At 43.0% G+C, this 144,179-nt stretch overlaps 4 protein-coding genes and 2 long non-coding RNA genes across 7 annotated transcripts; 2 read left to right on the forward strand and 4 right to left on the reverse strand.

The window, feature by feature from the left end:
• Positions 1-23,443: 23,443 nt before the first annotated feature.
• Positions 23,444-36,452, reverse strand: tada3l (transcriptional adaptor 3 (NGG1 homolog, yeast)-like). The gene is given in 9 exon segments (XM_061728101.1): positions 23,444-24,352; positions 25,291-25,482; positions 28,709-28,815; positions 28,913-29,016; positions 31,673-31,808; positions 33,197-33,302; positions 33,416-33,663; positions 36,242-36,427; positions 36,429-36,452. Coding segments are annotated over 9 exon segments (1,296 nt in total). The 3' UTR covers positions 23,444-24,159.
• Positions 36,453-39,120: 2,668 nt separating this feature from the next.
• On the reverse strand, positions 39,121-39,781 carry LOC133449043 (uncharacterized). The gene is made up of 3 exons (XR_009782997.1): positions 39,439-39,781; positions 39,372-39,398; positions 39,121-39,215 (listed from the first exon to the last, which is right to left on the reverse strand). It is a non-coding gene; the product is annotated as an uncharacterized LOC133449043 (long non-coding RNA).
• Positions 39,782-40,205: 424 nt separating this feature from the next.
• Positions 40,206-46,170, forward strand: LOC133449039 (actin-related protein 2/3 complex subunit 4-like). The gene is made up of 6 exons (XM_061728129.1): positions 40,206-40,344; positions 41,649-41,767; positions 43,105-43,216; positions 43,303-43,398; positions 45,024-45,194; positions 46,031-46,170. Exons 1-6 carry the CDS (start codon positions 40,342-40,344, stop codon positions 46,034-46,036), a joined length of 507 nt encoding a protein of 168 aa, XP_061584113.1. The 5' UTR covers positions 40,206-40,341; the 3' UTR covers positions 46,037-46,170.
• A 5,004-nt stretch (positions 46,171-51,174) lies between these two features.
• LOC133449017 (6-phosphofructo-2-kinase/fructose-2,6-bisphosphatase 4-like) lies at positions 51,175-68,457 on the reverse strand. 2 transcript variants are annotated; one of them, XM_061728097.1, is made up of 14 exons: positions 68,209-68,457; positions 60,165-60,281; positions 59,995-60,091; positions 59,845-59,911; positions 58,901-58,975; positions 58,768-58,824; positions 58,575-58,696; positions 57,775-57,982; positions 57,557-57,703; positions 57,287-57,391; positions 55,766-55,895; positions 54,618-54,680; positions 54,439-54,503; positions 51,175-52,099 (listed from the first exon to the last, which is right to left on the reverse strand). In XM_061728097.1, exons 1-14 carry the CDS (start codon positions 68,267-68,269, stop codon positions 52,040-52,042), a joined length of 1,374 nt encoding a protein of 457 aa, XP_061584081.1. In that variant the 5' UTR covers positions 68,270-68,457; the 3' UTR covers positions 51,175-52,039. The 2 variants fall into 2 exon arrangements, with proteins under 2 accessions (XP_061584081.1, XP_061584080.1); XM_061728096.1 differs by lacking the exon at positions 68,209-68,457 and adding an exon at positions 62,803-62,963.
• Positions 68,458-82,420: 13,963 nt separating this feature from the next.
• mapkapk3 (MAPK activated protein kinase 3) lies at positions 82,421-121,920 on the reverse strand. Its single transcript, XM_061728106.1, has 10 exons — positions 121,237-121,920; positions 103,872-104,011; positions 98,658-98,722; positions 97,109-97,188; positions 96,890-97,016; positions 96,642-96,717; positions 90,534-90,658; positions 88,795-88,880; positions 88,619-88,699; positions 82,421-83,075 (listed from the first exon to the last, which is right to left on the reverse strand). The coding sequence occupies exons 1-10, from the start codon at positions 121,531-121,533 to the stop codon at positions 82,920-82,922; spliced, it is 1,233 nt and encodes a 410-aa protein (XP_061584090.1). The 5' UTR covers positions 121,534-121,920; the 3' UTR covers positions 82,421-82,919.
• Positions 121,588-124,357, forward strand: LOC133449042 (uncharacterized). Its single transcript, XR_009782996.1, has 2 exons — positions 121,588-122,053; positions 122,873-124,357. It is a non-coding gene; the product is annotated as an uncharacterized LOC133449042 (long non-coding RNA).
• Positions 124,358-144,179: the final 19,822 nt, after the last annotated feature.

Here is a 144,179-nt window from a genome sequence, read left to right on the forward strand (position 1 = left end):
TTTCAGCCTATGCCTTTTCAGTCATTGTTAAACACATGATTATTGTTTTTTTTCATTCATTCATTCAATATATTAAACCAATATCTTAACCTTGGGACAGAGAACAAAGCTGTGCAGCAACGTGTCGTCTGCTGAGAGGCGTCTGTCACATGTAGGAGAGATCTCAGGGTATATTCTATGTAACCTCTCGTTAGAATAATGAAGACGGTGTATGATTTAAACTGGATTAGGCAGTGCCTATCCCCCCTCCTCTCTCCAGCTCTGATCCACTGTGGTCCCGCCCCCCCAGTCTGGAACAGAGGTGTTGTAACGCCCAGCTCACTGTGGAGCGACAACCTGCACACCTCGCAGTCACTGACTCCAGCACCAAAAGTATTTCAGAGACAAATGTGAGGCCGTGGATCTGACGGATAAAGCCTGATCAGGTCTGGCTCGTACAAGAGGGTAACCCTTAGCAGAGCAACAAATGTGCATCATAATGGCTAAAAACAGAGAAAAAAAAATACAAAAAGTCCAGATGGAAACCACCTTGAGAGAGCTGAACATGAGCCGACACCAAATGGGCCCAAATTCCTGGTTCAGGTGACGACAACTTACATTTCCTACTGTTAAGGAGACGGGGAATCTGACATTGGTGATGTTACAGAGGAGCTCTGGCAGAGAGTCCTACAGAGAGTCCATACGTCATCTATCTGTGCTAGGCAGGGCTTAACCCTTGTGCTGTCTTCAGGTCAAGGAAGGAGGAAGGGAAGAAGGGAGGAAGGAAGGAAGGAAGGAAGGAAGGAAGGAAGGAAGGAAGGAAGAATGAAAAGAAGGAAAGAAAGAAGGAAGTAAGGGAGAAAAGAAGGATGGACGGAAGGAAGAAAACAAGGAAGAGAGGATGGGAGAAAAGGAAGGAAGGAAGGAAGGAAGGAAGGAAGGAAGGAAGGAAGGAAAGAAGGAAGGAAGGAAGGAAGGAAGGAAGGAAGGAAGGAAGGAAGGAAGGAAGGAAGGAAGGAAGGAAGGAAGGAAGGAAGGAAGGAAGGAAGGAAGGAAGGAAGGAAGGAAGGAAGGAAGGAAGGAAGGAAGGAAAGTGGAAGGGAGAAGGAAGGAGAGAGCAGGAGGAAAGAAGGAACAGGAGAATGAGGTCATTTTGACCCAAAGACAGTACACGGGTTAATCAGTGTAAAATCAGACATCCGACCCATTGGACTATAGACTAAAGATGTCAAAATTCTTTCCAGATGTGAGTTCAACTTGCAACCGCTGCAGGTTAATGCTGCCACTCATGCGCACATGATCTGGTCATGTGTTGAACTTGAAGGATTTTGGTCTCTTATTTCTATAAACATTTCTGATTGCCTTAATAAATTAATTTCTCCATGCCCATCTATAGCCGTCTCCGGCGTTCCCCCATACAATTGTACTGTCAAATGCAGAGGCCGACTGCGTCGCTTTCACCACTCTGCTCGCCAGGCCATTAACTTTATTCAAATGGAAGGAGCCACACCCCCCACCTTTACTCACTGGATAAGAGATTTACTCTATTGTTTGAAACTAGAGACAATAAAGCATTCCATGAGAGGCTCTGTTAAAACCTTTTCTAAATTGTGGAAGCCTTTCCTGAAACACATTAAAGATAATATCAAATTGTCTGCAGTCCCATAATCATTGAATCCTGTCTACCAATTTAAAAAACCACCATGCTTCATTTCTTCTGATCTCCATGCGTCATGTGTGACAGGACAGTGCCTACTGGTTATTAGTATTGTCTTTTCTTTTTTTTCCCCTCCTGTTTGTTTTGTTATCATACTCTCTGCTCTGACTTTACATTTTGCTGAGGGTATCACTTCCTTTATTGTACATAATAATAATAATCATAATAATAATACATTTCATTTGTTAGGCACCTTTCATGGCACTCAAGGTCGCCGTACAACAATCAGAATACAATAACACAATTTAAACAATAGAGAACAGCAAAGTTTGCAGCAGAACACAAACGACCACGGCAGTTGTAGGTGTACTTAGTTGATTAAAATCTCATTTGTGAAACAAACTTCACCAGTAAAGTCAAACATGACATAGGCATGTAATGACAACCAAAAATCTTTGGAAAAAGGAAAAGGAAAAAATTGGAAAAAATCTTCTACCTACCATGTTTTATACTGCAGTTCATGTATGTTCTGCCTCTACCTAGATGATGACCATAATCTTGTTTTTTGTCTTTGTTTTTTGTACCTGTCTTTATGAAAAATTAAAAATCTTAATAAACAAAGTAAAAGAAAAAAAAAAAAGCTGCTACTGTCTAGAGTAAATACTGGAGCTTGGTGTTGGTGGTGTTGGTGGTGTGGATGAACGGGGGTGGGCCTGTTCCTGCATAAAGAAGGTTTAGTTTAGTTTTAGTTTAGTTTAAGTTTATTTCAGTCATATACAGGACTGTCTCAGAAAATTAGAATATTGTGATAAAGTTCTTTATTTTCTGTAATGCAATTAAAAAAACAAAAATGTCATACATTCTGGATTCATTACAAATCAACTGAAATATTGCAAGCCTTTTATTACTTTAATATTGCTGATTATGGCTTACAGCTTAAGAAAACTCAAATATCCTATCTCTTACAATACAATACAATACAAGCTTACAATATTTCAGTTGATGAATCCAGAATGTATGACATTTTTGTTTTTGTAATTGCATTACAGAAAATAAAGAACTTTATCACAATATTCTAATTTTCTGAGACAGTCCTGTATAATAAACCAAGTCTCTAAACTTCAGAATATGAGAATCTAAAAATAATGGATTAGTATGATCATAATATCCCGCTTTATTTATGATGCAATTTGATCAGTTATGGTTTTAAACGTAGATCCCCGTAGTTCCACACAGTAAATGAAGTATAAACTTTTATGATTCAGCATGTCTTTGGTTTTGTACATGATTGCTGCTGACGAAGACAAACAAGGAAACGAGGATTAAAAGCAGTTGAACTCATTGAAAAATTGCCAGATTGTTTGAAGGAATTCAGCAGGTTAAGCCAGTAAGACTGGGCTCACCACAAAACCGAAACCAGTAGCCGTGTGTCCTCAGTGCAAACACGTCCGTGTGTCTGTGGAGGAGGGTTGGGCTGGGGAGGGGAGGGCTGAGGGCTCTGCAGCTCTGCAGCAGACCTGACAGGGACACCGGCCCGGGGACTGTGTGTTCCTCCGGACCCCCCCGGGGTGTTGGAGCGGCGTGTCGCTGGTGTTGGGACGGCACCTGGACAGTGTCAGGTGTGGAGTCCAGCCAGCGCCGCGGAGTCTGGCCGTGATAAAGAGATATTTGTGGATCAGGGTGAGTTTTCAGGGCCTGCAACCTGTCAGCTGCTGCTCAGCAACCCCCCCCCCCCCCAGATCCTGCTGCTATTTCCACCCAGGGGGGTGATAAGGAGACGAGAATGCTTCCTCATTGGGAGATAGGTGGAGGGTGTATTGATGAGACGTTGACTACGTTTACATGCAGTCAAAATTGGGGTTATTGCTAATATTCCGGTTACTGAAACATTCAGAATATTCCGTTTACATGGTAATTAATCATTCAGGATATCTGGATCAAACCAGCGACGCACGGAGAACGTGATGACGCAATTCCCGTCATTTCTGCTGCTTCTTCCTGTATCCAAATTCAAAACAAATGCTGCTTCGCGCAACTTTTCTCTCACCTTCTTGTAAATCTTCTATCCCGGTACTTTCTACCGTCTACAAATGCAGAAATGTTCATATCCTTCATTACATTTATGAAGTGATTAGTCTCCTCCTGGTCTTGTTTCTCCGTGTTTATAAGAACTTCCTGGACTCAAAAGACCAGGATTCCTTGTGAACAGAGCATGTGCAGAAAACAAATTCCTGTTCTGTTTGATGGGGATATTCCGTTTGGTGTTTACATGACCCAATATTCAGGTTTTAAAAGGAGTAACCCAGGGGTCAAATTGGGGTTTTTAAAAACCAGAATATGAGCAAATTCTGGTTATTCAAAGGGGTTATTGGTGTTTACATGGCTGTACAAATTCGGATTATTGCCAATATTCGGGTTTTAAAGGGTTATTGATGCATGGAAACACAGTCAGTAAAGATGGAGAGCATACTGACCAAATGCGTCTCCATCGGCATGAAAGCTGTACGGCAGCCGATGGAAAAGCCCTGCAGAGAGTGGTGGACGCTGCAGCCAGAGTCACCGGCACTTCCCTCACATCCATCCAGGACATCACACACAGTCGTTGTCTATCAAGGGCAAACAAAATCCTGGTGGATCCCACCAATCCTGACCGTTGAAGGTTCCCCCTCCTGCCCTCAGGCAGAAAGTTTCTGAGCGACAGGTGCAGAACAGCCAGGTCCATGACAGTTTCTCCCCCACTCCATAAGACTTTTAAATAAACAGGACCCGTTCCCTGTCTACCCTCGACAATGACTGTGTTTCCATGCATCAATAACCCTTTTAAAACCCGAATATTGGTAATAACCCGAATTTGCACGGCCATGTAAACACCAATAACCCCTTTGAATAACATGAATTTGCTCATATTCTGGTTTTTAAAAACCCCAATATGACCCCTGGGTTACTCTGGGTAACCTGAATATTGGGTCATGTAAACACCAAACGGAATATCCCCATCAAACGGAACAGGAATTTGTTTTCTGCACATGCTCTGTTCACAAGGAATCCTGGTCTTTTGAGTCCAGGAAGTTCTTATAAACACGGAGAAACCAAGACCAGGAGGAGACTAATCACTTCATAAATGTAATGAAGGATATGAACATTTCTGCATTTGTAGACGGTAGAAAGTACGGGGATAGAAGATTTACAAGAAGGTGAGAGAAAAGTTGCACAAAGCAGCATTTGTTTTGAATTTGGATACAGGAAGAAGAAGCAGAAATGACGGGAATTGTGTCATGACGTTCTCCGTGCATCGCTGGTTTGATCCAGATATCCTGAATGATTAATTCCCATGTAAACGGAATATTCCCAATGTTTCAGTAACCGGAATATTAGCAATAACCCAAATATTGACTGCATGTAAACGTAGTCTATGACTGTCTACAGTCCTGCACAAAGCACTTTGAACTCTGTATATCCTTATGCACTTTTGAGTACGCAGAGTTTTAGTTTTTAGCCTAGTTTCCTTATTTTTTAGTGTGTATAGTTTTTAGTGGTTTAATGGTTTTTATTGCTTGCTTTGGGCCAGCGGCAACGACATTTCGTTCCACTTGTGCGTGGACTTTTGGAATGACAATAAAGTGAACCTTGAACCTTGAACCTTGAACCTTGAAGACAGCTGGACAGACAGGTGGAGTGGAGGTGTAGCGGCTGTATGGAGGTGTGTGTGGCCCCCGCCAGCCCAGTGTGGCCCCCACCAGCCCAGTGTGGCCCCCACCAGCCCAGTGTGGCCTCCACCAGCCCAGTCCCACCAGCCCAGTGTGGCCACTACCAGCCCAGTGTGGCCCCCACCAGCCCAGTGTGGCCCCCACCAGCCCACTGTGGCCCCCACCAGCCCACTGTGGCCCCCACCAGCCCAGTGCTTCTCAAAGTGTGGGGCGCGCCCCACTGGTGGGGAAGGAAGACATGACAGGTGGGGCGCGACAAACGGGAGGAAATTTTCAATTTCATGCCTATTTTACTATAAATGCTATTGACCAGAGCCGCCGCAAGGGGTGTGGGAACTCGCGCCCCAAGGGCATCCCGCTATGGTCCGTTTTTTTTTTTTTTGTTTTTTTTCCTTCTTTCCCTTATAAATATCAACAGTCACGTTCCATTACAGACCTAAATGTGTACTAGTATGTGCATATCAATAATATGTGCAATGATGTGCTTGCTGATTGATGTCGCTGCGCAGCTGCGCGTGTCTGTTGTTCAATACAACTGATCAGACCAAGCGCAGACACAAGCTAGTCTGATCCAGACGGTGGAGTTGGAACAAACTGTCACACAATGTTGAGAGAACGAGACAGAATCAGGAAATTTACATCAGGGGATGAAAAAAGAAAAAAAACTAAAGAAAATGGAAGAGTTTAATGCCTCTCTGAAAGGCTCGTTTGATAAATTTGTTACAAAAATCACCGATCCGACCGGGTCTGAAGCAGCCGCGGGGCCCCGCATCGAGGCAGTCCAGGCACATATTTTTCATTTTCATTTATTTAGCCTCTATAATTTGAGAAGATTACGACTTATATGCATAAGCATGTTGTTAATGTGTTAACTTATGGGGCGATTTTGTTTTGTGTAGAACTGGAATGAATCACACACTATATAATGTCAATTGAGTTAGTAATATATAATATATAAGTCTCTCTCAGTAACAGGCTGATTTGATTGATGTAACATTATTGGTGTGTGAAAAATGTTGTAATAAACAGTCATTACTATAAAAAATATCTTGACTTGTCATGTCTTGTCAATGCAATGCTTCATAATGAAACGTGTGTATGTGTTTGTATCAGTATTTTGCTAATTGGAGAGTTAAAATTGCGCATATAGACACCAGATCTGACCCGAAAAACCCAAAACTTTTGCGCGCGCGCGCTACGCTCGTGCACAAGGGGCCTCGCAAATCTCCCAGACGGCTCTGCTATTGATAATAAAGATAATTCACTCTAAACAACACACACACACACACACACACACACACACACACACACACACACATAGTAATAATCAATAGCTAAAATTATTAAAAAGCATTAGGAGACCGGAGAAAAATGTACCCTGAAACTAAAGTGCAAAAACAATGATTGACGTGGGACTGTTAATGCAGCGGGCCGATATTTGCAGCAGTACCGGTATATCCCTTCCTCGGACAGAATCCTTCTTCCCTTTGCCACTTCATATCTCTGCGAGAGGCTTTTCAGCTGTTGCTTCTCTAAAAACCAAGTACAGATCCCAGCTCAACATTGAGCATGATAATCATGATTTGCATGATTTGAGAGTGGCAGTTTCCAGCCTGCAACCCCGTTTTGAGAGGATGTGCAGTGCAAAACAGGCAACACTGCAGCCACTAGTAATGCAGGGAAAGTTCACGTGTTTATGTTTTTGCAAATTAAGTTATGATGACACAACTGCACTTTTATTTTCTCTTACTGAACTTTGTGTTATTTGTTGTTTTTGACTGATATACTTGGTGCTAGTAATTTCAATACATTTAAAATAATTCATCAAGATTTTTGTTGGGGCGACGGGGGCAAGTGGGGCTTGAAAATCCCCACTTGTTCAAAGTGGGGAAAAGTGGGAGAAACACTTAGGGTCGCCACCTTTCAGAAATAGAAATAAGGGACGCCCCGATTTCAGCAGCGCAGGAACAAAAAAAAGCCCCAAAACTTTTAAACTGCATAAAAATGTGTTTTTTATATGAAAAAGCAAAATGCTTTGATTTAAAGTTTATAGTGCTTTAATAGCATTGAACTTGCATGACTGTATAGACAGACAACCTTATAGCAACTGAAATAGCCTCCTATGCTATGTACGACCACATCAGACCAGATGTAGAATATAGGCTACAGGTGAAGAATATGGTGTAAAAGATAATTTATTTCAATAATTCAACTAGAATATGGTGTAAAAGTTCATTTATTTCAATAATTCAACTAGAATATGGTGTAAAAGTTAATTAATTTCAATAATTCAACTAGAATATGGTGTAAAAGTTAATTTATTTCAATAATTCAACTTAAAAGGTGAAACTAATATATTACCTAGTCTTATTACATGCAAAGCAAGATATGTTAAACCTTTATTTGTTATAATTTTGATGATGGAATTGTTTATTTATTTCATAAAATATTCTCAAATTTTTTTTTTTATTTGGGGTTTTCATAAACTGTGAGCCATAATCATCAAAATCATAACAAATAAAGGCTTGAAATATCTCCCTTTGAATGTAGTGGGGATATTTGTTTCACCTTTAGTTAAATTTACTACGAATGACGTTTTGCAATATATTCACATTTTCCGACCTTCACCTGTATATTCGCGTCCCGTATTAGTTCAATACGGGACGAAACATTTTTTTCTCAAATAATGGACAATTCCGTATTTAACTGGACGGGTGGCGACCCTACCGCTGATACTTGTTTGCAGTACTTGTGTGTGTTTCTCCCCAGGGGGGGGGTTATTGGTGTCTGTGCTTCCTTATCTCTGGTCAACACGCATGTTCTCCACCTCGACTTCACACTCAGCTGCTGCTGCTGGGGGGCCGACCAGAGCAGGAGGGGAGGAAGGAAGGAGGAGGGGGTTGAGGTTACGTGAAGCAGGGGTAACGAGTAGTGGGACAGAAAGGCCCGGCGCCTGACAACTACTGACAGCTGAGCTTCCCCTCTCAGGGGGGGGTCGTGACCACAAACTGACAAGCTCTCTTTTATACGCACACAAAACACACGCAGATGGTTCCACTTCACCTTTTCTCAACTGAGCATCCGAGCACAAGTTAGGAACCATTTTCTCTCTGGTGATCAGTCTGACGATCGGCGTGAAGGTCCTCTCATGAGGAGGATAGAGGTCTCATGAGGAGGATAGAGGTCTCATGAGGAGGATAGAGGTCTCATGAGGAGGATAGATGTCTCATGAGGAGGATAGATGTCTCGTGAGGAGGATAGAGGTCTCGTGAGGAGGATAGAGGTCTCATGAGGAGGATAGAGGTCTCGTGAGGAGGATAGAGGTCTCATGAGGAGGATAAAGGTCTCGTGAGGAGGATAGAGGTCTCGTGAGGAGGATAGAGGTCTCGTGAGGAGGATAGAGGTCTCGTGAGGAGGATAGAGGTCTCGTGAGGAGGATAGAGGTCTCGTGAGGAGGATAGAGGTCTCGTGAGGAGGATAGAGGTCTCGTGAGGAGGATAGAGGTCTCGTGAGGAGGATAGAGGTCTCGTGAGGAGGATAGAGGTCTCGTGAGGAGGATAGAGGTCTCACGAGGAGGATAGAGGTCTCATGAAGAGGATAGAGGTCTCATGAGGAGGATAGAGGTCTCATGAGGAGGATAGAGGTCCTCTCATGAGGAGGACAGAGGTCTCATGAGGAGGATAGAGGTCCTCTCATGAGGAACGTGGAGGTCCTCTCACGAGGAGGATAGAGGTCTCATGAGGAGGATAGAGGTCTCATGAGGAGGATAGAGGTCCTCTCATCAGGAGGACAGAGGTCTCATGAGGAGGATAGAGGTCCTCTCATGAGGAACGTGGAGGTCCTCTCACGAGGAGGGTAGAGGTCCTCTCACAAGTTCTGACGGTCAGCCTGCCAGTCTGGAGGAGCACTCCTCAGACGATGAGAACAAGCCTCGGCGTGACCCTGTGTTCATGTGTTCATGTGTTCATGTGTTCATGTGTTCATGTGTTCATGTGTTCATGTGTTCATGTGTCGTGTATCCACCAGCATCCAAGTGTGTGGCCGAGCGGCCGAGGGCAACAGGTGTTTAGAAACAAAGAGAGCGGGCCATAAAGCAAGGGCTGGATGACTCCTGAACCCTTCCTGTCACCAGTGGCATATGAGGACAGCTGAGAAAATGACTTCCCCTCTGCTTCACACAGATGCCGGCAGACATCACGTCAGTGTCAGAAATCCAACAATCAGGGATCTGTGATCTAAGTCTCCTGGGGTCGGCATTGGCAAGCTAGCACCTGACCCGTTTGTACCTGGGTCAACTCAAAGGTGGAGGCGCCCGATGAGCCCCGAAACAGCCAGACGCTTCCAGGACGACACACAAGACGACAAAACTGTTGAATTTGTTGTTTTTACGGGGAGAAAATACTCACTTATGTCCATGTATTGTCACAGGGGTGTGCTGGAGCACTCCTTTTTCATTTTTAACTTTATTCTGTGTAGAGGGACATTGATAAACATTTTAAAGGCTAATTTGCATTGCCAAGACTCCGTAAAAAGATACAATCAACATTACACAACACACAATATCAACAACAATTAAAAATCGCACAACACTGTAATTGTTAATACAATACACAATTAATGATCACAGATTTGTTTTAAGACATTCCTTAAGATTTCCCTTAAAGGAAGAGTATGAGGGACAATCCCTTATTGTAGATGGAAGGTTGTTCCAGATTTTCCCGCCTTCAACAGAAACACATTCATCCCAAAGGAGGTTTGTCTGTGTTGTATCTCACAGTCACCTCTATCACACGCCCCAGTTCATACCACCCACAGATCCTTCTGAAGAACTGTTTCAGCGGCGCTGTTGCAAGACCATGAAGGCTTTTGTACACAGTGCCGGCATATCTGAAGGTTTTAACATTTTGGAGGCTTAAAAATTTACATTTTTTATTGTTTTTACAAGTATGAAATGAATGTGGTTTTTTGTCTAAGATTTTCAGTCCTTTTTTATAAAGGGATTCAATCGTCTTGAATGCTGTGGAGCATGCTAATGACCAGCTAGGTAGGCAATAGTCAATGTGTGATAGGATCATTGAATGGAAAAACATTATTGCTGCACTGTCAGTCCTGATCTCTTCAGGTGAAAGGCACAGGGACAGGTCTCCAGTCCATCACAGGGACCTACGCAGACAAAATTGAGCTCAGACACTTGAGTTAAAGGCATTTGCAGGAGTCCAGTTTTCCAGGACATTTTGGACAGCACATTTTCAACAAAACTACCCCATGTCTCGTTCACCTGTAAGCGAGGCCGGTTTTAGGGGGGGGGCAGGGGGGGGCTGTGCCCACCCAAACGTGCGTCCTGCCCACCCAATCAAAGTTATGGGGATCATTTATATTTTTATAATTTTATTTTTTTATAAATATAAAAAAATATCACAGAATATCTGTACCGTTTCTGATTGGGTGGGCACTGCGCATCATTTTTAGACACAACAATGAACGCATACTGCAAAAGTTGTGTCTCGGCGGAGGGACCCGACGTCCCAACAGTTCAGAACAGCAGACAGAGACACACTGAAGGCTGATTTATGGTTCCGCGTTACACCAACGCAGAATGGTGCGCGTCGGCGCGTACCCCACGCCGTACCCTGCGGTGTAGCCGTGGCTCCAGAGCCTGCACAGCACCGCCTTTTTAGCAGGGCGAGCCGTTAAATTCGATGTGACCGCCCGACCGCGAGCCGGTGGTGAAGCCGGGAGCGGCGGGGGTTCTCCGATGTCAGGCCGCGGTTGGGGCGGGGGGGGGGGTTACACTGGGACACGGGGGCTGGAAGCAGAGAGACGAGACGAGAGCGCGCATGGGACAGAGGGGGCCGTGGGCAGGACTTAAAATGAAGGCATCAGATTGGTTCTTTCCCCCCTGCCAATCCTCTGGTCCTCTGACCAATCCGTGCCACTCGGTGCACAAATAACAGATTGGTCAGAGTTTTTACAGGATTAAAGCTGTCAGAGAGGTCGGATGTTTTTCTTTCCTTTTTCTGAACACATTATTCACTGGCTACTGTCAGGATGGAAGGACCATTTCACCCAGTATAACAATAAATGTTTTTGAATACGATCACAGACTATACCTTTAACCTGAAATGTGTGTGTGTGGACGGAGGGAGGGAGCTGGAGTACACAAGCACGGAAAGAGCATGCACAGAACCAGGAAGCTTCTTGCTGTGAGACAGCAGAGGCCGACCACCACGCTGCCCTGCGGTGGCGGGGCTGGCTTCAAAATACGTCCAAAAAAAGGAACAGACCCAACTTGACTTCCCCAGTGCTCTCTGGCATCAACATTACTGAAGTGAGACCGTCACGGAGCATCAAGACATCAGAGGTGCAGATATACTCAGATACATGTAGATGTAATCAAGAGTTACTCAAAGACAAAGACAGATTGTTGCTATGTTTTGCGGACGGATGGAGCGTTGCTCTCGCTGATAGATGAGCCTGTTACTGGCTTATCAGCGGACAGGTGGGATACTCATCCCGTATCATATCCAAACGATGAGCTGACGCTCCGTCTTGCCAAACCTAAGTCCTCCAGAGGACTCGTGGGCTTCTCTGTGAGTGAGATTCCGAGAGGGACGTCGGCACGTCTCTGCCATCAGCGAGCCGTCGTGAGGATGTGGCTGTCGCCTCAGTGAACGGACCATGAAACAGGAAGCACGCGGTGGAGGGCTTATGGTACACTGAAAACACTGCATTACAACAGAGGAGAGCTTCAGCTCGGTGCCCGGCATCAAGGATTGCCCGTCATTTGCATCATCATTTGTTTAATTCATAAAAAAAAAAGCAGCAAGAAACAACAAGCCGGGCTTCCTGAGGGTGGCCGAGAGCACGGCTCGCACCGGGATTCAGACGTGTGCTCGTCAAACCTGACTCCCCCTGCTTCTCTGGTCTCAAACGTGCACAGAGATGATGTTCAGCAGGCACATTTCCTCCCAACCAAGAACCCAGAGCAACTGTGGAAGCCGTGAGAACCGCGGGTGACAACCAAATAGGGGCATTGTTTGGACAGGGCTGGAGATTGTGTTGATGTGAATTGAATCTAAAATCCATCCTCTGTGATATTTTGGGTCAGAAGTTGGTCTTAGATACATTTTTGAATCTCATGCACAGGAAGGTTCCCCAGTCATTCGTTCTACCGCCCCCTCTTCAAAGCCCTCGGACCTCTCCTATTTTAGTATGTTCCAGCAGACACGACTAGCCCTCTTCTGTCAGGGAAAACACAAGCAAGCCCCCGGCCTTCTCATAAAGGGATGCAGCCCTGTGGATCTGTGTGCACGAGTGTGTATTTCCATGCGGCAACAGTTCCGCTCCCAATTCCTGCAGGGAGCGATCAGCGGCTCAGAGAGGAGGATAGTCCTCCTGGATCCTCCAGCAGCTCTTTATAAGGACAAGAGAAAAAAGGCCTGCTGCCTCTATATTTAGCTGGACTTTATTGGGCCTCTTGTCTTCGCTTGTCTGCTCCCTCCTCCGGTGCACCGCTGCTAGGAATCTTTCAGCAGAGCCTTGTGGGAGGGCGACCCTCCTCTCCATCACACTGAGGGGAGAGTGCGCCTGATAATGATCCCTATGATAATAACAGAGCAGGAGTACCGATAGAGAGGTGGAGGGAGGCTGGGAGAGAAGTGGTGGGTGGTGAGAGAAGGAATCTGCACTGTGTCCCTTTCCCTTCTGCTGCTGCACAGTCTTCCATCTTGGAGTGAGTGCTGGAGGTTTGAGGAGCCGTCCTCGGAGCTCCAGAACCGCCAGCCGGGCCTCCTCCTGGATCCACACCAAATGTGTTTGGAAAAATCCACTAATATATATCCAGATAAGGCTGGTTTTTACGTATTTTCTTCTAGGCCAGGGGTCGGCAACCCGCGGCTCCAGAGCCGCATGTGGCTCTTTAGCGCCGCCCTAGTGGCTCCCTGGAGCTTTTTCAAAAATGTTTGACCTTTTTTTTCCTTTTTTCCTCTTTTTTTCTTTTTTTTTCTTCTTTTTTTTCTACTTTTTTTTCTCTTTTTCTATTTTTTTCCTTTTTTTCTTGTTTTTTCTTCTTTTTTTCTTCCTTTTTCCTTACCTTTTTAATCTCGACATTTCAACTTTTTTCTCAACATTTCTACTTTTTTCTCGAGATTGTACTTCAACATTAATCTCGACTTTATCATAGTGCATAATGAAAAAGAAAAATCTTCCCCCAGTTATAACTAATAGAGAAACATGCAGCATGTGTTGCCTTCATTCTAAAGGCTGATTTATGGTTCTGCGTTAAATCGACGCAGAGCCTACGACGTACGATTTAACGCGGAACCATAATTCAGGCTTAAGGCTTATACAAGACTTTTAATTTTTTGCGGCTCAAGACATATTCGTTTTTTGTGTTTTTGGTCCAATATGGCTCTTTCAACATTTTGGGTTGCCGACCCTTTTTCTAGGCCTTATCACAAATGCGTGGGGGTGTATGTACTTGTGGCGTGGGTGTGTGGCGTGTGTGTGCTGCGTATGATATGCATTTATGTCCATTTTTATGCTCATTTAAGGAAGTCCTCTTGTCAAGCCCTAGAGGGTTTTTTGGACCTCCTTGCATAAATGCTGTCAAAACTTTAACGTCTGCTCCCCAAATGAAAAGCTTGTTTCCAAACGGCCCTTTAACAAGACAAACTTGTATCCGTCTCTGTCCGACGGCTAAATCAGACCGTCACGAGGAGCTCATGCTCACGTCACCGTCGGACCCCAGTGACCTGGCTTGACCTCTTACTTGGAAAAGATTAAACAGAAAAGGTGCAAAAACGTGCCCCTCTGGCCATCAGAACGTGTGTGGCAGGCAGACAGTGACGGAGCACGGATCACGTGATCAGAAACAGGAAATGATCGTCAAGTTATACTGTCACGGATCAGGTTTTATAGTTATAGTTTGATTTGGATCCCCATTAGCTACAGCAAAACTGCAGCTATTCTTCCTGGGGTCCCACACATAATACACAGTACATTACAACAAAACATTAAAAGCAAACCTAAAGAGGTAGCATCTAAAAAAAGAAAGGAAAAAATCAGAAAATGTCAAACAACAACTATGGAGCATCATAACCACGGTTATGAGTGAGTTGTGTGGGTTGCTGTGTGGATTCTGTTCTCACTGCAAACGAACCGCTCCAGGTCTGTGTTACGGGTCCCAAGGGTGAGGACCGTGGTAACAAATATGTTTACCTGTAAAAAGCAGGTGGAGTGCGGAGCAATTAAACACGACCTTCTTCGTTCTCCGTCAAGTCATTTTCTTTTATTTACAACACAATCATATTTACACAATAAACACAATAACTGTCACACTTAATACAATAAACACATGGGTTTCTTACTTTACAATTATACATTCTATTTACTCTCAACTCTTTTTAGCTGGGAGGGAATATGTGAGAAATCATAAAGATTGTGCACTTGATGACAAGTTTTTGATATTTGGCATGGTGTTAGTTATGGACATAAGGTTTTCAAAAACCACCGCAAACAAATTGGGACGGCGCCCCTAGTGGCCGGTTTGCAGGAAATTCAAAATGGCTCCCACCGAAAAGACCAAAGGTCATATCTCAGCTTCTCTTAGTCCTACATTGTTGTATATTGTCACTTTCTCTACTTTTTTGGTGCTAGGAATTCAATTATGAGATAAATTTCCTATTTAAAGGTCATGTTGAAGGTCAAATTTGATTTTCAAGGTCATTTTTTGCACAAAAAACTCAATATCTCTAGAATTAAGTCTCATAGAAAGATGATAGAGGGCTCTAGACCCATATTTTCAACCCCAAGGAATGCAATTTTCTGTTTATTGGACAGGTCACTATCACTGTAGTATCAATAACCTAATTGGGTGAGCATTATGGCCATCGTTCAAGCTTTGGGGAAAAAAAAATATTTTCAGTTACTTCCAACTTAAACTTAGTAAATACATTACTTTTTAATTTTACCTCAGTATTGTACTGGTCAAAATCCACTACACCGTGTTATAACATCTCGAAATACCCCTTCAAGACTCGCTGTGGATCACCCAACATGTTCGTGTTCCATATATAAAACATTATATAATAATATAAATACACAAAATAAAACGAATAACCTTAATTGGCACCCTAACGAGCATACCACTTGAGCGTTTCACGTGCTCATCGTGTAATGGCGGCTGCCCGCATGTAATGGCGGCTGCCCGCATGTAATGGCCGTCAGAAACGTTCCCATTTCACCATTTCCCATAAAACTAACCAAAATTGTCTAAACCTCTTTCCTCCGTTCCCGGAACAGGTAAACTACAACATAAATCCACATTCCCCGGTTTTAACCCATATACTGACCTGTAAAAGCAGGTGGAGTGCAGAGCAATTAAACACGACCTTCTTCGTTCTCCGCCAAGTCATTTGTGAGGTGGCAGGAACAGGTGTACCACTCTTACCGCTCCCCGGAACCCCTGGAGCGGACACAACGTTCCGCCCCCCTGCTTCCCAGTATAGAACATCCTCCCTTACATCGGTTATTGAAATTATAAATAAAATACATGAAAATAAAATACACTTCTTAATGAAGGTGTCCCATTTGTACATATATACAAAAAATCACATTATTGTGACCACTCCCTAACAGGGGTGTCACATCTGGAATGGAAGTGAGCCGAGAACCTAACCCTAACTTCTCCTAGGAGATCTCGGCTCGCTTGTTTTGTCCAGCATCCGAGTGCGATTGCTGTGTTCACATATACCAAACGAACCGATCTTTAGGGGGAAACGCTCCCTGTTTCAGAACAACTGCTCCAAACGGGACAGGTGTGAAAGCACCTAAGAGTTTGGGAGGCCTGCTGACCAGCTGAGGCCGAAACCTTCCCTGATCCAAGCCGCTCCGCCACTCAGAGATACGTCACGTCCTTACATTGAGGCCACGTTTCCACATAGCCGGGTATTTACAAAAACGGATATTTTCCCCTCTACGTTTTCAAAAATATCCTCATTTACACGAGCCCGCATGAAAACGCTGTTAAGGTGCTATGAGCAGCCAAACCTGCAGGGGGCAGTGTAACGAGAAGATAAAGTCATGCTAGCCAATCAGAATCCTGGAAAAAAACATCAACACATCAACACGTGTGGAGCCTGAATAATATGGTTCCGCGTTAAATCGACGGCGTAGCCTACGTATGGTGCGCGTCGCCGCGTACCCTACGCCGTAGCTCTGCGTTGGTGTAACGCGGAACCATAAATCAGCCTTAACTGCCAGTTACTTCCAAGACTGAACGATAGTCTTTCGTTTGGAGTGACAGAGAAGAGTTACTTTTAAGTGTGACTTTAGAATTTAAAACAGGTAAAATAAAAGAAAATATTGACGGTGGCCAAACAAACTGTAAACACAGGTGTCACTCATGATGCTGGTGACGTTTCTGTTGCATAATGTGACGTTCTGAGCCTAAATCTCCGTTTTCCTCCGTTTTCCTCCGTTTTCCTCCGTTTACAAGCAAACATGAAAACTGAGTTTTTGAAAATCTCCACTTTGGCCGGAGTTTTCAGAAATGATCGTTTTTGGGGGCTTTGAGCTCCGTTTTCGTGTAAACGAACGACCAAAACGCATGAAAACGCCTCCGTTTTTGCTCCGTGTAAACGGGGCCTGAGACTGCTGTCTGTGATCCAGTCAGGGACCAGTTTGTTCCTGGTAACACGGCCAGGGGGTCACCAGGAACCTGTGTTCACCAGAGCCCAGACGGGTGGAGCCAAACGACGCGCAGCACCACGCTTTGCATAGGCGCTGTCAGAGTCGGGAGCAGCACGAGAAAAGCATCAACTGCCATGCAAAGCGGAAGCAAATCAGATTCAGCCCTAATTCATGTGTAGGGTGGGTAAGAACGGCTGATCTGAGGAGTGGGAGCACATGTCCACGCCGCTGTCCCCGGGTCTGACGTCTGACTGAGACGTCGGCCCGGGTTCCTGCGCGCCGACGGCCCTCTGGGGGGGGGACGCGTGACATCACAGCGCTGGACGGAGCTCTGGAGACAATAGTTGTCTGTGCAGCGGGAGAGGAGGGCGTGGCCGGGCCGGACAGAGGCTCCTCTCACGGCCCGGAGGGGCCAGCAGCTGTCTCAACCTCTGTCTGGATCTGTGACACACACACACACACACACACACACACACACACACACACACACACACACACACACACACACACACACACACACACACACACACACACACACACACACACACACGCTCACGTCAGCATGAAGGCTGAGCAGCTCATGACAAACCCTGTTGGCCCTGTCTTCCTCTCCTAGTGTGTGTGTGTGTGTGTGTGTGTGTGTGTGTGTGTGTGTGTGTGTGTGTGTGTGTGTGTGTGTGTGTGTGTGTGTGTGTGTGTGTGTGTGTGTGTGTCTGAGAGCCTGTCTTCAGGCCCAGGAACGCGGGTACGGAGGTGGAGTAGGAGAGCCCCAGAAAAAAGGAACATAGTCCATTCACACTGACAAAACAAAGACGCGATGGACAGACCCCCCCCCCCCCCTGATATGGACTGCTGGAAGCAGAGCACACGTAAACACTGACTGCATTTCCATGCATCAATAACCCTTTTAAAACCCCAATATTGGCAATAACCCGAATTTACACGGCCATGTAAACACCAATAACCCCTTTGAATAACCCGAACACTACACTACCTAGAGATTTACCAACACCAGCTAGAGGTTTACTAAACACTAACTATAGGCTTTACTAAACAGAAATGTTTTAAGTTTAGTTTTAAAGGTGGAGGTGGTGTCAGCCTCCTTAACCCAGGTTGGAAGTTGGTTCCATAGTAATGGTGCCTGATAGCAGAACGCCCGCCCTCCAAATCTACATTTAGATACTCTAGGAACTATGAGTAAACCTGCACCCTGAGAACGGAGAGCTCTGACAGGAACATAAGGCACTATCAGGTCTTGCAAATAATGCGGAGCTAAGCCGTTTTGGGCTTTATACGCAAGTAATACAATTTTTAATTGGATTCTGAATTTTACGGGTAACCAATGGAGCGACGCTAACACTGGAGAGACGTGGTCTCTCCTGCTAATTCCTGTCAGTACTCGTGCTGCTGCATTTTGGATCAGCTGGAGCCTATTCAGCAAATTATTTGGACATCCTGCTAATAACACATTACAGTAATCTAGTCTTGAAGATACAAACACATGAACTAGTTTTTCTGCATCACTCTGCGAGAGGATTTTCCTAATCTTTGCAATATTACGGAGATGGAAAAATGCTATTTTACGTAATTGTGTCATCACGTTCTCCGTGCGTCGCTGATTTGATCCAGATATCCTGAATGATTAATTACCATGTAAACGGAATATTCTGAATGTTTCAGTAACTGGGAATATTAGCAATAACCAGAATTTTGACTGCATGTAAACCTAGTCACTGCTCTGCTCTCGCCACAGCGTTGTGTTTATGGCCCCCTGGCGTGGGCCGCGTGGCGCAGCCACTGGGCATCTCGTGCCAGGACACTCACATTATTTACCCTTCAGTGGAGAGCCCTCTTCCTCAAGAGGGCTCTCCACTTCCAGGCACACAGGTGTCCAGCCCGGGAGAGAGGAAGCAGCTCACCGAGGTGGGTGAGCGCTCTAGGAGCGTCAGGGACGCACCACCTGGTCGCCCAACGGGGCTGTGGCCGGCCTCTAGACACTAGGACGGGATGTGCAAACAGTGGCTGAGCGTCATTGAGCGTGTATGAGCAGTGGATCAACACAAAACCCACCTGCCCTTCAGTCCAGGTCTAATGACAACAAATGCAACAAAGGCCCAGAGACACGCCCAGCCTGGAGGGGCCGCCACAGCTGCCTATTCAGCCCCTTCACCTGGGTAAGGCCTCAATAGCTCTGCATGTTATTAAAGGCTTTCATACACAAGCGCCCATGGCATGATGGATTTGCATAGCGACCGCGGCTCAGGCTGAGGGGGTTCACGTGATGGTTGGAGCATTGTTGGAACCTCCGGTCCGGGTGCGAGCTCTGAGCAGAGCTCAAGGACGATGAACACCAGCCGGGGTTTGGGGGATTTCTTTCTTTTTACATTCATTTCTTTAATCTGCGTGCCATCTTTTTCTGAAAAGATAGCTTCTTATCATAATGGATTCAGTCTATTCCCATTAAAGACATTGTTATGACACCATCTACACGCCCACACACACACATACACACACACACACACACACACACACACACACACACACACACACACACACACACACACACACACACACACACACACACACACACACACACACACACACACACACACACACACACACACACACACATACCCACACACACATACCAAGCCTGCAAATAAAGAGACAAGGGATTGTGATTGTAATTGTAATTTATTTATTTCAAAACAGGGACAGTGCACAATAAGACATTGATCTTGTACAAGAAAATATGCATTGTGCCAGGTTGTAGCAGCTTGCTATTTTCCACCTGTAATAGAGGGAATGTGCATGACGTCACAGATGTGACTTCACAGCGGGTTACGCCCACTGAGTGTCAGAAAGACTGAGTGGCAGCGTAAACTTTCAGTTTGAGCAACTGGAAAACATCTAAAATGGGAAAGAGTTGTTGTGCGATCAACTGTACTCGTAGATTTAGCAAGAAATCTGAGTTATAGTTTTACAAACTGCTGAAAAATAAGCTTAAGAGACAAATGGATCGCTGCAATTCACAGGAACAACTGGATTCCAGGCACCGAAACGTGGATTTGTGGTTCCCATTTTGTATCAGGTAATGTTGGATTTTTGGGTAGCTAACGTTAAACGGTCAAATCATAAAGTTCGGTGTCCTCATTACTTTAATTTCTACAACAAATCCTGCCTTGAAGTCGGACCAAGCGTCAAGACTTTTGTAAGCCTTCAAGCTTTGCTTCGTGTATTTCCCCGGCGTAGAAATTAAGTAACATATAAATATCAGGAAACTGGATTCATGGCCAAATATTAATGTCCATGGACCACTGGTTCTTGGTAACTGTACCAAATATTAATGTCCATGGACCACTGGTTCTTGGTAACTGTACCAAATATTAATGTCCATGGACCACTGGTTCTTGGTAACTGTACCAAATATTAATGTCCATGGACCACTGGTTCTTGGGGTAACTGTACCAAATATTAATGTCCATGGACCACTGGTTCTTGGGGTAACTATACGGGTCACTGTCAAGTCCAACTGACACTAATTTAAGCCCATAATCTGCCTAATCTGCATAATTTCTGACACAAACAAAAGAAAAGAAATATCTAGAAGATATTTACAAGGGTTCAAAGGAAAGCCCAGGAAATACATCTGGTAAGGACCAAAGGGTAAAACTTGAGCATGGCTGTGGCCACATCCGCCCACGTCTCCCTGCATGCTGATGGTCTTTGTTCTCCACCGCTGCGTGGAATCAAGTCAAGTTTGGTCCTTTCTGCTGTTGCCGTGTGACCGTTAGGTCAGGCGGCAACAGTTCCAGCGCCGTCGCAAGGGGTGTGCGAACCGTGCGAACACAGGGCCTCGCGCCCCAAGAGCCGTTTTTTGTTGTTGTTTTTTTTCCTTCTTTCCCTTATAAATATCAACAGTCACGTTCCATTACAGACCTAAATGTGTACTAGTCTGTGCATATCAATAAATATATGTGCAATGATGCGCGTGTCTGTTGTTCAATACAACTGATCAGACCAAGCGCAGACACAAGCTGCTCTGATCCAGACGGGTGGAGTTGGAACAAACTGTCACACAATGTCGAGAGAACGAGACAGATTCAGGAAATTTCCATCAGGGGATGAAAAAAGAAAAAAACTAAAGAAAATGGAAGAGTTTAATGTCTCTCTGAAAGGCTCGTTTGATAAATTTGTTACAAAAATCACTGATCCGACCGGGTCTCAAGCAGCCGCGCGGCCCCGCGTGGAGGCAAGCCAAATGATGATGATGATGTTGTTAATGTGTTAACTTATGGGGCGATTTTGTTTTGTGTAGAACTGGAATGAATCACACACTATATAATGTCAGTTGAGTTAGGCCCCTATGTCACTAATATATAAGTGGCTCTCAGTAACAGGCTGATTTGATTCATGTAAGATTATTTGTGTGTGAACAATGTTGTAATAAACAGGCATTACTATAAAAAATATCGTGACTTGTCATGTTTTGTCGATGCAATGCTTCATAATGAAACGTGTGTATCTGTTTTTATCCAGTATTTTGCTAATTGGAGAGTTAAAATTGCGCATATAGACACCCGATCCGACCCGAAAAACCCCAAAATTTTGCGAGGGCCCCCCCCGGCCATTTCACACAGGGCCTCGCAAATCTCCCAGACGGCTCTGCACAGTTCCTATCCCCGTTGAGACACTGGTGGACAACTGTGCTTCCATGTCATGAACTGGGTGACCCCTGGGTCACCCCTGGGTTACCCCTGACACGCAGCTGCTCGCTGGGAGACTCGGACCCCGGCTTTATCCCCGGATCAAGATCAGTGGTCGGATCTTCTCGTGAAGACTTAACACACCACAACGACACACTGTAATGTTCTCCAGGGGTTCCTGCACTGGCTCAGTGGCAGGCGAGCACTGCCCCCTAGCGGCGGCGGGGGGGGGGGGGCTGCAGGTCACAGGGCGGCTTCATCATGCACTTTCTAGTGCCACAATTAAAAGTGGAGCCATCTTATAAAACCCTACAACGGGAATCAGATGGTGATAATATGGGGGTCAAAGAAAAATGAGAATTGGAAGCGAACATTATAATAACCGATGACCAATGGAAGGAAACAAGTTTATTTATATAGCACAATTCAACACAAGGTAATTCAAAGTGCTTTACATCAACATTAAAAGCGGCAAAACACAATTAAACAGTAAATGACAAATAAAATGAAATAAAATGATAAGTAAAGAGGTAAAATAATAAAAAGCACAAGTTGTTAAAAGTAAGGGCAGTAGAGTCCAGCAGGTAAGTATTTAATGAAACAGTAATGTTTTTATCCTGATTTAAAGGATCTACAGTTGGAGCAGACCTCAGGTCTACAGGAAGTTTGTTCCACCGGTGAGGTGCAGAATAACTGAACGCTGCCTCACCTTGCTTGGTTCTGTTTCTGGAACCACAACAAACCAGATCCAGATGAACCTCAGGGGTCTGGGAGCTTCATAGGAACTAACAGATCCAGATGAACCTCAGGGGTCTGGGAGCTTCATAGGAACTAACAGATCCAGCATGGATTCTGGTCCAGGACCATTCAGGTCTTTGTAGACCAGCAGGAAGATTTTAAACTCTATCCTTTGACTCACTGGAAGCCAGTGTAGTGATTTCATGACCGGTGTAATATGGTACAGTTTCCTGGTGTAATATGGTCCAGTTTCCTGGTGTAATATGGTCCAGTTTCCTGGTGTAATATGGTCCAGTTTCCTGGTGTAATATGGTCCAGTTTCCTGGTGTAATGTGGTCCAGTTTCCTGGTGTAATATGGTCCAGTTTCCTGGTGTTTGTAAGGACTCTGGATCAGCGTTCTGGATCAGCTGCAGTTGCCTGATAGATTTCTTGTTCAGGCCTGTAAAGATGTCATTGCAATAATCCAACCTACTGAAAATGAATGCACAAATAAGTTTTTCCATGTCTTGTTTAGACAGAATCCCCTTAATTACAAATACATTCTGGATTCATTACAAATCAACTGAAATATTGCAAGCCTTTTATTATTTTAATATTGCTGATCATGGCTTACAGTTTAAGAAAACTCAAATATCCTATCTAAAAAAATTAGAATATTCTGGGAATCTTAATCTTAAACTGTAAGCCATAATCAGCAAATTAAAATAATAAAAGGCTTGTAATATTTCAGTTGATTTGTAATGAATCCAGAATGTATGACATTTTTTTTTTTTTTTTTTAAATTGCATTACAGAAAATAAAGAACTTTATCATAATATTCTAATTTTCTGAGACAGTCCTGTATCTGCCTTGAAAAGCGGCCAGAAAGCTGCAGTAATCCCACAGAAGGAGCAGGGAATGTCTCATGGTTAGTTCACCAACAGCCCCTCCAAACATCTCAGACACAAAAACACAACAAGGCATGAACAGATTTATACCAACCACTTTGTATTGCCGTCATGACGTTACAACAGTAAATGAACGAGTGAGAGAACAGTGGGAGGAGAAAAGCCGACGAGGCGAGTAGAAAAGAGGAGCCGGTGTGTTTGTTATGGGCTTGCTGTTAAAACTACGACATAAACATCTTCATCTGGACTGCAGGATGGCTGTTGTGAGGAAAAGTATCAGGGCCATGCAGGAGAAAAAATATTTGAGGGGAAGATTTTTTTTTTTTATTGTGCACTTCGAGAAAAAAGTCAAATGTTCAGAAAAAAGTCAAAATTTTGAGAATAATATTGAAATACAATTTCAAGTTGAAATTTCACCTTTTTTCCTCAACATTTTGACTTTTTTCTCAAAAATGTACTAAGATATTTGAGACGGGGAGATTTTTTTTTTTTATTTTGCAATTGTGCAGAAACAAGTCAAACTGTCGAGATTAATGTTGAAATACAATTTCAAGAATAGTGCCGAAATTTCGTGAATAAAGTTCTCGAATTGTACTTCAAAATTAATCTCGGCATTTTGACTTTTTTCTCGAAGTGCATAACGAAAAAAAAAATCTTCCTCTAAAATATTATTTTTATTTTTCTCCTGCCTGGCCCTAATACTCTTCCGTATTGTTGTCATCTGAGCAGGTGTGAGGAAACGATCTGGATTAAAAACATCAACAAGAACAACATCAACAGGTGAGTCCTCCATCTATCCGTCCAACAGCTTGAGGATGCTCTCCCTCTCCTTCAGAGCTTTCCAGGCCTGGTCCTTCTCCTTCTTGGTCGGAGTGCGTTTCTTCTGCCTGGCGGCCATGATGCGGCGGAATCCCTCCATCACCTCGTTGTCTGACACCCTCACCCTCTGCCGCAGCTCCTGCTTGCGCATCTCCTCCTTCGCCAACCTGCCAAACAGCAGCAGACAGCCGGTTTCAGGTCACACGCTTCTGAAAACTATGGTGGCCGACAAGGGCCAAACGCACTGCAACGGCCTAATGCGTCTCAGTTCAGGAAAACGGCTTCAAGTACAGAAACGATTCAAATTCACAAACTCAAAACGAGGTACAAAAAGAGGAACGTGGTGCAAATGAAAAAACTTGCTGCAAAAAACAAAGACAATTGCAGCATCATCAAACGCTGCAAATAGAGAAACGATGCAAAGCACAAAACGATATAAAACAAGAAACCATCTTCAAAAGAAAAACTCTTCATAACCGGTCACTACAACCGGAAGTGCTCCAAACCTGCAGGGGGCGCTCTCAGCGTAACAGCTCAATGGACAGACACACGGGATGTAGAGAGAGACCGAACAGCTGACTGTAACGTTAAAATATAATAAAGAAACGTTGTAATGTACAGCGTTGTACAGTGATATAAACATCGTATATAAATATAGTCAGATAAAAAAAAAAAAGATCACATTACCGTTCCCGCTGTATGTTTAAACCATGGATGTAAACACTGTGGTTCAGTCAGCTGTTCGGTCTCTGTTACGCCGAGAGCGCCCCCTGCAGGTTTGAAGCACTTCCAGTTGTAGTGACCGGTTATGAAGCGTTTTTCTTTTGAAGATAGTTTCTTGTTTTATATCGTTTTGTGCTTTGCATCGTTTCTCTATTTGCAGCGTTTGATGATGCTGCATTTGTCTTTGTTTTTTGCAGCACGTTTTTTCATTTGCACCACGTTCCTCTTTTTTTACCTCGTTTTGAGTTTGTGAATGTGAATTTCTGTACTTGAAGCCGTTTTCCTGAACTGAGACGCATTAGGCCGTTGCAGTGCGTTTGGCCGTTGTGGGCCACCGTAGTAAACCCTTTATTTCCCAGGTGCTTGGGGAGTGGGTCCTCACCGGAGCAGCTCCTGCTTCCTGGCCCGGTTGTGGGCACTCAGGGCCTTGAGCTCGGCCTGTCTCTTCTGCAGCTCTGCCAGGACCTCGTCCTCGGAGTCTCCTCCCTGGCCGGGCCGCTCCTCCGAGTCCAGCAGCCCCTGGGCCATCAGCTCCTCCTTGATCCGGGCCTCCAGCGAGCGCGTGTGAGGAACGCTGGGGACGGGGGGGGGGGGCAGAAGGGTGAACATCCAGCTGCTGCCCTCACCATACCACGTCTAACTTTAAAGGGGACCTATTATGAAAAACAGGTTTTCTCTTGCTTTAACATATTTAAGTCCAGTCCCAATCCCCCCCTACTCCTACTTTTCAGTCCTACCCCTAAATTTTGCGCGTTCCCGTGAGGGTAGTGGTGTCCCAATTCCTCTTTGCATCTAGTGGTAGTGGGGAAAGCGAGTGTAGGGGGCATCAATCTGTCCCTACAGAGCGAGGGTTTTCAGATGCACCATCGCTGACCGAGGGCCAGAAAAATTTTGAATGCTTTTCGTCGTCATTTGCAAATTGAATAAAAAAAAAAACAAAAAAAACATGGCGGACATTACTTATTTTTTAGTAAATAAAAATCAATATTTTGAGTTTGTTTCTGCATAAAAATGCGTTTTGATTACATTTCTAGCGAGAAATATATATTTTACTTTCATAATATTCACTCAGTGAATGTATATAATCACTCGTTTGCCCGTTGTGGCAAAGATCTCGCCAGAATAAAGGCTGATTTATGGTTCCGCGTTACACCAACGCAGAGCCTACGGTGTAGGTTACGTCTTAACGGTTACTTTTACGCCTGAAAAAATATATAACTTAATAAAGTGGAATATTAACAGCGCTACAGCTGAAATTAAAACAGCTTTTGGCTCTCAGCTTCCTGATTTTAGTGGTGGTGCTGAAAAGTAGGGGGAGTGGGAGTATTGGGACAGACCTGGGAAGATTTCAAGTGCCCTAAAATCTGTCCCTTCTTTTTTAGGGTTAGTGGTAGAAAGTAGGGGGTGTATTGGGATTGGGCCTAAATCAATGCATCTCTATTATTGTGCGGCATGAATTGTCAGAGTTTTGCAGATGCGGGCGGGAGTGGAACACACACGTTGCGGGCAGTAATGGTCAGAAATGCAGCGGGAGCAGGATGAAGAAAACAGTCAGAGCTCTACTGGTACCCAGACGAGCTGAGGAGACATGGAGGATGTGGAACAGCAGAAAGACCACAAGGAAAGGTGCTTTAAAACCTTGATGGCGTTCTGCTATTCTTCTTCTTTATTTAGCAGACCCGTCAGTTACTTAGCAACACCCCTCGGGGATGAATGTTTCCCTATTGTTGTTGAATGAATGTTTACCGTATTGGCCCAAATATAAGACGACCCTGAATATAAAACGACCCCCTCTTTTTCAAGACTCAAGTTTGAAAAAAAGCTTTTTGAACACCAAATTCAGTTTGTATACAGAAAATAATTACAGTACATCTGAAACAAATGATTATAACAATATACAGGACTGTCTCAGAAAATTAGAATGTTGTGATAAAGTTCTTTATTTTCTGTAATGCAATAAAAAACAAAAATGTCATACATTCTGGATTCATTACAAATCAACTGAAATATTGCAAGCCTTTTATTATTTTAATATTGCTGATTAGGGTTTACAGTTTAAGATTTCCAGAATATTCAAATTTTTTTAGATAGGATATTTGAGTTTTCTTAAACTGTAAGCCATGATTAGCAATATTAAAATAATAAAAGGCTTGCAATATTTCAGTTAATTTGTAATGAATCCAGAATGTATGACATTTTTACATTACAGAAAATAAAAAGGACTTTATCACAATATTCTAATTTTCTGAGACAGTCCTGTATTTGAGAGAAAAGGCATGTTATTTTGCCTCATTCAAATCATCATCTTGAAGTTTGCATCATAACTTCTCCTCAGCTTGTCTCCGGATCGTCGCTACATTTCTTCATTTTCTGTTATCTCTTCTCTTATTTTCTTCTCACCGTTATTCTTAGTGATAGAGGTTCTCTTTGGCCTGGGGAGTTGAGTTCAGCATTGGCTTTAAAGATATCTGGCAGCATCTAGCGTTGTGAATGGGTGTAATGTCTAGACCCCGAATGGAAGACGACCCCCACTTTTTCAGTCTTATTTCAATGCAAAAGTCACCATCTTATATTCGTGCCAATACGGTAAATAGTGCAGCAGAACCGGATGTTAGGAACAGCAGCGACCTGGGCTGAACCCGAGCTGGCCTCTGTCCTCGCAGAGACACGGCGTCCATTCAGGACGGCTTGTGTGTTGTGTAATGTCTGACAATATTTTCACGGCCCAATCTAAAAGGTGTAGCAGATAAAAACTAAATAAAATGACAAGATCGGCATTAAAAACTGTGGTATTTTCTCTATAGTAGTAATAATAATAATAAAACATCATTTTCGAAAAAATTTAATAAAATAATGGAAATTTTAAAAGGAGCTTGAGGCAGGATTTATGAACAAAATGTGTATACGTTTTAAGTTTTCTAGTAATAATGTCAGATGAAGCGTTCCAAACCCAAAAGAATGAGCCCTCTAGTGTATCTCTCCGTTGCCTTGAACAGGCTGTGTGCTGCAAAATGTGCTGCAATTGTGACCGGAATTTCCCGCGCTGTCCTGCAGATGTGACGTCACATGACGCTGCATGTGCGTTCTCCCCGTTCTCCCGTGCCGGCTTCACTGTTGGCTGCAGTACCCCCAACGGCCGTCGTGGTGAAGGGTGGCGTAGAGAGTCTCATTTCTTAAAAGGAGCCTCATGCTCCTTTAAATGACCTTTGAATGAGTATGAGTATTTCTATCGCGCTTCGGACTTTAACGGTAAAAGTTTAACTGCAATAGAAAGTGTGTCTGAAAGACTAAACTAGTGTCAGGAATGCTAAAGTGGAGCCTAACTGAGACTAAAATCACCTGCTGATAAGTATTTGTTTTTTTTGCAAATCAAATTTTATGTCGTATTTATGAACAGCTTGAGTTTGGTTGCCATGGTTACTCATGTATTGTGTTAACGGTAGCTGTTATTACTGACCGAGCAGGTGTGTCGGTCTGTATTTAAGTTAAATGAAACTTATATGAATGTAGAAAGACTAACTCTATTTTATTTTATTCCTTTATAGCTCTTACGGTGTGTTTGCAGTGTATTTACATTTAAGGAATAAAAACATTGTGAACCATCAGTTTGAGAGTCATCCATCATCAGTTGGGGATTCTACAGAAATTATTTTTTCTCTCTGTGCGGCCCGGTACCAAATGACCCACGGCCCGGTACCGTTGGGGACCACTGTTCTACTTGGCTGACGACACCGTTTGACAGCCTTAACGGAGAACTGATGTTGGACTGTCTGGTCTGAGAGGAAGAGGAAATACCACACCTAAAAGCTTTCCCTTGACTCCGAGGAGACGTCCCAGCGCCGTCGGCCGCGTCCTTCCCTGAAATGTCCGGTATTGGAGAATCCTCCATGGGGGATATAATGTTCTCCTGTTTCAAAATAAAACGACACGTGCGTGAGTACGTCAAAGGCATGGTCTCGGTAAGCCTTTAGAGGAAGCCTGGTGCATGCTGGGAACACACTCGCCTCTACGAGGGCCTGCAGCAGGCGCTGGGTGAGCGGGCCGAAGGGGCAGCAGTCCTCTGGAGACTCGTGCTGGGACTCAGACTTCTTCAGCAGCGAGTCCACGTCTGCAGCAGGTCATACACAACAGCAATAAGAACAAACACAAAGGGCAGACGTTTATCCGTTTTAGGAGTAAAACTGTGGAACTCATTAGATAACGACCTTAAATTAGCAAACTCAATAAAAGCATACAAGATATTATTCAAAGCAAAGGTAATGGACACATATATAGAAACACAATAAGCAAACAAAGAAGAATGCACACATGCATGAGATAAAATGACAACCTAAATTGGTTTTGTCGGTTTCCTTAGCATCTTTTCACTTTCTGTTTTCAGAGCTATCATTATTATTCTTACTATTACTACAGTTATTTAAGCTATTCTTATTATTATTATTACTATTATTATCATCATCATTATTATTATTATTTTGTGTAGCCTCATGATTTGTTCTTTTTGTATATTCTATTCTGTTAAAAGGGCAAGATAAGCTTTATGCTTCAAGCCCAGACCTTTTTGGTCAAAATAATCACAATGTTGACCAGGGAAAAACCTGTGTTATCTTGTTTGTTGATTTTTATGTTTGTGATTGACCGAAATAAATATTAACTATAAAGGTGAGTACAGGGACAGAACCGGGACACGGTCCCCCCTGGCGCATACGCTCATTCATTCTTTATTTCATTCATTCATTAAAAGAAAAACAAAACTGTTCAATATAATTACAACAATTCTCTTAGTGATGCACCGAATGTTTGGTAACCGAAATTGTTTGGCCAAAAATAGCAAAAAAAACAACACTTTCGGTGTTCGGTGGAATAAGTGGGAAAAAAAACGAACAATTAATAACGGCGTGTTTAGATGATGCAATCAAACAGCGTGGAGTGAGAGGCGTGCAGTGTTAAATGCAGCAAACATGTCAGCATGTAGATCATTACTTGGATGTGGGAAAAAGCAGAGGACACGAGAAATGATCCAGGCTGAGTTGGATTTGGGAAACCGCTTGGTGATGGAGACGGTGACGGGACTCACAGCAGAGAAAAGGGCCGTACTACAGATGCGGTGGAGAACCCTCAGTGACTACGTTTACATGCAGTCAAAATTCAGGTTATTGCTAATATTCCGGTTACTGAAACATTGGGAATATTCCGTTTACATGGTAATTAATCATTCAGGATATCTGGATCAAACCAGCGACGCACGGAGAACATCATGACACAATTACCGTCATTTCCACTTCTTCTTCCTGTATCCAAATTCAAAACAAATGCTGCTTCACGCAACTTTTCTCTCACCTTCTTGTAAATCTTCTATCCCGGTACTTTCTACCGTCTACAAATGCAGAAATGTTCATATCCTTCATTACATTTATGAAGTGATTAGTCTCCTCCTGGTCTTGGTTTCTCCGTGTTTATAAGAACTTCCTGGACTCAAAAGACCAGGATTCCTTGTGAACAGAGCATGAGCAGAAAACAGATTCATGCTCCGTTTGATGGGGATATTCTGTTTGGCGTTTACATGACCCAATATTCAGGTTTTAAAAGGAGTAACCCAGGGCTCATATTCAGGTTTTTAAAAACTATAATAAATTGGTGTTTACATGGCCGTGCAAATTCGGGTTATTGCCAATATTCGGGTTTTAAAAGGGTTATTGATGCTGGAAACACAGTCACTGTCTGATTTGACGAGATGCCCGGCAGACGACACGCGCAGCCGCTCAACAGTTAGATGGTTATCTGTCAGAAGTCCCCGTCCCAAGGAGGAGAACCCTCTCACATATTGGAGGATCAATCAAGGCCGCGTTCCTGACTTGGCACAGATGGCACGCAGGTAATAATAATAAAGAAATGGAGATATGATACAATAATATAAATAATTAGGTAGACCACTAGTAAGGGAAAGGGATTGAGATTTTTGATTTATGTAATGGCGAAAAAAATTGGCAAAATAAATGAAAAACTGTGAAGAACCATTGTTCGGTATTATTCGAAACATTAGTACATACTCAATAGTTTGTACTATCCATACTCATTCTGGAGAATTCAATTCAATTTTATTTATATAGCGTCTAATACAACAGAGTTGTCTCTAGACGCTTTCCAGAGACCCATACCCAGAACATAAACCCCTGAGCAATTATTACATAAACAATGGCAGGTAAAAACTCCCCTAGTGGGAGAAAAACCTTAAGCCAAACAGTAGCAAGAAAAACTGAAGAAAAACTGAGAAATGTATTAGTGTGGATTGATGGACACTAGCTGAGCAGAAACTTCCCACAATGCAATGCAGCGGTGTTTGGTTGCTAAGTGATACGTATATGTCATAAGTATAATATTAAGTATAATACTATAGTTATATAATATTAATATTATAATATTATGATATAATGTCATCTTGTTTGGGCCAGAATAAAAGGGAAAGAGCGGAGCGGTGCTGCTACTGCGACAGGAGTTGTTACCATGGTAACAGGAGTTGTTACCATGGTAACAACTCCCCCCTCCCAACGGCAGGAAGTGCCGTGTGACTCTGAGTAGTACGTCCCAATTAATGCATACTACTGATATTTACTCAAAAGTGTGCCAAACTTAAGTATACTTTTTAGTTTATACTGTTTAGTATGGCATTGCGGCCGCAGCGAGAGAGGAAAAAAAAAAAAAAGGAGAGAGAAAGAAAAAAAAAGGTTAATGCAGTGACAGGTTCAGCTCCGGTCCTCCCTCACCTTTTGCATCCAGTTCTGACAGCGGACCTCCCATGAGGCTCTTCTTCTTGTCGTTGGCCCGCGCCCCCTCCCTCTGCTCCTCCAGCAGGTCCTCCTGAGCCCACCGCGCTGAGTAGTGTTTCCCCAGCGCCGGGATCTGCAGGAAACACCATCAGCTCGTCTTACGCTCCCAACACAATAGGCGCTTTTCCACTAGCACCTACTCAGCCCAACTCCACTCGCCTTTGCGCTTTTCCACCAGGGGTCTAACGTGCCGAGTAGATACTTTTCTGTAACTACTCTGCCAAGGTTCTTATGGCGCTTTTCCACTAGCACCTACTCAGCCCGACTCGCCTCGGGACGGCTCGTCCCGGCTCCACCCGCTTTGTCCCCGTTTGTTTTTCCACAGTCAGGGGAGAAGTGGGGGGGGTGGGGTGAAGCGGCTGTGACGTACTCGATTGCGCAACTCCTTTGTTCGTGTCGCGCTGATGAGAAATCAGCTGGGGCCGCGAGCGGCTGAGAGTAAAACAGCCCGTCTACATCCCTTTTTTAATTCTTTCGTCAGCCTCCAGGTTTATGAACATCTGCACCTCAGAGTTGGATCACCAAACAGACGTTTGCGCTTTATAATAAAATCGCCGCGAGTCGCTCTCGCTCTGACTCCCGCTTCCTGATTCAAACGTCTGACGCCCCCCGACCAATCAGTGGCGAGGAGGGTGATGACGTCAGATATAGTGCCGGCTCAGCCCGGTTAGAACCTCGGCAGAATGGTTACAGAAAAAGTATCTGCTTGGCGCGGCTCTACCCGCCTCGGCCCGTAGTGGAAAAGCGCAAGACGGGGGCGTGGCGGGTAGAAGCGAGCTGAGTAGGTACTGGTGGAAAAGCGCCATAAGCGGCTGAGTCGGCTGTATCTGACGTCATCACACTACAGGCCACCGGTCGGGGGTTGGAGTCAGACGTCTGAGTCAGAGAAATCAGAGAAAGAGACTGACGGATTCTGGTTCATTTTATTCAACAGGCAATGGCAGCAAAAGTCTGTTTCATGATCCAACTCTGAGGTGCAGATGTTCATAAACCTGGTGCTGAGGAGAGAATTAAAAAGGGATCTAGATGGAGATAAGGAACGACCAGATCTACCAGGAGCTCTGTCTCTTCATAGCTGCTCACGGCTCCAGATGACTTTTCAGCAGCACCAAGACAAACGAACAAAAAAAAAAGCATTGCCGCTTGAAGCTTCTCTCACTCTCACTCTCACTTCACTCCAACCTCCTACTTCTGCTCCAGGTGCTGATTGTAGTGGAAAAGAAACCGAGTAGAGCCGAGTAGAGCCGAGTAGAGCCGAGTAGAGCCGAGTAGAGCCGAGTAGAGCCGAGTAGAGCCGAGTAGAGCCGAGTAGAGCCGAGTAGAGCCGAGTAGAGCCGAGTAGAGCCGAGTAGAGCCGAGTAGAGCCGAGTAGAGCCGAGTAGAGCCGAGTAGGTGCTAGTGGAAAGCGCCAAATGTGGTGTTGCCGTGGCGACTGAACAAGCACACAGCTCTCAGTCTTACCTTGAAATACTCGGCCTCGTCCTCCGGAGGTTTCAGCAGCTCCTCCAGCAGTCGTATCTCTTCATTTGTAATATCAGCACAATACGGCTCCACTGACGCCCAGAACCTGAAACACAGTGTTGAACACACTGCTTGGTGAGGAGTTGATGTACTTTGTGTTTGTAACAAACCAGTGACCAGTGTCAGCAGAAGTAGGTGATCCTGGAGCGGCGGCCCCACCTGTTGGGAGCATCGTTCTTCGGGGTGCGGGGGATGTCTTGAGGGTCGTCCGTGAACTCGTACTCCTGAACCTTTGGCTGGGGGTTCTTGGACTTGGGTCTGCCGGGCCCCGGGCCGGGCCCGTGTCCTCCCTTGCCGTCCAGCTTCTGCTTCTTTGGCTTGTGGCGGGACGGAGCAGCAGGATCCGGGTCCTTTCCCAGTTTCAGGAAGCGCTTGTCTCCCTTCTTGTCCTGCCAGTCCGTGAGGATCTAGAGGAGCAAGGAAGGTCAGACGTGAAGGTCAAACATGAGCTGGGGCAGCTGTTCCAGCTGGTCCTGGACACCCGTCCTGGACCCCCCACCCTGGACCCTGGACCCCCACCCTGGACCCCCACCCTGGACCCCTGGACCCCCACCCTGGACTAGGGTCGCCACCTTGCAGAAATAGAAATAAGGGACGCCCCGATTTCAGCAGCGCAGGCACCAAAAAAAGGGACGTCCCCAAAACTTCTAAAATGCATAGAAATGTATTTATTTTATATGAAAAAACTAAATGCTCTGATTTAAAGTTTGAAGTGCTTTAATAGCATTGAACTTGCATGACTGTATAGACAGCCAACCATACTAGTAACTGAAATATCCTCCTATTCTATGTATGTCCACATCAGCCCAGATGTAGAATGTAGATACAGGTGAAGAATATGGTGTAAAAGTTAATTTATTTAAATAATTCAACTTAAAAAGGTGACACTAATACATGTATATTACATAGTCTCATTACAGGAAAGCAAGATATGTTAAGCCTTTATTTGTTATAATTTTGATGATTGAATTGTTTATTGATTTCATAATATATTGTAATTTTTTGAGATTTTTTATTTGGGGTTTTCATAAACTGTGAGCCATAATCACCAAAATTATAACAAATAAAGGCTTGAAATATCTCACTTTGCATGTAGTGGGAAATAATATATATTTGTTTCACCTTAAAGCAACACAATGTAACTTTTCCACCTTAATATAGTGTTTCCAGAGTCATTGTGATGCTACATCAACTTACAACAGGTTTAATGAACCTCTGTCATGGTCTGAGGGGTCTGTATCGTCTTCACTGGCACTATGTAACTTTGAGGTGGATGGTAGGAACCCTTCCACACTACTGGTAAAGCACTTCCGCTTTTGTCCAAAGGAGCCGCCAAACTCAACAAAAGCTGAAAGTTACATTGTGCTGCTTTAAAGTTGAATTTACTACGAATGAGGTTTTGCAATATATTCAAATTTTCCAACTTTCACCTGTATATTATGAATAAATAAATAAGAGCATAATATGTCTGTATTGGTTCAATACGGAACGCAACTTTTAATTCCCAATTACGGAACAATTACATATTTCAAGGGACGGGTGGCAACCCCTGGACCCCCATCCTGGACCCCCCACCGCCCCCTGGACCCTCACCCTGGATCCAAGACCTGATCGTTCCTTATGTTCCTGGCAGAGCTGTCCGTTCTCAGAGTGCAGGTTTACTCGTAGTTCCTAGAGTATCCAAATGTAGATTTGGAGGACGGTTCTTCTGCTATCAGGAACCGTTACTATGGAACCAACTTCCAATGTGGGTTAAGGAGGCTGACACCACCTCCACCTTTAAAACTAAACTTAAAACATTTCTGTTTAGTAAAGCCTATAGTTAGTGTTTAGTAAACCTCTAGCTGGTGTTGGTAAATCTCTAGGTAGTGTAAACTCTAGTGTGTTAGAGTCGCTCCTGTAGTTTCTTGTGCTGGCCCCCCTTTTTTCTCTTTTGTACATGTTGCAGCATCCTCTGCCGGTGGCAAAGAGCATCTCTGAATGCACAACACCGGAACCTGCAGTGTGGGAGTGAGGGGGGCAGGGTAACGGCCCCTTTTGGGCGGGGGAGAAGGTTCGTCCCTCAAGACTCCTCTCCCTGGCCCTGCCCCTTCTCAACCTTTCACCGACCCTGCACCTAACCTGGGGCTTGCTGATTGGGCCGGAGCTTCGGGAGCTGCGTACTGGCCTGCGGTCCCCACCCCCGGTCATCCCGCTGCTGCTTCCACCTGCCTGCGGCCCCCACCCCCGGTCATCCCGTTGCTGCTTCCACCTGCCTACTGTGCTGCTGACGTCCCCGACCCCCCAGGCTGGCCTTCGGCAGGAGGGTCCCCCCTTATGAGCCTGGTCCTGCTCAAGGTTTCTTCCCTCCTAAAGGGGAGTTTTTCTTGCCACTGTTTGGCTTAAGGCTTTTCGCCCACTAGGGGAGTTTTTACCTGCCATTGTTTATGTAATAATTGCTCGGGGGTTTATGTTCATGTTCTGGGTCTCTGGAAAGCGTCTAGAGACAACTTTTGTTTTATTAGACGCTATATAAATAAAATTGAATTGAATTATTGGTTTCATAATATATTGTAATTTTTTGAGATTTTTTATTTGGGGTTTTCATAAACTGTGAGCCATAATCACCAAAATTATAAAAAATAAAGGCTTGAAATATCTCAGTTTGCATGTAGTTTGGAAATAATATAATTTGTTTCACCTTAAAGTTGAATTTACTACGAATGAGGTTTTGCAATATATTCAAATTTTCCAAATTTCACCTGTATATTATGACATAAATAAATGTCGTATTGGTTCAATACGGAACGCAACTTTTACGTAAAAAATTACGTAAAATACGTAAAATTCCGTATTTCAAGGGACGGGTGGCGACGCTACCCTGGACCCCCACCCTGGTGGAGCCCCGGCCTCCGCCCACCCTCTACCTGTCTCTGCCCTGGACCCCCACCCTGGACCCCCACCCTGGACCCTGGACCCCCACCCTGGACCCCCCCCGACCCCCACCTGTCTCTGCTCCTCCAGGGCCCTCAGGCGGCGGCTGGCCGAGGACAGCAGCGTCTCCAGCTCCAGCTGCAGCGTGTCCACCTCCTCCATGCCGATGCCATCGTCCTGGGAGCGGCCCAGCACGGCCGTGTAGCGGGGGCACACCTTCCCGTGCTCCACCGGCTTGAAGTCATAGTACTGGAGGGGGGGGGACGTCCTTCAGCTCGCTCATGGTGCCGGGCCGGAGAACCTGGACCTGGAGAACCTGGACCTGGAGAACCTGGACCTGGAGAACCTGGACCTGGACCTGGATGGCAAGGCAAGGCAAATGTATTTATATAGCACAATTCAACACAAGGTCATTCAAAGTGCTTTACATTGACATTAAAAGCAGCAAGACATAATCAGACGGTAAAAATTTAAGAATAAGATGATAAGAAAAGAAGTAAAATAATAAAAAGCACAAGTTGTTAAAAAGTAAGGGCAGTAGAGTACAGCCGGTAAGTATTTAGTTTAGGAGTACGCTTCAGTAAACAGTAATGTTTTTAACCTGATTTAAAGGATCTACAGTTGGAGCAGACCTCAGGTCTACAGGAAGTTTGTTCCACCGGTGAGGAGCAGAATAACTGAACGCTGCCTCACCTTGCTTGGTTCTGGTTCTGGAACCACAACAAACCAGATCCAGATGAAGCTCAGGGGTCTGGGAGCTTCATAGGAACTAACAGATCAACCATGTATTTTGGTCCAAGACCATTCAGGTCTTTGTAGACCAGCAGTAAGATTTTAAACTCTATCCTTTGACCCACTGGAAGCCAGTGTAGTGATTTCATGACCGGTGTAATGTGGTCCAGTTTCCTGGTGTAATGTGGTCCAGTTTCCTGGTGTTTGTAAGGACTCTCCAGCGTTCTGGATCAGCTGCAGCTGCCTGATAGATTTCTTGTTAAGACCTGTAAAGATGCCATTGCAATAATCCAACCTACTGAAAATGAATGCATGAATAAGTTTTTCCATGTCTTGTTTAGACAGAATCCCCTTAATTCTAGCAATGTTTTTTAGGTGGTAATAGGCAGATTTGGTGATAAACTTTAGATCGCTGTTGAAGTTCAGGTCTGAGTCAATAATTACACCCAGATTTCTGGCTTGATTTGTAGCTGTCAATGACATGGAGCCAAGGTGAGCGCTGATCTTTTCTTATTCATTTTTAGGGACAAAAATGATCAGCTCTGTCTTTTCTGCATTTAGCTGGAGAGAATTCTGGCACATCCACTCATTAATTTGGTGAATACAGTTACTCAATGAGATCAGGGGACTGTAGTCATGTGGTGACACTGAAGTATAGAGCTGTGTGTCATCGGCATAAGTATGGTAGGAAATGTTGTGATGTTCCATAATCTGAGCTAGCGGTAGCATATAGATGTTAAATAGAAGCGGTCCGAGAATGGACCCTTGAGGAACCCCACATGTGATCTTGGTTCTCTCAGACTCATGGTTTCCAATTGACACAAAAAAGGCCCTATCTTGTAAGTAAGATTTAAACCATTGAAGCACAGTGCCGGTAAGTCCCACCCACTTTTCCAATCTGCTGAGAAGAATGTTATGATCAACTGTGTCAAATGCAGCACTGAGATCCAGTAATACCAGAACAGAGGATTTGCCTGCATCATTATTCAGATGAATATCATTTAGGACTTTGATGAGTACAGTCTCAGTGCTGTGGTGTGGCCGAAATCCAGTCTGAAATGCGTTAAAAGGTTGTTTTGCATCATAAAAGCATGGATTTGCTGGAAAATGACCTTTTCAATGATTTTCCCCAAAAATGGCAGATTTGATATTGGCCTATAGTTACTAAGTGTTGTAGCATCCAGATTAGATTTTTTTAGAAGAGGTTTTATTACTGCAGTTTTCAAGTCCTGGGGAAACTGGCCTGTTTGAAGAGAAGTATTTATTATCTGCAGTACATCCGGAATTATGCAGTTAAAAACTGTTTAAAAAAAGTTTGAAGGCAGAATATCAAGACAGCATGTTGTGGGCTTTAATTTTGAAACTGTTTCCGTTAGGGTTTTGTAATCTAAAACCCTGAACTGTCCCAGCTTTACTAGAGGATGGGAAGGCCAGAGTGTTATCATTCCTGAGCTGGAGCTGCACATTGCTTGTCTTTAGGGGTGTAACAATATATCTAGCTACAAAATTTCGTGATACAAAAACGTCACAATACGTGTCGTGGAGGTGACAAAGTGTATCGCGATATTGGAATAATAATATTAATCTATTGTATTGACTAGTAACGCGCATCCGAAAAAAGAAAAAGTTAAATCATACATGAGAGAAACTATTCAGTTTGTGGCAAAATATTTGTACTTGTATGAAACTGAAGATCATAATGCAAACCTGACATTTACTTTTAGTTCAGTTTGTGGAAAATGTTTGGCCTGGCTTTCTCTTTAAAACTTAAACAGTTATAAAGCATTACCAACTGTAACAATAGGGCAAACGCACAGCATTGTTTTGTATTTTGTGTCTTTCAAATAAAATAATTTTTTTTCCAGTCATATGTTCCTCATGCAAGGTTGTTAAAAAAATACTGCTATAATATCGTATCGTTATCGTGACCTCAATATCTTGTATCGTACCGTATCGTGAGATTAGTGTATCATTACACCCCTACTTGTCTTATATGTAATATTTTGTTTGTGAAAAAGTCAGCAAAGTCAATACAGGCCTTTTCAGACATCAGTTCAGGGGGGATTGAGGCTGCAGGGTTTGTCAGTCTGTCTACCACAGAAAACATTTTCTATCGATAATCTCTGAAAAATACAATTGTCTTGCATTCTTCAGTTTCTGTTTATAGTTGTGAAGACTCTCTTTAGAAATGTTCTAATATACCTGGTTTGTTTTGGCGCCACCTGCGTTCTGCTTGTCTACATATCCTTCTCTGTTCTTTAACTAGTGTGGCGTTTCTCCAGGGTGACTTTTTCCTCCCGGACAGAACTTTGGTCTTAATTGGGGCGATAGAATCAATAACAGTCATAACATTGGAACTGAAACTGTTAACGAGGTCATCAACTAGAACTGAGGACAGGGTTTGTGATGGTGTAAAACCCTGGGTGAATAATGCACAGGTGTTATCATTTATATAACGCTTTCTGATTACCTTTCTGGTGGAACCTGGACCTGGAACCTGGAACCTGGAACCTGGACCTGGAACCTGGAACCTGGACCTGGAACCTGGAACCTGCGGGTCCGGTCACAGAGCCAGAACCATCTACAGCAGCTTCCTGCTGCTGCTGCTGCTCCTAAAGCAACATTAAAGTGACGCCCAAACTTAACCCAATCACCCTTCACAGCCACCAACAGCCCCCACAACGCCAAGCAGATATTTTACAGGAGAAACCATCAAAGGTCCAGCGTTCTGCTCGGAAACCCAGTTTAATGTGAAACAGCGGTGAATTTTATCGTCCGCAGAAGGAGTCCATCATGGAAGAACCCATCGCGCTGAGAGGGGGGGTGGGGGTGGGAGTCATTTAAACTGCGTCGTTTCCTCTTCTAGACAAAATTGATGGCTCAAAAGTAAAATAATACGATATGTCATTTATAAAACGATTGAAGTGTCTCACACTGTTGAATATATCCGACCAAAGGTAACTAAATCCGGCCATAGCGAGAGCCAATGCTGTAATGGTACAGTCGGAGATAAACTATTTTCTCTCAGGGTGCATCGATTCAAATTCTTTTCCGCAGGATCTTTAATTCAATTGTTATTACTTAATAAATCTGTTATATTCCCGTTATTCAACACCTATTATGCAATAAAAAGTTATAAATGTCGAAATAGCTCATACTGAGATAGTACCCATTAGGCAACGTCTCCCCTCTTAACAGAGAGGAATGGGTGCACCCTGGGGTCCGCTCGTTTTGTGTAAAATATTCTCCGCCTGAGCGGAGTTAAAAACGAGAACGACAACAGTGGGGCGTGCGCGGGCGTGCGGCGGGAAGACGCCCTCCCTCCGGGGACGAAGGGCCGATAAAACAAACGCACGGTAGCGTTGGTCGACTGTTTGCAGGATTTACGGAAGAGCCGTCCCAGGCGTGGCTGAGCGACTTCCGTCTTCTGCAGCAGAAAAATGGTAAGTCTCCCACATCACCTCTTATCTTCTCATTTAGTTAGATTTTCTCCGCTTTTTGCTCTGACTAACGCAGGATAAGGGGAGCACTTCGCTTCGCACGGAGGCCTTTAGTGTTTGGCTGCAGTTGAATGTGAGGATGAAGGAGGTCCGAGGATCCTTAAGACCAGACAGGCGGAGCTGGACTGGTTCTCCTTTTTTCTCCTCACTGTTACAAGCAGCTTCCCTCAAACTCAAAGCTCGTCTTAATTTTTGACACAATGTGAAAAGGTCTTAGTCTCCTGACAGCATCAAACCCTCCAGTAAGAAAAGAGTCAATACCAAACCTGCACATGACTCTCAGGTACCCTGTAGTTTTCATCCAAACTTGTTTTTTTTTTTTACTGTTTGAAACTAAGGTAAATGAGCAGAGTATGTATAACTAAGTGTATTGTATGCACCAGTTGAGATACTGGTCATACCACCTGGCAGGTGGGATCTCGGTTACAAATGTCAGCATCCAGCAGGTTCCATTGAACTGATTGATTGGTTGGTTGATTGATTGATTGATTGATTGATTGAAAACTTTATTGTTCCCTCTGGGGAAAATCAGTTGTCAAACAGCTCATGACATCTAAAAAGAGGAAGACAAACAGAAAAACAGAGTTGACAATGCAATAAATGTATATATATATACACACACACAGGACTGTCTCAGAAAATTAGAATATTGTGATGAAGTTATTTATTTTCTGTAATGCAATTACAAAAACAAAAATGTCATACATTCTGGATTCATTACAAATCAACTGAAATATTGCAAGCCTTTTATTATTTTAATATTGCTGATTATGGTTTACAGTTTAAGATTAAGATTCCCTGAATATTCAAATTTTTTGAGATAGGATATTTGAGTTTTCTTAAGCTGTGTGTATATATATATATATATATATATATATATATATAATTTTTCACAAAAATAACCTGTTTAATACCAAATGTAAGTTCTATCATAAATATAATATACAGTAACTGATATAAATATAATATGACTATGATATAAATATAATATAACTATGATATAAATATAATATGACTATGATATAAATATACGTATATCTATACAAACATACAAAAACAACATGAATAATAGCAGAACACACACAGCTGCTGATCTTTAAACACAGTCTTCACTTTTATACCTCAAATAAACTATGTCTTTATATTTCTTCTTTGTTTTATGTTTGTACATTCTTTTAACTCCAAATTCAAATCCTTCCACAGTTTGATTCCACAGACTGATACTGATGTCTGCTCTGTCCCCCCAGACCGCGACCCTCCGCCCGTACCTGAGCGCCGTGAGGGCCACCCTGCAGGCCGCCCTCTGCCTGGAGAACTTCTCCTCCCAGGTGGTGGAGCGGCACAACAAGCCCGAGGTGGAGGTCAGGTACGTGCAGCCCTGAACCCTGGGCAGCCGGGGGCTCCTTCCTCCTGATCCTCTGCAGCCTCACACGAGTCTGGACCTGCAGAGGGAATTCTGGGAGGAGAGAAACATGGCCCTGGAAGGGGGGCGTGCTGCAGCCTGCTCTCACGGGTTTACACACCACAATGTTGAAGTTAAAGTAGCCGTGTCTTGTCAAGAGTCTTAAAGGACTTTTATTTAAAATAATACAGGACTGTCTCAGACAGTTAGAATATTGTGATAAAGTTCTTTATTTTCTGTAATGCAATAATTAAAAAAAACAATAATGTCATACATTCTGGATTCATTACAAATCAACTGAAATATTGCAAGCCTTTTATTATTTTAATATTGCTGATTATGGTTTACAGTTTAAGATTAAGATTCCCAGAATATTCTAATTTTTTGAGATAGGATATTTGAGTTTTGTTTTTGTAATTGCATTACAGAAAATCACAATATTTTAATTTTCTGAGACAGTCCTGTACAATCCAGAGTTGGCCGCTATGCTCCAGGGCTGGGGATCCATTCAAATGGCAAGAATCGATTCCATTCCGATTCTTAAGATTCAGAATCGATTATCAAGATTTGATCCAATCCGATATTGATTTGGGTTAGTGTTATTAAAACTGTTTTTTCAGCTGTTGCATGAATGATATGAGTGTGTAGTTACTGTATGCTACATATTACTACTAGTATTATATTGAGATTCAACAGCAAGTATTGCAGCTAATGATGCTGAAAGGACCAATCAGCTCCCAGAATGCTGATAGAACTGCTTTAGGAAACATCGTGGATCAGAATTACCAAACAGATCCAGGGCAGCAAACGTATGAAATCGTTTTTAACACATTCCTTTTCAGTTTTTTCCCCCCAAAACAGTGTATAAAGTAATGAAATATAGACAATTTATGCAATTATAACTGAAATATTTTCATACCTTTTAATTTTAATTCTAAGTGATCTGTTTTTTATATTTTTTAAGTGCTTTACATCAACATTAAAAGCGGCAAGACACAATTAAACAGTAAATAACAAATAAAATGATATGAAAAGAGGTAAAATAATAAAAAGCACAAGTTGTTAGTCAGTAAGGGCAGTAGAGTACAGCAGGTACATCTCATTCTTACAATGGCAAAAATTACGTTTCTATACGGTCAAAACGTAGACCAAGTCAAATACAGTATTACAAATGTAGTGTCATGTGAATGACTCGCTGAAAACCAGTTTTTACTGAGGATAAGGTGTTTTTTGATCATTTATCCCCTTGAACTACATGAAACGGCGTGTAACGGGCGGTGGGGGGCGTGTTGGTGTTGCAGGAGCAGCAAGGAGCTGCTGCTGCAGCCGGTGGTGATCAGCCGCAACGACAAGGAGAAGGTTCTCATCGAGGGCTCCATCAACTCCGTCAGGGTCAGCATCGCCGTCAAGCAGGTCTGTATACTCCGTACACACGCCTCTGTTTCTGTCTGCAACCGTCGCCTAAACACTGACCACTCCTCTGTTGGGATCAACCGCAGGCCGACGAGATCGAGAAGATCCTCTGCCACAAGTTCATGCGCTTCATGATGATGAGAGCCGAGAACTTCTTCATCCTGAGGAGGAAGCCGGTGGAGGTGAGGGAGCTGTTAGAGCCGAGTTAGAGCAGAGTTAGAGCTGAGTTAGAGCCACCAGCGATGGAGCACACAAGGAAACGTGTGGCCTTATTAATTAGCGTATAATGGTGTTGAAGGACAAATGATCTGGAGACGGTGGAAATGCCCTCGTTTGAAAATCATTAGCCAGCCGCTAGGGCTGGGGATCCATTCAAATGTCAGGAATCGATTTGATTCTTAAGATTCAGAATCGATTATCAAGATTTGATTCGATCCTATTTGATTCTATCCGATATTTACGGAAGAATATTAAGGCCATGCAGGAGAAAAAAATATTTGAGAGGGGAAGATTTTTTTTTATTGTGCACTTCGAGAAAAAAGTCGAAATGTTGAGAAAAAAGTCGAAATTTCGTGAATAAAGTTGAAATGTTGAGAAAAAAGGCGAAATTTTGAATTTATTCTTGAAATTGTACTTCAACATTAATCTCGACATTTTGACATTTTTTCCTCGACATTTCGACTTTTTTCTCGAAGTGCACAGTAAAAAAAAATCTTCCCCCTCTCAAATATTTTTTTCTCCTGCATGGCCCTAATACTCTTCCGTAGATATTGATTTGGGTTAGTGTTATTAAAACGATTTTTTGAGCTGTTGCATGAGTTATATGAGTGTGTAGTTACTGTATGCAACATATTAATACTAGTATTATATTGAGATTCAACAGCAAGTATTGCAGCTAATGATGCTGTAAGGACCAATCAGCTCCCAGAATGCTGATAGAACTGTTTTCAGAAACATTGTGGGTCAGAATTATCAAACAGATCCAGGGAGGAAACAGAGACTGATTAAATCAGTTTTATTTTTTCCCATTTTTGAGAATTTGGTTTTTAGTATTTTATGCAAATGTAACCCCAAGACGGTATACAGGACTGTCTCAGAAAATTAGAATATTGTGATAAAGTCCTTTATTTTATGTATTACAAAAATGTCATACATTCTGGATTCATTATAAATCAACTGAAATATTGCAAGCCTTTTATTATTTTAATATTGCTGATTATGGTTTATAGTTTAAGAAAACTCAAATATCCTATCTCAAAAAATTTGAATATTCTCAGAATCTTAATCTTAAGCTGTAAGCCATAATCAGCAATATTAAAATAATAAAAGGCTTGCAATATTTCAGTTGATTTGTAATGAATCCAGAATGTATGACATTTTTGTTTTTTTAATTGCATTACAGAAAATAAAGAACTTTATCACAATATTCTAATTTTCTGAGACAGTCCTGTATAAAGCAAAGAAATATAGACAATTTATGTAATTATAACTGAAAACTTTAATGTTTTCATACCTTTAAACATATTTAAAGGCAAAAATATGGCACCACCAGTTATGCTTGTGTCCAACAAAACATTCCTTTTTTGGGCATAAACACAAAAATACCAAAAGTTGTAATGTAATGATGGAAAAAAAAATATCGATCTTTAGACATACGAATCGATTTTTAGGAATTAATATGAGAATCGATTTAGAATCGGAAAAAGGATTCTCTTCAACACAGGCCTAGGCCCGCTGTGTTTAGTCCTGACGCCTGACTCTGCGTTTCTGACTCTGCGTTTCTGACTCTGCGTCTCTTCCTCCGCAGGGATACGACATCAGCTTCCTGATCACAAACTTCCACACGGAGCAGATGTACAAGCACAAGCTGGTGGACTTTGTCATCCACTTCATGGAGGAGATCGACAAGGAGATCAGCGAGATGAAGCTGTCCGTGAACGCCAGGGCCCGCATCGTCGCCGAGGAGTTCCTCAAGAACGTGAGCACCGTCTTCTCAGCTCAGAGCTACGGGAGAGGATCAGGGCCAGGCAGGAGAAAGATATTTGAGATGGGAATATTCTTTTTTTTTATTGTGCACTTCCAGAAAAAAGTCAAAATGTCAAGATTAATGTTGAAATAGCAGCTATTTATTATTAATTAGCAGCTATTTATTATTAATATTTATGTTTAATTTATAATAGAGGTAACAAAGGGGCAGGGTTAAATACGATTTACTTCTACCTGCTCCTTTTTGGACACTGTTTTTTTTTTTTTCTCTCTGCAAAAACAATGTTTTTGTTGTTCTGTATGTTTTAAATATTTATTTTATTTTATATTTTTCCCTTATGTGAAAGAAAGAAAGAAAGAAAGAAAGAAAGAAAGAAAGAAAGAAAGAAAGAAAGAAAGAAAGAAAGAAAGAAAGAAAGAAAGAAAGAAAGACAAACAATTTCAAGAATAGTGCTGAAATTTCATGAATAAAGAGAGGGGAAGATAATTTTTTTTATTATGCACTTCGAGAAAAAAGTCGAAATGTCGAGAAAAAAGTCGAAATGTCGAGAATAAGGTTCAAGTACAATTTCGAGAAAAAGTCGAAATTTTGTGAATAAAGTCGAAATTTCACCTTTTTTCTCGACATTTCGACTTTTTTCTCGAAGTGCATAATGAAAAAAAAACCTTCCTCGTCTAAAATATAATTAGTATTTTTCTCCTGGCTGGCCCTGATACTCTTTCCTTCCAAAGCTGCAGATGAGTGTTTGTTTTCCTCCGTCCCGTCCCTCGTGTGTGCTCTAGCTGCTGGTGTTCAGGTGTTCAGCTGTCCCCACGTCTCCTCCACAGTTCTGATGCAGCATCGTCCTCGCTCTCGCACCAATCCTGGACAATTTAAAGGACCAATCACGTCGGCGGAGAGGACGCAAGGAGGAGACAGCCAATCAGCAAGGAGACGAGAGGGACGCGAGCGATCGGACAGGCTTTGCCCCCAAACCTCAGCCGCCTCCCTGTACTCACGGACATCAGCTCCTGTATATAAGGAAATATTTACCACTTTCATTTTCAGCCTCTTTGAACAAATCCCCAAACAAAGGCGGGTCCTTAAAGTATTCCGTTGATGGCCGTGAGTACAGGGGGCGCTGAGGACTTCCTGTCCCCAATAAAACAGCCAGGTTCTTTTGTATTTTGTGTATGTTTTGTTTGTTTTTACTTTTTTCATGGTTTCAAATTTGCCTCCAAAATGTATCTGTTCACCAGAGGAAGTAATCAGTGTGCTGTTGGATGACAGGAAGCGCTGTGTAAAGACGCCTCCACGGCCATGTAAGAGCACGATGGAGGAGAATAAAAGTCACGTCCGTGTTTCAGAGAGTTGTGCACCCACGCGTCTGTCAGGGAGGGTTCCAGTCGGTCACGTGACGTCACGTTGAGCCGGGGGAGGAAGGGGAAGTGCTGTGTAACATGTTTAACCTAAATAGCAGCCACAGTCGTGAGCAGCTTTAGAAACGTAGAATAGGGTCAATGACGTGACGCCTATATTTTCTGAAAAACAGACTTTTTTTGTAAGATTGTGTAAGATTGCAACACATTTGTATAAATATTTCCATCATAATATACAAACAAAGTTTGACTGATGTCCATTTTATGAAATATCATGTGGCGCGACCATAAAAAATACAATTTCAGTATAATACTGAAAACTTAAAAGAAGATGTTAAGGAAATTAATTTATTTTAATATGAATCATGGTTGCACCACATGACCTTTTTTAAGGCTAGTGCCAATTCATCTTGACAAAAACCTCTGAAATCACTTAATTTAAAATTTTTCTATGTACACAATATTCTTAATGTTTGATCTACTGCAATATATATTTGTTTTATTATTTTAAAATTGACCTGTTGAAAATCCTTATTCGTCATTGACCCAATAATATTAATAATAATACATTTCCATTGTTAGGCATCTTTCATGGCACTCAAGGTCGTCGTACAACAATCAAAATACAAAAACACAATTTAAACAATAGAGGACAGCAAAGTTTGCAGCAGAACACAAAAGACCACGTAAGTTGTAGGTGTACTCAGTTGATTAAAATCTCATTTGGGAAACAAACTTCACCAGTAAAGTCAAACACACTGCAAAATCTTAACAAGAATATTTGTCTTATTTCTAGTTAAAATGTCTCATTTTAGTAGAAAAATCTTATTACACTTAAAACAAGAGTCAAAACTGGAAAAAACAACAATTTTCACCTGTTTCAAGTAGATTTTCACTTGAAATAAGTAGAAAAATCTGCCAGTGGAACAAGATTATTTTGCTTGTAATGAGAAGATAAATCTTGTTCCACTGGTAGATTTTTCTACTTATTTCAAGTGAAAATTTACTTGAAACAGGTGAAAATTGTCAAATAACAGGTTATTTTTCTGGTAGTACCGGTACTTAAGTGTAATGAGATTTTTTGACTAAAAATGAGACATTTTAACTAGAAATAAGACAAATATTCCTGGTAAGATTTTGAGGTTTTGCAGTGCATGACATAGACATGTAATGACAACCAAACATCTTTGAGTGTGGGGCTGGATTCTGATTGGCTGAAGCTAGAATGTGGTAGTTTCATATTTCTGTGATGACTAAAGCAAATTTATCACCAATGTCACGCTGGATAGACTTTACAACAACATATATAGTCCATTTTCCACTTATTTCCTTCATGTCCCAGTTTACATATGTGCATTTTAAGTTCATACAATATTGTGATTGGTCTGATCTGTTTTTAGTTTACATCATAACTGAACTGAGACACATAAAGCGTGTGAAGGTCGAGCCTCGTCTATGACACGAGACACGGCCGTCTCTCCGGTTTCTCAGGCCTCACTATACATATACATACATATATATATATATACATACATATATACAGGACTGTCTCAGAAAATTAGAATATTGTGATTTTCTGTAATACAATTACAAAAACAAAAATGTCATACATTCTGGATTCATTACAAATCAACTGAAATATTGCAAGCCTTTTATTATTTTAATATTGCTGATTATGGCTTACAATTTAAGAAACCTCAAATATCCCATCTCAAAAAATTAGAATATTCTGGGAATCTTAATCTTAAACTGTAAGCCATAATCAGCAATATTAAAATAATAAAAGGCTTGCAATATTTCAGTTGATTTGTAATGAATCCAGAATGTATGACATTTTTTTTAATTGCATTACAGAAAATAAAGAACTTATATATATATATATATATATATATATATATATATATATATATATATATATATATATATATATATATATATATATATATATATAAAGAAGAACTTGTTGAGTGTGTTTCATCAGTGGGTGTGGGAGGATTTAGCGTTTCAGCTCCGTGCAGGTTTTGTGCTTCCTGGGGCGCAAATAAAGGAAGTTGGTTTTTAATCTTCTGCTCAGAAGCTTGAATCAAACTAGTTTCATTTCTATTTAACGAACAAAGTAATTATTCAAATTCAAACGACTAATGGAGGCTATTAATGTTCTTAGTCTTGTTCCGGAGGTTTAACCCAGCGGGGTGGAGCCAGGTTTTAATAAAAGGCTCATCCATCATCACCAGCAGCTTCTGATTCTACAGTCCCACTGGAAACACTGACACAATTATAGTCATTTGATTGTTTTTTAGCTTCTGGAAGCCAGATGACACATTTATCAGTTAGAAGACTTGAAAAATTGCAACAGGTGCTGTGCCACTTATGTTTTTTTTAATAATATCAACGGGTGAGAAAGTAATTGTCAGAAGATCCAGCTTTGGAAACCTGGCTCAGTTCAGACCTGATGTTTGCTGGTTTTAGTCCGTCAGAGACAAACAAGCAGACGCTGCTGCACTCAGACAGCCTGAGGTCTGAACCAGTGCCTTTAATTATTTCTAAAAGAAGGCTATGATAACCACTTGTTTAGAAAAATAGCATCTTTATTATAGTGGAGCAGAACACACATTTTCAAGTAATCAACTTCCAGTTATAGTGTTTGGGTTTTGTATTCAATCAATCAATCAATCAATCAATCAATCAATCAATCAATCATTTATTTGAACTCACGACCATGATCACATGGTATGGAGCACAAAAACACAAACATTTGTACATTTGTAGCAAGTGGCGGGCTGATGTTCAACTAAGATACTCAATTTGGCAAAATAAAAATAAAAATCATTTAAACAGAGGAAGGACATTCTTCAAAAAGGCGCCTAATTTATAAATAACATTTAACTTATTAGATTGAAGTAACAAAATTAATTTAAACATAGATGGTGGGTTTGTATAATACTTTGGTAAGTATTTTTGTCTGAGATTCATTATATTTACATTTTTACATTCAAACAAAATATGAAACTAATCTCCAATACGATTGACGTTACAGAGTTACAGAATCTCTGACTTCTATCCAGACCTTTATAATAATAATAATAATAACCTTTATACCTTCCAGTCACTTTTGGTATTATGCTGTTATTCATCCTAAAATTACAAATGGCCTGTCTATACTTTAGATTTTACATAATAAATACTGTTCTAGGTTAAACTCTTGCTTAATCTCTACATAAATATCACATGATGTTCATCCTATAGAGTTCACTTCGCCATTTTTGCAGGAATTGATTTTTCAACCTTTGCTCAACAGTTAGTTTCAACAGTCAAAACAGATGTGTGTCCGTCCTCCACCGGCAGGAACCGGGGAAAGCTTCCGTCTGCCGCTAAACATTTGTTTGTCCACCGTAGAAAAGGTCGTTCCCCTCTTTAATTACAGTATTTCAGTCAAAGTTACAGCTTTGCTCTCAGAGTATGTTTTAAATCTATCATTTGCACATAATCACTTAAGAACCCTTCATGTGAGCTGATTGCACAATATAATACCAACTTAAACTTGCAGCAGAAAACCCTGATCACTGGATTAGACCACGTGGCCAACGCTAGAAAACAGAACCGTTCAGGGTTCGTGGTCCTGCAGCACGATGTCTGGAGAGGAGCCGTGGCAGCGGTGGATGGAGCACCCCTGGGTGGGGGGGGGGGGGGGTCCAGGAGCCCCGGAGCAGGGGTCAGAGGTCAGCAGGGGCATAGACATATATACGTAGACGCCCCATCGAGTGTTCTTTACGTCTCATTTATTCATTCACACACGCACTAATATACTTGGAAAACAGTTTAGGCACTAAATATAATATATTTAATTTTTTCTCAGATGGCAAAAATAAGAACTTTATTGATCCCACATAGGAGTAATTCATGTTATATCAGCTATAGAGAACAAGGTAGTGCCGAAAAACAATATATATCCCCCTCACAAAAATAAGAAAAATAGAGAAACATATTTTCTCATCAACAAAACAAATTTAAAATTTTTCAAGTAACAAAATAACATATTTGAACCATTTTTCAGATAATAAAATAACTGAAAAATGGTTCAAATACGTTATTTTGTTACTTGAAAAATGTTAAATATGTTTATGTAAAATATGCTTTGTTGATGAAAAAATGTTCCTCTATTTTTCTTATTTTTGTGATTTTTCTTTATTTTTTGTGAGCTGATATAACATGAATTACTCATATGTATACATATACACACACACACACACACACACACACACACACACACACACACACACACACACACACATATATATGTGGAAACATCATCTTTAACCTTTAGGTGAGTGTACGGTACTTGTGTACTAACCAATGTCACATTTTTGCAGGTTTTTGATCCGTCTGTACCTAAAGACGTGACGTCTGACTATATTTAGATTTTCAAATAAATCAACCTGCAATTAAGAGTCAAGTTGTTAAGAAGCGTTAAGTTTGTAATCACCAACTTGAGACAAACTCAAGTCTCTCCAGCCTTCACAGCAGAGTAACAAGCAGGGAGGAGGGAGCTGGGATGTGTTGCAGGTAGACGGGCGTGTTCACAACGGACCAGAGAGAAGAGGGAAGCAAAGATCTGTGGTGGTGGAGTGGACTTTATTTACAAACAGTGAGCAGAAATACGTGCTCTTAATTCATCATATGGTTTCACAGGAAAAAAAACAACAACTGTACCTTTACTTAGTAAACGTGTACATCCAACTGAAAAACAATGTTTATGTTTACGGTGAACACAGACAATGTTCCTCTTCTGAGTTCTCTGAATTACGGAAGAGTATTAGGGCTATGACGGAGAAAAAATATTTGAGCGGGGAAGATTTTTTTTTTATTGTGCACTTCGAGAAAAAAGTCGAAATTAATGTTGAAACACAATTTCGAGAAAAAAGTCAAAATTTGTGAATAAAGTCAAAATTTGACCTTTTTTCTCGACATTTCGACTTTTTTCTCAACATTTCGACTTTTCTCTCCAAGTGCACAATAAAAAAAAAATCTTCCTCCGCTAAAATATTATTTTTATTTTTTATCCTGCCTGGCCCCTAATACTCTTCCGTACTGAATCCTAAAATAAGCAAAGTGATAAATAAAAGTGAACATTTTCAAAAATCGGCTCTAGGAACAAATCCATAAGAAAATGAACAACAAATCATCAAAAGTGCAGCAGGAAAGAAGCCGGAGCTTCATCGCTCCAGCTGGAAGTGTCAGTTCACACAGACATCCTCCAAAAATGGGAGGGTGTGCACAAGATCCGTGACAGGATTAATAATCTAAAATTACAAACTGGATTCCAGTTAATGACCATCACCATCATCATCATCATCATCAGCGAGGCAGACCACAACAGTGACGCTCCAGCGCATCAGCAGAGTGTACTGTGTGTGTGAAGGGTTTCTTTAGCATTTTGAGGGGTAACAGGGAGGGCTGCCAGGGCGTGGGGGGCCGGCCTCATTGGTGAGCTGGCACCGTACGCAAAGCCTCCTCTGACATCCGCGTCACGTCTACGTTCTGTTCCATGAAACACAGACAAGAAGGAGGAATGAAAACAGGAGCGAGACACGGTGCCCAGACACCCCCACCCCCACCCCGGTGACCCCAACACCTCTGCAGGTGGAAGTAGGGGTGTAACAATACACTAATCTCACGATTCAGGTACGAAGACACAAAATACAAAACAATACTGTGCGTTTGCCCTATTGTTACAGTTTGTAATGCTTTATAACTGTTTAAGTTTTAAAGACAAAAGCCAGGCCAACCATTTTCCACAAACTGAACTAAAAGTAAATGTCAGGTTTGCATTATGCATCTTCAGCACTGAAGATGCATAATGCACGCACCAGGCAAAATTTTAAAATATTTAGACACAAACTGAATAGTTTCTCTCATGTATGATTTGACTTTTTTCTTTTCCAGAAATGTAACAACTAAAATTAAATAAATAAATAAAAGTAAATAAATACATACAATTTTACATCATAAAAGAGATTGATTCATGCTCACCTTATAAGTGTAAGAGGAGATTTATTTTTGTTAAGAAGGTTATTTTGGTAATTCAGGGTTCATTATTTTATAAATATATTCTTTATATTCTTATGTAAATCAGGGACTATAATGACACTAGTCAGTTTATCTGTAGTGATTAGTCTGGTTTAGATTGGGCGGAGTGATACGCCACAGTACGGCACTAGGTGCTGTGTTGATGTTCTAAAATCCTACACTGTTGAGGGACATTAAAGTACACTGGAACTCAGCAGAAGTTTCCCCGTGTTTATCCTACTCACGAGTCACGACCCCAAAAAGGTTTCATTTAATAAGGTAAGGCTTAACTCTACACCAGCCTGACAACCTCCTGAAATTCTCCGCCAACACAGAGGAGATTCTCAGGAGGTGTCAACAACGGCTGTACCTCCTCAGGAAACTCAACTCCTTCGGAGTCAGCACACACGTCATGATGACTTTCTACTACGCCTTCCTGGAAAGCATCATGACCTTCTCATTGCCCTGTTGGTTCCACTCCCTCAGCATCCAGAACAGGAACAGACTGCAGAGCATCACTGTGCTCGAAAATCATCGGCCTGCCGGTCAGAACTCTGTCTGTGGTTTACAACCAACAGGCCCTCAGTCAGGCAGATAAAATCATCAAAGACCCCTCCCACATACTCCACCCTGCATTCCAGTGGCTCCCCTCCAGGAGGCGCCTGCACATCCACAGAGCCCCCCCCCCCCCGGACTACTCTATACTCCCGTAGGACTGTTTACATCCACTGTCATCACTTTGCACTGACACTTTATATTATACTACTACATTCACTCTGCTGTAGATTTTTCTGACATTTGTATATTTTTTTCTGACATTTGCATAATATATTTTTTTTTGTGTACATAAGGAGACATGCCCTGTTTTTATTATTTATTTATTTTTATTCTACTTCATTCTTGCACTATTTGAGATTTTCAACGTCTTGCTGCTCAGTTGTCCTGCAATTGCCCCTCAGGGATGAATAAAGTTTTCTGAATCTGAATCTGAATCAGCCTTACATAAGTAAAAGTTCAGAGCTCAAAACCCTGCAAGAGTCCCGTGATCGGGACCAAAACGGTACTAGTTTCTTCTGAGCGGAAGAAGATTTTGGTCCGCGGGTCGAGGCGCGGTCGGATGCGCATTACTAGTCAACACAATAGATTCATATTAATAACCCAATATCGCGATAGTTTGTCATCTCCACGACACGTATCGTGACGTTTTTGTATCGCGAAATTTTGTGGCACGATATATTGTTACACCCCTATTGCTTAGCAACAAGCTGAGAACGGCCAATGAGCTTCAGCAGCAGCTCAAGAACGGGAGCCTTTGATGAATCGTTCATTACAGTCTCAGATATAATCCATGGTGGCATGTCGGTTTAGAAGAATCTTTTTGCCCAGAAGAAAAAAGCGTGACAACAACGACCCATAACTATGTTCTTCTCCCGAAAGAACACACTTGCACCGCGGCTTTAGAAGAAAAAGACGCTACAGAGCAAGTCAGGATGTAGGTGGACAGTCAGAGCAGGGAAATACACACCAGTTACAATCTGTCCTGCTGAACTTATTGTATTTTTTTTCATAATAATTTTTCATTTTCTCCCGTTCAAATCCAATTAATCAGGTCGTGGTGGGGCTGGTCTCCGCTATTTGATGCCGTGTATAATAATTGTTAAAAAAAATAAAACAGGTTGCTACTTGGCGGATTTCACTTATCACGGGTTCTTTTTGGAACGTAACCCCCGCCAAAAACTAGGGATTACTGTACAGTAGACATGTTTTAAATGAGCTTGTAGAAACCCTGAGAGTGTGTGCGGTGCACCCACCTCTGGTTTCTCTCGGTGGGTGTTCACCGCCTCCACATTCAGGCTGATGGCCTCCACCTTGCAGCCTGTGGAGACACGTCTGGGTCAGGGGGGGGAGTGGGAGAAGACTCACGGTTGTGAAGTGTGATGTCACGGGTGTGAAGTGTGATGTCACGGGTGTGTGGGGACAGCAGTCCTACCGTAGGCCACGGGCGTCAGCTTCAGAACGCTGTGCAGCGAGCACTTCAGGTACGGCAGCTCCTCTGTGGACAGAACAGAAGCCAGGTGAGTGCTGCTGCCAGCAGGAGGCTGGACGGTAACGCTGGATGGGTTATACTGAACAAACTCCCCAAGCCACTCACCAAGCACCTTACCGGCCGGCGACCCAGGGGTGACCCACGTGGCGACCCAGGGGTGACCCACGTGGCGACCCAGGGGTGACCCACGGGGCGACCCAGGGGCGACCCAGGGGTGACCCACGGGGCGACCCAGGGGTGACCCACGAGGCGACCCAGGGGCGACCCAGGGGTGACCCACGGGGCGACGCAGGGGTGACCCACGGGGCGACCCAGGGGTGACCCAAGGGGTTAGTTAGTTAGTTAACATTTATTTCAAAACAAAAATCAACAAACAAGATAACACAGCTTTTTCCCTGGTCAACATTGTGATTATTTTGACCAAAAAGGTCTGGGCTTGAAGCATAAAGCTTATCTTGCCCACCTTGTAACTGAATAGAATATACAAAAAGACCCACGGGGCGACGCAGGGGTGACCCACGGGGCGACGCAGGGGTGACCCAGGGGGCATCTCGCCGGGCGACACAGGGGGTCACCCGGGCGACCCGCCAGACGACCACGGTATAACCCAGGGGGCGACCCAGGGCAACACACGAGGCGACACACAGGGTGACGCGGGGCGATGCAGGGGGCGACTCACGGGGCGACCCAGGGGGGTGACCCGCCGGGCGACCGCGGTCCTCCCCGGAGAGGGTGTGATGTCATGTTTATTAGTTTTTTTTTAAAGATTGTGTGGCTCTAGTGGATTTTCATCGACGTGCAGACAGGGAGGAGAGAGAATGACGTGCAGCAAGGGGCCGCAGGCTGGGACTGGAACCTGCCGCTGCTGCAGGACTGCAACCTCAGTACACGGCACTGCTGGCTCTAACCCTGCGCCCCCCAGCGGCCCGGGGACCACAAGATCTCCTAACTGGTGAGACGCTCTGACCCCAGACTCCCAGCTGCAAGTAATCAAACCCCCGCGTGATTAGCAGCGTTTTCAAGCCCTCTCTCTCTCAGGTGAATCCTGGTTCACGGTTCCCGCGGTGCCGCTAGCAGGCGAGGCGTCCCACCTGCCGTCTTGTCCAGGAAGTAGGCCAGCAGACAGCGCATGACGGCCTGGTGACAGATGACCAGCACGTTCTCCTGCCGCTCCAGCTCCATGATGACGGGCTCCAGCCGCTGCACCAGGTCCTCGTAGGACTGAAAGGGATGAGACATTTACCAGGAGGGGACACTGAAGGAGGATCAGACAGGTGACCAGCACATGGAGCAGAGCGTTACAGGGAAGCAGCCTCTTCGGCCCAGGGGGAATCCACATATTCTGGCCCCCGACTACTCGGCCCAGAGCCCTGGGCGGACACTAACGCCCCAATCCATATTCCTGGGCCAGATTACTGGGAGGTGATGGGAGGAGCCAGAGGTGAGAAGGCAGCAGTTAGGACTAAGGGCCAATCCCGATACACCCCCTACTTTCTACCACTAGCCCTCCCTCACTACCACTACCCCTAAAAAAGAAGCCACAGATTTTAGGGCGCTTGAAATCTTCCCAGGTCTGTCCCAATACTCCCACTACCCCTACTTTTCAGCACCACACCAAGAGCCGAGAGCCAAAAGCTGTTTTAATTTCAGCTGTAGCGCTGTTAATATGCCACTTTATTACGTTTTAATATTTTTTCAGGCGTAAAAGTAACCGTTAAGATCCCCAACCTGGGCTCAGTTTATCCAAATAACGCCTGTTAAGAAATTTGTTCTGATGTTTTCGGAGAAGAGCCGCCGCCGGGGCGCAGCAGCTCACGGCCGGGTCAACCTGTGCCGTCGTCCCGGGGAGAAACCTGCAGCTCTGTGGAGAATTACCACTGGCTGAAATAAATCATTTAGGAAAATAAATGTTGGTTTAATAGATGAAATCTAACAGTTGTAGCTACGTCTGTTAAGAAATAGGGTACGGCGCGCGTCGCCGCGTAACCTACGCCGTAGGCTCTGCGTTGGTGTAACGCGGAACCATAAATCAGCCTTTATTCTGGCGAGGTTTGAAAAAGACTTCACTACAACGGGCAAAAGAATGATTATGTACATTCACTGAGTGAATATTATGAAAGTAAAATATATATTTCTCGCTAAAAATGTAATCAAAACGCATTTTTATGCAGAAACTAACTCACAATATTGATTTTATTCACTAAAAAATAAGAAATGTCCGCCATGTTTTTTTTGATTCAGTCCGCAAATGACGACGAAAAGCATTCTGGGAATTTTTTCTGGCCCTAGATCAACTAGTGAGGATCTGAAATCCCTACATCCGTAGGGACAGATTCATACTGACTACCCTAGATATGCCCACTCCCCCTAGGTGAAAAGAGGAATTGGGACACCACTACAGGGCCACAGGGCCTAACAAAGTCTTATCTGCCTTGAGCCAGGTTTTGTCCAGCTGAGCCTCGTCAGACGTGTTCCTGGGAGCACGTACGAGCATGAGACATGTTTGCTCCTCATAACTGAGCCCACAGATGCTGCTCACTAACACGCCACAGGTAGAGCCAGGTGCTAGCCAGGCGCTCGCCATCACACAAACATCATGTCTGGACACTGACCTCTCCTTTCGGGTAGCGATAGCGGTACTTGTCCTGGTCCCTCAGGGCGAACTCTAGAGGATAGTGCTCCTGGATCTCCTCATACCTCATCTCCTCACAGACGCCCTGAAAAACACTGTCATGGTTACACGGGTCAAGGAGAGGCCTGCAGAGCGCGGGAGCCAGCAGGAGCCAACAGGAGCCAGCAGGAGCCAGCAGGAGCCAGCAGGAGCCAGCAGGAGCCAGCAGGAGCCAGCAGGAGCCAGCAGGAGCCAGCGGGAGCGTACTCACCGCGTCGATCTCGTTGAGGACCTTCCACTGCTCGTAGGGCACGCTGAGCGCCTCTGCTGTCTGGATGGTTCTCTTCATCTGGCTGGTCCACACCTTCAGGTCGCTGATGCTCTGGGTCTGGATGAACTGGCTCAGCGTCCTGGCAAACTGCAGGGAGGACACAGATGTTGCTTTCTTTTCCAGCTATGAGGACACTTGGACTCGGCAGCTGGTTGTACCTCTTTTCCTCTGGGAGTGAGGCCCGAGTCTCCTCCGATCTTCCCCTTGACATTCAACTCGCTCTCTCCGTGGCGACACAGGTAGATGGAGCGTGGAGTTATGTGGATGTTCATGAGGTAGTAGACGATCCGGCTCTGGATGTGGTCCAACACCCTGTTGACCAGGTATCGCTGCCCCACGTCCATGATTTTAATGTAAGACAGGTCCCTGAGGGGGGGGGGGGACACAGGTCACGTCTCAGGTCGGAGCCGTTCCTCAACACGCGTTCTCGCCTGAGTATTGACAAGCCAGTGTTTTGGCTCCGCCCCTTTTACCCAGGATACATCCAGTGCAGACTTGTGCGGGCCTCACATAGAAAAGTATCCCAGAATGCATTTAGCATCGACAAACGATTAAGGGAAAGATATGATTTGCTTGTTGTGAAACTGAATGTAGTTTTAAGATGTTGTCATGACAACAAATGTGTCTAACGTCACATTTGTGCTCAAGTGAAAAGACGGAGCCCTGATGTGCACCACCCTCCAGATGTTACCACAGACAGCGTCTGGGATTTCCCTCTTCTTCTTCTTCTTCTTCTTCTACCCGGGTAGACTTAAACCTCGGCAAAATGGCTGTCCAATATTTATCCGCCCCCCCCCTCGCGGCACATCGGATTTACATCCAACAGTGCAGAACAGGCCCCGCATCGCCGCCTGCTGTCTGGAGGTGGAAGTACAAGCTGCACCATCTAGGGTCCAGCACGGGCGCCAACAACCACGTAGGTGCTATAGCGAACAAGGCTGGCGGTTCTGAAGCTCACCTGTCCAGAACCTCGTCCAGCGTCTCGTAGGAGTTTTCGTAGCACTTGATCCTCTGCAGGAAGTCCTTCACAGCTTCGTCCGTGTTGCAGTTGGTGTAGTCGGGGCTGCACAGCTTCACTTGCTAAACAAGCAGCGGCACATGAGCATCACAGCCCACCCACCCCCCCAACACTGTGAGACACGGCCACTCACCACAATGTTCTCCTGGATGACGTCCGGGTCCTCGCACACCGACTCCACGAAGAACACCTGTCGGCAGAGGCAGGCCTCAGCACCAGCATCGCCAGGCCGCTCAAGCGCTGCTCTAGCGCCGCGTCCCACTCACCTTAAAGCCGTTCTGTTCTGCAAACTGGAGGATGGTGTCCCGTCTTTCCCTGGTGGTGTTGGTGGCGTCGAAGACCTGCGGCGGGGGAGTCAGAAGCTGCTGAGCTGCACCAGACGCACGTCACGCACCTCCACACACCTCAACGCACCTCCACACACCTCAACGCACCTCTACAAAGCTCTACACACCTTAACGCACCTCAACGCACCTCACACACCTCCACAAAGCTCTACACACCTCAACGCACCTCTACAAAGCTCTAAACACCTCCACACACCTCAACGCACCTCCACACCTCCACAAAGCTCTACACACCTCACCCACCTCAACGCACCTCTACAAAGCTCTACACACCTCTACGCACCTCCACACCTCCACAAAGCTCTACACACCTCACACACCTCCACACACCTCAACGCACCTCTACAAAGCTCTACACACCTCTACGCACCTCCACACACCTCCACAAAGCTCTACAGACCTCACACACCTCAACACCTCCACACACTTCTACACACCTACACACACCTCAATGCACCTCGCACACCTCCACACACCTCCACAAAGCTCTACACACCTCACACACCTCAACACCTCCACACACCTCCACACACTTCTACACACCTACACACACCTCACACCTTCCACACACCTCTACACACCTAAACACACCTCCACACATCTCAACACCTCAACACACTTCAACACACCTCAACGCACCTCAAACACCTCAACACCTCCACACACCTCTCCGCACCTCCACAAACAATCCTCTACACACCTAAACAATCCTCAACACACCTCTACACACCTCAACAATCCTCTACACACACCACAAGGCACCTCAACCCACCTCACACCTCTACACACATCCACACACCTCAACACACCTCACACACCTCAACACATCTCACACACCTCAACCGCCACGACCTTTGACTTACCGCGACCTGGCCGCCTTCTTCTGTGAGGTACTGTCGCACGTCGTTGAGCGCCGCCGACGCACACTGCCTGCAAGCGGCACAACGCCCCCCCCCCCACACGTGAATATCACGCCGTTTGATTTGAATAAACCGCGGCAGAGTTGATCTCACCTCCGGATCTTTAGACCCTCTTCGTTGTCTGGACGGAAGAATTCAAAGGACTTGTAGATCTTAACAAAATCCCTCCGGTACTGACCCACGTTGAACTCTGGGGGACAAACCAAAGTGAAGACGACGACAGATACATTGGGATGTGTTCATGGCTACAGAAGCAGTCCCACCTCTGGTGGGCACGCCGATCCAGTTCAGGTAGCGGGTCAGCTTCTTGGAGATGTAGGTCTTGCCCCGGGCGGGAAGGCCCACGGTCACGATCAGCGTGGGGCAGTTGGTCATGCACACTGGAGGGAACGGACACAAGCGTCAGCAGGTCGGCCCTCGCAAACACAACCGGGCCGCCAGGCCCGGTTCTACGAGGGTGCATCAGCATGCATTGCACCCTCAATTTATGTGTTTGCATGCTCAGTTGAAAAGACGAAAAGAAAACTGACAAGTGCGCGCGCGTTAAGCCTGATTTATGGTTCTGCGTTAAATCGACGGCGTAGCCTACGGCATAGGCTATGCGGCGACGCGCACCGTACGTTCTCGTCCCTGCTTATCCTACGCCGTAAGCTCTGCGTTGGTGCAACGCGGAACCATAAATCAGCTTTTAGTGTCCGTCACTCATCTGTTTCCAGCAGTTTCCTGCACCAGCAAGACGCTGCTCTCTGCTGCTCCGTTAACACAAAGTAACCATGGATATTCATAAGTGGTTCAAGCACAACGACGCAAGCAAATTTATATTTATGGTTATATTTATTTTTCTATGTTTTATTTTCTGTTGCTAGATTGTCTGATGGGTGAGGTAGCCCAGACTAAATGTAGCATTTTCTTTGTTCTGCAGCGACATTGCTGCAAAAATGCACTTGAAAGACACTTTAAATATTATTGTTTGACTGGTATCATTCCACTTGAAATGACTGTCATGTTTAGTAATGGTTTTGAGCTGTATAGATAAAATTAGTTTGAATTTCTATGTTTTATTTTCAGGGTAAGAAACATCTGTTGCTAGATTGTCTGATGGGTGAGGTAGCCCAGACTAAATGTAGCATTTTCTTTGTTCTGCAGCGACATTGCTGCAATAAAGCATTTGAAATACACTTTAAATATTCTTGTTTTGCTAGTATCATTCCGCTTGAAATTATGGGAAAATGCATAATTTAGTGTTGAATAAGGTGCCAGGCATGTGCCCCCCCTCTGATCTGAGATGCAGCCCTAGTCATCATTTTCTAGAACCGGCCCTGCGGGCCGCCTCAGGACCACCCGCTCCCTATCAGAACATGTAGGGACAGAGGTCGCCGTGACTTCAGCACCCGACGGAACGTTTGTGAAACCGATGAGGAAAGTTTCCACCGGGTCAGAGGTTGCGATGCGTAGAGGTCGTGTTTGTATCGCCGCTTTCCTCTCAGTGTTGCACCATTTCTGCTGAACGGGTCCATGCGGGCCTGGAGCCCGGCACGCTCCCGGTTCTGACACCAGGAACTGAATCTTGTCTGGGTCCAACCGCAGCGAGGAGACTGGGGTCCCTGGTACCGGTCGTATCTGGAGTCCTTGGTACCGGTCGCGTCCCGCGCACGAGACCCGTCCTTACATAACCTGAGCAGCTCGCGACCGAACCAGAACCGGCCGGATATGAATGCAGAATTCCTGTCGCGGGACCGCGCCAGCCGGCACCGAGCCGGGGGTCCCGGTGTCGTGCCAAAAAGTGATTGCCTGCCAGAATCTGATTTCTCCTCTGAAAATGGGTCTTTTCACCTGCCAAAAATTGATTGAAGGCCAAATACAGTTAATGAAAAGTTGTTTCTACCTAAATATGACTTGATCTCATTCTTGAGCTTCAAGGGTCAATGACGAATAAGGATTTTCAACAGGTCAATTTTAAAATAATAAAAAAAAGAATATCTATTGCAGTAGTTCAAACATTAAGAATGTTGTGTAGACATAAATTCATATAAAAATTTAAATTAAGTGATTTCAGAGTTTTTGTCAAGATGAATTTGCACTAGCCTTAAAAAAGGTCATGTGGTGCAACCATGATTCATATTAAAATAAATTAATTTCCTTAACATGTTTTACAAGTTTTCAGTATTATACAAAAATGGTTGTTTTTTTAATGGTTGCGCCACATGATATTTCATAAAATGGACATCAGTAAAATTTTGTTTGTATATTATGATGGAAATATAAATACAAATGTGTTGCAATCTTACACACTACAAGACACTTCAGAAATCATGCCAGATAGGGCGGAAGATTGATTTAAATACATTTAGAGTGATTTCAAAAAACGTTTTCAAAACAAGAGTCATGATCGGACAGTCGCACCACATGACATTTTGAAGCTTAAAACAACAACAAAATCCCTAATAACTAGTATTTTTTGTAAAATTCAAGTGAGTCCCTATGTGGGACAGGTAGTTCATATGGTATTTTTTTTTATCCATTTAAACCTTTTTTGAATTGAAAAAAAATCAGTTTTTCAGAAAATATAGGCGTCACGTCATTGACCCATACACTAGAGCTCACAGGATTGCTTTTAACTCTTTAAAGGACCATTACGACACAAAATAGGCATTTTCACCTGCCAAAAATTGATTGAAGCCCAAATACAATTAATAAAAAGTTGTTTCTGCCTAAATCTGACTTGATCTCATTCTTGAGCTTCATAATCTGAAAATCTGACGTTTTAGCGCTATCACTCAACGAGCGCTGTGCGCGCTCCCGCGGCCAGAATCAGATTCTGGCAGGAATCACTTTTTGTCACGACAGCGTCGCGTGAGCGCGCCAGCCGGCCCCGAGCCGGGGCTCCCGGTCCCGGCTCACCTGTCCTCTGGGGGACGGGTCCCCCGGGGCGGCCGTTGCTACACGGCATCCAGATCTTCTTCAGCGGGTTCTGGGTCAGCTCCCGCGGGGGGGACGCGGCTCCGTCCTCCATGGGGGCTGGCGGGGGCGCGCAGGGACGGATGTTCCCGGGATGCTGCGGACGCGGAGCGGACACTCGGAGGAGACGAGGAGACGGGGACACGGGCGGGCGGTCCGCGGGTCACGTGGTCCGGCCTGGCCACGCCCACCATGACGCTACCGTAACGGCTGGCGCGCACGCGCAGCTCCGATCCCGCCCGTCCCGAGGTGTCCCCCGCGTTGTCATGGTTACCCGGGCCACAGAGGGCATGGATGCCAGGCTGGAGGTCAGGGGGAGGTCACGCTGCTGCGGCCCCACCAAAAACACCAGGAATTACAGCTATTTTAAGCAACGCAGCTTCATTTTCAGAAGCTGAAACATGTATGACTGAAAAAAGTCCAGGTTGTTTTTCTTTTCTTGAAGTTCAAGACAGAAGCAGCAGCTTGAGGGTCAGGTGATGGCAGCAGGTCTGGTGGAGATCTCCCCGACCCCGGGCAGGGAAGTCCCAGGAGAGCTCAGTGCAGGGGAGGACAGGTAAGTCCAGCAACGGCAAAATACCCGAGAACCGCGGAAGACGACTAAAGATAAACCCAATCCTTTCCTATGAAAGAAACTCCTCACAACATCACCTGATGTCAAGAATATTCCGGAGACGGGAGGACCACGGTCCACATCTACAATCCAGACAAGCCTTGAACATAAATGGGTCAATGACGAATAAGGATTTTCAACAGGTCAATTTTAAAATAATTTAAAAAAAGAATATCTATTGCAGTAGTTCAAACATTAAGAATGTTGTGTACACATAAATTCATATAAAACTTTAAAATTAAGGGATTTTTGTCAAGATTAATTGGCACTAGCCTTAAAAAAGGTCATGTGGTGCAACCATGATTCATATAAATAAAATAAATTAATTTCCTTAACATCTTGACATCTTTTTTTTTTACAAGTTTTCAGTTTTATACAAAAATGGTTGTTTTTTTAATGGTCGCGGCACATGATATTTCATAAAATGGACATCAGTCAAACTTTGTTTGTATATTGTGATGGAAATATAAATACAAATGTGTTGCAATCTCACACACTACAAGACATTTTGGAAATCATGCCAGATAGGGCAGAAGATTGATTTAAATACATTTAGAGTGATTTCAAAATAAGTTTTCAAAACCAGAGTCCTGGTCGGACGGTAGCACCACATGCCATTTTGACGCTTAAAACAACAACAAAATCCCAAATAACTAGTTCCCAAATAACTAGTATTTTTTGTAAAATTCAAGTGAGTCCATATGTGGGACACGTAGGTCATATATCTGGTATTTTTTTTATCCATTTAAACCTTTTTTGAATTGAATTTTTTTTTTTTTTCTGAAAAGTTTTTCGGAAAATATAGGCGTCACGTCATTGACCCAAATACATGTTTATGACAACCTACAAACCACAGAGAGCATTCAGGAGCAGGAGGCATCTAACACACGTAACAAATCAATCAGTCATCATCTCATGATCCAAAGCAGACAGATCGTGTTTGCAGGACGTCCCTCACAAGCAGCTGCAGGGGACGTGTGGAGACACCAGTCCAGGATCTCAGAGCCCTGCTGAGGTCCAGGGCCTCCACACCGCACACCACAGACCATTACAATCATTGTTATATTTAGAAGACTCATACCTACAGCTCAATCTAACAAAGACCAAAGACATGGCAATTGATTTCAGGAAGAATGCCAAAACACCTTAACCTGTTAGGATTAAGGGACAAGTCATTGAACAGGTACTGTCCTATAAATATCTGGGGACAATCATTGACTCTACCCTAAAATTTAAAGAGAACTGCAAAGCTGTGAGCAGGAAGGGACACCACTGTTCTGCCTGAGGAAGTTGTCCCGTTTCCACATAGATAGGACCATGGTGACACTTTTTTATCATGCTTTTATTGAATCTGTTTTAGCTTTTTCACTAGCATCATGGTTCGTGTAAGGGCCAGTAAGAGCCTGATTAGGTAATGATTAATAATTTAGTTAAAACAGTTAAAAATGGGTAATGATAATTTTGTTATAATTCATGAGGTTTACATTGGTCTAAAATTCATAATTTAGCAATGTGTACATGATAAAGTCTTTTCTATGTTTTCTATATTTGGTATTTTAGGTTGTGATGTCACTGTAATTTTGTGACTGGTTTGATGTAAGGAGAAGTTAAGTTTCACTTTCAGTTTGAGTCAGAAAATGCTGGAAGCAACACAGTCTTTTGACCGTGTGTTAGACATTGTAATTTACTTCAATCTTTTCAAGTAAACCTTTAAAAGCCAAGGAAAGTTGTCATGTCTCATCGCTCGCGTCCAAAATAGTGTTTTTGTGGACTGACTCAAAAGATGGTACAAATAAGAGTGAACAGTGCCACTACAGTTCGGAAACCTGCCCCTAAAAGAAAGGAGTTCACTCAACCAGATCATAAAATGGTCGGCTGATTGGGGAAACACAGCTGGGCCTGGAGTCGCTGGACGCCAAGCAGCAGCTCCAGCTCCATCTCAACGATGCCTCCATCCCTTAGCGAGTGAGTTCCAGCTCCTGCCATCAGGACGCAGGTTCATCGTCCCCAGAACTAGGACCACACGCTACAGGAACAGTAATGCTGATGGAGACCTCAAAAATGAAATCTAGCAGCATGTTGTGTGATTCTTCCCCTCCTCACATACCGTCGGTGTCCACCAGAGGGCGGCAGCGCGCCCCCTCTCCCCCGGCTGACCCGGGGTCCTGACTGTGTCACAGTCTGGCCCAAGAAGCTGTTTTCTTTACAAGCAACCTCTTTTTTCTTTCTTTGTTGTTGCTAGTAAGAGGTGCTTTGTTTTGTCCAGTGTTCCCGTCACGTTTCTGGTGTCTGGTGTGAAACAGGTCATCTGTCCGTACGGTACAACGACCGTGGAGGTCAATCTGAACAAAGACAGTTTTGATCATGTGTACCCCACACGTATATTCAGGTTAGTAGACCTATCTGCTCATCTGTTTATGCAATATGTGGATGTAACGATTAAATTAAGCTCAGAGCCCGGTTTGGTGACGGAGCAACAGGCTCTGTGACCTAAATATGAAGAGATGGAGGCTTTTTCCAATTAAAAGTCTCCTGTACTCCGATTCCCTCTCTGCTAGTAGGCTGTAATATATGTCAGGTTCCTGAGGGCCCCACGGGAGCGTGGTGACCAGTATGCCAGCGTGTTTGTTTGGGCGGGACACGGGGACAGCTGCACTGCTGGGTTTGGTGTCTGCTGTTTAAAAGTGCAAAGTGCCATTTGGTGGACTATTTAAAGTAAGACTCCCGAACGAAGCCACACGGCTGCTTGAGGACTCTCTCAAGCTCTTCAGACCTGCTTGGTATGAGTGGCAGGGGGGGCCACCTACAAATTTGCTGGCCTCAATAAAAAGAAACAAAAAAAACACGCCCACATAGATTCTGTTGTCAGTTATGCGTTTCATCCCAAATCATTTGGGCCAAATGCATATCAGTAGGCCTTTCTTTAAAGGGGACCTATTATGAAAACCATTTTTTTTCTTGCTTTAACATATATAAAGTGGTCTCCCCTCAGTCTGCCAACTCAGAGAAGGAGGAAAGCAACCAAATTCTGCAGTGTCTGTACAGCCGCCCGGATGAGCCGTCCAGTGTGATGTGGATCTACGAGCCAATAAGATTCTGCTCCCGTCGTTACGTCACGACAGGAGCGATGTGTGAAACCACGCCCACAACTAACTAAGCCGGCCGCAGCTTCCGCCATTTTTCCGTAGCGGTGTATCGCGTCATTCAGGCAGCCAATCAGCACAGAGCCTGATTATCATAGCCCCGCCCACTCAGAATCCTGCATAGATAATGAGGTTAGAAAATGGGAAGATAAAGACATAGTTTAGAGGCTGAATTTCTAATTTATTTAGCAAAAACAATCAAAAGCTTGTTTTTTAAGACATTCAAGGCCTGTTTAAAATAGGGATTAGATGCCATAATAGGTCCCCTTTAAGTATTTCTGAGCCTAATAATAATAATTAAAAAAAATTATATATATATATATATATATATATATATATATATATATATATATATATATATATATATATATACAGGACTGTGTCAGAAAATTAAAATATTGTGATAAAGTTCTTTATTTTCTGTAATGCAATTAAAAAAAACAAAAATATCATACATTCTGGATTCATTACAAATCAACTGAAATATTGCAAGCCTTTTATTATTTTAATATTGCTGATTATGGCTTACAGTTTAAGATTAAGATTCCCAGAATATTCTAATTTTTTGAGATAGGATATTTGAGTTTTCTTAAGCTGTAAGCCATAATCAGCAATATTAAAATAATAAAAGGCTTGCAATATTATTATATTTTATACATATAATATTTTTGTTTCTGTAATTGCATTACAGAAAATCACAATATTGTAATTTTGTCATATATATATATATATATATATATATATATATATATATATATATATATATATATATATATATATATATATATATATATATATATATATATATATATATATATATATATATATATATATATATATATATGTATATATGTGTATTAATATATATATGTATTAATAAACGAAATATATGATATATTAAAATATATATTATCTATATTATATATTAAAAATGCATATGCCTTAGGTTTTTACCAACATGGTATTAACCAATAATATATATGCAGACAAGTTAGAAAAGAAAAAAAAAGTATTTCTGAGCCTGTATACTGCAACAGTATAATAAACTCCTGTAGTGATGGCTTTTAGTTTTGGTTCCACCTTAAGAATTGAAGTGGCCCCATGTGGCCCCCCCTAGGAACCATGCTCGGGGGGGGGGGGGGGGGGGGGGGGGGGTAGTTGAATATTTGACATGAGCATGAACAGGAACCATTGTCGCTCCTCCTCCTGCAGCTGCTCCGCTCGCAGCTAGCGCTCTCTAGCCTCAACCAACGAGTCTTTCCAAATATAGAAGTCTACCATAACATTACAAATGGCTTGGGACGTGCGTTTGTCCCCGTCCCGTCCCCCGTCCCCAGCGAGCGAGGGGTCCGGGCAGCGGAGCCCCGTCTGCGCGTCAACGCGCGCCTGGAATCAGCTGGTCAAGCCTCATTTGTGGTTCCGCGTTAGAGCCTACGGCGTAGGGTACGCAGCGACGCACGCGGCTCTGCGTCGGTGTAACGCGGAACCATAAATCAGCCTTCAGTCACAACACGGGAGGGGAAACACTCCGTCCTGCGCTTCTTCCTCTGGGGGGGTGAAGGTGCCCAGCCCCCCCTAACCCCTACCGCTTACCCGCCTGGCGCTGGTTCTGCCTGGTTCCGAGCCTGGAGCGGCTGCAGCAGCCTCGCATCATGGGGCTCCGTCCGTCCGTCCGTCCGTCCGTCCGTCCGGGGGGATGGAGAGCGAGTCCTGGCGGAGCGAGCGTGGGTCCAGCAGCAGCAGCAGCAGCCCTGGAGAGATGCTCACGGTACACACCCCCTGGTGTGTGTGTGTGCACATGTGTGTGTGTGAGTGTCAGAGAGAGAGAGGGAGGGAGAGAGAGAAGGAGGGAGGGAGGGAGGGAGTGTGTAGGACTTCCCCGCCCAGAGGCTTTTATAAACCTGGAGGAAGCAGAAACCCACCTGTGCCCCCTCCCCCCAGAACACAGGCCTGACCCGGTGACCCGGTAACCCAAACCCGGTAACCTTGTACAGCCACAGTTACCGGCCCCTTTATGACAGGGCTCTTCCACCTTTTTTAGCCCAGGGACTCCTTGGATGAGAGAAAAACAGAGCAGGGACCCCCGCTTGGAATTCTTATTCTTTCCCTTTTTTTTAATCTGTCAAGTTTTAAGCCTGGCTTATAATAACTTATTATTATTACTATACAAAGATGGTTATTTATTCATATTATTATTATATTATTATCATTATTATTGTGGTTAGTATATTATATTATTATTATTATTATTATTATTATTATAGATAGCGGATAAATGAATGGATGAATGAATGGGATGCCTGGGTCTGGGGCCCTCTGTTGTCGGGCCCGCGCGGGTGTCGCCCTGTTGGGGGGTTCCCTCTCTCCCGGCCCGTCTCCAGTCCTCCCCGCTGCCTCCGCGGCGGGGCGCCCCTCTGGTCCTGGAGGGCCACTTTCGTGGGGTCGGGTGCTCCTGCCCGTGTCGGCGGCCGGGGCGGCTCTGTCTCTCCGGGCAGGCTGGCCCCCTGCCGGGTTGGGGTCGTTGGCCTGGAGGGTGAGGGCCTCCTGGCTAAGCGTCCGGCCCGGACCGGGTGGCCGGCTCGCTGGCGGTGGGTTGCCTCCCTCCCTCTTCTCCCCTCTGTGGGGTTGCTGGTGGCCTGGGTTCTGGGTTCTTCCTCGTCGGCCACTGGTCTCGCGGGTGGCGGGGTTGCCTCCCCTCCCCCTCCCCCACTATAGATACACTTCAGGTGGAGCTTTGATAGGATTAATATTACACACACACACACACACACACACACACACACACACACACACACACACACACACACACACACACACACACACACACACACACACACACACACTCTGTGTTGGTTTTGTGTTTTGTTTGTGGTTTTTGTTGCAGATTTCCAGTGCTTGACGTGTGCCTCCGTGTGTTCCTGCTTCCTGGATTGGCATTGGATGTCGCCACAGTGGAATCTTCTCAATCATATATATACAATCATATACTAATACTACTACTACTACTACTACTACTACTACTACTACTACTACTACTGTCATTTAGCGGATGCTTTTCAGTGTTGGGCAAGTTAAATCCAAAATATAATACATTATATATTACTAGTTACTGTCATTTGAAAGTAATTAGTTACATTACAATATTACTATATCTGAATTGTAATGCGTTACACTACTTGTGTATTACTTTTGAGTTACTTTCAACAAAATAGCCACAGAAATATATGACTAAGCATTTAAAAATGCTAAACTGCAGATTGTTATAGCTGATTATGTACATTCAGTGGAGGATGATGTAACATAATGACTGTGTAGGCCCCTAAAGCTACTAATAACTTAATATAATTAGGCACAGTAAAGGCTCATGGCACAATACAATAAGTAACAATGACAGTTAGAATCATATAAGCAGACAAATGATCAAAGTCTGTAAGTTATGATGGAGATGCTGCAAATATTTAAAGTCCTGGCCTATTCATATGAAACAAAATAGAGTTAGAGCCCACTATAACATAGCCTATAGCCTTATAATATGACAAACACACAATCTCTTTTTCTTTTAGTTTCTATTGTTTTATTCTCTTTTAATTCAAGCTTACAGCACAAAGATGCCATGCACTGAATGGACACAACTTCTGTTTTATGAGTCCAACAAACATTAACATGTAATCTAAACATAGCCTACAACGGCTAATCAATAAAACACAGGCCAGAGAAGCCAGGAAATTTGCCAAAAAAATGGCTACAACGTAGGCTACCACAGAAAGGCTGGTAAAATTTCAATCACTTATAGCTAGAACTCTAGCTAAAGCACATACGGTACTTTAAGAATACTGAAAATAAAATAAAGTGCATGGGCCTATTTGGCAAATATGAAATACAAATCAGTCATTTCACTCCCAACTTCACAAAAAATGTAAGACTGGATAAATAAATAAACATAAAATTGAAAATAAAAAATTATTTCTTCACAGAAACCTGTTCCTGTCAAATGGCCTATATAACAGAGGTAGCATGCAGCCTACAAGGCTGGTAAAGTAAACAGAACTATAAAGGCAGTCATGGCCTGGACATAGCCTACTTCTGGTTCTAGGGTGTAGTGGGGGGGACTAGCCTATTCCACCACCCTCTTGACTGAAATATCTGTTGAAGCGCATCAGGAGAAGGCGCTGAAAGCGTCCATCACCAACACGGTTTCGTTTTGGGGTGAGCACAAGATTCCCAAGACTGAAAAGTCTTTCTACTGGTGCACTGGATGGTGTTGGGGTGTTATAGCGGAGTGCAATTTTTTTAATCCTTGGAAACATGTGCAGGCTTTCCATCACAGGGGCAGAACTGAGATAAGACATTACCTCTGTTTCCACTGACATGGGCGCATCAGCTGTGGCACTGGGCTGTACTTCAAAAGAAAAAAAGTCATCCTCGCTGGAGGCAGCAGCAGCAGGTTGAGGGGGATCAGGCATCAGGGCTGTAGGCTCTTCTGTTGTAAGGGAGCGGCACTCCGTTGTGAGGAGGAGCTTGATGTGGTCTCTTCTGGATTCTTCTTTTACCCAGCGCAGCTTGAACTTTGGCAGCGAAACAGCAGCCAGAAGTGCATCCTTGGAATCAATCATCGCAGCAAATCGAGTTTTGATTGCTCCCACGATAACCTCAGGCAGCCCAGTGGTCATTTGCGATAGGCCCTGTGTCATTACTAAGGTTTTGGCCATCAAAACTTCGAGTGTTGGTTGAAGTGTCCCAAAAAAGCAAGTGTCCTCACCCTGTAGGATGTCCAATGCAACTGTGAAAGGCTTCATAATGTAACAATATTCCTTGAGAAATTGGTATTCCCTGTCATTCATACATTTAATCTGAAGCTGTGTGCATAGGCTATTTATGTCAGTGAGGGGCATTTCTATGACACGAGCATAGGCGTTATAGAATGAGTTCCACCTTGTTGTTGTGGGGACAATCAACTTTCTTTCACTGACCTCTTCCAGGCACTCTGATGCGATGGTGGAGCGGCTGGCCCTTGTCCACAGTGCTGAACATTTAGCTGTAGCACTACGATACACAGCCCTTGATTCTGGATTAGACACCAGCCACTTAACAACCTCGTTGTTTGCAATTAGATTAAGTGTATGGGCTGCACATCTATGGTGGGGAGGCAGTACACATTGTCCATGCTGCGCATCATCGGCAGTAAGCACACTATGAAGGTCTGTGAACTCCACCTCACCATCACCCTCCTCCTCCTCCCCCTCCTCCTCCAACTCCACTTGAAGTTGCTGATGCTCCTTGAAGGCTTTAACAAAGTTGCTCCCATTGTCCGTCACACATGCAGTCACTTTATTGTATGTCAGTCCATACTGAGAAAAAATGTCTTCTAGCTCTGTTGCAATTGCATCATATGTGTGTCTACCCCTAAATCTTTTACAAGCTATTGCAGCCTTCTTTCGTGCCAAGGTATCTGCATCAATCCAGTGCACGGTGACCCCCATAAAACTTTTGTTGTTGGCACTCCATATGTCTGCTGTTGTTGACACATACTGCTGGGCTTCGAGTATTTTCTTCAGCTCCTTCTCCATGACAGCATATGCCTTGTCCAAATCTTTGGCGAATGTTTTTCTGCCAGGCAGTACATGCTGAAAAATTAAGAAGATAGCTAGATGTTAAACTCATGCTGTTTTTAAATTGGTCAGACTATATTCGCATATCCGTAAAAAAATAATAATAATAATAATAATAAAAATAAAAAACATGAGAGATTCACTTCTCCTCAACAGCACGGACTCGCTATTTAGGTTGTTATTTAAAATGATAACAAGGTCTATACATGGCCGCATGGCCCACTCTCTATGACAACGTTAGCTTACCTTGTCGTTGCTGCTCACGGGGATTTTGCTGACAAGCTTTCTGAACGCTGGCGATTCTACCATTGATAGGGAGTGCATGTCTTCCACAATAAATTCTGCCACCAGTCTCCTCACTTCTCTGGCTTCAAGAACCATGGCAGACCGAGAGAAACTTAACTTTTGTTGCTTTGTCTGTCCCGTATGCTCGTCCTCTTTTTTCTTTCTCTTCTCCGCAGGTGCATCCCTCTCTTTCAGCTTAGTGTTAGCGTGGCACCGGTCCAGGTGTTTCTTTAAGTTACTCGTGCTATTTTTTGACGTCGAGAGTTCCCTCGGTGTCGCACACAGGTTGCATTTTACAATGATGTTCTTCTCCTTCTCTTTGAGGAACTGAAAATAATGGGCGAATGTCCATCGCGCAAACGTAGAGTCCGGCTGCGTCGTGTCTGTTGTCATCATCAGCCTCAACAGGAGAGAAAAAAAAACAACAGGAAATCGCGCTTGCTCCCGAGTCCCGGGCTTTTTTCTGTTGTCGGGATGTCTCGCGGTGTTGGTGAATTCTTTAAAAAACAACAGCTAAACGGGTTAAAATGCGTTGTAACGCGCGTTACTTAGATTGTAACGAGTAAAATATTACCGAAAATTTATTAGTAATGCGTTATATTACTGCGTTACAGCAAATAGTAATACATTACTGTAATTGCGTTACTTTTGTAACGCGTTACCCCCAACACTGATGCTTTTATCCAAAGCGACTTACATATGAGAGAACAACACAAGCAAGAAATCCCATAGGAGGTCCAGCTGGATCAGTGCTGGTCAGACTGCTACTACTACTACATATGAAGGTCCAGCTGGATCAGTGCTGGTCAGACTGCTACTACTACTACTACATATGAAGGTCCAGCTGGATCAGTGCTGGTCAGACTGCTGAGAGTCCAGTTGGACACAGGTGCTGCCATGCTAGTGCTAGAATATATAGAATATATATATATATATATATATATATATATATATATATATATATATATATATATATATATATATATATATATATATATATATATATATATATACAGTGGGGAGAACAAGTATTTGATACACTGCCGATTTTGCAGGTTTTCCCACTTGCAAAGCATGTAGAAGTCTGTAATTTTTATCATAGGTACTCTTCAACTGTGAGTGACAGAATCTAAAAAGAAAATCCAGAAAATCACATTGTATGATTTTTAAGTAATTAATTTGCATTTTATTGCATGACATAAGTATTTGATCACCTGTCAACCAGTAAGACTTCCGGCTCTCACAGACCTGTTAGTTCTTCTTTAAGAAGCCCTCCTGTTCTCCACTCATTACCTGTATTAACTGCACCTGTTTGAACTCGTTACCTGTATAAAAGACACCTGTCCACACACTCAATCAAACAAACTCCAACCTCTCCACAATGGCCAAGACCAGAGAGCTGTGTAAGGACATCAGGGATAAAATTGTAGACCTGCACAAGGCTGGGATGGGCTACAGGACAATAGGCAAGCAGTTTGGTGAGAAGGCAACAACTGTTGGGACAATTATTAGAAAATGGAAGAAGATCAAGATGACGGTCAATCTCCCTCGGTCTGGGGCTCCATGCAAAATCTCACCTGGTGGGGCATCAATGATCATGAGGAAGGTGAGGGATCAGCCCAGAACTACACGGCAGGACCTGGTCAATGACCTGAAGAGAGCTGGGACCACAGTCTCAAAGAAAACCATTAGTAACACACTACGCCGTCATGGATTAAAATCCTGCAGCGCACGCAAGGTCCCCCTGCTCAAGCCAGTGCATGTCAAGGCCCGTCTGAAGTTTGCCAATGACCATCTGGATGATCCAGAGGAGGAATGGGAGAAGGTCATGTGGTCTGATGAGACTAAAATAGAGCTTTTTGGTCTAAACTCCATTCGCCGTGTTTGGAGGAAGAAGAAGGATGAGTACAACCCCAAGAACACCATCCCAACCGTGAAGCATGGAGGTGGAAACATCATTCTTTGGGGATGCTTTTCTGCAAAGGGGACAGGACGACTGCACCGTATTGAGGGGAGGATGGATGGGGCCGTGTATCGTGAGATCTTGGCCAACAACCTCCTTCCCTCAGTAAGAGCATTGAAGATGGGTCGTGGCTGGGTCTTCCAGCATGACAACGAGCCGAAACACACAGCCAGGGCAACTAAGGAGTGGCTCCGTAAGAAGCATTTCAAGGTCCTGGAGTGGCCTAGCCAGTCTCCAGACCTGAACCCAATAGAAAATCTTTGGAGGGAGCTGAAAGTCCGTATTGCCCAGCGACAGCCCCGAAACCTGAAGGATCTGGAGAAGATCTGTATGGAGGAGTGGGCCAAAATCCCCGCTGCAGTGTGTGCAAACCTGGTCAAGAACTACAGGAAACGTCTGATCTCTGTAATTGCAAACAAAGTTTTCTGTACCAAATATTAAGTTCTGTTTTTCTGATGTATCAAATACTTATGTCATGCAATAAAATGCAAATTAATTACTTAAAAATCATACAATGTGATTTTCTGGATTTTTTTTTTTAGATTCCATCACTCACAGTTGAAGAGTACCAATGATAAAAATTACAGACTTCTACATGCTTTTCAAGTGGGAAAACCTGCAAAATCGGCAGTGTATCAAATACTTGTTCTCCCCACTGTATACAGTAGTGTGTGTATATATATATATATACAGGGACCACAGGTACCACAGGTGCCCCAGGTACCACAGGTACCACAGGTTCCCCAGGTACCACAAGTGCCCCAGACATAACACATTTTATTTTTATTGACCAAACCTCCAGATGACAGTTTGGGGTCTTCCAGTTTCCACAGAGCTAAAAACCACAGGGGTCTGAGTTGTGGATCCTGCTGTCCTGTTGAGGGCCGATAGGTCCATTTTGCGGTATTTCAGCTCGGGCATTCATCTGGAGCTTCCTCCACAGATTCTCAACAGGATTGAGTTCTGGGCTCTGGGAGGACGACTCCCGGACCTTGATGTTTGTGCCTTTCAAAATATTGTGGACTTATTTAGATGTTTTAGTTCAAGGCTGTCCAAACCGGTCCTCAAGCAGAAGAAGTCAGTCCAGCTTCAGTCATCTCTGACTGAATGGATGTTTGTTGACATCTAACTCTGTCTTTATTTACATTTCAAGTTTTGAAAACCTTGCACTTTAAGCTTCGTCCAGGTTTGTTTTGAGGAGAACTTGTCTGGCAAAGTTGTTCCAGACCTAGTGAAACGGTTGGAAATGGTGATCAGGCATCATTACTATGGAACCAACTTCCAATGTGGGTTAAGGAGGCTGACACCACCTCCATCTTTAAAACTAAACTTAAAACCTTTCTGTTTAGTAAACCTCTAGCTGGTGTTGGTAAATCTCTAGGTAGTGTAAACTCTAGTGTGTTAGAGTCAGTAGTCATAGTTACAGCTATAGAACAAGACTATAATAGTTAGTCTCAAATATAGCTTTGTGGTAGATATGCTGCTATAGGCTTATGCTGCAGGGGGGACCGACATGATCCGCTGGGCGGTGCCTCTCACCCTTCTTCTCCTCTCCTCTTCCTTTCTTCTCTATTTCCATTTTTAGTATCTTATAGCTATCATTTTTGTCCATCGCTCCTGTAGTCTCTTGTGCTGGCCCCCTTTTTTTCTGTTTTGTGCATGTTTGCTGGCCGGAGCCTCGGGAGCCTCGGGAGCCTCGGGAGCCTCGGGAGCTGCGTTCTGGCCTGCAGTCCATCCCCGGTCATCCCGCTGCTGGTTCCACCTGCCTACGTGGATGCCTGCTGTGTGCTGCTGACGTCCCCGACTCCCCAGTCTGGTCTTCAGCAGGAGGGTCCCCCCTTCCCCCCTTATGAGCCTGGTCCTGGTCCAGGTTTCTTGAATGAATGAAAAACTTTATTTTGAACATGCTAAAAAAAAAAATATATATATATATATATATATATATATATATATATATATATATATATATATATATATATATATATATATATTTATATATATATATATATTTATATTTAAACCAAAGAACAATAGTTAAATAATAATCATGATAAATACAATATAATACAAATCATAACAATCATAAACAAAAACATGCCTCACTGGCATGTTTTTTTTTTTTTTCTCTCTGCATGCTCTTCCCTCCTAAAGGAGAGTTATTTTTGCCACTGTTTGGCTTAAGGTTTTTCTCCCACTAGGGGAGTTTTTACCTGCCATTGTTTATGTAATAACTGCTTGGGGGTTTATGTTCATGTTCTGGGTCTCTGGAAAGCGTCTAGAGACAACATCTGTTGTATTAGACGCTATATAAATAAAAAATTGAATATCACTTCTTAACAAGAATTTTATAGAAGTCACCCTCAAATAAATGTTGAGCCCTGCTCATGGAGTCCTCTCTGAAAGGAAAAGTTGAACTTTTGTTTCATAAACAAAAATGAAGCAAGTAGGATGTTGACATTAAAGCATGTTTTACCGTGTAAAGTATAAATAACCTAACTGATTGCTGGTATTTTGGGGGAAATGTTGCATACTTCCTTAGAGGTGCATAACTTCAACCTCGGCTGCAATATTTCCCTGTACTTACCGTATAGGATAGTGGTTACATCATGTCAAAAGAACACACATGAATGTTGCAGTCCAGCAGTAAAAAGCTTCGTACAAGAAGTAAAACAATGAGGGTTCCAGAATTTTCCACGAACAGTTCAACTTGAAGAACTGGTTTGTGTTGTGTGTAAAAGGATCTCCAAGGATTAATCTGTTTTGTTTGATTTGTTTTGTTTTTATGTATACACACCAGCTAAACAGAACAGAGCTTCTACAATGTCCAACTTAAATAAAGTCTAGAAAAATAATATTAAGTAATGTTTTGACTGTGTGGCTGTGGTCTTTTCCTGTGTTGTACATATGAGTGTATTTCCTGACATTAAGCAACCCATACAAACCCTAAGCAAAACATGCACACATGCCCCAAGCTGTCAGTGCTGCAACCCTCTAAAGATAATCCACGGATCACGGGGCCCTTCTGGAAGGACGTGAGACTATTTCAGTGTAAGTGGGAGCTTCCAGCAGCCTGTCATAACAACACTGGTTGTCAAGTAAGACTTGATACAGATCTGTGCCTGTACGTCTGTGTCGCACACGGAAACGTGAAAGCTGGAGGAAACAGAGACACGTTTACCGTACGCACAGCAACGAGTCACAGTCACACGGACAGAGGGCTGGATGGCGACACATGACGGGGAGGTCAAGTATCAATGGCAGGAACGCAGCTCTTTATCGACCCAGTTCACATTCCTCCCGAAAGGCCAAACTGATCAACGCCTCCTTTTGAGGTACCTTGCTTAAAATGGCTTTGACTCCTAAATGTTAATGCAATATTTTTGTGAAATTCCCCCAAATTAGTGCTGACAGTGTGCTCTTTGGTAACACCCTTAAGCCTGAGTTATGGTTCTGCGTCAAATCGACGCCGTGCCTACGCTGTCACCGTGACGCCGTCGTGAAACCTTCGGACTTTAATGCCCTTTTTCCACTAGTCCCACTTCACCTCGGTTCTACCCGCCACGGCCCCGTTTTGCGCTTTTGTACTAGGGGCTGAGACGGGTAGAGCCGCTCCAAGCCGATACATTTTCTGTATCCATTCTGGTGAGGTTCTATCCGGGCTGAGCCGGGACTATTTCTGACGTCACCACCCTCCGTGCCACTGATTGGTCGGGGGCGGGGCCGTCATCACCCTCCGTGCCACTGATTGGTCGGGGGGCGGGGCCGTCATCACCCTCCGTGCCACTGATTGGTCGGGGGGCGGGGCCGTCATCACCCTCCGTGCCACTGATTGGTCGGGGGGCGGGGACGTCAGACGTTTGAATCAGGAAGCGGGAGTCAGCGCGAGCGCGACTCGCGGCTCGCAGCGATTTTATTATAAAGCGCAAAACGTCTGTTTGGTGATCCAACTCTGAGGTGCAGATGTTCATAAACCTGGTGGCTGAGGAGAGAATTAAAAAAGGGATGTAGACGGGCTGTTTTACTCTCAGCCGCTCGCGGCTCCAGCTGATTTTTCATCAGCGCCAACATGAACAAAGCGGTTGCGCAATTGAGTACGTCACAGCAGCTTCACCCCAACCCCCCCACTTCTCCCCTGGCTGTGGAAAAACAAACGGGGACAAAACGGGTAGAGGCGCGACGAGCCGAGTCGGGCCAAGTAAGGACTAGTGCAAAAGGGGCATTAGTCACTCCATTTCTCCGCGGTGCAGTACCCCCGTGACCGCTAATTCGCAATCTTTTCCTGAATGGTTTATCCGACTTTTTGCTGACTTGATGGGGAAATCAAAAATGACTGTCACGTTTAGCGGATGCTGGTTAATACAGATGCTAAGCGAGGTAGCATGATGATCACGGACAAGGAAGCCATAGCGGCTAGCCATTTGCTGAGCCAACTATCCATCAATCATATTGAAAATGCATTTAATGCTTTGGATAAACTCTCCTGGCGTGGTACACAAACATTCACCTCTTCAGAGTTGTCATGGATGTGAAATCAATTGATTGAGACATAAACAGTTTTTGAACCAGACTGTAAATATGATTATATCTGCTGTAAAGTTGAACATTTTAACATGAAGTCAACCAACTCTCTTTCGAAGCCAAACTATAGTGGCCAGTCGAGGAACTGCAACCAATCTTAGGCCCCGTTTCCACGTAGCAAAAACGGTGGTGTTTTCATGCGTTTTGGCCGTTCGTTTACACGAAAACGAAGCTCAAAGTCACCAAAAACTATAATTTCTGAAAACTCTGGCCAAAGTGGAGATTTGCAAAAACCCCATCTTCACGTTTGTTTGTAAACGGAGAGAAACGGAGATTTAGGCTTCAGAACGTCACATTATGTGACAGAACCGTCACCAGCGTCATGTGTGAGACCTGTGTTTACAATTTGTTTGGCTACCGTCAATATTTTCTTGTATTTTACCTGTTTTATATTCTAAAGTCACACTTAAAAGTAACTCCACTTCTCTGTCACTCCAAACGAAAGACTCTCGTTCATCTTGGAAGTAACTGGAAGTTACTCGTGTCATTTGTTGACGTTTTTTTCCAGGATTCTGATTGGCTAGCATGACTTTGGCCCTGTCCCAATACTCCCACTACCCCTACTTTTCAGCCCTACCCCTACATTTTGCGCATTCCAGTGAGGGTAGTGGTGTCCCAATTCCTCTTTTCACCTATGGGTAGTGGAGAAAACGAAGGTAGTGGCTATGAATCTGGCCCTACGGATCGAGGGATTTCGGATGCACCCTAGGTGAACTAGGGCCAGAAATATTTCCCAGAATGCTTTTCGTCGTCATTTGCGGACTGAATCAAAACAAAGAACATGGCGGACATTTCTTATTTTTTTTTTTTATTTTACTTTCATAATATTCACTCAGTGAATGTACATAATCACTTGCTTGCCCGTTGTTGCGAAGTCTTTTTCAAACCTCGCCAGAATAAAGGCTGATTTACGGTTCCGCGTTACACCAACGCAGAGCCTACGGCGTAAGTTGCGCGGGGACGCGCACCGTACGCCGTACCCTACGCCGTAGGTTCTGCATAGATTTAACGCGGAACCATAAATCAGCTCCCGAGCCGGCAGGCAGAAATCCCGAAATTTTCGGAGCAAATTTCTTAACAGGCGTAGCTAGAACTGTTAGATTTCATCTATTAAACCAACATTTATCTTCCTAAATGATTTATTTCAGCCATTTATTCTACAGAGCTGCAGGTTTCTCCCCCGGGACGACGGCGCAGGTTGACTCGGCGATCACGTCTGTACTCCGGCTGCTGCTGCTGCTGCTGCTGCTGCTGCTGCTGCTGCTGCTGCTGCTGCTGCTGCTGCTGCTGCTGCTGCTGCTGCTGCTGCTGCTGCTGCTGCTGCTGCTGCTGCTGCTGCTGCTCCGAGCCGGCGGCTCTTCTCATCTCCGAAAACATCAGATCAAATTTCTTAACAGGCGTTATTTGGATAAACTGAGCCCAGGTTGGGGATCTTAACGGTTACTTTTACGCCTGAAAAAATATTAAAACTTAATAAAGTGGCATATTAACAGCGCTACAGCTGAAATTAAAACAGCTTTTGGCTCTCAGCTTCATGATTTTAGGGGTGGTGCTGAAAGTAAGGGTAGGGGGAGTATTGGGACAGACCTGGGAAGATTTCAAGTGCCCTAAAATCTGTGGCTTCTTTTTTAGGGGTAGTGGTAGTGAGGGAGGGCTAGTGGTAGAAAGTAGGGCTAGTGAAAGAAAGTAGGGGGTTGGCCCCTTTATCTTCTCGTTACACTGCCCCCTGTAGGTTTGGCTGCTCATAGCACCGTAACAGCGTATTTATGCGGGTTTGTGTAAATGATGGTATTTTTCAAAGCGTAGAGGGAGAAATATCAGTTTTTGTAAATACCCGGCTATGTGGAAACGTGACCTTAGTTCTGCATGAGCCTCAAGCCGGAGGTTAGATGGTCGACGCTCGGTTATGACACACCAGGAAGCCAGACTCTCACTCTTTTTGATTAGAGCCTATAAGCAGTAAACTTACTGAATCAATCCCCTCTGATCCCTGCCCCATGACTTCTACATCTATCTACGAGAGAGCTGAATGAGACGGACCCGGGACCTAAAGGCACAGCTGGATTTCAGGAGTGCTCCATGTTATGGCCGGCCATGTTTGACGACCTCTATGTCCGGAGGAGTGTGAGTCACTTCTGAGGAATAACACAAGAAGGAAGTGTGACACACTGTTACACCAAGTCAGCCACATATTTCTTATGCAGATATGTGGCGTAATCAACCCTTCACTCCTGCCTGGTCGTGATGAAATAAATCATTTGCGACATACTGTAAAATTCCACTCACAAGCATGGTCAGGTCTTCAGATCTCACTTGCCTTACTCATGGAGCTTTTAAGTTCTGGTATCTGTTTTGTTTACGTTAGTGAAACTGGGTTCCAAAGAACTGCCGAGTGGTTTATTTCCAATAACTCTTATCAATCTATTTTTCCAACAGGGAGGCCAAATAGTTGTCATGATCTCTCGACCTTTCCCCTAAATACTGTAGGACCATTTGATCAAAGTGGGGGAAAGGTTCTTTTCATCTAATCTAAACATAATAATGTTGACCTTTTAGAGTCGATTGGCAGGTCAGATGGCTGAGACGCAAATAAGTACCCTGCTGCTGCTATTCCTGTCAGCCAAACAAAGGCCGAGCCAAAGGCATGATTACAAAGGCAGTAGTCCACTCACGGGGAAGCGCCTCCCCTCCCCACACTGCTTAGTTTGAAATGATTCCGCGCCTACATGAACGTTACTAATGATGAGCTTTCCTCTGTGTTCCTCTCCTCTTCCCTTCCTCTCTTCTCCATTTCCATTTTTATTTATTATACTGTAAATATCTCATAGCTATCGTTTTTGTCCATCGCTCCTGTACTCTCTTGTGCTGGCCCCCCTTTTTTCTCTTTTGTGCATGTTTGCAGGCCGGAGCTTCGGGAGCTGCGTGCTGGCCTGCAGTCCCGGTCCCCCCCTTCCCTCTGGTCATCCCGCTGCTGCTTCCACCTGCCTGCTGTGTGCTGCTGACATCCCCGACCCCCCAGTCTGGCCTTCGGCAGGAGGGTCCCCCCTTATGATCCAGGTCCTGGTCCAGGTTTCTTCCCTCCTAAAGGGGAGTTTTTTCTTGCCACTGTTTGGCTTAAGGCTTTTCTCCCACTAAGGGAGTTTTTACCTGCCATTGTTTATGTAATAATTGCTCGGGGGTTTATGTTCTGGGTCTCTGGAAAGCATCTAGAGACAATATCTGTTGTATTAGACGCTATATAAATAAAATTGAATTGAATTGAATTGTGAAAACACAGACCTCACTATGGCGCTCTCTCCGGTCTTTGGTGTTGATCTGTAGCAGTTACAATCATGAAAACAGTAAAAAAAACAACTTCCTCAGGATGAAGTGTAGGTCAGTATCGAGGCTACAGTTTATTAACAAGACAGTCAGTGCAAGACTGTGCATGAAGCCTGAAAGGAAGGCAGGAAAAGAGCGAGAGAATGAAGACAGCGCGGCAGACTTGTCCACAGTTGTGTCTGCATGTCACGTCTAAGCACAAACAGGCAATCCAGCATTCAAACACACTGGCACCGCAAAGGCTTCACGACTGCTAACAGAAAAGCTCTAAAACGACTCACATACAGCTAATTAAACACAGAGCCCAGAGTGAGCAGAGCTGCCGATTTCCATCTCTGGCAGGACTCGCTGACGTCACGACGACGCGTTTAGCTCCCCCACCGGTGTTCCCGACGTCCCTTTATGTGGCAGAACTTTTCCACGCTGGACAGTCTCTGGGGAATTCAAAGCAGCCCTCTAAATAATGGACTCTTGCACGTACAGTATAAACCGTTCCTCCCTCCTCTGAGCTGCTCGGCTGGGATTCTCCGCCAGAGATCTTGCCCGTCTCACTGGCTCTGGCAGACCGTGGAGCCGCTCTTGTTCCCCGCCGCTGCCTTCTTGCGTCTCTTGTTGAGCAGAGGGTTGCTGGACGTGTCCAGATCCTTGATCTTCACCTGGTCGTAGTCCACGCGCATGGTCGCCAAGGCGCTGGTCATCTCCTCCTGTGAGAGACCAGACAGGGGTAGAGGGCCTTCAGGTCACTTACATCACAAGCAACATTATTATTCAATGAGAAACTGCTCAGTTCTCTCCATTTACATATGGATTGTTTATAGTTTATAGTTTATAGTTTTATTTGGATCCCCATTAGCTACAGCAAAACTGCAGCTATTCTTCCTGGGGTCCGACACATAATACACAGTACATTACAACAAAACATTAAAAGCAAACCTAAAGAGATAGCATATAAAAAAAGAAAGGAAAAACAGAAAATAAAGAAAAAAATAAAAACTAATTCCGTTTAACATTTAGATATAAATAAAAACAATACATATTCATACATTTGATGAACAAATCAACATGTATAGTTATCATTGTTTGCCCCAACAACCATTTTTAATAAATATTCATTTATTTATATTATATACAGTATATATATATATATATATATATATATATATATATACTGTATATATCTATTCAGGATTTACATACATTTTTATGCAGTTTTCTTGTTTATGACAGAGATGTAGTTGCTTATAGGCCAACTTTAGAACGTTTGGACAAAGACAGATAAGTTGCTTTATGTTCTCGTAAGATAAATTAAGGGTTGGTTTTCACTGTTTCAACAATCTTACTAAACTTTCAACTTTTGAAAAGAAAAAGAAAAATCTTTCTTGTCATGTCAAACTATGAAGGCTCCCAAGATCATCTTTTCAGGGGAAAACAAGTGAACGTGGATGGTGTGAGGACAAATCAGTGGGAGGGAGCTCTTATAAGTTGATTTAAAGTTCAGGTTGCTTCAGACTGGCCTCACAGCCACGTCTCACCTGGCTGCCTTTGTTTCAGGCTTATTATTTGAGGCAAATTGTGAAATTTTTATGCAAGCATATTGTGTGCTTAACATTTTAAACAATGGTCTTTTCAGACCATATCACTGCAAACTTGCACATTTACTGTAGTTGTGGAGGAATGTGCAGTTCCACTTATTTACAATCACAGACAAATATCTGATTAGCCAATGGAGACGCTTTTTCTTTTTGCTTTTACAAAGTGAAGTGTGAATTAACCCCAGATGTGAAACAACAACCTTGTTGTTTCTCAGCTCAGATCAGAGTGTGAGTCTGGAGCAGGGACTGGTGCAGGGCAGCAAATAACTCCTATCACAGGTTGTGACCACTTCTTCCCCCTGCTGGCAGATGAGGATTGTTCAGGGACTCTGCCACTCCATGCACACTGAACCACACTGAACCATAACCCTCAGACAGCCTCGGACCACCAGTGGACCAAACATCCAGAGAACCAGGTGAAGGGCATCATGGAGGACATCATAGCTGCACGCTAAGACTCCAGTCAGGATGTGAACCAGGAACCATGATGCTGTGAGACAACAGAGCTAACCACCACCATGTGAGGGAACATTAGGGATGTTACTCTGAATTGAGCAGCATGCACACCTTTGGGTTAATATGATACTTTAATCATCATATTCCTAGAACCACGGGCCGAGGCGGAGGAGTCGCAGCAATTTATAATTCCAGTCTCCAAACAAAAACTGAACCTAAAAATAAAATAAAGCCCAAAACGACTTAGCTCCGCAATATTTGCAAGACCTGATAGTGCCTTATGTTCCTGGCAGAGCTCTCCGTGCAGGTTTACTCGTAGTTCCTAGAGCAGGGGTGTCGGACTCCAGTCCAGGGCCGCAATCCTGCATATTTTAGATGTCTCCTTGCATCAACACACCTGATTCAAATTAATGGTCGTCACCAGCTTGTCATCAAGGTCTCGACAGCTCTGTTGGTGTCACAGCTACTTTTATCACGGTGTGCTGAAGCAGTGAAACATCTGAAACATGCAGGAATGCGGCCCTCGAGGACTGGAGTCCGACACCCCTGTCCTAGAGTATCCAAATGTAGATTTGGAGGACGAGCGTTCTGCTATCAGGAACCTGTCATGGTTGGTCCTCCAGCCTTCAGTGGTTTTCCACTCCCCTCTCTCCTGCTCACTCCATCTGCCAGCCACGCCCACCTCGTCACTCACTCCTTTCACCTGCTCTCCCAGCTGCAGCTCCTCAACAATCAGAACAGCATAAAAGCTCCACTCTCCTGCACTCTCACTACCAGATCGTCACTCTATGCTTTTAGATGCAAGACCCTCCAGCATTCCCTGTCTTGACTTCCCGTTGCCGACCCTTTCTGGACCCTGCCTTGTCTCCTGCTCTCCGTTGCCTGACCTTGTCTTCCGAACCTGACACCGATTGCTGCCTGATCCTTGTCTTGCATTCCTGCCTGCTCTTCATCCCTGTTGAGGGTAATAAAGCAAACCAGACAAAATACCGCTGTGTGCTCCGTGTGCTGCATTTGGGTCCAAAACCTCACTCCGTAACAGAACCATTACTATGGAACCAACTTCCCATCTGAGGTTAAGGAGGCTGACACCACCTCCACCTTTAAAACCAAACTTCAAACCTTTCTGTTTAGTAAACCTCTAGTTGGTGTTAGTAAACCTCTAGTTAGTGTAAACTCTAGTGTGTTAGTCAGTAGTCATAGCTGCAGCTATAGAACAAGACTATAAGTATCTCATAGCCATCATTGTTGTCCATCGTTCTTGTAGTTTGTTGTGCTGCTGCCCCCCTTCTCTTGTTTGTTTGCAGGCCGGAGCTTCAGGAGCTGCATGCTGACCTGCAGCCCCCCCTCTGATCGTCCCACTGCTGCTTCCACCTGTCTGTGTAGATGTCTGCTATATGCTTGCTGACATCCTGACCTACTGGAACATGTGCCCTGCATGTCAAAGTCAGCTTTGGCTTTCAGCGCCTTCAGCTGAGATATGTACAAAGCTGCTGGCAGACCTTTACAGAAGAATATACCGTTTCACATGTTCTCAGCTGTGAAATCAAAAATGGACGTTGTGTTTAGCCAACGCTGAGTTAAAACAAGACAATTGCAGATGAGGAAGTGATAACGGCTGGCTATTGGCTGAGCCGACTGTCAATCAATCATATCAGAAATTAATTTAATGCTTCATATAAACTCTCCTGGCGTGGTAAAAAAAAAATATTCAACCCCTTCAGAGTTGTCATGGATGTCAACCCAATCAATTGAGACCAAAATAGTTTTTTTTTAACCGGGCTGTAAATATGTATGTTTCTGCTCTAAAGTTGAACATTTTAGCATGGAGACTGACATGCTTTTGGAGCCGGACTCTGGCCGTCAGTCGAAGAGCTGCAACGAATCTTAGTTCTGCAGGAGCCTCAACCTGGAAATGAGATGGTTGTTGGCGAACCATCAAAGTTCCACGCAGATCACTGAAGGATCACAGCATCCATGAAACATGGAAATGTGCGTTATTCAAACTGGCAGAATATAAATATGACCTCCGCCTCTGTAGGAGGAACATTCACAATGTTTTAGAGACATCAAGTTGCACAGAACGTTTAAAAAACAGTGTTACTTCTGTTTTGATGGGTAGGGAAATTATCCTTTATTCTGTCAAATGAAGGATGCAGTAATCTAAAAGTAGAGATGATTCACCATGTGCAGCATTCAGCGTTGTGCAAGTTCATACTTCTCATGAACTAGTTCAAAGTTCAGTTCACATAGTTTAAAAATGAATAGTTCACGTTCATAGTTCATCATTTTTCATTTTGAACTAGTTCAAATTCAGTTCATTTCAATATTTTTAGGTGAGAAATACGAATTAAACGCCCCCCTATCCTAAAACTGCTCACTGTATACAATCATGTCCTAGTGGCTTTTCAACTTTACTCAGAGGCTGTAAATCTCCAACATAGTAGTCCATTATCAGTGTTTCTACCTGTTGCTGGTAAATCAACCCTGAAGGAGCAGCAGTGACTGGGGTCGTTAGGGGCTGTTGGGTCTTCTTGGTCTTTTCTGATGACTTTGTTTGATTATCAAGGACTTGCAGATATTTTCTCACACTGGACTGATGCTTTAACTCCACATGACGTTTCAAATGTGAAGTTGACGAGGCAGACGTTCTGACTTGTTTTTTTGACTTGTTTTTTTTTTCAGCGAAGGTGGACATAATTTGCACAGAAAGGGTCGATTTTTACTGTTGGACTCTTTGGGAGACGATGTGTAAAATTCCCACAGATAATGATAAGGGTCATCATCTGACGGCTCGGTGACGCTGCGTCTGCAACGTCTCTCTCTTCACTGGTCATGTAAAGACTGTACTGGGCTCAGTAGAACTTTTACTTTTAAGGTGAGCATGAATCAATCTTTTTTATAATGTAAAGATTGTGTCGTCCCCAAAGGTGGGAGCTGGAATCACTTTCTGAAATACGTTTTGCGGTTGACCTTACGGCCTACAGGCCGCCGTTGCCATGTGAGCTGGTGCCCGTTGCTATGCTAGTGTGCACTGCATTGTGGGTAATGTAGAATGAAGTCGTCGTCTCGTTGAGTATTTTAAATGTACACGCCGCCCGCTGCTGAAATGTGGGCAGTGACAACAATACACAGCTGCTGCAGCAGTACGAGTCTCTCATCAGGAGAAGGAGGATTATTCCGTTATCAGAGGTGGGTAGTAACGAGTTACATTTACTCCCATACATTTACTTGAGTAAGTTTTGGGATATTTTGTACTTTTAGGAGTAGTTTTTAATCACTATACTTTTTACTTGAGTAGATTTGTGAAGAAGAAACTGTTACTCTTACTTTGCTACATTAGGCTACATTGAGCTGTTACTTTTCTTTTATCACTTTTATCCACGTACGCGTCAATCTCATGACATCACTGGGTGATTCTTTGGGTAAAATGTTTGTTTTTGCATGTTTTGTCACATTTACACAGACTCAAACACACACAGAGTTTCTATGAGTTCATGTTTGTTCTAGTTCTGATGGTTAAAAAAGAAAAGTACAAAGGCTGGAAATTTTGTGCTACTTGTGCTTAATTTATTTTTTTATTCTGTTATTTAGAATTTACTTAAATTTACTTTAAGCTTATTTGAATTTAAGCTATTTTTTATTAATTTTAATTAATTTTATTTAATTTGCCTGAAGATGATTATTTTGTACTTTTGTCTGTTTGAATGGTTGTGTTAAAAAAATAAATCAGACGTTACTCAACAGTTACTCAGTACTTGAGTAGTTTTTTCACCAAGTACTTTTTTACTTTTACTCAAGTAATTATTTGGATGACTACTTTTTACTTCTACTTGGGTCATATTATTCTGAAGTAACAGTACTTTTACTTGAGTACAATTTTTGGCTCCTCTACCCAGCTCTGTCCGTAATAATTGGACCTAAACAGTGAAGCTGAAACTCACATAATCTGAACAGTTCAAATTCCAGTTCATGATCTGCAGAATGAACAAGTTCACGTTCAAGGTCTTTATTTGCAAATATGTTGCGTCCAGTTCAACGTTCTCACAGAAATGAACGTGTTCATTTGAACTCGTTCAGGCACAACAGTGGCAGCATTGCTGGAGCTCTCCTAAACCCGGGCAAAAGGCTTTGATGGCCGGATCTAGCCGGGTGTAATGGCAGCATGTGACCAGAGGGGGTCAGTGTTGTGCGTGTACCTTCACATCCTCCCACATCTCTCTGTCTTCAGTCAGGACCCGGGTCGTGTGCAGGGGGGTGGAGGGGACCACTATGGACTGCTGCACAGGGGAAAGAAGCAGACATCGAGATGAAAGCAACAGCAGACGGACATGATACAGAATCAGAAAAACGTTGTAATGAAACAGACGCGTACATTGATCCAGGGGTGGTTCATAAACTGAGTGATGGTCATTCTATCATTCGGGTCCGTCTTCAGAAGCTGGTGGATCAAATCTTTAGCTGAGAGAGCAAAGACATTACAAACATGTTTAGACAGTATTCATCTCTAGATTAGCAAAAACCAAAACTAAAGAAAAGTATATGAATGAGGACGATGATGAGCTAAAACAAAAGTGTGTGTCTGAGAAGTGATCTCAGAGACACACCATGATGCAGAGACTCAACAGAACAAATCAGCTAATGACATGTGACATGCAAGACAATATTGAAATATTAATAGAGAATCTCAAGAAAACTTATGAAACTATAATCAGATGTTGGGCAGCATTAAGACAGTATGTACAGGACTGTCTCAGAAAATTAGAATATTGTGATTTTCTGTAATGCAATTACAAAAACTAAAATGTCATACATTCTGGATTCATTACAAATCAACTGAAATATTGCAAGCCTTTTATTATTTTAATATTGCTGATCATGGTTTACAGCTTAAGAAAACTCAAATATCCTATCTCAAAAAATTAGAATATTCTGGGAATCTTAATCTTAAACTGTAAACCATAATCAGCAATATTAAAATAATAAAAGGCTTGCAATATTTCAGTTGATTTGTAATGAATCCAGAATGTATGACATTTTTGTTTTTGTAATTGCATTACAGAAAATCACAATATTCTAATTTTCTGAGACAGTCCTGTATATCAACAAAATCAAAATGAATGTATTCATAAGATTTATATTTTTTTAAAGATGATTCCACAAATGATTCCTTAAAAAAAATGTTGGTCCTGAGACAAATATTTCTCAAGATTTCTCGGACTGGCATAAGGGTCAGATGTGAACTCCTTCATTTAAATACAGGAAAAGGTGAAATAGCTTTAGCTAATTTGAGCATTGCATCATTTTACTTGCCCCATTGGAACACGTAGCACAACTCTATACTGTTGTAGAGACAAAGATGGGTGTACAGATCTTATTTACACTCTTCAAATTGTTTTGGATTTTTTACTTTTAGACCCTGTCCAAGTGCATCATTAAAAGAAAAACTGCTTGCAGTGAGCCGAGTGTCCATCTATGTCAGTCGTTTCTTTGAAAACACCTTTCAGTTTTTTCTCTTTTGACCGTTTTGTCCGACTCTTCTGTCTAAGTCAGGGGTCGGCAACCCAAAATATTGAAAGAGCCATATTGGACCAAAAACACAAAAAACAAATATGTCTGGAGCCGCAAAGAATGAAAAGTTTTGTATCAGCCTTAGAATGAAGACAACACATGCTGCATGTTTCTGTATTAGTTATAACTGGGGGATTTTTTTTTTCATTAAGCACTTTGAGAAAAAGGTCAAAATGTCGAAAAAAAAGTTAAAATTTCGAGGAAATAGTCAAAATTCCGTGAAAAAAGTCGAAATGACGAGGAAAAAGTCGAAATGTCGAGAAAAAGTCAAAATCTTGAGAAAAAAGTCGAAATGTCGAGATTAAAAAAGGAAAAAGGAAGAAAGAAGAAAAAAATTTGAAAAAAAGAGAAAAAAAGGAAAAAAGAGAAAAAAAGAAGAAAAAAGAAGAAAAAAAGGAAAAAAAGAGAAAAAAACATTTTTTTAAAAGCTCCAGGAGCCACTAGGGCAGCGCTAAAGAGCCGCATGCGGCTCTAGAGCCGCGGGTTGCCGACCCCTGGGCTAACTGATCAAACGTTAACGCCAACACCAGGAGAGGCTCCCACCTTCTTGCGACACTTCAGACCACTCTGGATTAGGAAACTCATACTGGCCCATCCTGATCCTCCTCTTCATCCCTGGAGAAATAGCCTGACCAGTGTTGGAGTAGAAGGGAGGGAAGCCACACAACCTGCAGAAGCAACCACAGTGAGTTAGTCAAGAGAAGGAGTCCAAAGAGATCCACTCATGCGCTTCTATCATTTCAGTGCACACAAATGTTTCAACAGCAGTGATGACCAGGAGCCAGTCACCGCACTCACGACCAAAATATGCCAAGGTGCCAGAAAACCATGTGTAGACTATGTAAAAAAGAGGATCTGCACACTTGGATCAATGCAAGTATCTTTAATTAACCAAGCTTTCGGTAATAGCTATTACCCTGATGAAGGTCTTCTGACCGAAAGCTTGGTTTATTAAAGATACTTGCATTGATCCAAGTGTGCAGATCCTCTTTTTTACAAAACAGCAGTGATGACAAAACGGTGTATGACTGAATACTGTGGTGGGATCTTGTTGAAATTGTTCGATGTTATGGACACTATTGCCCCCACTAAGGTGCAGGTTATCTCTGGAAGGAATTTCCTGCATCAGCGTCTGGCACGGCAGTTTGATTTGAAGATTTTATTTCGAACATGCATGATAAAAAAAGAGTACAAAAAAGTAAAATAACAGAATACAAAACCACTTATCCAGTCCTACCCCTGAATCTTGCATACATTCTTACATATAATAAGATGAGTTTCAATAAGCTTACTTATAAAACACCCATCCCTACTTTAATAACTGTTCAAAACACCCCAGATAATTATATGCATGCTTTATGGTTCTGTACACCGGTACAGAGGTTCTGGAAGGAGATTTGTGAGGATTTATCCACATGGATCGACCACAGAATCCCAGTGTGCCCCACGGTGTGTATATTAGGTCACCTGGGAGACACTCAAATAGATCCTAATTGGACACACCGGGTTCTCACTGCCTTATGTATCGCAAAGAAAACCATTCTAGTAAATTGGAAACAAAAATCCAGTTTATGTATTAACCATTTTAGGAATCTTTTATCAGATCATATTAGTAGTGAGATAATGTCTGCCTCCACTGAACAACACTCGGCTGAATTGCACTCTCTGTGGTCCCCGATTATTGGTTTCGTTACCTAGTGGGGGCGGGGGGGTGGTGATCTCGTAGCCCTTGGGGTTGGGGGTCGGCTTGGGGGGTCTGGGGCGCGGGCCTCTGGTGGCCCCTGGGGGGCGGTGGGTGGGGCCGCGGGGTCCTGTCCCTGGCCGGTGGGGGCCTTGGGGGCCTGTGGGGGGGGGTACCTCATGGCGGTGGGGGGGGTGGCTGGGGAGGGCTCGGGCGGGGGGCGGTGGCTTGGGCGTCTCCGGGCCTCCTGGGGGGGGCTGGGCCGTGGACGTGGGGGTCCCACCCGGAGGGCCCGGTCCTGCCTGGGTGGGGGGTGGCTGTCTGCGCTGGGGGGGCATTGCTGCCTTGGTCCTCCGTCGCTGGGCGGGGGCCGAGTGCCCCTGCGGATGTGGGGACTCCGTGACCCTTGGGGTGTCCGCCGGGGTGGCCTCGGGGGGGGGTGGGGCCGGGTCCGGAGATCGGGCCTCCCCTGACCGGGGGGCGCACGGGCGGGCGCGGCGGCGGGGTGGCGCCATTCCCAGGTATCTATGTCTTATGTTGTCAGTATGAATGGGAGGATGTTGGACCGTTTCCCCCTCCGTCTGGGGGCTCCGGCGGCTCCGGGGGCGCCCGTGGAGGTACGGTGGGGCCCTGGCCCGGCTCGGGGGGCCGGCCCCCGTCTACTGGATGGCCGGTGGGGGGACGCGGGTGTCTTATCAGGGCCAGCTTTGCTGGTCCTGCCTCCTGGCTTCGGCCTCCGCTCCCCCTCTTGCCCCCCCTACACGATTCATACGCACATAGGCGAAAGGCGGGGGGTCCGGGTCATGGGGGGCACTGTCCCGCGTGGCCCGGCACTCCCCGCCTCACGGTTTTAACAGCAAACTAGACACTGCACATTCAACACTTTATAAATACACTTGACAAAGACACGTAGTTCGGGAGGGGGGGGGGTCGGTGTCAATCGATACTTGGCCCTCCCTCCTCCCTGTTTTTATGGCATTAATCACATGCACTCAACACAAGGGGCGGGAGGGGGTCCCACATCACCCGCGTTCCCTCACCGGCCTGGGCCTCGGACGGGTGGGTCGGGTTACCCGGGCCTGGCGGGGCCCGCCGTGCAGCCTGGGGTGCCTTCTGGCGGTGCTGGACCCCCCCGGGGAGGGGGAAACGGTGCGTGATTGTATGTCTGTGTCGGTGAGAATGCGGTATGGAAGGATCCTGCCATGGAGGATTTGAGCCTCCATTGGCAGGACATCAAAAACTTAATAATTTATCAATATTATATTATACAAAGATGGTTATTATTATTAGTATTATTATTATTAGTAGTATTATTATTATTATTATTATGTATAGTATATTATATTATTATTAGTATAGGTATCGGATAGGTGAATGGATGAATGAATGGGATGCCTGGGTCTGGGGCCCTCCGTTGTCGGGCCTGCGCGGGTGTCGCCTTGTTGGGGGGTTCCCTCTCTCCGGGCCCGTCTCCGGTCCCCCCCGCTGCCTCTACGGCGGGGCGCCCCTCTGGTCTTGGAGGGCCACTTTCGTGGGGGACGGGTGCGCCTGCCCGCGTCGGCGGCCGGGGCGGCTCTGTCTCTCCGGGCGGGCTGGCCCCCTGCCGGGTGGGGGTCGTTGGCCTGAAGGGTGAGGGCCTCCTGGCCGCGTGTCCGGCCCGGACCGGGTGGCCGGGGATTGCCTGGGTCGCGGTCCGCCGCCGCGGGATCCCTGGCTGCTTCTTTCCGCGCCGTGGGGGCCCCGCCCGCGGGCCCCCTCGGCCGCCGCCGGGCGGGGGGGGGGCCTCGCAGGCGGTGGGTTGCCTCCCTCCTGCTTCTCCCCTCTGTGGGGTTTGCCGGTGGCCTGGGTTCCGGGCTCTTCCTTGTCGGCCTCTGGTCTCGCGGGTGGCGGGGTCGCTCCCCCCCCTCCCCCACTATAGATACACTTCAGGTGGAGCTTTGTTTGGTTTATTACACACACACACACACACACACACACACACACACACACACACATACACACATACACACATATAGTCATTTAGTCACATGCACACACACACACACACACACGCATGATCATATACATACACACACACACACATAGACATACACACTGGCTTGTTCACCTGCATGCTGGCTCTCTAGTTTTTGGGCTTAGTTAGCGGTAGCGATAGCTTAGCTCAGACTGCGATCAGATCTCAAGATTTAGGTCGATTGCTGTTCGTGTTTTGGTTGGCTCCGTGCCGGTTTCGTGCTTTGTTTGTGGTTTTTTGTTGCAGATTTCCAGTGCTTGACGTGTGTCTCCATGTGTTCCTGCTTCCTGGATTGGCAGTGGATGTCGTCACCCCCCCCCCCCACCCCCTCCCCCCCCCAAAAAACAAAAAAAAAAACAAAAAAAAAAAAAAAAAAAACACTGGGTTTGTATGTGTATATTTATGTATGTGTACGCATATGTGTGCGTATATATATGTATATATTACATATAGTAATAATGCACATATATACACTTTTGGTTTCTACCGTCATGGTATCAATCAATAATATGTGTGCAGACAAGGTAAAAAAAAAAAAAAAAAAAAAAAAAAAAAAAAAAAAAAAAAAAAAAAAAAAAAAAAAAATAACTGTTCAAAACAGTGATGTTATACTCAATTATATATATTAATATAGTCAAAAACAAAACAAATCAAGGCAAACAAAAGAAAACAAACAAATGCCCAGCATTTAGTTGTGCTACTATGTATGTAATAATAGAAGTAATTAAAATGCATAGTATTACATTATCATTAGTTTACTATAATACTACAATATAATAGAGAACAATAGACAGCAATGGTATAACAATATACTTGAATAACTATATAAGAGTAGATATGCTATATACACACTGGTTCATATATTTACCTCCAATTATATACATAAAAATTACTATAAATCTATATATCGACATATCTACATATATAGCTATAAATCAATATATATTAATAGAGGTATAGATATATAAATACTGTACGTATAATACAACTCAATATATCTATATACATACCTACATCTAACATCTCTATATCCATAATATACATCTATATATCTAAATATATTAATGAATGTACATATGTACATGTTTATTCACGTGTGTATTTTGAATAGAAAGTTTCTTTGTATCTTTTTTTAAATGGTGATATATTTCTACTTTGTTTTATCTCCATGTTCAGGCTGTTCCACAGTTTCATCTGCAGGTCGACATACAGAAACTCTTCAGTGTTTCTGTTGAGAACTTTAAAGTTAAACTCACCCCTGAGGTTGTAGCTCCCTCTCTTTCAAAACATATCCCCTGTATATGTCCCGGTAATGAATTATTCTTTGATTTGAACATTAGTTGTGCTGTATTGAATGATTTGGATTGTAGAAAGAATTGATTGGTGTGATCCTGGTAACCTGCGTTGTGTATATTTCTCATTGCTCTTTTCTGCAGTATGCACAAGTTGCTCTGCAGCAGAGAAGAAGGCTCTGCAGAGGGTGGTGAACGATGCACAGACGACTATCCACCACCACCAACATTAACATCTCCAGATGCTTCCGGCATCATGAAGGAGCACACCCTCCCTGCACACGTAGGCCCTGTCCCAATTTCTTACAGGTGTATAGATGGAAGCTCTGTGGTGACCTGTGATCTTTAGCTCCAAACACAATTACCTCAGTTTTGTTTTTGTTTAGCTGGAGAAATTTGTGACACATGGAGTCATTAATCTCCTCAATGCATTTACAAGGAGCCTGTACAGGCTTCAGTCTCCTGGTGACATGGTAATATATATCTGCGTGTCATCTGCATAGCTATGGTAGTTTATTTTGTTGTTCTTTATAATCTGTTCTCCACATGTGATTCTTGTCTGCTCAGATGTAAAGTTATCTATTGACACAAAGTACTTCCTGTTCTCCAAGTATGTTTTGCACCAGTTTGGTACAGTTGTGGAAAGACCCGCCCCATTCTCCAGCTGTTTGAGTAAAATACAGAGGTGAACCAGAGTTCAACAGTCTCACAGCGTTGGGGGAAAAGCTGTTCCTCAGTCTGGTGGTTCAGTCCTGCTCTGAAGGGAGAGGGACAAACAGTAGGGGCCAATCCCAATACACCCCCTACTTTCTACCACTAGCCCTCCCTCACTACCACTACCCCTAAAAAAGAAGCCACAGATTTTAGGGCACTTGAAATCTTCCCAGGCCTGTCCCAATACTCCCCCTACTCTCACTACTTTCAGCACCACCACTAAAATCATGAAGCTGAGAGCCAAAAGCTGTTTTAATTTCAGCTGTAGTGCTGTTAATATGCCACTTTATTAAGTTTTAATGTTTTTTCAGGCGTAAAAGTAACCATTAAGATCCCCAACCTGGGCTCAGTTTATCCAAATAACGCCTGTTGAGAAATTTGATCCGATGTTTTCGGCGATGATGAGACCGGGGCGCAGCAGCAGCAGCCTGAGTACAGACGTGATCGCCAGGTCAAACTGCAGCTCTGTGGAGAATTACAGCTGGCTGAAATAAATTATTTAGGAAGATAAATGTTGGTTTAATAGAAGAAATCTAACAGTTGTAGCTACGCCTGTTAAGAAATTTGCTCCGAAAACTTCGGGATTTCTGCTTGCCGGCTCGGGAGCTGATTTATGGTTCCGCGTTAAATCGACGCAGAGCCTACGGCGTAGGGTACGGCGTAGGGTACGGCGTAGGGTACGGCGTACGGCGTACATAGCCACTACACTAGTTTTCTCCACTACCCCTAGGTGAAAAGAGGAATTGGTACACCACTACCCTCACGGGAACGCGCAAAATTTAGGGGTAGGGCTGAAAAGTAGGAGTAGGAGGAGTATTGGGACAGGGCCTTAATATCTCTGTAAGGCACTTTGAATCACCCTGCTGTTGAATCATACAAATCCACCTGCCTGGATCCCATCCATCAGCAGAATATCTCAGACAGAACCACCGGACACGCTCAGTACTTACAGGATGTACATGATGACTCCCAGAGACCACATGTCACATGACTTGTCGTATTTTTCCGGGCCAAGAACCTCAGGAGCTTATCAACAGTAACACATAAACACACACAGAAAATAAACCAATGGAGATTAGCAGGCAAGGAAATGACTCAACAACCATACTGGTTTCCCTTTAAAACGTGTTGGATGTTGCAGTAAAATGTCTCTGGCCATCACACTCGTGGTCTAGGGAGAGCAGCGTAAGCAGCTTACCCACGTAGTACGGCGTATAGCAGGGCGTCTGCAGGGGGTTGTGTAGCGTCGTCTCCTTAGCGAAGCCAAAGTCTGTTAGTTTGAGAACCCCATTTCTGTCTTTAGTGTTGTACAGCAAATTCTCTGGCTGGAAAAATAAAAAGAAGAGAAGAAATATGTAAATATTCACCAAACTAACCACAGCCGATCGTTTGTTTGTTGAACTTGACCTTTTTGTACCTTAAGGTCTCTGTGTGCAATGTTCACGTTGTGGAGAAACTGGATGGCTGTGCCGATGTCCCTCATGATCTCAGACGCCTCTGGGAGGAAACAGATAATATACTCTCTCAAACCAGGAGCGACACAAATAGGAGAAAAACTCATATAAGAAACACACGCCCATTTACAGGACTGTCTTTAGAAAATTAGAATATTGTGATTTTCTGTAATGCAATTACAAAAATAAAAATGTTATACATTCTGGATTCATTACAAATCAACTGAAATATTGCAAGCCTTTTATTATTTTAATATTTCTGATCATGGTTTACAGCTTAAGAAAACTCAAATATCCTATCTCAAAAAATTAGAATATTCTGGGAATCTTAATCTTAAACTGTAAACCATAATCAGCAATATTAAAATAATAAAAGGCTTGCAATATTTCAGTTGATTTGTAATGAATCCAGAATGTATGACATTTTTGTTTTTTTAATTGCATTACAGAAAATAAAGAACTTTATCACAATATTCTAATTTTCTGAGACAGTCCTGTACATTTAACACAAAAAGTAAAGACATTTAGTTTGGTAAGAGTTGCTGGAGTTAATCTGTGGAACAGCTTAGATACAGAAATGAACATGTGTAGCACGTTATTACAATTCAAAAGCACCTTCATGTATAAATACAAAATGATTGATACATATAAAACAAAGGTATAATACACATAGGCATGTACATGGACGTGTGTATGTATATGTGTGTATCTATGTATTTATATACAGTATGCGTGTGTGTGTGTGTGTGTGTGTGTGTGTGTGTGTGTATGTATGTGCTTATATAAATACTGTATGGAATGATATCTAGTAATGACATGTTGAATATGCTGTATGTTTGTCTACAGTTATTTTGTTTATACTCGGGCAACTTCTCATATGGATTTATTCATGTATTTTGTTTCATTCTCTAAATCCTAAATGCACTAGTTTATAAAAGCTAACATTTTTTTTCTGAAAAATGGTAGGCGTCATAAGCAAGGGCTTCAGTCTACACCTTTTGGTCCATGGTTTTTAGTTAAAATTGTATAAATATATACGAAAAAATTATATATTTTTTGTATTACACTGACGATTTACCAATAAAGTAAACTAAACTAAACTATTATTTCTTCATTGTAACAATGCTTCATGGTAATAAATCTGATACTGCTGGAAAGACTGTATATTTCCCTTTTAAATGGCTCCACATTTGTCAGGAACCTGCATGTGTGGGAGGAGCAACAGAGCTGAGGATGTGGGTTGTGCCCATGAAAGATGTAATTACTTTTTTGTGCTAAGTTCATAAGGAGTGGCATGTTAGTTGACGCTTGCTGTGGCTGAAATGCACAAGTAGAGATTCAGCTGCAGAATCAATGTCTCTAGTAAGCAAATCTGGCTGATTAGTCTTAGAGGAAAGCCTTTCCATGACATGTGACAAACTCAGAGATGTACAGTACGCAGCTGCTGCAACTTCTAAGGAACAAATCCATTCACATGGTTGTGAGTTCTTCCATCCCTCCACCCATCCTCACCTTTTTCAGTGAAGGCCTGGTCTCCTCTGGCCTGGATTCTGCTGAACAGCTCTCCCCCCTCCATGCTGCACATGTTTGCACAAAAATGGATCAAATTATTAGCAAGAATGGTTTTCACTTCAGGATGCAACTAACATATTATTCTTACAACATGATAAGCATGCCGTCATGACTGGTGTTTATCAGCTATAACCAGTACTTGAGTTGTAAAGAGAAAATCAGGGGGGATGGTGGATTTTATCATATGGGGACAGATAATTTGTGCTGATTACAAATAATATAATATATTACAAATAATAGCAGTGACCAAAACACCTGCAGAAATACTGCAGGAATGACATAGCAGCAGTTAAATGCAGCCTTCTGTAAGCTTTAAATATCCACTGGGCTTACATCAAATACATCAAAACACAACAATAAAAAACACTTTTCTGAACTTATCAATATGACTCTGTCCTTCACAGGATAAGTAACATGGATCACTGCAAAAACTCACAATCTTAACAAGAATATTTGTCTTATTTCTAGTTAAAATGTCTCATTTTAGTAAAAAAAAATCTCATTACACTTAAAACAAGACTCATCACTGGAAAAAACAACAATTTTCACCTGTTTCAAGTAGATTTTCACTTAAAATAAGTAGAAAAATCTGCCAGTGGAACAAGATTTTTTTGCTTGTAATAAGAAGATAAATCTTGTCCCACTGGCAGATTTTTCTACTTATTTCAAGTGAAAATTTGAAACAGGTTAAAATTGTGACATTTTTCTGGTGTTATTTTTCTGGTGACGACTCTAAATGTTGAAATAGCAGTAAAACCACATTCATTGATGAAATGACATAAGGGATGGAAAGGGGGGATGGCAGTTTTACAGGGGGATGATTTGGACTGTTTTTATTTCAGGGGGGGTGCCATCCCCCCCTCATCCCCCCTCATCCCCCTCATCCCCCCTCAACTCCAGTACTGGCTATAACTCTTAAATTATATATATCTTATCATATTTTCACCGTTCACAGAGTTTGTGCTTTCAGCTGTTTAATGTTCATAAACAATATTTAGTGTGACAATAATCCATGTGCATAGTGATAGGATAGTTGATAAAACCAAACTTTGCCACAATATATCTGTTTTGATTCCTTTCACAGCTGAGATTTGTGATTTAATTCCCTTAAAGTCCAGACTTTGCTCTTAAGATGCCACAGTTGAGTTTCACCCTACACCTGCAACTCTCCATTCTGTTTCACAGAAGAGTTTGTTTGTGTTTGTTGCCGAGCGGGTTTGTGTGTTTGCTAGGGATGGGCGGTATGGACTAAAAAATGTATCACGATCATTTCTGGCATTTATCCCCATAACAATAAAAATGATGATTAAAAAAATACCAATTCAACTCCACCTTTGTAACTATAAATCTATCACCACATTCAGTCTTTGTAGCCCCCAAAACACTGCTCTAAAAGATTCTAAATGCTACTAAACTACACCAATTACATTGAATTAATAAAAACCAATTAAATGAGTAACACCTGTACTGCAAAACTGGAATGACTCAGATCTGCCATGTTTGTTACACAAACACGTATCAACGGGAATTTATCCTTCCTTCCTTCCTTCCTTCCTTCCTTCCTTTCTTTCTTTCTTTCTTTCTTTCTTTCTTTCTTTCTTTCTTTCTTTCTTTCTTTCTTTCTTTCTTTCTTTCTTTCTTTCTTTCTTTCTTTCTTGTGCGTGGATTTAACACAGAACCATAAATCCGGCTTTACACAAAAACGTCATCAACAGGAATTTATCGTTTTACCGCGAGATGACACATTTTTTTGACGGTATATCGTGAACGGTAAAATATCGCCCATTCCTAGTGTTTGGCTTAAGTCATATGCCATTTTTGCACCAGGACTTACTGAGCCCGACTCGGCTCGTCACGCCTCTACCCGTTTGTTTTTCCACAGCCAGGGTAGAAGTGTGCAGGTTGTGGTGAAGCTGCTGTGACGTACTCGATTGCGCAAACGCTTTGTTCATGTCGGCGCTGATCAGAAATCAGCTGGAGCCGCGAGCGGCTGAGAGTAAAACAGCCCGTCTACGTCCCTTTTTTAATTCTCTCCTCAGCCACCAGGTTTATGAACATCTGCACCTCAGAGTTGGATCACCAAACAGACGTTTTGCGCTTTATAATAAAATCGCAGCGAGCCGCGGGTCGCTCTCACGCTGACTCCCGCTTCCTGATTCAAACGTCTGACGTCCCCGCCCCCCGACCAATCACTGGCGCGGATGGTGATGACGTCGGAAATAGTCCCTGCTCAGTCCCGTATAGAACCTCGCTGAAATGGTTACAGAAATAAGTATCGGCTTTGAGCGCCTCTACCCGTCTCAGCCCTAGTGCAAAAGCGCAAAACGGGTAGAACCGAGCTGAAGTGATACTAGTGCAAAAGGGGCAAAAGTGTACTTTTAGTGGCTCAAAGACAGCTGGGTGAGAAATGTGTGACTGCTAAAACCTAAAGTGTAGCGCAGGCTGCGCTTCCATCCTCCTGTGAGCCTTAGTCACACAGGAAACAGGGTGACTGTCTGTCTACACACACATGCACACACAAGGTCACGGCGTACACGACAACACAGACAGCTGCTCTGTAAATACCTGTGATAATGAGAATGAGTCATTGACTAAAAACTCCCAACTCCAGTCATTTCTCTTGTTTTCCCAGAATGAAGTCTCATCTATCTACGCACCACCATCATGTTTTCACTGCGTTTCCAGCAGGTCCAGTGACTGACCTGCAGACTGCTGGACTACTCCAGAAACCACACTTATGTGACATACAAAACAGTACACAAATATCATGATACAGGAGCTTCTTCTTCTTTTACCTCCAGCTGTTCAAGCGTTGCCACAGCAAATCCTCCACATACTGTACATCTACCCATATATATCCTCAGCATGCTCTTCTCTCACACCAACTAACTTCATTTCAATCCTACTCTCTCACCCATGTGCCTTGTAGCACTCTATAATGTAATCATTTCCTGAAAATGTAATAAAATTTGCACTTAACTCATTTGAAAAATGTAATAACACCTTAATCCGATCTACTTAGGACCTGTATCGGACATTTAGTAATCGGGTAGCAACACCTAGATAACTCGTTCAGAGTCGGAATGTTAACTCCATATATACGGAGACATCGGTTATTGCAGTCTGAGCAGCTGGAGAATTTCCTCTGGGGCTTCACCCGGAAGTGAAAGGAGACGGCACGTGTTAAATAGTTGTTTAAACACCTTTAAAAAGATGGTGAAAGAGATGGCAGAAGCTTCATCAGGACACCGGAGCAGATCAAAATAAAGTGGAAAAATATACGGAAGGCGTAACATTGGTGCCAAACAAAACAACCGTCAACCGGAAGTGGCTCTTTGTTGAAATGGTTACCATGGTTACCATGGTTACAGCGCCACATAGCGCCACGGAGTCAGCCATGCTTTGGACATTTATCCCATTCTCTGAACAGCATGACAGCTCTGACTAGCAAACTAGAAGGGGCTCACGGCTGATCCAGGATGCGGTCCCACCTCCACCTGGAACTCCTCTGTCACACCTACCGCTCACCTCCCCACTGCCCTGCAGCCCCGTACATGTCCTGCACCACTCCAACATACTTCTGTGTTAGTCCAGACCAGCAACCTCTCTCTCTCTCAGCTGTCATGCTTTCTCAATGATAACACAGGACCATTTGACTGAATTTGAGAAGTAGTAGGATTTTCTGGAGAAACCTTTTCTCAAAGTATGAATGAATGAATGAATGAATGAATGAATGAATGAATGAATGAATGAATGAATGAATGAATGAATGAATGAATGAATGAATGAATGAATGAATGAATGAATGAATCTTTATTTCGGGTTATACACACTTTTTTACAAAACAAGATGAAAAGGTAAAATAAACATTTCTTTTGCCAAAAAGGTGTAGCTGAAGCCGTAGCTTATAGTGCCTACGCTTTTTATCTTAAGATCATTAAATATGAGACATTAACATTACTCCGTGGAAACAAACAATACATAAAGAAGACAAAAATAAATAAGACAAAATATAAAATTCACGTTTCACATTCTAGAATGTTTTAGATAGTATACTTTATAATTATAGTGTTTTATATTTATTTACAGTATTTTCTTTAAACATTTCCTTAAACTTGAAGATAGAACTGCACATTTTTAGGTCGTTGTCACAACTATTCCATATTTCTCTAGCCTTAATTGATGTCCATCTCTTTTTAATATTAGTTCTTACTGTCGTCGTCTCAAACATGAGTTTCCTCCTCAGGTCAGAGCGGTTTCTTTTATTTGGAACAAATCCTGAATGTAGTTTGGAAGTAGTTTCTGCTGGGCTTTAAAGGCAAATAGAACAGTTTTCTGCTCTGCTATATCATGGAATTTTAGAGTATTATATTTAATAAAGAGATTATTTGTTGGTTTATAAGTAGAAATATCAAACACCATTAGCGGTCATGATGTAGGGTTTTAGCTGGGTTTCCCTCTGTTTTCTTGTTTTAATGACTTTTGGTCAGTTTTTGTTGATTATCAGACGCCTGACTGACGTATGTTCTGACCCACTTGCATGCAACTGCTTCATTAAATCTACTGACATCTGGCTCATCTCTCAAGTTTTAGTCTTGCTAACTTGGATGCATTCAGTTTCAGTCCAGATAGCCACCTAGTGGTTTAAATATATTAACCAGAGGTGTTTATACTTTTTTCCACAAGACCTTGTTCCAGCCTTTGACAGTTGAAACTGAAACTGAGAAAAGTTAGTGCTGCAAAAACACACTTTTAAGTTTGACACGAGCGACGTGTTTCAAATCTGACACAGACGTGTTACTTCTACTGTTTATGGCATATTTAAAACACACACACGCACGCACGCACGCACGCACGCACGCACGCACGCACGCACGCACGCACGCATGCACGCACAAACTGTTATTTAGCAGTGTGAGTACAGTGTGTGAATATTTATAAATACAGGTTAAATGATCAGTGAATGGGGGTAGGACTAAATAAGTTTACACTTCTTCCTATTCCTTTTTTGGCACATGTAAATCAAGATAGCAAGTTTTAAAGAATGAAATTCTTTGTTTTGTTGTTTTCTTTAACTTCTCATGAAGTGTTGTTTCTTTTTTTTTACATGTACAAAAATAAAATAAATCAAATCAAATCAAATGGTCGTCCTACCATTCCATGATGATGAGCAGGCACTTCTTCCCATGATGCATGTTCTCGAAAAGGTTGAGAATACGAACGATGTACGGTCCTCCGGACACTCGCCAGTGAAGCTCCACCTCCCGTCTGGCTTTGGGACTGTCGTAGAGGATCTGGGAGGAATGATGGATGCACAATTAACAAGTGATTAACATGCTTGGATCAATACTATCATTCAGTCAAATTTGCTGCAATTACTGATTCCGGTTCCATTATCGATATCGCCAGAGGTGGTAGAGGAGCCAAAAATTGTACTCAAGTAAAAGTACTGTTACTTCAGAATAATATGACTCAAGTAGAAGTAAAAAGTAGTCATCCAAATAATTACTTGAGTAAAAGTAAAAAAGTACTTGGTGAAAAAACTACTCAAGTACTGAGTAACTGTTGAGTAACATCTGATTTATTTTTTTAACACAACCATTCAAACAGACAAAAGTACAAAATAATCATCTTCAGGAAAATTAAATCAATAGAATTAATTAAAATTAATAAAAAATAAAAAATAGCTTAAAGCGACACTACGTAACTTTTCCACCTTAATATCATATTTCCAGAGTCATTGTGATGGAACATCAACTTACAGCAGGTTTAATGAACCTCTGTCATGGTCTGAGGGGTCTGTATCGCCTTCACTGGCACTATGTAACTTTGAGGAGCATGGTAGGAACCCTGCCACACTAAAAAACTACAAATCGTTACGACTTTGACTGCTTTACGGCATACGTCACTTCCCCGTCCTTCCCGATTCGCAGTCGAGACGAAAACGGGCGGGGCGTGGAGCGCAGCTCCGCAGAAGCTGGTAACCCGTTGCTGCGTTGCTGCTGCAGCAGCTCCACATAACAGACGTGGGGAAAAGATCCTAATGGTTTAACTTTTCACCGGTTTCCTGCTCGGAGGCAGAACCACGCAGGCCAAGTATCTGATAACAAAGTAAAAGAGTAAAAGAGTCGTCGGCTCGCTAATAATTAATTGTAACGACCAAACATCTTCCACACAGTAAAGCCTGAATATGGTTCTGCGTTAAATCGACGCAGGCCTACGGTGTAGGGTACGTGGCGACGCGCAACGTACGGTGCGTGTCGCCGCGTACCCTACGCCGTAGGCTCTCAGCCTTAAACCACAAACACTCACAGACCGGGGTCGGATCAAAACACAGGTTTTATTCCCCACCTCGCCAGCTAAACGCAGTTGCTGGCCAGCTCTCTGCGGTGCAATTAACCCCAATCTTCAGATAAAACTAGTTTGTTGAGGAAAAAATATTAACTCTTTTTTTTAGCTGCAGAGGAAAAAAATAATCTCACGTGGAAAACAAAAATATTGCTCACGCCTCAGAGCCTCTTCAACATAATATAGCAGTCAAAAAAGAAGAAAAGATAAGTAAGAGTGATACAAAACATGTACTGTATGTTGTACTATTATACTCATTTATTGAAACACATGGCGAGTCAAACATTTACCAAAGCAGCTGCCAAACACTCCTAAACAAGGTAGCCGGAGATGGTGATTCTGCAGAACTGCGGCAGTAAATCCTTTCTAAAGAGTGCAGCTCCGACGAGGAGCTCCATTCTTCAGTAGGGATTTCATATGGATCCAGACCGTTAATAATCATTATTTTCTCCATATACCGCTCCCTGGCTTCCTTGATTAAGGTATCCCGGTAAATTCCAGTTCCTTTCCAGCAGTTTAACATCTTTTTTTTTGCGTTCCGTCTGTTCACTTGGTGAAACAGAAAAGCGTCCCGTCTTTTCTCAAAACAAATGCAAGCGACGGGACAGGAGTTTTCCGGCAGTACGCACTGGTGCTCATGGGAAACGTAGTGTTCTTTCTGGTAAAACACTACTGCTTTTGTCCAAAAGATGCTGCCAAACTCAGAAAAGCTGAAAGTTACGTTGTGCTGCTTTAACTTAAAATAACCTTAAAGTAAATTCAAGTACTTTAATAAATAATAAAATAAATAAAATAACAGAATGAAAAAATAAATTAAGCACAAGTAGTACAACATTTCAACCCTTTGTACTTTTCTTTTTTAACCAGCAGAACTAGACCAAACATGAACTCATAGAAACTCTTTGTGTGTTTGAGTCTGTGTAAATGTGACAAAACATGCAAAAACAAACATTTTTCCCAAAGAATCACTCAGTGATGTCATGAGATTGATGCGTACGTGGATAAAAGGGATAAAAGAAAAGTAACAGCTCAACGTAGCCTAATGTAGCGGAGTAAGAGGAACAGTTTCTTCTTCACAAATCTACTCAAGTAAAAGTAAAAAGTATAGTGATTCAAAACTACTCCTAAAAGTAAAACTTACTCAAGTAAATGTAATGGAGTAAACTCGTTACTACCCACCTCTGGATATCGCTTATCGACTCGGTTCCTTATCAATTCTTTTATCGATTCTCATCCAGTGATTATACAATACAAATCTAGTACAAATGACTTTGGTTATATTAACACTTCAATTTTAAGTGTGCCATGCACCAATATTTTGCACTCAGCTTCATCTAAATCAAAGCTGGCTGAAACTGAAAAACAGGAACCTTTTCAAATGAACATTGTGACAAAAATACAAGACATGACACTTTTGTTGTAATTAACATGTGTTCCTTCTTCCCAGCAGGAGTTCCTGATCTATTGTTGCTGTTCTCTTCTCTTTCCTGTCCTCTCAACCTCTAACCAGTCCAGGGAGATCAGTCTGGTTCTGTCAGAGGTTTCTTCCTGTTAAAGGGGAGTTTTTCCTCTCCACAGTCGCCTGCTGTTGGCTCAGGACAGGAAACTGCATTGAAGAAAGGTTTTGATGCAATTTCCTTAAGAAGGTAATAATTATTATTGATATTTTAGTAGCTTTGCATTAATTAGACTAATTTGGAATGCGATGAACTGTATTGTTAAAGTGCCTTGAGACTAAATCTTTACTGTGATTTGGTACGTTATAAGTAAAGCTGAATTGAATTGAATACACAGGGTGCCGATAAAACAATTTTCTTTGCCACAGACTTATAGAATATACCCAACACAAGAAGTACAGGGTGTACCTGCTCATACTTAAATCTTTGTATTATACTGTTTACGGTATATCCACTGTATGGAGCCGGCAAGCTTAGTTGCCTTTTTTGATTCAACAATACAGGACTGTCTCAGAAAATTAGAATATTGTGATAAAGTCCTTTATTTTCTGTAATGCAAAAATGTCATACATTCTGGATTCATTACAAATCAACTGAAATATTGCAAGCCTTTTATTATTTTAATATTGCTGATCATGGTTTACAGCTTAAGAAAACTCAAATATCCTATCTCAAAAAAATATTAAAAAAAAAAAATTATATTTATATAATATTCTGGGAATCTTAATCTTAAACTGTAAGCCATAATCAGCAATATTAAAATAATAAAAGGCTTGCAATATTTCAGTTGATTTGTAATGAATCCAGAATGTATGACATTTTAGTTTTTTTAATTGCATTACATAAAATAAAGAACTTCATCACAATATTCTAATTTTCTGAGACAAATATTTCTCAAGATTTCTCGGACTTCTCGAACTCCTTCATTTAAATACAGGAAAAGGGGAAATAGCTTTAGCTAATTTGAGCATTGCATCATTTTATTTGCCCCATTGGAACACGTAGCACAACTCTATACTGTTGTAGAGACAAAGATGGGTGTACAGATCTTATTTACACTCTTCAAATTGTTTTGGATTTTTTACTTTTAGACCCTGTCCAAGTGCATCATTAAAAGAAAAACTGCTTGCAGTGAGCCGAGTGTCCATCTATGTCAGTCGTTTCTTTGAAAACACCTTTCAGTTTTTTCTCTTTTGACCGTTTTGTCCGACTCTTCTGTCTAACTCAGGGGTCGGCAACCCAAAATGTTGAAAGAGCCGTATTGGACCATTGCATTACAGAAAATAAAGAACTTCAGCCAACTATCACAATATTCTAATTTTCTGAGACAGTCCTGTATGTGAATTATTCTATTTTTGTATTTTTTTGTATTTCTTGTGTTCTATTGAATTTATAGTAATTTCCAAGTGATTTGATTGAAGTTTGGGTAAATACCATCCTCACAAAGAGTTTTTGATTACCGTACTATAAACTTATTTCAGTCACACATTTCATCACTTCCTGTTAGCACACCTCCTGTGGAGAAAGCTGGTCCAAGTGTTCATCCATCATCACTATCCATCCCTGAAGTCATCCATCAAAGAAGACCTAAACCCCTTCCTTAGCTCGCAAGCAGGCTAAAGTGGTATGCTCGTTTTTGTTATTGCAAGTATTGCCTAGTAACTGTATTTATGTTTTAACATTTGTATTGTCATTTATCTTTTAGTATATACATTATATAATGTATATCTAAAGACAGACTTTAGTGACAGAATATAAATAATTACATTTAGCTGACACAACAACAACAAATATAAGTTGTATTACATTATGATTACTAATTGATGAAAAGTAAGCCTTCGACAGTGCAACATTAGGTGAAAATAAAAATACACTTACAAAAGAAAAACAACTTGTGCTTGCGACAGCAGCTCTGCTGGAAGCTGGAGTCCAAATGCAGTGGGTAAGGCCCTCTTAAACAGCAGCATGTGATTCACATTAGCAGATGTGTGTGTGTGTGTGCGTGCGTGCGTGCGTGCGTGCGTGCGTGCGTGCGTGCGTGCGTGCGTGCGTGCGTGCGTGCGTGCGTGCGTGCGTGCGTGTGTGTGTGATTGCTGCACATATAGACCCAGCAGGTGGCAGGCCTTGGCATGCCATGCCGTCAGGATGTATTTCTGGATGAGCCCGTTATGGAGCGATGTCCTGCCGCTCATGAGGCCGGTCCGTCACAGACCAAGGCCCAGAACAGAACACACACCCCCAGGTCAGACTCCCTCACACGGGACACACACCCCCAGGACAGACCACCTCACACGGGACACACCCCCAGGTCAGACTCCCTCACACGGGACACACACGGCAGAAATATCTGCAGGAGTACAGGTGCCTGTAAAGTTCAGGTGACACTGGATCACATGAGCACAAACAGGTCAAAACGACGCCGTGCCTACGGCGTGTGGTACGCGTTGACGCAGACCACACGCCGTCATTGACGCCGTCACTGACGCCGTCACTGACACCGTCACTGACGCCGTCACTGACATGCACCTCCCAAAAACTGTAACTACGCGTCTAGACGACGCAGACCAAACACAGACGAGAGGGCTGTGATTGGTTCGCTTGGTAGCAACGCATTTCCGGTTTCCAGTTTGAAGCAGTCGTGAACTTTCAGCGCTCTTTTCTTTGTGTATGTGTGATTATTTTTGGTTTTGTTTTTTTGCACAATAGTTGTCCTTATCACCTATGGTCATGAACTTTGGGTAGTGATCGAAAGGACAAGATCGCGGATACAAGCGGCCGAGATGAGTTTCCTCCGCAGGGTGGCTGGACGCTCCCTTAGAGATGAGTTTCTTCCGCAGGGTGGCTGGACGCTCCCTTAGAGATGAGTTTCCTCTGCAGGGTGGCTGGACGCTCCCTTAGAGATGAGTTTCCTCCGCAGGGTGGCTGGACGCTCCCTTAGAGATGAGTTTCCTCCGCAGGGTGGCTGGACGCCCCCTTAGAGATAGGGTGAGGAGTTCGGTCACCCGGGAGGAGCTCGGAGTCGAGCCGCTGCTCCTTCACGTTGAGAGGAGTCAGCTGAGGTGGCTTGGACATCTGTACCGGATCCTCCTGGATCCTCCCTAGGGAGGTGTTCCAGGCATGTCTCCCCTCCCTAGGGAGGTGTTCCAGGCATGTCCCTCCTCCCTAGGGAGGTGTTCCAGGCATGTCCCTCCTCCCTAGGGAGGTGTTCCAGGCTTGTCCCTCCTCCTTAGGGAGGTGTTCCAGGCATGCCCCTCCTCCCTAGGGAGGTGTTCCAGACATGTCCCTCCTCCCTAGGGAGGTGTTCCAGGCATGTCCCTCCTCCCTAGGGAGGCGTTCCAGGCATGTCCCTCCTCCCTAGGGAGGTGTTCCAGGCATGTCCCTCCTCCCTAGGGAGGTGTTCCAGGCATGTCCCTCCTCCCTAGGGAGGTGTTCCAGGCATGTCCCTCCTCCCTATGGAGGTGTTCCAGGCATGTCCCTCCTCCCTAGGGAGGTGTTCCAGGCATGTCCCTCCTCCTTAGGGAGGTGTTCCAGGCATGTCCCTCTGGGAGGAGACCCCGGGGAAGACCCAGGACACGCTGGAGAGACTATGTCTCTAGACTGGCCTGGGAACGCCTCAGACTCCCCTCGGAGGAGCTGGAGGAAGAGATGGAGGAAGAGCTGGAGGAAGAGATGGAGGAAGAGCTGGAGGAAGAGCTGGAGGAAGAGCTGGAAGAAGAGCTGGAGGAAGAGCTGGAGGAAGAGATGGAGGAAGAGATGGAGGAAGAGCTGGAGGAAGAGATGGAGGAAGAGCTGGAAGAAGAGCTGGAGGAAGAGATGGAGGAAGAGCTGGAGGAAGAGATGGAGGAAGAGCTGGAGGAAGAGCTGGAGGAAGAGCTGGAGGAAGAGATGGAGGAAGAGCTGGAGGAAGAGATGGAGGAAGAGCTGGAGGAAGAGATGGAGGAAGAGCTGGAGGAAGAGCTGGAGGAAGAGCTGGAGGAAGAGATGGAGGAAGAGCTGGAGGAAGAGATGGAGGAAGAGCTGGAGGAAGAGATGGAGGAAGAGCTGGAGGAAGTGTCTGGGGTGAAGGAAGTCTGGGCATCCCTGCTGAGACTGCTGCCCCCGCGACCCGGGAACGGATAAGCGGAAGAAGATGAGTGAGGGATGGATGGATGGATGGATGGATTGATGGATGGATGGATGGATGGATGGATGGATGGATGGATGGATGGATGGATGGATGGATGGATGGATGGATAGTTGTCCTTATCTCTTTGATTCACTGTGACCGTAAAAAGTCGGATAGACCATTCAGGAAATGATCGCGACCTAGCGGTCACAGGGGGAACTGCACCGTGGTGAAATGGAGTGACAGAGAAGTCCGAAGGGTTCACGACGGCTTCACGTGAGGCTACAATCCTCCTGCAGCGGTCGCAGGTTTGAATCCCAGCCTGCGCACCTTTCTTCACCCATCCCCATTCTCTCTCTACCCCCTTCCTGTCTGCAACTTGAATAAAGGGCCACTAGAGCCCAAAAAATCTATTTATATAACAGGTTTAAATCAAGGAGCTGACCCCCATTCTGCACAACTGCACAGATAAAACCCAAGAAAATCAATAATAAATATTAAATGAAGAACAATAAACCTGATGCAGTAAAAGACCAAAACAACTACGTAAATACATTCATTCATTCATTAATAAAAAGAAAAACAGTCCTGACAGTTTGCTCAGCTGGGACTCAAAGCCATTGAAATGAAAAATGATTTCAGGAGAGCTTTAAATGATCAAGCATGCGTGCAGTTCTATTATTAAAAAGTGTTTCAAGTGTTGTGCTGCCACCGACACTCCTCCGTCTCCTGCTGCTTCAGTCTCCGTCTGGGAGGATCAGGGAGCAGCCGGTTGGTTAGTGGAGCTCAGAGCTCAGAGTAGGAGGCTTTACCAGCTCACACTAGAAGGGTGGAGCCAAGCCTGTGACACGTTTAAAAACCGCTCAGAAAAGCTTCAACTGGACCCTGAAACGGACAGGGAGCCAGTGTCAGGAGGCCAGAATAGGAGTGATATGATCAAATGGTTTTTTTCCCGTCAGCAGGCGAGCTGCTGCATTTTTTACCACCTGCAAATGCCGTAGCGATGACTGATCAAGACCAGTATACAGAATTACAATAATCTAGACCAGATGCAATAAAAGCATGGCGTGAGGCCTTTACCTCCCGGGGAGGGTTAGTGGAAAAAAACTGATCTTGGCAACTGAACTAATCTGTTAATCAAATTTAAATACAGCACACCAAGGTTCCTTCCAGATGAATGACAGTAAGACTTTAACACTGTCATAACCATCTAGCAGCTTAGACTTTCAAACAAAAACAGTTCAGCACATAACCATCTACAGGACTGTCTCAGAAAATTAGAATATTGTGATAAAGTCCTTTATTTTCTGTAATGCAAAAATGTCATACATTCTGGATTCATTACAAATCAACTGAAATATTGCAAGCCTTTTATTATTTTAATATTGCTGATCATGGCTTGCAGCTTAAGAAAACTCAAATATCCTATCTCAAAAAATTAGAATATTCTGGGAATCTTAATCTTAAACTGTAAGCCATAATCAGCAATATTAAAATAATAAAAGGCTTGCAATATTTCAGTTGATTTGTAATGAATCCAGAATGTATGACATTTTTGTTTTTTTAATTGCATTACAGAAAATAAAGAACTTTATCACAATATTCTAATTTTCTGAGACAGTCCTGTAATTTTATAGGCAGATAGATGTGAAGATCTTCTGCAAAACAATGAAAAGAGGTGTGTTTTTTTTAGAAATAGATCCCAAAGGAAGTGTCTATAAAGAGAAAGGAACAAGGCCTAATATGGAGCCATGAGGAACCTCAGATGTGACAGCTGAGGAGTATTGTCGTAAATGAACAGAAAAGTTCCTATCTGACAGATAGGAACTTCTAAGCCAGAGCAGTCAAGTTAAGATGTGACCGCAAATGATTAAGAACCTTATATAAGAGTTTAGATAGAGTAAAAGGAAGCCGAGTAAAACTAGCAGGTGAGAAGAGAACGGTGGCTGGTTAGTCTAACTCTAACGCCAATGTTTCAGTCGGCTTAAACTGAAGAGGAAGCGAGAAGTTCAGTACAGGGTGTTGAAAGAAGAAGTTCGGGGTTTCCGGTGACTTAAGCTTGTCTGATCTACAGCTTCGCCCACTGAATTCTAGTGAGCAAAAGCAGTGGGCAGGTTTGTTTCTGCGTGTGCCTTTTATGGCTTTATGACCTCCGTCTGAGCAGACAGTTTGTGATCTTGTTTCCTTAATTTCCTGGAGCGAAGTCATACCGGTAAAAACAAAATGACACACAGAAAACACGAAGGAAGAAGGCTGGAGAATGAGACAGCTTATCTTCTGCTGGACTCCAGGTGTCAGTTAAACATATAAACTAATCAACTGTGTCCTGACACTTAAACTGATCCGTGCACCTAACCTGACAAGCCCCACTGAGTTTAATGGCAAATGAACTCTCACCAGAATCTCATTTCACAAATAACCAAACACAGATACGCTTCATTTGCTCAAAGAAGTTTAGTCTCTATTAAATATTAGTGGATATGACCAGGACGGTGTGTACATCTTCATAAAAATGGGATTTATCTTTACAACCTTCTCCAATAAAGCGCTGCTCATAAAGTCCCCAGTAAAGTTGTTCTATCAAGCGGCGCTGATCAAACACTGAGGCTCGGATCGACCCCTGGCTCACAACCATAAACCCTCTTAAAACTCACTTAACCCCTGATGGGAAAGGGCTACACGCTTCCAAGTCAAGTCCAAAGATATAGTTCAACTACTTTTCTTAAGGAAAGGGTTAAGTGCAATATGTTTACGTGTTAGATTAAGGGCCAATCCCAATACACCCCCTACTTTCTACCACTAGCCCTCACTCACTACCACTAGCCCTAAAAATAGGTAGGGCCCTTGTAATGTTCCCTAGGGATTGGGACACCACTTGCTACGTCACTGCGTGGTTTACGTTCGGGTACGTAAGCGACTGCGTAGTTACGTTTGCACAAACGTCACACCATATCAGGAAGCCCAGAGATAAAAGCTGTTTTAATTTCAGCTGTAGCGCTGTTAATATGCCACTTTATTAAGTTTTAATATTTTTTCAGGCGTAAATTATCCATTAAAATCCCCAACCTGGGCTCAGTTTATCCAAATAACGCCTGTTAAGAAATTTGCTCCGATGTTTTCGGGGGATATCTAGAGCCGCCGGCTCGGGAGCTGATTTATGGTTCTGCGTTAAATCAACGCGGGGCCTACGGCGTAGGGTACGGCGTACAGCGTACGGCGTGCGTCGCCGCGTAACCTACGTCGTAGGCTCTGCGTTGGTGTAACGCGGAACCATAAATCAGCCTTTATTCTGGCGAGATCTTCGCAACAACGGGCAAGCGAGTGATTATGTACATTCACTGAGTGAATTATGAAAGTAAAATATATATTTCTCGCTACAAATGTAATCAAAACGCATTTTTATGCAGAAACTAACTCAAAATATTGATTTTATTCACAAAAAATGACAAATGTCCGCCATGTTTTTTTGTTTGATTGAGTCTGCAAATGATGACATAAAGCATTCTGGGAAATTTTTCTGGCCCTCGGTCGGTGAGTCAGCATCTGAAACCCCTCGCTCTGAAGGGCTAGATTCATACTCACTAGCCCTCGTTATGTCCACTAGCCCTCGTTATGTCCACTAGCCCTCGTTATGTCCACTAGCCCTCGTTATGTCCACTAGCCCTCGTTATGTCCACTAGCCCTAGGTGAAAAGAGGAATTGGGACACCACTACCCTCATGGGAACACGCAAAATTTAGGGGTAGGGGTGAAAAGTAGGACTAGGGGGGATTGGGACAGGGCCTTATTGAAGTGAACCCCAGTTACGGTCCTTTTGGACCCTAACTGCAGACTTGAAAAGAGAGGTGTGTTTCATGTGAATGTGAGAACAAACTGTCAAATCCACTTCCACTTATTTATTTGTGTGGGTACAAAGAACCTCTTTAAGGTCCAACGGTGTGTCACCGGGCCGAGAGCCCAGACCTGCGCTCCGACAGCACCCGCTGTAGATGGAGGCGCTGGAGACGCCGTCCACAAGGCAAGAGGAGACCTGTGTCCTGCGTCCAAATTGGACAAATCTGAGTTAAAAGATCACTGTAACTGAATTACATTAAAGGGATGGCTACCTGCCAGCTGTGTTCCAAAGCTGATTAAATCTATATCAATCCATTACGTTTATCCCCCGGAGCAACTTAATTAAAAACCCAGCGAGCCGGTCGTCTGGTTACATCCTGTCCACAACAGAAATTTGAATTTTGTTGTACTTCTGTTTTATTTACCTCTAGATTAGAAGGAACAACAACAAAGAAACATTTAAATTGGTGTGTGCACTCAAAACACCGTCACTTCAGCACAGTCCAGGTCCTATAGAGACAACTTCAGTTGTAATAGACGCTATATAAATAAAATTGAAATGAATTGAATCCTCGGTACATGTTTACTTACATTCAATTTTCAATTCAATTCAATTTGATCTATATAGCGTCTATTACAACAGAAGTTGTCTCTATAGGACCTGGACTGTGCTGAAGTGACGGTGTTTTGAGTGCACACACCAATTTAAATCTTTCCAGAGACCAGAACATGACCCACCGAGCAATTATTACATAAACAATGGCAGGTAAAAGAAACTCCCCTAGTGGGAGAAAAACCTCACCATACGAATGTGCAAACACAAATAAGCCCAAAACTACAGTTCGCTTTTTTGTTTTTGCCATTTTTTCCAGTCTCTCTTGTCAAACAGGTTGGTTGGAGGATGCATTTGCATAGATGTACGAGCACAGCAGTGAAATGGGGATGTAACACGACGTGGTGTGGACGGTGCTGCTCCTCTGCACCATCACCCCACAGCAACGCCAGCACAAACTACAGTACAGCTCCAGCTCACCAGGCCCAGGGCCCGCTCCAGCGGGACTGGCACCACGGGAAACAGGAGTTCTCTGAATTGTGCCATTCCCAGATAGTGTGCCTTCATGTGCAATTACTGACTACGTTTACATGAAGTCAAAATTCGGGTTATTGCTAATATTCCGGTTACTGAAACATTCAGAATATTCCGTTTACATGGTAATTAATCATTCAGGATATCTGGATCAAACCAGCGACGCATGGAGAACAATTTGACGGAATTCCCGTCATTTCTGCTTCTTCTTCCTGTATCCAAACTCAAAACAAATGCTGCTTTGCGCAACTTTTCGCTAACTTTCTTGTAAATCTGGCTATCCCGGTACTTTCTACTGTCTACAAATGCAGAAATGTTCATATCCTTCATTACATTTATGAAGTGATTAGTCTCCTCCTGGTCTTGGTTTCTCCGTGTTTATAAGAACTTCCTGGACTCAAAAGACCAGGATTCCTTGTGAACAGAGCATGAGCAGAAAACTAATTCCTGTTCCGTTTGATGGAGATATTCTGTTTGGCGTTTACATGACCCAATATTCAGGTTTTAAAGGAGCTTGAGGCCGGATTGAGGCAGGATTTATGAAAAAAATTCGTATACGTTTTAAGTTTTCTAGTAATAATGTCAGATGAAGCGTTCCAAACCAAAAAGAATGTTTCCTCTAGTGTATCTCTCCTTTGCCTTGAACAGGCTGTGTGCTGCAAAATGTGCTGCAATTCGGTCCCGAATTTCCCGCGCTGTCCTGTGGATGTGACGTCACATGACGCTGCATGCACGTTCTCCCCGTTCTCCCGTGCCGGCTTCACTGTTGGCTGCAGTACCCCCAACGGCCGTCGTGGCGAAGGGTGGCGCTAGAGAGTCTCATTTCTTAAAAGGAACCTCAAGCTCCTTTAAAGGAGTAACCCAGGGCTCATATTCGGGTTTTTAAAAACCCGAATATGAGCAAATTCAGGTTATTCAAAGGGGTTATTGGTGTTTACATGGCCGTGCAAATTCGGGTTATTGCCAATATTCAGGTTTTAAAAGGGTTATTGATGCATGGAAACACAGTCAGTGTTTTTACCGTGCAATACTTTTTCCCGGACTACCTGAGCAATATTCCACCACATATGTTATTATCTGTAGATAGGATCTCAGGTCTTGATTTCACTATTCAAAATGCACCTTAACCTTTTTTTTATATTTTTTATATTATTCATATTTCTTATAATCTTATATTTCTTATTGTTTGCACTGTCTTGCACTGGAGAGGTGATGCTGCTTTTAATCTCACTGTGTACCCGTGTATAATGACAATAAAGTATTCTATTCTTTGGTGCTCCCTAAAAACCTTTGAACAGGTTCCTCAGAAACCCATGTCTTTCAGAGCGTGAATAAGGTGGGTTGATTTTTCTGGCTCAGTCCTTAGACAGGATGTTACTCATTTTAGCAATATTACGAAGGTGAAAAAAGGGCGGTCCTAGAAACCTGTTTAATATGTGAATGTAAGGACAGATTCTTAACTGTAGGAGAGAGTTTGGGTCATCCAGGTCTTCAAGCCTTGAAAACATACTTGTGTCCAGATAACTGATTGATTTCCTGGGATTCATGGACAGGTATAATCAGAGGTGGTAGTAACGAGTTCCATTTACTCCGTTACATTTACTTGAGTAAGTTTTGGGAAATGTTGTACTTTTAGGAGTAGTTTTGAATCACTATACTTTTTACTTTTACTTGAGTAGATTTGTGAAGAAGAAACTGTTCCTCTTACTCCGCTACATTAGGCTACGTTGAGCTGTTACTTTTCTTTTATCCCTTTTATCCACATACGCGTCAATCTCATGACATCACTGGGTGATTCTTTGGGAAAAATGTTTGTTTTTGCATGTTTTGTCACATTTACACAGACTCAAACACACACAGAGTTTCTATGAGTTCATGTTTGTTCTAGTTCTGGTTAAAAAAGAAAAGTACAAAGGCTGGAAATTTTGTGCTACTTGTGCTTAATTTATTTTTTTATTCTGTTATTATTTTATTTATTTTATTATGTATTAAAGTACTTGAATTTACTTTAAGATTATTTTAAGTTAAGCTATTTTTTATTTTTTATTCATTTAATTTATTGTATTATTTTATTGATTTAATTTGCCTGAAGATGATTATTTTGTATTTTTGTATTTGTCCATTCTCAAATTAATTTCTGCTCATACTTTGATGTCATTAAGGAACATGATGATACTGCTGCCTGGTTTGACCCTCAGGTGCACATGGATTACCATAAGCCTGCATAATAATCAGTGGTGACAGGTGTCAGCCAAACGGAGTCTCCACCGCGCACAGTCTCCTCAGGTACCACAGACCTGCGCTGACGGACCGGCACGTGATCCTGTCACGGGCAGAACTTCCACGTCCTCCAGTCTGCAAAGTGCACACACGCATACATGCAAAAGCAGAAAGCATGAAGGAAGCCGGACCCAGGAGGTCACGGAGTAGTGGAACCGCAGCAGAACCTCTCAGCCAGTGGCGCCACCAGGGGGGGGAAGGGTGGCCATGGCCCCCCCTACAAATTTGCTGGCCACCCCACTGGCCTCAATATAAAAAAAAAAAAAAAAAAAAAAAAAAACACTTGCCGGTCACATACAGGACTGTCTCAGAAAATTAGAATATTGTGATAAAGTTCTTTATTTTCTGTAATGCAATTACAAAAACAAAAATGTCATACATTCTGGATTCATTACAAATCAACTGAAATATTGCAAGCCTTTTATTATTTTAATATTGCTGATTATGGCTTACAGTTTAAGATTAAGATTCCCAGAATATTAAAAGTTTTTGAGATAGGATATTTGAGTTTTCTAAAGCTGTAAGCCATGATCAGCAATATTAAAATAATAAAAGGCTTGCAATATTTCAGTTGATTTGTAATGAATCCAGAATGTATGACATTTTAGTTTTTGTAATTGCATTACAGAAAATCACAATATTCTAATTTTCTGAGACAGTCCTGTAGATTCTATCGTCAGTTATGCGTTTCATCTCAAATCATTTGGGCCAAATGCATATCAGACAGTCGGCGTTTCTTTAAAGCTAGGGTCTACGATCTTGAGTTTTAAAAAAAAAGACACCTACTCCCCACACAAACTCCCTCCCCCCTGTGCTCTGCCTCACATGAAGCTCCCGCCTCCTCACCCCCCCTCTGGTACGGGAGCCAGCAGGACCAAAAACAAGCGGCGCCGGATTGAAATCACTATAAAGGTCCATTGGAAAACAAATACAACGCGGAGCCGTGTGTGTTGGTGATTGTTCGTGTCTGCGTGAGAAAAACAAGAAAACACCAAGATACAACAATGGAATCACAGGTAAAATACCATGTGTCAAGGTTGACATTCCCCCCAGCCTTCAGTTTCTGTCCTGCTCCGCCTGTGTCCCATCTGCCCTGATTGTGTCTGCACCTGTGTCTCGTCATGTCTCGTTATCCCCTCAGTATAGGTCTTGTCATTCCTTTGTCCCCTGTCGGACCGTACTGTTTCCTCCCTCCGTGTTTCCCATGTGGTTGGTAGTTTTTGATTCTTGTTCTTGGAGGTTTTTGCCATCCTGCAAAGCAGCGCTTTTTGTTCTTGTTTTTGAAAATAAACCCTTTTTGTTGTGAACTCCTGCCTCCGGCCTCCTACTCTGCTCTCCTGCACTTGGGTCCTCAGCAAACCGAACCATGACACCATGTTACTCATTCAAATGTCCACAGATGCAAATTGTGGAGACTGCCGGAGCCAGTGGTCCTTGGTGTTGCCGTACTTTGGGAGGCGGGGAGTAGGTGAGGACTGTCCAATCACTGACATTCAAGCAGACTGACCAATAGGCCGAATGGCGTCTATTGGTTGACTTCTTTACAGGCTTACAGCAGATAGAAGAAATATTTTCTTTTGGTTCTTTTTGCTAATTATATTTCGTAGGTAACACTATTGGGCCATAACAACCTTATAAATGATTTTGATAAAAATGTATAATATGTAAAATCGTAGACCCTAGCTTTAAGTATTTCTTAGCCTTATTATAAAAATATATATATTAAAAAAAAATATATATATATATATATATATATATATATATATATATATATATATATATATATATATATTAATAAAATAAATATAATGATATATTAAAATATATATGATCTATATTATATATTAAAAATGTATGTGTGTGTGTATGTATGTGTGTGTGTGTGTGTATATATATGTATATATATGTATATATATATATATATATATATATATATATATATATATATATATATATATATATATATATATATATATATATATATATATATATATATATATATATATATATATGCCTTAGGTTTTTACCAACATGGTATTAACCATTAATATATATGCAGACAAGTTAGAAAGTTAAAAAAAAAAAAAGTATTTCTGAGCCTGTATACTACAACAGTATAATAAAGTCCGAGCCCACAGCCATCCCTCCACACCAGGATGTATTTCAATAAGAGAGAGGGTTTCTAAAGTAAAATAACTGATCTGGTACTACTTCCATTCCCTAAACTGACACGTTTTAAGCGTTTGAAACAAATAATCACATACCGGTTCCTGTTATTCCAAACTGGTAATCAATCAATGTGCAATAATAACAACCACATCATATGCTGTAACAATGCACCTTTCAATAATCATGTCTACCTCATACTGATGCACATTTCTTTTTTTTTTTAAATTGCACATATGTTAATAAGAGCCGTCATTTGTCTATTGCCTATTTACTGTACAGTGAGCGAAAATAACCGAGTCAAATTCCATGTCTTGTTTGACCTGACTTGGCCAAATAAACATGATTCTGATTCTGAGTTTTGACACCAAACAAAATCTAACCGCATCATCATAAAACAATGTAAGCTGGTGGTTTGTCCTGTCAGAGAGGACAGCAGGATAGTTATCAGCAGAGGTGGTAGTAACGAGTTACATTTACTCCGTTACATGTACTTGAGTAAGTTTTGGGAAATTTGGTACTTTTAGGAGTAGTTTTGAATCACTATACTTTTTACTTTTACTAGTAGATTTGTGAAGAAGAAACTGTTCCTCTTACTCCGCTACATTAGGCTACGTTGAGCTGTTACTTTTCTTTTATCCCTTTTATCCGCGTACGCGTCAATCTCATGACATCACTGGGTGATTCTTTGGGAAAAATGTTTGTTTTTGCATGTTTTGTCACATTTACACAGACTCAAACACACACAGAGTTTCTATGAGTTCATGTTTGTTCTAGTTCTGCCTGGTTAAAAAAGAAAAGTACAAAGGCTTGACATTTTGTGCTACTTGTGCTTAATTTATTTTTTTATTCTGTTATTATTTTATTTATTTTATTATTTATTAAAGTACTTGAATTCACTTTAAGATTATTTTAATTTAAGCTATTTTTTATTAATTTTAATTTATTTTATTGATTTAATTTGCCTGAAGATGATTATTTTGTACTTTTGTCTGTTAGAATGGTTGTGTTAAAAAAAATAAATCAGACGTTACTCAACAGTTATTCAGTACTTGAGTAGTTTTTTCACCAAGTACTTTTTTACTTTTACTCAAGTAATTATTTGGATGACTACTTTCTACTTGAGTCATATTATTCTGAAGTAACAGTACTTTTACTTGAGTACGGGTTTTGGCTCCTTTACCAGCTCTGGTTATTAGTGAGTAATGACAGAGTTCCAGCAGGTGAGTGGAGTCTACTGTACCTTCAGAGCGCATTTCTCTCCCGTCTTCTTATTAAAACACTCCAACACTTTGCCGTTAATCCCCAGGCCCAGGACCTGGCTGGAGATCTTGTACTCGTCCGTCACTGCGTTGCGTTTAATCTCCAGTTTGGGTAGATCGGGCATGGGGAAGTGCTGGGGCTCCGGGTCCAGGTCCGGCCCCGGGTCCCCGGGGCTCCTGTGGTCCCTGGGGCTCCTGGGGTCCCTGGGGCCCAGGGGGTCCGGCGGTGCTCCGTCAGCTGCTGGAGGCGGCTCTTTCCCGTTCTCATTCTGCAGCATGTTCACACAGACCTGTCGGGGCTCAAGGAGACAGACGCGCCGAGTAAAGCCGCCGCGGGGACGCGCACAGGCGCGCTCCCGCTGCCCTGCAGGCAAGCCGGAAGAAGAGCGGTGCAGGACCAGGACCAGGACCGGGACCGGGACCAGAACCAGAACCGGGACCGGGACCAGGACCGGAACTAGACCAGACCTGGACCATGCACCTGCTTACCCTGATCTGGAGATACTCCGCACATTTAATCCACTCTCTCCTCTCATAGGTTTTAAATTTTTAGCACATCTGTTACATTTTTTTCTTAAAAAAAAAAGGAAAAGTCTCGATCGACGTTACAGGTCAGCAGTGACTCCCAAGACAAATGTAAGGAACTCTTTCAGCACATTAGAAACCAGAGTCTGTATGAAGATGATCATCTGTCCTACTTGTATCACGTGGTCAGTAACTGTCAACGTTTACCGAAGCTCCGCCCCCCTGCTGTCAATCAAATCTCTGGACTGACCAACCGTAATAATATAACATAAGGTAGGCCTACGGGAAGAAAAACAAAAATTATATAAAAAAATATATATATGTATTTATATATATATATATATATATATATATATATATATATATATATATATATATATATATATATATATATATATATATATATATATATATATATAGTAAAATATATAATAAAAAAGAAAAAAAATATATATAAGTGTGTGTGTGTGTGTGTATGTATATATATATATATATATATATATATATATATATATATATATATAGCCACATATGGACTCACTTGAATTTTACAAAAAATACTAGTTATTTGGGATTTTGGTTGTTTTTGTTCTAAATGTATTTAAATCAATCTTCTGCCCTATCTGGCATGATTTCTGGAATATCTTGTAGTGTATAAGATTGCAACACATTTGTATTTATATTTCCATCATAATATACAAACAAAGTTTGACTGATGTCCATTTTATGAAATATCATGTGGCGCGACCATTAAAAAAACAATATCTGTATAATACTGAAAACTTAAAAGAAGATGTTAAGATGTTAAGGAAATTAATTTATTTTAATATGAATCATGGTTGCAACACATGAGCTTTTTTAAGGCTAGTGCCAATTCATCTTGACAAAAAACTCTGAAATCACTTAACTTAAAATTTTTATATGAATTTTGGTGTACACAACATTCTACTGCAAAAGGTATTCTTTTTTTATTATTTTAAAATTGACCTGTTGAAAATCCTTATTCGTCATTGACCCACATATATATATATATATATATATATATATATATATATATAAATTAACATTAATAGTTATTATTGCTTCACTTAGGAAACCAACAGATTGGAACCAATCTTTCTTGCCCCCTGTCCTGACCCAGCCCCGGGCGACTAAACTCCCCTCCGTGTGACAGAGCCAGACTCAGGAAGGACCGGTTGGAGGTGGAGAGGACAGGAAAGAGGAGAGAACAAACACAACAGATCAGGGACCCCTGCTGGAAAGAAGGAACACGGGTTCATAACAAGTGTCAGTAATAGAGTTGGAGCAGAAGAGAGGCGAGTGAGGAGAGGTGCATCATGGGAGGTGTGTCTGCTTCCAGAGGAGAGGAACCTGATACCTGAAGGTTCTACCTGCTCAGTAGCGGAACATATCAACGCCGGGCCGGCTCTGATGTAAGCCCAGTGGATATTTAAAGCTTACAGAAGGCTGCATTTAACTGCTGCTATGTCATTCCTGCAGTATTTCTGCAGGTGTTTTGGTCACTGCTATTATTTGTAATATATTATATTATTTGTAATCAGCACAAATTATCTGTCCCCATATGATAAAATCCACCATCCCCCCTGATTTATTTTACAACTCCAGTACTGTAGGTACCATAAGTAAACGTGCTGTCTGAAGTGCTCTGCTTAGAAAATATAGAACTATGAGCTCTTTGAGATATGATGGACGTTGGTCATTAAGAGCTTTAGATGTGAGGAGACGAAGTATGAATGATCTGGCAGCTAATGGAGAGAAGCTGAAACTGGGGATCTCTCCAGCCGGTTCTCCTCAGAACCCTGGCTGTACCATTCTAGGTGAGGAGGAGGTTATAGAGAGAGTTTTTAGGACAACCTGATAATAAAGAATTACGATAGTCCAATCTTGAAAAAACAAATGCATGGATCAGTTTTTCTGGCTCAGTCCTTAGACAGATGTTACTCATTTTAGTAATATTACGAAGAGGAAAAAAGGGCGGTCTTAGAAACCTGTTTAATATTTTGACGACTTTGACGACGCGCCGTCTCATCCACTGGAACAGTTTTATCTAGAAAGCAGTCCTTGGTCTACTCCCACATTATTTATGCAACTACATTTCCAGAACCCACAGCAATTACTGCTTACATTCCAATGATTTATATCTGCTAAACGTGCCAAAGGTGCATTCTGAACCAGGTAAACACTGTTTTAAGTTCTTTGCAACTGCTGCCTGAACTCCCTACAGAAGACACTCAATCTGAAGGATCATCTCTGTTGGACATTTGAAAAGCCATATGAAGGATCTTGCAGCAGTTACTTTTCACACTTGTTGTTGTTTTAATGTAAATTCTGAATCTTGTGTTTTAACCTAGAACACATTTTTATTTATCTTGTTGAGTGTTGAGTATTTTATTGAATTATTTTATTGAATGAGTTGGTGGTGTCTGTTTTTAATTGCTGCACTTTAAATGTTTTTCTGGCTGCTGTCTTGGCCAGGCTTCCCTTGAAAAAGAGGTCATTGTATCTCAACGGGACCGACCTGGTTAAATAAAGGTTAAATAAAAAAATACCAAAATATCCAGTGGAAGCAAATATAAGGTGAAAATAATCTAGCACTAAGTCTGGTACCTGAACAAGACAAGTCATTTATGTGAACAAATTGGAATCCATCAGATAAACATGACTTAAACCAGTCTAATGCAGGTCCTTTAACCCCAATATCATGTCCAAGTCTCTGTAGTAATAATGTTTATAGTTTTACCTTATATGGTACAAAAAAAGGACTAAAGCAATTTTATTAAAAAAAAAATAAAATTTAGCAATGCTAACCAAACCCCAATTAATTTCTGTTTGGGGATTAATAAAGTATGTTTGAATTCAAAGCTGGACACCTAGTGGTCGGTAGAGGAACTGCAGGTTTGGATCCAGACCTTTTTTCCTTGTTCCCCTCTACTTGTGTCTAAGACCAGCCAGGGCCCCCGACCCGTACATACTAGCACCAAAATAGTCTTTAATTGAAAAAATGAACATTAATTATGTTTTTTTGATACATTTCTCTTTGGTTTACTCTCTATACATATGACTTTGTTTTTCTCCAATGTCACCAATGTATAAAATACGCACAAAAGGACATAAAAGGAGATACAAATATTTCTCAAAAATGTCTCTTAAAGGAGCTTGAGGCAAGAATAAGAAATGAGACTCATTAGCGCCACGACGGCCGTTGGGGGTACTGCAGCCAACAGTGAAGCCGGCACGGGAGAACGGGGATGTGACGTCATGTGACGTCACATCCGCAGGACAGCGCGGGAAATTCCGGCCCGGAATTGCAGCACATTTTGCAGCACACAGCCTGTTCAAGGCAAAGGAGAGATACACTAGAGGGCTCATTCTTTTTGGTTTGGAACGCTTCATCTGACATTATTACTAGAAAACTTAAAATGTATACGAATTTTTTACATAAATCCTGCCTCAATCCTGCCTCATGCTCCTTTAATATGAGACCAACATTTTTTAACATTTTTCCTTTAACAACCTGTTGGAGTAGATTAAATATTGAGTAATGATATAACAATAAGGAATGAAATAATTTCCTGTGTTTGTCACCAGTGTATACCCCAGGTTGGGAGACACTCCTCTAGTGGTCGGTAGAGGAACTGCAGGTCTGGATCCTCTAGTGGTCGGTAGAGGAACTGCAGGTCTGGATCCTCTAGTGGTCGGTAGAGGAACTGCAGGTCTGGATCCCCTAGTGGTCCATAGAGAAATTACATCAATCCAAACGTACAGGTTGGAATCAACTTGGCCGTTTGAAATGTTGACGGTGGATGTGAATAATTAGGAAAAAGAACCCACAGATGAAGTGACAGAAGGAGAAGCCAAGGTGGAGATACATGTACATGGAGGTAAGACACAGAACAGAAGTCCAACAATAAAACTTCACAAAAAAGAAGAATACAGGAAGAATCAAACCAACCAAAACCAATCAAAACCCTACATCATGTCATAATGGCAAGCATCCATTTATTTAAAAAAGTGTACGTGTGTTCAGTAGTCTAGCGCACGGATATGATCCTGTGTCTGTGACTCTGTGGCAGACTTACAAAAGCCCAGAGGAGTTCAGTAACACGTGGAAGAAACCTGAAACCACACACATGTTTTTCCGTCATCGCATCTCAGCAGTCAGACAAGCCAGCACAAGGTGTCGGCTTTTCCTGTGGCTGGAAAATACAGAGCAGCACTTTCAGACGCTTTGAGAAACTCGACACTAACCGGAGTCTATTTTGGGCGAGTAATAAAACCATTTAGAGAAGATACACACCAACACATGAGCGGCCAGCTCGACTCTGAGTCCCAACACCTGGTGATGGACTCAAAGATTCAGCCGTGTTTGTGCTCCAAACGTTTCTCTATGTAATGACCTAACATCTGCATTTGCGGGACAGGTCGTTGTAGGTAGGGCTGAGGTCAGGCCCGTAGCCAGTACTGGGCCTGGGTGGCACTGGCCCCCCCACATTACTCACTGGCCCACCCCCTATTACTGTACTACTGTCACCACCTTTTTTTTAATATTTGTGTAGAGAATCTCTGAGGCCTCTATTTTCTTCTTCTCTTTTCTCTTCTTTTCTGAGCACCGGACTTGTGCTGACCGGACATTTTGAGCGCACTGAAGGTTCTTGAGCACTATTTCAAGGATAATTAGGAATAAAACAAATAACAAGCTTTTATGTAACGCAAATACTACATATTTTTTCCACAAATAGGCATATTTTGAAACATTTTGAAAAATGATTCCATAATTTAATGAGAAAAAAAAAAATTAATGAGGGCCCAGTTCTGGGCCCCCTTCCTACCCTGGGCCCGGGACAACAGACCCGTTTGTCCCCCCCTATCGGCGGGCGTGTGGACACCATCAAGGATTTTACCACCTGGAGTGACCGTAACCACCTGAGGCTGAACATCACCAAGACCAAAGAAATGCTCTTTGATTTCAGTGGGGGGCGGTGGGTTGCCTCCCTCCTACTTCTCCCCTCTGTTCTTCCGTGTCGGCCTCTGGTCTCGCGGGTGGCGGGGTTGCTCCCCCCCCTCCCCCACTATAGATACACTTCAGGTGGAGCTTTGTTTGGTTTATTACACACACACACACACACACACACACACACAAACACATATAGCCACTCAGTCACATACATATACACAAACATACACATCCACACAAACATATACATACACACACACACACACACATAGCCACAAAGACATGTACACACACACGTACGCACACACATATACACACACACACACACACACACACACACACACACACACACACACACACACACACACACACACACACACACACACACATGATCATATACATACACGCATACACACACATAGACATACACACTGGCTTGTTCACCTGCATGCTTGCTCTGTAGTTTTTGGGGTTAGGTAGCGGTAGCGATAGCTTAGCTCAGACTGCAATCAGATCTCAAGATTTAGGTCGATTGCTGTTCGTGTTTTGGTCGGCTCCGTGCCGGTTTTGTGTTTTGTTTGTGGTTTTTGTTGCAGATTTCCAGTGCTTGACGTGTGTCTCCGTGTGTTCCTGCTTCCTGGATTGGCAGTGGATGTCGTCCCCCCCCCCCCCCAAAAAAAAAAAAAAAATAAAATCACTGGGTTTGTATGTGTATATTTATGTATGTGTATGCATATGTATGCGTATATATATGTATATATATTAAATATAGTAATAATGCACATATATACCCCTTTGGTTTCTAACGTCATGGTATCAATCATTAATATGTGTGCAGACAAGGTTAAAAAAAAAAAAAGAAAGCGAGCATCACCATGGGCGTACCTCAGGACTTTGTAGAGCAGGTGGCTGAAGTGAGGATGCTCAGGAAAATGAACAGTATCATGAACAATGATGTTGGAGCCAATAAAGTCCGTGGGCCAGAGCCCAAAACTTCACTTGTCTGCACCACTCAAGGTGACCAAACTTGCTTATAATTTTTTGAAAAGATCCACGTCTGTAGATGATATTCTGGTACGATAACCTTCCTGAGTGGCAGCTGGATCATAGTTATCAGCTCATGAAGTTACCCACCCCCTTCAGAAAATTACATTATAGACGCTGCTGCATATCCTGGTTTAGACTCATGTAGGAAATCTGTCAATGTTTCACTATATTGTCTTTGGAATCATTTTAAAGGAGACCTTTAAAGCATTAATTCAAGCTAAGATGTGATACATTTCCTGAATCCTTATGGTCCTGTGAGTATTCCAGTTTTTGTATTTTGTGTCTCTGTTGTTCCTAGATGACACAGGGATAAAAGATAGTATATCATTTAGGCGAAAATTGTGTAAAAATGTGTGTTTATAGTTTAAAGAGCTGCAGTGACCTCTGTGTTGGTCAGAAAGATTCACATCTTAGCTTGAATGAATGCTTAAAAGGTCTCCTTTAAAATGATACCAAAGACAATATAGTGAAACATTGACAGATTTCCTGTACATGAGTCTAAACCAGGATATGCAGCAGCATCTAAAATGTAATTTTCTGAGCTGATAACTCTGATCCAGCTGCCACTCAGGAAGGTTATCATACCAGAATATCATCTATGGACATGGATATTTTCAAAAATTATAAGGTCACCCTGAGTACTGATATCTGGTCTGGAACAGGGACTAATATGGGTGTTTTTGGTTTCTTTTGGTTGGAAGACTAGTTAATTTTGGGTGTTACTTATATACCAAGCCACAAGGGGGCAGCAATCACCTTGGTAATGGGTCACGTCACACAATTAGGTATTAAATAGACACAGGTGTGTGGGCTCAGGGTGTTTGGGACCACAGGGAGAATAACGTTTCTTACCGCACTTTATTAAATGTTATATAAACCACAGGAAAACAACAATAACGAGAGAGAGAGAGAGAGAGAGAGAGAGAGAGAGAGAGAGAGAGAGAGAGAGAGAGAGAGAGAGAGAGAGAGAGAGAGAGAGAGAGAGAAGAGAGAGAGAGGGGAGAGAGAGAAGAGAGAGAGAGGGGAGAGAGAGAGAGAGAGAGAGAGAGACTGGTGAAGCACCTAAGGTGCATGTAAAGAAAGTTTTATCAATCAGTCCATTCACCACCGTGGGATTAGTCACAACCAGTACTGGAGTTGATTATGTCATTTCATCAATGAATGTGGTTTTACTGCTATTTCAACATTTAGAGTCATCACCAGAAAAATAACTTATTTGACAATTTTCACCTGTTTCAAGTAAATTTACACTTGAAATAAGTAGAAAAATCTGCCAGTGGGACAAGATTTATCTTCTTATTACAAGCAAAAAAATCTTGTTCCACTGGCAGATTTTTCTACTTATTTCAAGTGAAAATCTACTTGAAACAGGTGAAAATTGTTGTTTTTTCCAGTGATGAGTCTTGTTTTAAGTGTAATGAGATTTTTTTTACTAAAATGAGACATTTTAACTAGAAATAAGACAAATATTCTTGTTAAGATTGAGAGTTTTTGCAGTGATCCATGTTACTTATCCTGTGAAGGACAGAGTCATATTGATAAGTTCAGAAAAGTGTTTTTTATTGTTGTGTTTTGATGTATTTGATGTAAGCCCAGTGGATATTTAAAGCTTACAGAAGGCTGCATTTAACTGCTGCTATGTCATTCCTGCAGTATTTCTGCAGGTGTTTTGGTCACTGCTATTATTTGTAATATATTATATTATTTGTAATCAGCACAAATTATCTGTCCCCACATGATCAAATCCACCATCCCCCCTGATTTATTTTTTTTACAACTCGAGTACTGGTCACAACAAATGACACTCACCCACTTCCTGCCCTGGAGGTGTTTGGGGGGAGCAGCTTCAGCGGCTGCTGATCCACCACAGTGCAAAACCCGACGCCACAGAAAGTCCTTCCTTTCAGCTGCCATCAAGCTCTAGAATGTGCAATAACTGTCCTATGTGCAACACTCCAGCACTTTATTACTCAGCACTTTAGCACCCCAGCATTTTAATTTTAAATCTAATTTTAAGTTTAATTTTAAGTGATCTGTTTTTTATTGGATCTGTTTTTATCTTGGTTGCTGTTAATTAAGTGTGTTGAATGCATGTATGAAAAACGCACTGATGCTGCTTCTGTAACACCTTAATTTCCTCCAAATTATTAATAAAGTATCTTATCTTTACAAGTGTATTTGTAATGAAAGGGAAGAACATGAAATAAGTTTATAGTGGGTGTGTGAATGATCAATAATCAGTATTACCGGCAGTAATAGAGGACCCCAAAATCTAATTTTGCTTAGGGCCTGTTGAATAAAATAATTCAAAACCAAACTGAATATGTAAAGAGCATGTGCTGATTAACTAAATGTGTCTGTGTGTTGAAACTAAGGTGCATTCTTCTGACTTCTGACCATTCTGTAACAGGCACGAGATAAGGGGGGCCCCAGCAATAAAATTTGGGCCATCTCCCCCCCTTTCTCTAAAAGTAATAAACTTGTTCTCGGACAGAGAGCGGGGAGATCTAGCAGGACGATTGAAGGAACAGGCTGTGGAGTCTTTGTGTCTTTCTTTAACTTTTCCAGCTCAATCAGCAAACCCGGGGTGATCAGTTTGATCACAACAGGCCCCATGGAGGCTTGGGCCGGCCTTGCATCCAGCGAAAGTGAAAAAGTGACGGTTTGACACACCCCGAAATCTCCTGCACAGTGCAGCAGATGGGTGTCCTGCAATGCTCGGAGATGAGCGTCAGAAAAGTATAACTCCTAAATAAAGAGATGTAAAAGCGTGAATGTTGCCTCTGCCCTACCCCTGAAACATAGACAACAAGTCTCAAGCCAACTGTCATCAAAACAAGACTCTAAACTGCACTAAATACGTTGATGTCAATATGAAACCGGGGGGCCGTCTACAAATTGTGGTCTATTATACAAATATTCAATAACTTCACTACCACCAACCTTAGTGGCACCTTATACCTTAAAATATGCAGAGGGAGCACAAAAGACTTCTTTAAAGCAGCATTATGAGCTTCCAGATGGTGGGATTCTGTACACAGTCTACAGATGCACTACTGCTGTTTACTTAAAAAATAATTTGAGAAATACAGCTGCAGCTAAAAACCATTCTGACGGTAAATTAAACTACTTATTGTCAGCAGTGGCGTCAATTCAGTGGAAGCTAAGGTATGGCAAGGTTACGAGTCACAGAACTTAACTAGAGTATCAATCAACACATCCAGCAAATACTCATCACAGAAGTCTGCTATGTAGCTTATCTGTGTGGTCAAGAAAATTGGAACTTTTTCAAATGCAGTCTCGCTCACTGCAAAAACTCAAAATCTTACCAGGAATATTTGTCTTATTTCTAGTTAAAATGTCAAATTTTTAGTCAAAAAATCTCATTACACTTAAAACAAGAGTCACCAGAAAAATAACTTGTTATTTGACCATTTTCACCTGTTTCAAGTAAATTTTCACTTGAAATAAGTAGAAAAATCTGCCAGTGGGACAAGATTTATCTTCTCATTACAAGCAAAACAATCTTGTTCCACTGGCTGGATTTTTCCACTTATTTTAAGTGAAAATCTACTTGAAACTGGTGAAAATTGTTGTTTTTGAGTCTTGTCTTAAATGTAATGAGATTTTTTTTTTACTAAAAATTAGACATTTTAACTAGAAATAAGACAAATATTCTTGTTAAGATTTTGAGTTTTTGCAGTGTATAATAACTAGTGAAATCGATCATGTTGTTCTGATTTGCATTTGTAGTTATTCTATATGTATTAAGTAATAGAATAATCAATACAAAGAGACACAGAGTAATTCCATAAATGTATTTATCCACTTTATTTATTTGTATAGCACATTTTAAAATATGTATTTAAATAAGTATTTAAAAAAACAAACATTTACATTTAACCCTTGAAGCCAAGGTGTGGCGGCTGCCATACCTTGCCATACCCAATTGACGCCCCTGATTGTCAGCACGGACCAACATGACTTGGACCAGTTTCATTCTTATTTTCCATGTTTCCGTCAGGTAATATCGCAAATCATGACTTTAGTGTCAGTTATGTTGACTGTATTTATCTAAGAACAAAATGGACACAAATGAGTTACTGAGGCTACAGGCCCGTCTGGATATCTTTTCTTTCTCCGTGAGCCCTAGAGATGGTTGTGGGTGATGTTGTGATCGAACCTGATCACCCCGGGTTTGTTGATCGAGCTGGAAAAGTTAAAAAGGACACAAGACTTAGATAGAGTTTAAGAAGCCTCTGCAGAGGGAGAAGTCAGCCTGCCCCGCTGAGTTCTGAGTTCTCTGTTCTGTGAGACTGGTTTTATTGCTTTTCAAAGGGGGAGGGTGACCCCAGCTTTTACTGCTTGGTGACCCCCCTTATCTCGTGCCGTGTACAGAAGGCTCCTTTCACTGAAAAGTCAGAGTAAACTTACAATAAGCTCAGCACATACACACGTTCAATTAATCAGCACATGCAGTTTGCATATTCAGTGTGGTTTTGAATTATTTTATTCAACAGTGAAAATCCCAGTAGATCAGCAGTTTCTGAAACACTCAGACCAGCCCGTCTGGCATCAACAACCATGCCCCGTTCAAAGTCACTGAAATCACGTTTCTTCCCCATTCTGATGCTGGTTTGAGCTGCAGCAGATCGTCTTCACCATGTCTACATGTCTACATGCACTGAGTTGCTGCCATGTGATTGGCTGATTCAAAATTTGCATTAAGGAGCAGTTGGACCGGTGCACCTAATTAGGTGGGGTTTTTTTAAAGATTTTTTTGGGCTCTAGTGGCCTTTTATTGAAGTTGCAGACAGGAAGGGGGTAGAGAGAGAGAATGGGGATGACACGCAGCAAAGGTACGCAGGCCGGGATTCAAACCTGCGACCGCTGCAGGAGGACTGTAGCCTCAGTATATGAGCCGCTTGCTTAACACACTGCACCACCGAGCGGCCCAATAAAATGTATATTAATGTATTGTTGTAATTACTAATTTTAGATTAGTGCTATACCAATTATTTTTATTTCTGTTTATTAATTAATTCCATTTGGTGCCTGCTTGTATTGTATTTAGTTGTAACCTTGTATTGTTCACCTATATCAGGGGTCGGCAACCCAAAATGTTGAAAGAGCCATATTGGACCAAAAACACAAAAAACAAATATGTCTGGAGCTGCAAAAAATTAAAAGTCATGTATAAGCCTTACGGGCTGTATATACTTGCCGTTCAGAACGCGTACGCGCGACGCAGGATACGTGTGACGTCACGTCACGCGTATCCTGCGTATCCTGCGTTCATTTGACGCGTCGACGTGCACGTTCTCAAAAAGACACTGACCTGCAGTTCTCGCTCTGGCCGCTAGTATCGCTGTTCCCGGTCTGATCCCAGCTGGCACGATTATGCTGCTCTCCCCTGGAGAAAGTTCCCCATGCAGGTTAACTTCCCCTCAGGGTTTCCGTTGTCCGGTAAAATATGCCGAAGCCCGGTATTTTATAATCTCTCCGGTCAAAATGTCCCGTGAAAATACTCACTGGTGCTGCGGGACTAGAGTCCCCGGGAGTACCGCGGATGGCGAGCCCCGGCCGAGCCCCGGCCGAGCCCCGGCCGAGCCCCGGCGGCCGAGCCCCGGCGGAGGTACGCGCCGAGCCCCGGCGGAGCCCCGGCGGAGCCCCGGCGGAGCCCCGGCGGAGCCCCGGCGGAGCCCCGGCGGAGCCCCGGCGGAGCCCCGGCGGAGCCCCGGCGGAGCCCCGGCGGAGGTACGCGCCGAGCCCCGGCGGAGCCCCGGCGGAGCCCCGGCGGAGCCCCGGCGGAGCCCCGGCGGAGCCCCGGCGGAGCCCCGGCGGAGCCCCGGCGGAGCCCCGGCGGAGGTACGCGCCGAGCCTCGGTGCCGGGAGCCGGGAGGAAGCGGAGCCGGGAGCCAGGAGTCAATATCCGGGAGGCTCCCGGAGTCAATTGACGGGACTTATTTTATTTTAAATACTCTGTTTTTCAATAAAAATACTATTGAATGACTTGCAAATTAATGAATGAATGAATGAATGAATGAATGAATGAATGACTTGAAATCATATTAGGAACAATAAATCAGATGGAATGTCTATTTGTAAGGAAAGATTGTAACTATTTCAGTTTCAAGACACCATTCATAATATTGAAATCGATCACATTCAACATCATCATAGTTTTTTACCATATTAATCTTTCTTATATATTGACATCTACTTCTCCATATGAACCTAAAATGAACTGGATTTATTGTTTCGTCATTCTTGTTGAGATGGGTAAGGAGAATGCTGGATAAATTAGTCTGGACAGACTATCCATTTTTGATAATAAGCAATAATAATAAGATAAGATAAAATAGTCCTTTATTGCTCCCTCAATGGGGAAACTCACGTAGCAGCAGTACACACACATACAGGGAAGGTGGTAAGAAAGTAATATAAATAAGTAATACAAATTAATAAAGAGTAATAATAATGATAATAATGCTGTGGTTTTCTTTAGCTTCCTTCAAGGCACCCAGAGCTTTACCGAGATCATTATTCATTCACACACATCCTCCCGGTAGCTCCGTCTGTAGCCGCAGCTGCCCTGCAGACTGACAGAAGCGTGGCTGCCATATCGCGCCAAACGGCCCCTCCAACCACCACCAACATTCATACACACTCAAACACATTCACACGATGTTATAATCTCCTACATCATCCAATATTGTCCTGTAAACTTGTTCGTTTTTCTAATCTGCTACCGCTGCTGCTGCTACTACTTCTGCTACTTAATATAAGTAGCTTTTCCAACTGTTGCTCTGCTTACTGCCCCCTATTGGTCACCATCGGTATGACGGGCTCTCGTCGTGTGGTACGCGAGGTACGTTGGGAGCCGAACAGACACGTACGCAGGGTACGCAGGCACCAACGTAGAGTATATTCCCGCCTTTAGAATGAAGGCAACACATGCTGCATGTGCCTATATTAGCTATAACTAGGGGAAGATTTTTTTTTTCATTATGCACAAAATATCGAGATTAAAAAAGAAAGTAAAAAGGAAAAAAAAGAGAAAAAAAGGAAAAAATGAAGAAAATAAAAGAAGAAAAAAAGAGAAAAAAAGGAAAAAAGAGAAAAAAGAAGTAAAAAAGAAGAAAAAAAGGAAAAAAAAGGTCAAACGTTTTTGAAAAAGCTCCAGGGAGCCACTAAGGCGGCGCTAAAGAGCCGGATGCGCCTCTAGTGTCGCGGGTTGCCGACCCCTGACCTATATTATCTATCTGGCACACACGTGGAATGCCCTGAGACTTCCACTGGAGGGAGGACGGCTTCCAGCTCCTGGGCACCATCGTCTCAGCTGACCTCTCTTGGACTGAGAACACCAGAGCTGTCAAGTCAAGTCAACTTTATTTATAAAGCACTTTAAAAACTGCTGGACAGGCAAATGGAAAATGAAGACAAAACACTGTAAAACACAAGGCACATAAATAAAACAATCATGATAAGTTAAGTGAATAAAAAGGATAGAATAGAAGATAAAAGAATAAAATAAAGAATAAAAGGATAAAATAAAGTCAACTGTCTTGCTAGGTGTTAAAAGCCAAGGAGAAAAGGTGGGTTTTGACCAGGGATTTAAAAACAGACAGAGAGGATGATTGGTTAGCTGAGGCAGGTTGTTCCAAAGTTCTGGAGCTGCAACAGTGAAGGCGCCGTCTCCTCTGAGCTTCCTCTTAGTTTCAGGTTCTCAGGAGCAGCTGATCTACTGTAGTACTCTAGTACTGTAGTACTACAGTGGGGCAGCTGATCTACTGTAGTACTGTGCTACAGTACTACAGTAGATCAGCTGATCAGCTGATCTACTGCAGTACTGTAGCACAGTAGGGGTGGCGTGAAGGCATCTGATTGGTTCTTTCCCCCCCTGCCAAGCCTCTGGTCCTGGACCAATCCAGCTGCTAGCTCTCAAACATTGCATACTATAACTTTAAAGTATAAAAGTAAAAGTAATGTAAGTGGGAAAAAAGCCATTAAGGACAAAAGCCATTGAAAATGAATGTATCTTAGTATAATGCAAATATATTAAAGAACCATATATGTGTACTATTGAGCATTAACATGTGTTTCAGAGAGCAGACGCGTACAAACCAATAGGGTGTTGGAATGGTATTATGTTTATACTTCTCATCCAACCACAACCAAATTCACTCTATCCGGACAGCGCAATTTAACTGGATAGTTTTTATTTAAAAGGTCGTAGGACAGGGATATCACAAAATACAAAAGTCTATCATAACAAAGAATGATACAGAAAGGAACAGAAGGGAGGAAATAGTCATAACAAGACTCAGACTGGACCACACAGGATTAAATGGCACTTTGTATGTTATGGGAAAAAGGGGACAGTGATAAGTATGAGAACTGTGGAATAAAATAAAACTGAACATATTCTAATGTATTGTAACAGGTATGAAATAGAAAGAGAAAGGCTACAGGGAAAAGTCAGAGAGGCAGGACGTGAGTGGAATTTGAGAATTTGTTCCTGGGAACAGAGGGAGAGGGGGTTGTAATCACCAGAAAGGCACTTATTCATTTCTTAAAAGACACTAGGCTGATAAATAGAATTTAAAACAGGCTAAATGAAATTATTTTACACACGCTGTACAGTAGGTGACGACGGTATGCACCTGAAAGTTGTTTGCGGCGACCCCCCCCCCCCCCCCCCATAAAACAGAGAAGAAGAATAAGGAGAAAAAGAAGGAGGAGGAGGACGAGGAGGTTGGATCCGGGCAGAGTTCTACAGACACAGAAAGAGGATTTTAGATTGAACAGTTGCTCGATTTCGGAAGAATGGAAACGGAGCAGAACCCAGAGAAGGACCAGGACCGGGATCGGGACCGGGACCAGGACCAGGACCAGGAGGACCAGGACCAGGACTGTTCAGAGTCCACCAGCACCAAAACGGTCTTCTCCTCTGCTGGTCTGCAGGTCAGTGTTCGGGTCGGGCCGCTCGTTCTCGGTTTTTGTATCTGCAGGGCTCCAGCATTTCGGTCTTAAGTCCCGCCACTCCCGCCACAGATCGTATTTCTCACGCTGATTTATTTAATTTAATGTACCGCAGCGCACAACCGATGATCTGGTCGCTGCCCTCGCCATGAAACCAAGCTCGTCTCCCCCGCATCCCCTGCAGTTCTGCCGTGAGGCGCCACTCATCAGCCAATCAGAAAAAAGAAATGGGTTACGATAGCCAATCAGAAAAACGTATCTTTTGTATCTGGGTAAAATGTAATCCAGCAACCAATGAAAATAAAGCATCCTGGAATTGCCGCCTAGTCCATTCCGTTCCGCTGAGGAAACCACTGGAGCTCCGATGCAAAGAGTAAGTCGTCTCCTATTTTAATGTTACAACAAATTCATGCATGGTTTGACACAAGCAATGACAACTTGCCTGCAGTTAGAGAATATTTCCTAGATAATTAGCATCCGTTTTTAATGTTTGTAGCCAACAGAGTTTTAGTCTACGGCCTGTCTTTTAACTATATTTGACTATATATATATATATATATATATATATATATATATATATATATATATATATATATATATATATATTCTTCCAAAAAAAAAAAAAATATATATATATATATATATATATATATATATATGTGTGTGTGTGTGTGTGTGTGTATGTATGTGTACATATATGTATATATATATATATATATATATATATATATATATATATATATATATATATATATATATATATATATATATATAATCATTCGAACTAATATTATACAGCCCTTAATATTCAATGAAGTTATGGGCATCATTTTTTATAAATGTGTTTGCTTGAACATTCAGACATGCTAGTGTTCTATTCATGCTATCATGTTATAAATATCCTGGTCATGGATGCATTAATCATTGCATCCGTCTTTCAAAGATGTCAGGTAAAAAACAAATGAGCATCCTGTTCTTCACCCAAAGAGGAAAGCCCCCTAAAAAGGTGTTGAGATCGAACTAATCACCCTGGGTTTGTTGATTGAGCTGGAAAAGTTAAAGAAAGACACAAAGACTGGTATATAATTAAAGTGGTCCTCTGCAGAGGGAGACCAGCAGAACAACAGACTCCGCAGCCGTCCTGCTAGATCTCTGTGTGAGGGCAAGTTTATTACTTTTACAAAAAGGGGGGGAGATGGCCCACATTTTATTGCTGGGGGGCCCCCCTTATCTCGTGCCTGGTACAGCATTCCTCCTTACACTCAAATCAGTTTAGACACACAGACACATTTAGTTAATGCAGTTTACATATTCAGTGTGGTTTTGAGTTATTTTATCCAACAAACGCCAGATTAGACCCTGTTGTGATCGAATTGATCACCCCGGGTTTGTTGATTGAGCTGGAAAAGTTAAATAAAGACACAAGACTGGGATATAATTTAAAGAGGTTCCTCTGCAGAGGGAGACCCAGGCTGAACCGGCTCTGCAGCCATCCTGCGTAGATCTGCCGCTCTGTGTGTCAGAGCAAGTTTATTACCATAGAGGAAAAGGTGGGGGGGGTGGCCCACATTTTATTGCTGGGGGCCTCTCTTATCTCGGGCCTCTCTTATCTCGTGCCTGTTACAGAAACTGGTTCTTTCAGTGAAAAGTCAGAAGAATGCACATTAGTTTCACACACAGAAACATTTAGTTAATCAGAAAGAGTGCAACTAAGTGCAACACCCCTGTGAAATATTGGTTGTGCTGCTTTGTCAAGAAAGACAATTAAATTATCCAAAGCTATCTACAAACCGGATTCAGTTGAAGTTGGGAAATTGCGTAAAATGTAAATAAAAACAAAATACAACGATTTGAAAATTCTTCTCAACCTATATTCAATTGAATACATAACAAAGACAACATATTTAATGTTCAAACTGATAAACTTAATTGTTTTTTGCCAAATAATAATTAACTTAGAATTTCATGGCTGCAACACGTCCAGTAGAAGTTGGGAAAGGTGGCAAAAAATCCTGAGAAAGCTGAGAAAAGCTCATCAAACACCTATTTGGAACATCCCACAGTGATCAGGATAATTGGGAACAGGTGGGAACCATGATTGGGTATAATAAAAGGAGCCTCCCCAAACATGCTCAGTCATTCACAAGCAAGGATGGGGCGAGGGTCACCACTTTGTCACAACTGCGTGAGAAAATAGTTGAACAGTTTAAGAACAACATTTCTCAAAGCAGAATTGCAAGGAATTTAGGGATTTCAACATCCATAAAGTTAAATATGTTGTCTTTGTAGTGTATTAAATTGAATATGGGTTGAAAAGGATTGTCAAATCATTGTATTTTGTTTTTATTTACATTTTACACAATTTCCCAACTTCAACCGAATCCGGTTTGTAATTTAAAAACAGCTGACATATGTATTGATTCTGTGCATTACATGTGTTCCTTGATACATTACTTGTACAGAGAGATAAAATAACTTAATTACCGGTATCTAAACTTAAAGGAGCTTGAGGCCGGATTGTGGCAGGATTTATGAAAAAAATTCGTATACATTTTAAGTTTTCTAGTAATAATGTCAGATGAAGCGTTCCAAACCCAAAAGAATGAGCCCTCTAGTGTATCTCTCCGTTGCCTTGAACAGGCTGTGTGCTGCAAAATGTGCTGCAATTCGGGCCCAAATTTCCCGTGCTGTCCTGTGGATGTGACATCACATGACGCTGCATGCACGTTCTCCCCGTTCTCCCGTGCCGGCTTCACTGTTGGCTGCAGTACCCCCAACGGCCGTCGTGGTGAAGGGTGGCGCTAGAGAGTCTCATTTCTTAAAAGGAGCCTCATGCTCCTTTAAGTCTACTTATAGTCATTGAATTGAGTAGCAATTGCATTTCATAATGCATTTGAATCATTTTGGACATTACATTTTGCAGATGACGAAATTCATCAGGAAGCTGTGTTCAAGATTCATGGCACCAGCGGCACTTCGAGGAGACGTCCTGGACATCCCTACACGGACCCACAACACCAACTGCCAGGTAATGCTTTGAAATAACCTGCATGCTTATTATTGACAACAAGTACAGCTTGTCTATGGATTGAGTGGCCTTTTTGATGATGAAAATTAATACAGAATAGTATGATATTCCAGTTACAATATATTCACCCCTCTGCCATCTGGTAGAAGATACACGATTCAGAGACAGCTTTTCTATCAAGCCACCAGGAGGATTCATTCAGGAGTTGAATGAATCCTTCAACTTAAATTAATCCTTTTTTATTATTATTTCACCTCTACTATTTATCTACTTTCTGTTTAAATTCTATTCTGTAAAGTTGAGTACTTCGAGCACAACACATTTCGTGACTGTTCAATGTTATTTATGAGTATATGACAATAAACTTGAAACTTGTATAACTCTGAGTTATCCTGTAAGATCATAGATGCCTGTGTTTGACTAGCTTACTTTATGTCTCACTGATTAGGAGAAAAACTCAATGTGGGTTTCACCACCAGAGGGATCCTAAACAGGTTCCTTGAGGCTGGAGATGTTCCTTCAGATCAGGCACAACAATTTCAGCGCGCAGCACTGGCCTTTTTTGTCGGATCTGTGGAGTTTGCCATGGCAAAGCTCCCAGTGAAAGATGCTCTCCTGAAGCTGCCAGATTTGTGGATGTGCAGCCGAGAGCCGAGTGTGGGGTTGAAGATGCTCTATACTTTGTCGACAGGCAAGGGTTTTCACATACCGATTATATATTGTTAAGTTTAATGGTCATGATCACAAAACAAATCTGTTTCTCACTCACTGTATTCTAATCAGTCTTGTACACATGTGCTCTTTAAGATTTCAGGGACTCCTTCCTTTTCATGACCCAAAGGAGCAGGACCAAGTGTGTGAGGAGTTCATGGAATACCAACTAATGAACATCACCGTGCCTGAAGACCCAACAGTCTTTGATGTTGAGGAGTTTTGGGGAAGAATGGCCTCAACAAAGAACAAGGTAAGACATATTTTGCACACACAACATGACTTGCTCATAATAATTTAATCAAAGGAAATTGTTTGAGTAATGGAGGCCTCTGGTTCCTTTTTTCAAAGGTGACTGGCCTGAACCAATTTGGGAAGCTATCCAAGATTGCAACATTGGTTCTAGTGCTACCTCATTCTAATGCGGATGCAGAGAGGGTATTTTCCATGCTTGAATAAAACATCAACCCGAAACAGCATGGCTCTGGATGGGACATTGTCATCCATTATGACCCTGAAAATGGCTGGCATTGAGCCAAACTGCTTCAAATGGGAACCAACACGAAAACTGATAGAAGAGTCCGAAAAGGCAACAAACACCTACAATGAACAACACAAATTCTCTCTCTCTCTCTCTCTCTCGCTCTCTCTCTCTCTCTCTCTCTCTCTCTCTGTGTAATAAATACTTTGTAATTGTCAGTGTCATGTGTCAAATATTTTCTGCAAGTCTGAGCAATTATTATTAACATCAACAAAACACAAATTAAAGCTGCAAGCAGCGATGAACGCACCCTCGCGCGTGCAATTTTGAAGGTCAAGTACTCAATACCGAGTCAGAGGACACCACACACATTTATCTTTATCACAACCCGTTCAGACGTTATGGCAGAGAATAGGGACTATCAAATATCGACCAATCAGAAGAAGGGGCTGGGCTAATTTGCACCAATTATGGTCAAGGACTGAAAACCGAGTCCGATGACATCATCCAATAGTCTTTATGTCAAACTATTCAAAAGTTATTGCAGAAAATAGGAACTATCAAATATGGACCAATCAGCTACTAGTATCACTTCCTGTTTAACGTTGAAGTTTGATACGGCGCCACGGCCACGCCAATTCAAGAAAACTCACGATTTTAGTACAATCAAACTAAGTTTTGCTCCTGCTTTATTTTGAATTTTTTTTTTTTTTCGCTCTATTTGTGTGTGTTGTTTTAAGGCGGCGCTCCATGTGTGTAGACGGCGCCTTTTCGGTCGGTGCGCCATATGTGTGTTTTAAATCCAAAAATGACACAAAAAACTGAGGGTGCGCCTTTCCACACGGCGCGCCGAATGGTCGCAAAAATACGGTAATCGACAAAAGTATGATGTGCTTTTTTCTCCTTCCTCTATCCATTTTGCTCTTGATTTTATATAAGCACCTTTGGCTCTCCTGAGATAGATTTCATCAAGCTTAATTTGCAAAATTTGTAATTTTTGTTTATGCTCATCAGTCTGTGAAGTTTTATTGCAATAGTTTATTTCTTTAATGTTAATTTCTGATCATTTGTTTCTTCTTTTATGTGATTTTTCCAAAACTAATAGCAAATTCTCAAATTTTAAAGGGGCCTATTATGGCATCTAATACCTATTTTAAACAGGCCTTGAATGTCTTAAAAACAAGCTTTTGATTGTTTTTGCTAAATAAATGAGAAATTCAGCCTCTGAGCCATGTCTTTATCTTCCCAGTCTCTGACCTCATTATCTATGCAGGATTCTGAGTGGGCGGGGCTATGATAATGAGGCTCTGTGCTGATTGGCTGCCTGAATGACGCGATACACCGCTACGAAAAAATGGCGGAAGCTCCGGCCGGCGGAGTTAGTTGTGGGCGTGGTTTCACGCATCGGAGGCCAACCAATGTAAATCGCATTTTGGTTACGTAACGACGGGAGCAGAATCTTATTGGCTCGTAGATCCACATCACACTGGATGGCTCATCCGGGCGGCTGTACAGACACTGCAGTGTTTGGTTACTTTCCTCCTTCTCTGAGTTGGCAGGCTGAGGAGAGACCACTTTATATATGTTAAAGCAAGAGAAAACCTGTTTTTCATAATAGGTCCCCTTTAAGTTTTTTGTGGACAAGGTGACTCATACTAGCACTAGGGATGCCGCGGATTTTCGGTTTTACCATTAATTTTGCATTAATGCTTTACAACCCGCCTGTTTGTGCCTGTCAGCCTGCAGAAAAGCGCTCTTCGCGAGTCGTAGTCGCTGTTGTAGCTTCGCCCACTCCCCCTCATCACTGTTGTAGCTCCGCCCACTCCCCCCTCATCACTGTTGTAGCTCCGCCCACTCCCCCTCATCACTGTTGTAGCTCTGCCCACTCCCCCTCATTACTGTTGTAGCTCCGCCCACTCCCCCATCACTGTTGTAGCTCCGCCCACTCCCCCTCATCACTGTTGTAGCTCCGCCCACCCCCCCTCATTACTGTTGTAGCTCCGCCCACTCCCCCATCACTGTTGTAGTTCCGCCCACTCCCCCTCATCACTGTTGTAGCTCCGCCCACTCCCCCATCATCACTGTTGTGGCTCCGCCCACTCCCCCATCATCACTGTTGTAGCTCCGCCCACTCCCCCATCACTGTTGTAGCTCCGCCCACTCCCCCCTCATCACTGTTGTAGCTCCACCCACTCCCCCATCATCACTGTTGTAGCTCCGCCCACTCCGCCCTCATCACTGTTGTAGCTCCGCCCACTCCCCCCTCATCACTGTTGTAGCTCCGCCCACTCCGCCCTCATCACTGTTGTAGCTCCGCCCACTCCCTCATCACTGTTGTAGCTCCGCCCACTCCCCCATCATCACTGTTGTAGCTCCGCCCACTCCGCCCTCATCACTGTTGTAGCTCCGCCCACTCCCCCCTCATCACTGTTGTAGCTCCACCCACTCCGCCCTCATCACTGTTGTAGCTCCGCCCACTCCCTCATCACTGTTGTAGCTCCGCCCACTCCCCCTCATCACTGTTGTAGCTCCGCCCACTCCGCCCTCATCACTGTTGTAGCTCCACCCACTCCCCCATCACTGTTGTAGCTCCGCCCACTCCCCCATATCACTGTTGTAGCTCCGCCCACTCCCCCTCATCACTGTTGTAGCTCCGCCCACTCCCCCTCATCACTGTTGTAGCTCCACCCACTCCCCCATCACTGTTGTAGCTCCGCCCAGTCCCCCGTCACTGTTGTAGCTCCGCCCACTCCCCCTCATCACTGTTGTAGCTCCGCCCACTCCCCCATATCACTGTTGTAGCTCCGCCCACTCCCCCTCATCACTGTTGTAGCTCCGCCCACTCCCCCTCATCACTGTTGTAGCTCCGCCCACCCATAGACGGATTACCGCATGGGCAAAGTGGGCGTGTGCCCAGGGCCCTGGAGCCAATGGGGGCCCTCGGCTTTCAAACATTTAGTTTTTTTTTTATGTGTAAATTAAAATAAATTTACAAGCTCATAGGCCCCAATGATAGGGCCCCGTTTTGTGTGATACGTTCATATATAATCGTAAATTGTAGGCTATAATAATGATAAAATGTGCATTGTGCGGTCAGTGTAGACTAATTCTTACTTTACAACTGTCCTGAACGCATCAGGGCTGTGAGCCAACGTAAAGCCTGATTTATGGT

The sequence above is a fragment of the Cololabis saira genome, chromosome 8, assembly GCF_033807715.1.
Source record: "Cololabis saira isolate AMF1-May2022 chromosome 8, fColSai1.1, whole genome shotgun sequence".
NCBI classification, from domain to species: Eukaryota; Metazoa; Chordata; class Actinopteri; order Beloniformes; family Belonidae; genus Cololabis; species Cololabis saira.

Bases quoted from the DNA above. Each gene is read 5' to 3' on its own strand.
- LOC133449017 (XM_061728096.1), bottom strand. From the start codon at position 62,914: ATGGAGGACGGAGCCGCGTCCCCCCCGCGGGAGCTGACCCAGAACCCG. The intron at 59,912-59,994 runs GTGAGATCAACT...TGCCGCTTGCAG, and splicing joins GAGGGTCTAAAGATCCGGAG to GCAGTGTGCGTCGGCGGCGC. The intron at 57,704-57,774 runs GTACAACCAGCT...TCCTCCCTGCAG, and splicing joins TCACTCCCAGAGGAAAAGAG to TTTGCCAGGACGCTGAGCCA.
- mapkapk3 (XM_061728106.1), bottom strand. From the start codon at position 121,533: ATGCTGCAGAATGAGAACGGGAAAGAGCCGCCTCCAGCAGCTGACGGA. The intron at 96,718-96,889 runs GTAAGCTGCTTA...ACTGTTGATAAG, and splicing joins CTATACGCCGTACTACGTGG to CTCCTGAGGTTCTTGGCCCG. The intron at 88,881-90,533 runs GTGGGAGCCTCT...TTGCTCTCTCAG, and splicing joins GTCTGAAGTGTCGCAAGAAG to CTAAAGATTTGATCCACCAG.
- LOC133449039 (XM_061728129.1), top strand. The intron at 43,217-43,302 runs GTCTGTATACTC...GATCAACCGCAG, and splicing joins TCAGCATCGCCGTCAAGCAG to GCCGACGAGATCGAGAAGAT. The intron at 43,399-45,023 runs GTGAGGGAGCTG...CTTCCTCCGCAG, and splicing joins TGAGGAGGAAGCCGGTGGAG to GGATACGACATCAGCTTCCT.